General features: G+C 34.7%; 6 protein-coding genes across 6 annotated transcripts; 3 read left to right on the top strand and 3 right to left on the bottom strand.

The window, feature by feature from the left end:
• Positions 1–21,118: 21,118 nt before the first annotated feature.
• Positions 21,119–22,445, bottom strand: LOC115965180. The gene is made up of 3 exons (XM_031084366.1): positions 22,358–22,445; positions 21,442–22,213; positions 21,119–21,173 (listed from the first exon to the last, which is right to left on the bottom strand). Exons 2-3 carry the CDS (start codon positions 21,975–21,977, stop codon positions 21,119–21,121), a joined length of 591 nt encoding a protein of 196 aa, XP_030940226.1. The 5' UTR covers positions 21,978–22,213; positions 22,358–22,445.
• Positions 22,446–29,194: 6,749 nt separating this feature from the next.
• Positions 29,195–30,127, top strand: LOC115965179. The gene has a single exon (XM_031084365.1). The coding sequence runs from the start codon at positions 29,195–29,197 to the stop codon at positions 30,125–30,127; it is 933 nt and encodes a 310-aa protein (XP_030940225.1).
• A 798-nt stretch (positions 30,128–30,925) lies between these two features.
• On the top strand, positions 30,926–33,820 carry LOC115965178. Its single transcript, XM_031084364.1, has 3 exons — positions 30,926–31,264; positions 31,919–33,317; positions 33,381–33,820. Exons 1-3 carry the CDS (start codon positions 30,926–30,928, stop codon positions 33,818–33,820), a joined length of 2,178 nt encoding a protein of 725 aa, XP_030940224.1.
• A 16,313-nt stretch (positions 33,821–50,133) lies between these two features.
• LOC115965823 (very-long-chain 3-oxoacyl-CoA reductase 1-like) lies at positions 50,134–50,496 on the top strand. Its single transcript, XM_031085117.1, has one exon. The coding sequence runs from the start codon at positions 50,153–50,155 to the stop codon at positions 50,483–50,485; it is 333 nt and encodes a 110-aa protein (XP_030940977.1). The 5' UTR covers positions 50,134–50,152; the 3' UTR covers positions 50,486–50,496.
• Positions 50,497–70,741: 20,245 nt separating this feature from the next.
• LOC115965177 lies at positions 70,742–71,668 on the bottom strand. Its single transcript, XM_031084363.1, has one exon. The coding sequence runs from the start codon at positions 71,666–71,668 to the stop codon at positions 70,742–70,744; it is 927 nt and encodes a 308-aa protein (XP_030940223.1).
• Positions 71,669–82,493: 10,825 nt separating this feature from the next.
• On the bottom strand, positions 82,494–128,111 carry LOC115965822. Its single transcript, XM_031085116.1, has 4 exons — positions 128,058–128,111; positions 86,020–86,301; positions 85,500–85,819; positions 82,494–83,559 (listed from the first exon to the last, which is right to left on the bottom strand). The coding sequence occupies exons 2-4, from the start codon at positions 86,288–86,290 to the stop codon at positions 82,702–82,704; spliced, it is 1,449 nt and encodes a 482-aa protein (XP_030940976.1). The 5' UTR covers positions 86,291–86,301; positions 128,058–128,111; the 3' UTR covers positions 82,494–82,701.
• Between the last annotated feature and the right edge of the window lie 16,068 nt (positions 128,112–144,179).

The raw sequence follows: 144,179 nt of genomic DNA, 5'->3' as shown, positions 1-144,179 counted from the left end.
GGCTTATCACTGCAATCAGGTATCTACTATAGCTCCACCTGCTTCATCTTCTTCTTCAGGTACCCCCTACCCTCTTTCTTCCTATTTGTCCTATGCTAACCTTTCTTCCCACCATAGACATTTTTACAATGCCATTTCTTCTATAGTTGAACCAAAACATTATGATCAGGTTGTTCTTGATCCTCAATGGAGGGAGGCTATGGCTAGTGAGATTAAGGCCTTAGAGGCTAATAATACTTGGTCCCTTCAGCCTTTGCCCCCTTATAAAAGGGCCATAGGCTGTAAATGGGTGTATAAGGTGAAGTATAAAGCTGATGGTACTGTGGAGAGGTTCAAAGCTAGGTTGGTTGCCAAGGTTTATACTCAAAAGGAGGGCCTTGATTATATAGAAACCTTTTCTCCTGTTGCAAAGCTTGTCTCTATGACGTGTTTGTTGGCTGTTGCTGCTGTGAAAGGGTGGTCTCTTTCCCAACTTGATGTTAATAATACTTTCCTGCATGGTGACTTGCATGAGGAAGTGTTTATGACTTTACCACCTGGCTTCCACAGCAAGGGGGAGGTAGTTTGCAAATTACAAAAGTCTCTTTATGGCCTTAAGCAAGCCTCACGACAATGGTTTGCAAAGTTTCTACTACTTTATTAAGGTTGGGATTCAGACAATCTAAGGCAGATTATTCTTTGTTCACCAAGAAAACACTAGGGTCTTTCATTGCTTTATTGGTATATGTAGATGACATTTTGATTGCAAGTGATAATCCTAATTCTATGGCAGAACTGCAGATTCTTCTAGATCAGTAGTTTAAACTAAAAGACCTTGGAGATTTGAAGTTTTTCCTTAGGCTTGAGATAGCTAGATCACAGAAAGGCATCCATTTGTGTCAAAGAAAATATACTCTAGAATTGATAAATGATGCAGGTTTGCTGGGTTATTAACCAGCCAAAACCCCCATAGAACACAATTTGAAGTTAAGTACCATGGTGAATTGTTGACAAATCCAAGCTCTTATATAAGATTGGTAGGCAGGCTCTTGTATCTTACAATCACAAGACCTGACATAACCTTTGTTGTTCATAAATTGAGTCAATTTATGTCAAAGCCTCGGAAACCACATCAAGTTGTAGCAAATAGGGTGTTGCAGTACCTCAAAGGTAGTCCAGGATAAGGGTTATTATTCTCAAGTGCATCTGAATTACATCTTAAAGGCTTTGCTGATTCAGATTGGGTTGCTTGCCCTGATACAAGGAGGTCAGTAATTGGTTACTGCATGTTCTTGGGAGATTCATTAGTTTCTTGGAAGTCTAAAAAACAGAACACAGTAAGTAGGTCATCTGCAGAAGCTGAGTATCATTCTATGGCAGTAGCAGTGTGTGAGATTGTGTGGATTCTTAGTTTGCTAAGAGATATACAAGTTGATCACTCTAAGGCTGCTTTACTATTCAATGATAGTCAGTTTGCTCTCCACATTGTAGCCAATCCAGTGTTCCACAAGCGCATAAAATACATAGAGGTTGACTGCCATGTTGTGAGAGACAAAATGGTTCAAGGAGTAATAAGGTTGTTGCACATTAGGACTCAATCATAGCTTGCTGATATGCTGACAAAGGCACTTAGTGCACATCAGTTTCACAATCTACTATCCAAGATGAATGTGTTGAATGTGCATTCCCCACTTCCTCTTGAGGGGGAGTGTAAAGAAAGCAAATCAAGATCAGTTGCAGAGTGTCAAAATGCTACACAGTGAGCAGAGTTAGTTTTATACAACATGTAGCTTTGTATTATTGTATATAGTTTTAGTACTTGGCATGTAATCAGCACGTGACAGCGTGACAGGTTGTTAGCTCTGTTAGTTAGTTTTGGAGGGTAATTAGTTAGTTAGTTGGTTAGTTAGTTCTTTTAGTTCCCTCTTTTCCCTTTACCTGTGTGTATATATAGAGCACTGTAACCATTTTTTTATTCAATTCAATATACAAAGAATTCATCAATTTCATATTCTTCTCTATTTTCTAATAGTACTAGTAAACTATGCTTTTAGCAACTTTTGAAGTCTTGTGATAATTTGCAGATTTTTTTTTTTTTTGAATAAACTTAACCACTTACCCACTATCCTGTATGTCAACAAATGGAATATGGTCAATCTTGGACCACTCATTGTCTTCCAAATTGACGCAATAATAAATCTCCAACGTTTTCAACTGGGTGAGGCGTCGCATGGCTTCCTCAGTGGGCAGATGCACCAAGCAATTGTAATCCATAATATACAGCTTTTGAGGAGAGGAAAGATTGCCGAGCCACTTTGGCAAAGCTACCATCTCATAAAATCCCTCTATCCATAAAATTTTAAGGGCAATGAAGTATTGACTTTGGTCTAGGACCAAGAGAGAGTAGGTTGACTCACACAATATGAGCTTTTGGAGAGAGGGGTGAATGGAGGAAGTAAAAGAAGAAGGCAGACAACAATCCCCATTCTCCATATATTCAACACACTGTAACCCACTCCTTATTATGGACGGGACACCAACCAAATACCTCAACTCACAACATTCCCATACTTCCAATTTCTGAAGGGAAACATAGGTGTGCAGTGAGTTTGGCAAATCTCTCAGTTTCCAACAGAAAATAAGGTCAACTCCTCAAGGCAAGGAAACACCAACACCTTACTTGATTTTCTCAACTCCTTTGCATCCTTCCACTCTTCTAAGCCAAACATGTACTGCAATTTAAGTATTCTCAATGCCAAAAATAATGTACTAGTATTTCTATAACTCCCATCACTATAACTGTAAAACTCACTTCCTATACTTCTTACCTTCACCATATAATCTATTTCAAGAACCCTAAGACTGGATAATTGCCCCAGAGTGGGAACTTCTTCACATTCCGTACAATATTTCAAATTGATCTCAATCAAATTGTGATATAGTGAAGACAAACTAACCCATGATGGGAATTTCTTTCCTTCGTAGAATTCGATTGTTAAGCTTTTCAAATTTGGGTGAGGCTAGAAGCCTTCCAACACCTTTTCATCTTTATCATAATACATATCCTCTTCTCTATCATAACTCCAGTGTAATCCCAACTTGAATATTTCCTTTTCTTTTAATTTTGCACTTTTGGGTTCTTCCTCATCTTCCACCTTTTCTAGACAATATATGTTTACCTCTCCCCTGAGATTCTTTAAAGGTCCCAATTCTTTCATCCGATAACCTTCATCTCAACCCATACAAAAATCTGAAAATGTTTTAAGGCAAGTCAACCGCCCCATATTTTTAGGTGCTGCTGCATTTTCACAATCAATAATGCAAATATGTTAAAGTTTGATGAGATTAGGGCATTCGATTCTTAAAGTTTACAAATTGAAAAGCTTAGTGATTGAATTTGGTAAAAAATTAATTTCAACGTCTGAGATGTGAAGAAGCCTCAGATGTATTAACACTAAAACCCGTAAGCTTTTAAATTCTAATAGTATGTTGCCAAAGTCAGCATTCTCTAAAATAATGTGCACAATTTTGTGAAACCATCACCTTTAAATGAAATTCCTTGTGTTGTTTGGCCATCAAATCCAACAAATAAACTTCGTACCTGGTTGAAATTATCTGAAATTGAAGATTTTGATTTTGAAATTGAGAGCACAAAATCATGTACGAAATCATGCATTTTGCTCCCGATAATATTACCATACTCATCCTTTTTTGCATTTTGTAAAAAGGATTTGTCTAACAAAATTTTTAAATGCTTGTTACCAATAACCATACTTTCTTCAGATGGATCAAGAAACCCTTGAGCCAGCCAATACTGAATTAGTTCATCCTTTGTAATGTCATAATCTTTGGGGAAGATTGCACAATATGCAAAACATCGTTTTTAAAGATGTTATTGTAAGACTATCAAATCTTGACCTTAATTTTAGAAAGAGATCTTCACCACCCAACAAATCCTGAATTTTTACGGCACCATATTCTCTTCCTATAACTTCTGAATCATTAAGGGAGGAGTCTATATTGTGTAGGCTAATCTTGGGGTTTGAATTCACAATTTTAAGCCCCAAGCCATCTACTTCATTCACAATTTTATCCAACATATCTTTGATGGTCTTAACTTTATCCAAATTACAGAATGAAATGCTAGGTACCTAATTCATCATTTGGTTTTGAATCTGTACCTTTTGCCCAAAAATCTCATAGTTGAACTTATCTAGCACATTATCAACATTATAAACTACATCTCTAAGCTATGTTAACTAGATCCTCATAGACTCATCACTCGCCTTTTCTGAGCATCATGTAACATGACATGAATTTTGCATAAGGTGTAAAGAAGATTTTTCAGCTCCTCCTTGTCCTTGAAACCCCACCCAAAATTGGTATGCTTAGTGACAAGTGAAATTACATTGGTGACTAGTCTATCCACAACATGATCGAGGATAATTTCAACGATATATTCTTCCTTGGTCTGCAAAAGAAAAATTAGTATAAGAAGTTTGCAAAGTGTTAAAAGGTATGGTTTTATTAGAAATAAACAATTATGTATAGAGTTGGGACTAAATCAACACTTGTTTGACAATTTTGACCTTAATTTTTTATGTTGAAGCTAAGGTGATTTTTCTCTTCTCAGCACCGCTTGATACGGATGCACTTTCAAGCTTTTTGTTAGACTTTTGAGTTTCCTGAGCTTCTTTTTGAACATTTTGAGACACTGCTCCACATGCCATAATGTCATAGCCTACAACTCACTACAAGAAAAAAGGTTTGTTATAACGGGAAAAATCGTTGCAATAACTACAAAGTCATTGCAATAAGGTGTTATTGCAATGTCAAAAAATTTGTTGCGAGCCATTGTAATAAACTCCGAGGCAATAGGTTTAAGCAACGAAAAGATCTCGTTGCAATAAATTCTACATATTGCAACAAACAGGTTGATGCAATAACTTTATTATTACAACAAATAACTTTGTGGCAATAGTTTACTACTTCAAAAGTTTTGTTGTAATATGTGAAAAATGTCATAGTTTATTACAACAAACAACCTTATTGCAATAAGTTGAGTTTATTTATTTATTATTAATTTGTCTATTACAGTGTCTTACAATATACACATTATAAGACAATATAAATATTATATTGAGGAACTACAATAACAAATTAAAGAAACAAATTAAAAAATGCAAATGTCAAAGTACTTCATCAAATTAATATGTCCAAAAACACAAATATATACATAACATGTTGAGATTACGATCAAACACATGTAACAAGTTTTTTTTCACCTATTACAACAATATATGTTGTTGTGAAATAAGTGGTTACTTATTGCAACAACATATTTCAAAATAAAATAAGGTTTAGTTATTACAATAACACATTTAAATGTAAGGTAATTCTTGCAACAATCTTAATTGATGTAATAAATTTAATTACTATTACAACAACCAAAAAAAAAAAAAAAAAAAAAAACCCACAAATGCAATAGTATATATATTACCCCAATTATTTTTGTTTTTTTTTTTCTTTTTTCTTGTAGTGACTCCAGTCAAGTGTGCTTTAATCCTTGTCGCACCTCTAGGAAAAACATGTTCACAAAATTTACATCTGAAATGACTACCTTGTTCCTCAGCATAATCCCAAAATTGATTTTTTTTCGACCTATGTTTCCCTTTTTGCTGACAATAAATACATAAAGAATAAAATTTCAAAACCAAATATAAAATAAAATATATTTATAAGAGATAAAAGTAAGTCTATTCTATTTCTTTAAAAATATTAGAGAGTCAGAGGCTTCACCTAATGATATGATATAGATATACAGTTGTTAAGTCCATGTTTTTATTGGCATTATTTGATAACAAAATGTATTTCTTCTCTGATTTTAATTTGTTTTCCGAACTTAATTAATCTTGGTCAAAGTTAGTTCCTCATCATAATCTCAAAATCGATCTCTCCTTTGACCCATATTTTTTTTCCCCTGACGATAAATACATAGAGAATAAAATTTCATAACCAAATTATAAATTAATATAATTAAAATACATTTATAAAATATAAAAATAAGTTTATTTTATATATATAACCCTATTTTCCCACTCGTTGTATCAACATTCACGATATATTGTGACTCCGGAGCTTGGATAATAAATAATCAAAAGAGTTTGCAAGAGATCCCCTTTGAGTAAAACTAAGGAGCACGACTCTTATGGTTATTAGATTATAGCCTAAACGTTATAGATCCAGTACTTTCTGATACACTTTTTAGGAAATTAAATGGGCTTTATTATGCTTATATTCGGGTTTTTTTTTTTTTTTGATGGGTATAATTGGGTATTAATAGTATCTATCTCCGTCCATCTCAGATTCTCAAGAAACTATTTATTCAAGGGAAAATAAAAGAAAAATAGCGTGAAACACATAATTAGAGAGCACTTACTATATTATCAGAGAGAGAGAACTAACTATAATAGCTCACAAAAAGGTACGTAGACTCAGCCAATGGACGTTGGGAATTAGAGTCAGAGAAAAAAAGATTGAAGAAGAAATAGGCCACGTACGATTGGTGGATTAACAATAACAGCAGTGGATGTCAAAGTTGATCTAAAAAATTCTAAACCTAAAAATGATTTTAAATAATAATAATAATAAAACAATCACTAACTCATTATCTAAATCGAAATGGAAAAAGAAGTCATCAAAGGAAAAGAACAAGGATGTAATAATTAGTCACAAGATATCACTGAAACTTACCGGTGCCGACGAGAATGTAGGCGGCACAGTATCTCTCTCTCAATGACAATTAGGAGACTGTATTTTCTTTTTGTTCGTGGCAGCCAGAAAACTCTTTCATGGGCCATGATGGAGAAATTCCCAGTTCTTTTATAACAACTGGTTGAGTTTCTGCATGATATACGGTGTAACTTATTATTAGTTTTCACCAATATTTCAATAAGTTCTACCAAAAATCTTATAACTTAGAATAACATCTCAATTTCCAATAGAAACATTTAGAATTCATATCCCAACTCTCAACTATCGATGTATTAAAAAGATATTTCAATAAATTTCATTGTAAAAAATTGTAATCTTTAATTATTTTATATATAGACAAAATAGAAATACACTAAGAGTAGTATAATGATTTGATCATACTATATATATGTGTTTACAAATTGAAAATTGCATGATATAGTAACTAATATAGATAGGCAAGTTTCATGCCTACTAAATAATGCATCTATCTTTCAATTATTATTTTTTATATTCTTGATTGCATGTGTGTTACTAAAATTTTTCCCCCTTTTTGTTGGACATGGTTTCAATTGTTGCAAAAACAACTAAATTTAAGTAAAAATGCCAAATTTCAAATCAATTGTTTCTCATATAAAAAAAAAAAAAAAAAAAATTGTTTCTCATATAAATCTTAGAAAAATGATATTAAAATTTCATGTTTAAAATAATTAATATAACAAAATAAACATATTTATTATACTAGTAATCTTTTTAATTACATAGAATACATATTATAGTGTTAGTTCCACACACACACACACACACACACACACACACACACACACACACACACACACACACACACACACACACACACACACACACACACACACACACACACAGGAGTTAGGAAATTTAAAGGATTAAGATTAATTTTAGTGAATTCACAAATATTTATTTATTTTTTATTGCTTTTGTGACAATTGTTGTCAAAGCAACTAAACATGAATAAGATGTCATATTATAAATTTATTATTATTATTCCAACTAAAATTTATTTTCGACGTCATAGGTTGAAACTTAAAAAAAAAAAGCTAAAAATTATTTTCTATATAGAATTTATAAAAATAATCATATAAATTCATTTAATATAAATAATTAATGCACAAAAATAGATAATTAATATATGCATTTACTCTATTGCAAAAAAACATGAAACCAAAGATAAATGCAAAAGAGTAATAGGATCATGAAAATTAACTAATTTGTGTTATTTTTACATATTTTGTACCATAAAATGAAAGTATATATATCCAACTCTCTCGCTGTCTTTTAATCATTGATAGTGTAACATTAAAACATGATATGGGCAAGTGTGTGTGTGCATATATCTTATAGATATGCATTTACTCTATTGGTTAATTCAATGAACTAATACTTTAATATAAATGCAAACTTTGTTGAAGTGGAAAACTAAATAAAGAGAAGTTCAAGGAATGCGCCACATGGCATAGCCTCATACTCTCCAACATGACGTTTTTGATATTTTACGTAAGAGGGCTTTGGATAATGTTTTACATATATTATAAGAAAAAGTAAACTAAATTAAAGTAAAGAAATATATACATTTTGAGATACTAAAAATTAGTTTAGTAGTTTCACTACATATTTGTAGCCATCTCAAGGTAAGATTAACTTTTTTTTTTTTTAAATCATGCAACCAGAGATAAATGCAAAAGAGTAACGGGACCATGAAAATCAACTAATTTGTATTGTGTTCACATATTTCATACCATGGAATGAAAGTATGTCTAACTCTCTCACCGTCTTTTACTCATCAATAGTGTAACATTTAAACATGATATGGGCAAGTGTGTGTGCATATATCTTATAGATGATTTAAAATTAAACCATGGTAGAATATGACTATACATTGCACACCAAATATTCTCTCTACTTATATACCCAAAACAAAAACTACCCAACCAAATTACCCAAACCTAAATCATATTTAAGCCCCTCATTTTAAAATAAAAAAAATTACTTTTAGGAGTTTTGGCGTCTTAATGGTAGTGGGAGACCTGTATAACAGAGGTAATGACCCCTTAGATTCCTCTTTATCACTTTCAAATGTTTTGTCAGTCTCAAGTCTTTTATTTTGGTAATATATAGTGAAACAGTGTGTTTTATTTAACAATCCACAACATTTTTGTGTCTCTCTATTTCTTTTCAGGGTCTTATCTAGTTAGTTATTACTATTAGTCCTTAATTATTATTTTTTTTTGTTTGTTTTTTTTTTTTTTTTTTTTTTTTTTTTTTTTTTTTTTTTTAATTCTAAAACAGTGGGTATGCTAAAAGACATGAAGAAAGAAGAATAGAGAAAGGTGTGGCGTAAGCTTAGTCAATTAATGAGACATTAATGAGATAGTAATAAAATAAGTTAATGTGAACTTTTGGATAGCAGTCAAAAAAAGTTAATGAAAGAGGTAAAAAAAAAAATGCTAAATGCAAAATTAGAGCGCCACTTGGCAAGACCTCATGCACTCCTGCATGAGGTCTCTGCTTATATATATATATATATTGATAATTATTGGTGCTACGTGACTTCTATAAGAAAAGTTTGATAAATTGCCATAAATACCATTTTTCTATTAATTTTAAGTTGGGATAAACTTTGGATTTAGGCCCACTAAAAATATTAACATGGCTATATAGTTTGAAAATCTAGTCATTGGATTACATAGTTTTTTATTTTCTTAATATGTTAATATGCATATCAAATTTTGTGTAAATCAAATGTTATTCACTATTCATTACGTAAACTTATTTTTAATGCAAAATTTTAGATTACAAAATCTTGAAATTTAAGAAGAAAATGTTGCAAGTATTAGGATCTTTTGAAAATTTTGTAAGTACTAGATCTAAGAAGAAAATGTAATCTAATAGTGAATTTATCAAAATTTCCATCCAACAAAAAAAAATTAAATAGAGTTGTATCTATTGACTACAACCAAGTTTGTCGTTAGACTTTGCCCTATTTATTACACACAAACTGATTTACACAATTTTACGTTTACACCAGCCTAAAAGACAATTAAAATGATGACTTGAAATTGAAGAGGAATCAATTTTTGAAGCTCACTCATATAAGAAGACAAAGTGGTTTCTGCTTGTAGCGAGAGAACTAAGATTATTATATGGTTTCTTTGGGTCATAAAAAAATGTCAGTATCCTGACAGGCTAAAGCCTGTGTTGTGTATCCAATAGTTAGGCCCTTTTGGATATACAGCACTGTTAATTTCTTTAAAACCTTTTCCCCTCTCCCCTTATGTGTGTGTGTTAAAAAAATTATTATTCTAAAAAAAAAAAGTCCTAACCACTAAATAAGGGCTAATCTAAGAAAGCCTAGCCTATAATAAATAAATAAAACCTTGACTTAAACTCAAACAAACCGAACCCCAACTCTTTGGTCCAAATTTGAAAACCCATACAATATACCCAACACTTGTAGGAAGATCTAAACCCAACAACAAGAACTCCATCAAAAGCAAAGCAGAGCTTGCTTCAGCCTTCAGCTCGAAAAAATTATATTATGTGTTTGTTTGGCATGATTAGTGTGCGTTTGCGTAGTTGCAGGCATGTGGATGATGAAAAATTATTTAGCTGTAATGGATTCGTAGTTGACATAAATTAAGATTTAGAAAAATGCTACGTTGACAACATTTTCACAACACATTCATAACAAATTATAGATGATTAGTTGTTATTGATTCCAATTTGAACTTACTACTAAAACTTGTTTTTGCCTTATCAAAATGCAAGTCATGCTCTTCCTTATAACTGAAAGCGTGATTGAATCCAAACTTGCTCTTCAGCATATCAACCTTGTTCAGATAAAAGCAGGACATACATGAAGATTTCATAAAAAAAAATATTAAATTAAAAAAAAAAAAAAAGGAAAATAGTGTTTCAAAATATAATGTAAATTTGTTTTTAAAAAGGAATAGTTTGAATATCTAACCAAATGCAAAGAAATAACCACTAAATAAGGGCCAATGTGAAAAAGCCCAGCCCATAATAAATAAATAAACCTTCACTTACACTCAACTAAACCGAACCCCAACTCTTTGGTCCAAATCCTAAAACCCATATAATAAACCCAACACTTGCAGAAAGATCTAAACCCAACAACAAGTACTCCACAAAAGCAAAGCTTCCTTCAGCCTTCAGCTCGAAAAAATTATATTATTTCATATAATGCAGTAAGTGTGTGATTCTTCTGTTTCTGCTCCATCTTATGTAAGATGATGTTTTTGCAATCACTCTTCATTTTATTTTTTTTCGCCTCTATTTAGCTCACCAATATTGTATTTTTCCACTTGTTGCACCGTTGAATTTCAACCTTCATTAGAATCTTCTCTAATGTATATGGAAAAGAAAAAAAAAAAAAAAAAGAGTACTGGCTATGCCTTGTTCTGTCAGGTGCTACCAACAATGTTTTTATTCAATAATTTGATTAGAAATTTGTGGCAACAATAATGCACGTATAACTTGATCCTTTCATTATATGATCATATTTTCCTAATATCCATTTTGAATGAATTCTAAGCAATACTATATATCTTGTTCTTATTTCAAACGGATTTTGCACGTTTGATCATTTTTTTCTCCCTGAATGTTCTATTATTTCCTTGCCTCTGGTTAGACATTCAAACTATTTTAAAAACAAATTTACATTATATTCTGAAATACTAAATTTCAAATTCTCCTTGTCCTCACCCCTGTTGTATGATTTTAATTACTGAACTCACGTTTTTAGCTGGTAAGAATGTTTGAATCTCTGTTTTAAAGCAGGGGATATGGAAACAAGCTTGTTTATATATATATTTAATTTTTTTTTTTTTTTATGAAATCTCCATGTATGTCCTCCTTTTATCTGAACAAGGTTGATATGCTGAAGAGCAAGTTTGGTTTCAATCACGCTTTCAGTTATAAGAAAGAGCATGACTTGCAACTCTAAAAAGGTCTGTGGACAACGTGCAATTAAATAATCTAAAAGAATATAATTAAGGAGGGGTTAAACTTGTTTCCATTGGTAATTGCACTGCTTTCACTAATATAATGAAGGTGACTGCGAATTGCATAACACTAAAGAATAAAAATGAGTAAAACTACTGTTTGATAAATATCACAATAACAATATCAAGGACCAATTGTTAATTGCCAGAGCAAGTTTTATCAAAAACTGAGAGGCATTAGTTTTTTTTTTTTTGGGTCATACTGTTAGGTGTTTTCCTGAAGGCGTTGACATATACTTTGAAAATGTAGGAAGGCAAAATGCAAGATGCAGTGCTCCTTAACATGAGAATCCACGGTCGCATTGCAGTAGCTGGAATTATCTCACAATACAATCTTGATCAAACTGAAGGCATAAGAAATTTATTGTCTGTGGTGTATAAAAGGATTCGTAAAGAAGGATTACTATCACCTCTTTCCCAACTTCTTAGACCTTGTGCTGCCTTACATTAGAGAAGGAAAGATAGCATATGTGGAAGACATTGCTGAAGGCCTCCAAAAATGGCCCTGCAGCTCTTGTAGAAATTTTTAGTGGCCACAATGGCGGAAAGCAAGTAGTTGTAGTTGCTCGGGAGTGATCATTTTACCTCCTTTTGCATATGTATTGAACCCTGAGAATTTACTTATACACCACCATATATAGTGTCTCTCCCCATTACCATGGCGAAAGTCATTGCTGCTTGACAGCCATGGTAAGTAAATTCTCAGGGTTGAATATACTATGGGCTGTTTTAATAAGGTATGGTCTTTCATATATGTAAACATTAAGAGGGTAGTAGTCTAATTGGTAAATAATAAAAAAATTTCGTGACTGCTAAAACAATTTCCGGAGTGTTTTGGCAAGGAATTGGGTCTTGATTTGAGCCAGATGCTTATACTATGAATGTTTCTATGCATAGTGTTTCCACATCTTTACGTTCGCAATGTATACCGTGGATAAGTTGTATCCGCTTTCATGTGCCATGACCAAATTCAGAAGCTAGCATTTATTATTCAAAAGAAATTCTAAAATTAACCGTTTTCATTTTACATCTCATTCAAATGCTTTTTATGCCATGTTGACGCATGTTAGCGAGCAATTAAAAAAAAAAAAAAAAATCTAAGGACAAAATATGCTTGCCTCATTCTATGGGATTCCTAATGGTTTCTCTTTTCTCTCAAATACCATTTCTTTCAAATCTTTTCCATCCTCTTTCTTATGTTGAGATTTGATCACGACTTTCCCTTTGCTCAAAGCTTTACTTGTAAAATTTTTGCGATAAGAGCTGTAATTGTAAAGAGTAATGTTTAGGACATTTGGTAAACCATACAACTATTGTTGAGTGGTTTCAGCCCAAAATGGAAGGAAGAAATTTAAAAAAAAAAAAAAAAAATGTTGTACTTAGTAGATAAAGTTCCCACTTTTGTGTGGTTTGGGATTGTTAAATATTAGCAACGAGATGTGTTATATCATGTTATGTATGCTAGAGTAGATGCGGAAGGGGAAGCATAGTAGAGGAACACCGAGAACACGAGGGTTACGTGGTTCAGCCTTAACGGCCTACATCCACGGAGGAATCCCTTAAGGGCTACATCTTTATTGTATGAGAGTGTAGTACAATAACTTCCTGTATTACAATGAACCTTAACATGAGTATGTATAGGCGACTAAACCCTAGACTACTAGTACAAGCAGGAATGGGCTTGGGCCTATTACATTGGGCTAATATGTCTAATATATATCTCTAACACCCTCCCTCAAACTCAAGGCGGATGCTCGATGAAGACTTGAGGTTGGATAAGCATGAGAAGATCACTTGGAGATGCCTTGAAGAATGCCTTTGAAGAAACCACAATGAAGAATGTGCCAATTGTCCAATTTCGGAGCTTCAAATGAAGAAACGGAGGCCAAAATCGGAATCTACGCGAAAAACTGAGCAAGATAGGCCCTTTTGGAAATTTTGACTTTTGGTCAAAAGTCAACGAAAAAGTCAAAGTCAACTGGTCCAGAGTCAAAGTCAACAGTCAAAGTGCTCACGGGTCAGATCCGGGTGGTCCGGGTCGGGTCGGTCCGGGTCAACGGTCAGCTAGGTGACGTGGTGCTGACGAGACGACACTGCTGACGTGGCTGATGACGTGTTGCTGACGTGGACTAGGGCTGATGTGGAGGTGCTTGCATGGCTGCTGACGTGGAGTGATGACGTCATTCGGTGACGTCAGATGACATCAGCAGGAGTTTTCCGGCGAGTGGAAGGCGCGTGACGGAGTAGCCGGCGCGTGGAGGAGAAGCCGGAAACTAGGGAGGCGCGTGAAGGCGTGTGTTAGCTCGGTTGAGGCCCAGAATTTCAGGTTCTGTAGATCGGTGGACGAGGAGGCTGTCATGGCGGCGCGTGTACCAAGAACACGATCCGAAGTCAGAATCTGAGGCGGCGCGTGGATGATTTTCCGAAGACAACTGAGGCGCGTGGGGGCGCGTGTAAGGGCTTCGGGAGACCGGATTTCTGGGTTTTCCTCACGGGAGGCCGAGGAGCACGTCTGTGGTGTCGGTTTCGACAGGCGAAGGCTTGATGTGCACGGATCTAAGATTGATGTCACCGGTTTGCTTAAGTTTGTTGGATTTTGACACAGCACAAAGCCATGGTGGCTGCGAGATGTCATGGAGGCTAGATCCAGCAGAGAAATATGTGTGACTTCAGATGGTGGTATGCACGTGTGAATCTTTTTTGCTATGTAGAGATGTTTGTTTGATGCCAAGAACGAAGTTTGGCTCTGATACCATGTTAAATATTAGCAACGAGATGTGTTATATCATGTTATGTATGCTAGAGTAGATGCGGAAGGGGAAGCATAGTAGAGGAACACCGAGAACACGAGGGTTACGTGGTTCAGCCTTAACGGCCTACATCCACGGAGGAATCCCTTAAGGGCTACATCTTTATTGTATGAGAGTGTAGTACAATAACTTCCTGTATTACAATGAACCTTAACATGAGTATATATAGGCGACTAAACCCTAGACTACTAGTACAAGCAGGAATGGGCTTGGGCCTATTACATTGGGCTAATATGTCTAATATATATCTCTAACAGGGATGTTGAGAATTTGCCTCAAATTTCCTATTGTGACTAAGAAAGATAATTGAGTTTCCTTGTTGAAGAAGAAAAAAATTAATTTAATTAATTATTGTTTTTTTGGTGTGGAAGAAAATGTTATTTTTTGGAGTGAAAGGAAAGTCTATTATTTATTAAAGAAGTAATGTATTCATTATCCACAAAGAAATAGGAAATTGAGTATTAAAAATGGTGTTGCAAAAACTTTGATGGCTATGGCCCAAGGGCCTTCTATGAGGAGAGGAAAAAATCATACAAAAGAAAAAGAGAGAGCAGCCAAGAGTGTACAGCCTGAAGAAAAAGAAAATGTGAGCTTAGCGAGAAGAAAACTAATATGTATGAGAGCAAAGAAAACAAAAAGATTTTCTTTAGTTGTAAAACATACACTTGAGAGAGATATTATAATTGATTTTATAATAATTGATTGATTAGGAGTTTGTCCAGTGTTTTTTTTTTTTTTTTTTTTCCTTTCAAGAAAAAATGTTCTCCACATAACTCTTTTTATTTTTATGTGTGATTGATATTTTGGCTTAGTAATTTTGGTGATAAATTTGTTGGTAATTGATGAAAATTGTTAATTGATTTTCTTAATTAGGCTAGATTGTGACCCAACATGGTAGAGGTTATACATGGTAGATAACTTTACCCCCAATTTTTCTAGACAAGCTAATTTTTGAACTCAAATTTGTGATATGTTACTTCTGAGAGAAGTTACTTGCTATTGCACAAAGCAGAAAAGAGATGAACTTAAATCATGCATGAATAGTGAATACTGCAATAATCAATACGGGAAGTCGTGCTTCCCCTAGTGATCAGGCTATACGGCATGTACACAAGATCTACAACCTCTTTAGCTGTACTACCTGTCGTTTAGTATTTGACAAAGCTAAGCTGCTAGTCGTATAGGCTATTCTTTATGTAATAAATTGTATTTGGCTATGCTAATTTATTATTCTGCTAAACTAGGTTCAGTTTGTTCAGATTGTAGACAGGATATATAGTACTTCCACATGCACGAAGTGTTCGTGCATTGACGGTTCAAAGGGAGAACTATTATTTCTTGCAGACCTCGATCTTGATGCACTAAGCATATCCATATTAATGCTTCTTAAAAATTTTAGAAGGGTTCCAACCATATACATATGGCATCCTACGTACAAGGACTTTGTTACCATCTCGATCTGTTTTTGAAAGTGAAAAATGTTCCTTTTCATTTTATTTAGTTTTGATGTGCCCATAAGCCTCTATACCAGTGTCGTCTATCATGACACGAAATCAGTTGGAAAAATTCGTTTTGCACTCAAACTGTCAATTTTGAACAATTTAATGCTATATTTGGAGATTCTTGTACAAAAAGAACTTCATTTACGTGCAAAAGTTTGCGCCAAATCTTACTAAACTTAATAAGATTGATTGTCACAACATTTGTGTTCCTTTCTTGATAAGTAATAGTCGAATTTGTATCTCATTACAATTTACAAACCTGATAACGATCACTGTATTGCCGACAAAAAGAGTTCCTCTCTTTCATTATTGCATTGCACGCAACAGCTTATCGAAAAAGAGAGAGGGAGAGGTTATAGGCTTATAGAAATGCCGGTGATGGTGAAGAAATGAGAAACAAACAGGTGCTGGCTGGAGACCACGTAGATGGAAATGCCAAAGAAACAGACATGTATATATATACTTAAACACAAGTACCATAAGCTTGAAGGTGCCAGAGGGCTCAAATGATGTGTTTGTGAAGAATCTTTACTTGCCACTCCTGTGAGCCTCTTTTTATTCATGTTCAAGCTCTCTTTCTCTCCCACGTGTGTAATTCTTGATGTGGCACTAGATAGATTTTGAGTCATGAAGTGGATCCATTTGAAATAAAACTATTTTATTAGTTTATTGAATTTTATATGCCAAATCAATGGTTTTATATCAATAATGTTAAGATCCTATGCCTACAATTTAATTTAGGTTTTTTTTTTTTTTATAAAAAAGCACAAAAAGTGTGCATCAAGCTTAATGGAAAAGCGCAAAAATGTACCTCACTTTAGAGGTGAAAAACACTGGAGAGCAATTGGAAATGCATGCCTTTTTTTTTTTCCTATGCCATTAGAAAAATCAAGAAAAAGAAAAAAATAGTGTAAAAGTAAAATGACATTGCATGCATTTAAAGAGGCCGTGTTTCTCATTTTAATGCATTATGATTGTTTATATATAGATGCCATTTGTGGAATATTATACTTGATTTGGAATACCATCAGTCTTCACATCATATATGGTGTGTGCATACATACATGCCCAGAGCCAGCTCTAGCATATAGATGACTAAGAGCATCCACAGTAGTAGACCTAAAATTTAGTTATTTGACATCACAAAATGTTACTTTATCTATTTTACCTACACAAATGTTGCAGCAGTGGATCTATTTTAGCTTTCAACACAATAAAATAATATAAAATCACAATAAAATAATATATCCACTACAATAAAATAATATATCCTCTACAATAAACAACAATTACAACCACAACCATAACCACAACCACAACCACCACCACCACCACCACCACAGGCCATAACAAAGAAAAAAAAGTCAACCAAGTCCACACCCACCCAACCCACTAGCCGACACCCACACCACGACAATCAAATTCACGCAATGCAAAAAAAAAAAAAAAAAAAAAAAACCCAAAGCTTGGATCGACGAAAAACCAAAGCAATGGGCTGACGAAGGTAGCAGCGGCTTTGACAATGAAACCCAGAGCTTGGATCAACGATTAAGCCCATGAAATCCAGAGAAACTCAGGCTTATCGGCGTTGGGTGAGCGTTTAGATGGAGGACTAGGTGGAGGCGTGGATCGGAGGTGTGGATCGGCGATTTGGGGCTTGGGTCAGCTTGGTCTGATCGGCGGATGGGTTTGATCGGTGGAAGAGAAGTGGGTCTAATCAGCGACTTGGGATGGTTGGTGGGTCGATGACATCGAGCTTTAGTGGTAGTGACGTTGAGGATGAGTTAGGCCAGCGGCGGTGAAAGAGTGAGCTTGAGAGAGTGACGTTGAGAGAGTGAGCTTGAGGAGAGAGTTTTGAGAGAGAGCTTTAGATAGATGAGAGTGACTAAAGAGAGAGGCACGGTGTGAGAATAAAAGGATTATTTTAATCCCAAGCTAGAATAAAAAACTTTTTTTTTTTTTTTTAGCTCCAAGCTACAGTGTACATCCATAGATAGATGTATACTATAGCAATGAAACTAAAAAAAAAAAAAATAGATTTAGCTCCACTACTGTATGGGTGTTTTTTGTGTTTTGGTGAAACTAAATAGCTATAACTAAAATAGCTATATAACTATTTAGCTCCATTGCTACAAATAATAGAAAGCTTCCTCTTTTAACTAATATTATATTATATTTTTATTAACACTTATTTAGTCTTTTACCCAGATAAAAAATAATAATTTAAGGCCACTTTTATTAGCTAATAGAATGCATTGTATATTAAAAATCCAAAACATCAACAACTAGTTTGTACTTAAGAAAAAAAAAAAAAAAAAAAACAATAGATAGCTTGTGTGGGGTTGATGTGTCACATTAACTACCCATCAACCCATTTTTTACCTTATATAAAGCTGTTTATACTTTAATTAGTTTGATTTTCCCCATTTCTATTAGTACCAATTTTTTTAATATTTCAAGTAATTTATTTAATTTGTATTGTTTAAGTATATTTTTATAAATTATCCTTTAAGAATAATCAACTTTTTGTATTAGTAATTTAGTACCATTTTATTCAATTATATGATAAATAAATTTTTATTTGCGCAAGTTTAAAGTATAAAGTGACCATATCATTAAGTAAAGTTGCAATCTTACTTTTGATAAATTAGGCATTTTGTTCTATATATTAAATTTTAAATTTTATTTTAGTTAAATTATAAATTTATATTATAAATCATGTTTCATTTATTTAATTATAAATATCTATTACAAAATATTCATCTAGATAGGAAAAAGTTAAAAAATGAAAGAAGAGAAAACTTGAAAAACAAATTGAATCTCAAGAGGCATCTATAGTTAATTTTGTTATTAATATTAGACAAGACACAACAAAAAATTTCGGTAAAAATATAACAAATGAACAAAAAATTCATTGAAAACATTTAGAAGAAAATAGTGCAAAGTCTTAATTAAATAAATATGATTTAATTAACATTTAAATATAAAAAATAAAATAAAAAGACTCACTTAAAATTTTCGCATTTGACACACTAACCACTAAACAAGGGCCAATATGAAGAAGCCCAACCCATGTTGAATAAATCACTCAAACTCAAGCAAACGAAATCCCAACTCTGGTGTCAAAACCTTAAAACCCACATACAAAGCCCATAAAATAAGCCCAACACTTATTAGAAGATCAAAACCCAACAACAACAACAACAACCACTCCATCAAAATCCAACGCTTCTTTCAGATCTCTCTCAAGGGCCATTTTCCAAAGCATTGTTGAGCTACTCTTTTTTTGAAGTTGAAGATGCAATCCAAATCCTTTATAATTGCGAGAGCTTATCCTTTTAGAGACATTATTGAACCTACTCACGAGTCCTTTGTAATTCATCGAAACATACTTTTTCATATGATTTATATTATGCAAACTAATTGTATTAGTTCATGCAATGTAGTAAGTGTGTGATTCTTCTATTTATATTTCATCCTATTTAATATAATGTTTTTGCAATTACTCTTCACTTTTTTGATTTTGCTTCTTTTTAGCTCACCAAATACTGGGCGTCCATTATCATAATCCATCATTTTTCTCACTCCCCTCTCAATTCTACTCCCAACCAAACAGTCCTCTCACCCATTTCTCATCTATTTTTCATTCCTCTTTCACCATCCTCTGTTTGTTTGGATGAGAAAGTGAAAAAGTATAGAAATGGAAAAAATTATTGTTTGGTTGAGTAACAAAATGGGAGGATAGAAAATGTAGTTTACATAAATTTATTCTCATGCCCCTAGTACATAAAAATATTTTTTTAATATTTTATAAAAATTAATTTTTTTAAATTACAACAAACTAACATAATTAATAAAACATCCAGCAAAAAAAAAAACTAATAATGAAAAAAAATTGATTTTGATTTGAAAAAAAAGAAAGAAAAAGAGCCAACCAAAGGCCACAAAAAAAAAAAAAAAAAAAAAAAAAAAAAAATGGAAGAGGAAGAAGAAGAAGAAGAAGAAAGAGGCAATATTAGTTGTAACATTCCCCCCCCCCCCCCCCCAAACAAAAAAAAGCAACATTAATAAATAAGGGGAAGGTAAATGGGTAATTTCACATCAAAACCACTCTCTCCTCACTTTTCTCTCTAGTTTTATCTTCAAACTGGAGAGAAAACTTTTTCCTCTTAAATGGTGGGCCTAGGGAGAAAACTTCTCCACCCCTATCTTCACCCCCCTCTCCTCCCAAACCAAACACCATCCTCTCTCATTTTCTCTAAACTCCCCACCCATATTTCTCCCCCAAACCTAACACCCTCCTTTCCCCTATTCTCTCCCCCTCTATAATTTCACCCACAACCAAACGGACCCTTAGTGTGCTTAACAATAAATTAGAGATAAAATTGTTTACCATGACCTCCCCAAGAGCACGCAAAAGTAGGAGTTTAGTGCACTTGTTAAGAATTTTTTTTTCTTTAAATCTCTTTTACACTATTTAAATTGTTTGAAAAACTAAGAAAATGTGTAGTAGATCTTACAACAATATAGCATAAAGGTAAAGAATCTTCCCACCCGCTCTCCCCAAAATATAAAAAAATAAAATGAAAGGAAAGAAGACATGTATTCATGAAATATGTGTTTATACATCTGTCATATTTTGATCCTAGCTTATGGTAGGAAATGAAAATAATACCATTACCAAAGTGTTATATCAATTTTGTCATAACTCACAACACATTAAAAGCAAAAAATAAAGTGTTATATCAATTTTCTCGTCTTTTTTTTCTACCACATTAGGGTAAAAAATGCCAAGAGAAAGAATGAGCATGTGGACATAAAACAAGCTCTATCAATGATGAATCCAATATTCCAAATTTCCCAATGTCCAGAAAATTTCAATTTTGAAAAAATTTCAGAAAGAAAATAGCTTAGCAAACTGAAATTGAATAGAAGCAAGACAAATTGGTAACAGATTCAGCTATTTCAACAACTGGAATGTGGTCAACCTAAATTATACAAGTAAACAATACTTTTAGCAACTTCTTAAGTCTCGTGATGATTTGCAGAAACAAAAATTTGAATAGTACCTGTCAATTGGCATCAATCACAAAAATTTTAATTATACTCTGCTTTTATAGACTTATTTCAAATGATTGAAAATAATAATTTCATAAATTGAATATTTCAAGTATTTCCAGAGTAGTGGTGATATTAATTTCTACTATTTATATCAAGAATCATTGACCCAAATTGTAGCATTTATAAATTTTCTTAGTTGTGTCCAATTAAGTATTCATACAAGGAACACTCTCACCCATTACAAATATAAGAGAATAGTAGTATGAGTAGACTTACTGAGTATTTATTTGAACCAGTGGAATGTGGTTAATCTTGGACTGCTCATTTTTTAGTTTGGGGAAATCATAAATCATCAGCTTTTCCAATTCGGCGAGGCATTGCATGGCTTGCTCAGTGGGCAGATACATCAGCTTCTCGCAATCCACAATATACAGCTTTTGAAGAGAGGAAAGATTGCCCAACCACTCTGGCAAAGCTACCATTTCATGAAAATTCTCCATCCACAGAATTTTAAGGGCAATGAAGTATTGAATTTGGTCCAGGACCAGGAAAGAGTGGACTATAGCCTGCATAGACGACCCACACAATTTGAGCTTTTGGAGGAAGGGGTGGTAGTGTTGAATGGAAGTAGAACCCACACAATTCCCATTCTCCATATATTGAAGAAGAGAGGTATAACACTGTATCCCATTGGGTGGTTCTTCAATACCACACCTTATTATGGATGGGACACCTGGCAAAGACCTCAGATCAGGACAGTCCTTTACTGCCAAATTCTGAAGGAAAACATCGGTATGCAGTGAGTCTGGCATATAATAAGTTTGTGAATAGCACTCTGAATTTCTGATACCACAGCAAAAGCTGATGCCAAATTTTCAGTTGCAGTTACAGTTAATGTCCTCTAAGACTTGTAGGCATCTGTTTTTCTTTTTAACACTAAGAATGATAGTGATTGACAAAACATGCTTCCCGAAATTCTTATGTATTGCTCTTGGATTATGTCTGGTGGTTTTCCTTGAACCCCTCAGGAGCCAGCTTTGATTCAATGCTGAAAATCATATGATAAGGGGCATTATGAATTAGGAAGCCACATTGGAGTGTTTGCATTTTACCTCACAAAAGCAGTAAAAGAATAATGAAAGACAACATGGGAACAAATGTATTAAGAAAAATAAGGTTGTAATGATGTTACTTGGGGCTCCAAAGAAAACAGCATCTTCTTCAACTTTATCATCATCCAACCTGACATCCCAAGATGGGTGTGGTGCTAACATCCTGATATGTTTCTTCATGCTGAGAGTATGTCTCAAATCCTTTACCTTGTCCTTCAATTTTGTGGGAACTCTTTTCTTGTAATGGTGAACATATTCCTTCTTCTAGGTCATGATCCTTTCCAAATGGAGATGAGGACGTAGGCCAACCACTTTGAACCTTATAAAAAGTGTGTTCAAGTCATGGAATTTTCATTCAAGATTAAATGAAACCTTTAACAAATATACCAAGCTGAAAATGCTATATATGGTTTAAAAGTGATGGTTAGAGTATGTACCGGAAGCCTCTCTACCACTAGGACCAAGACACAAGTTTATGTAGGATGCTTAAACCAAGATGGCATGGTTGGAATTCCCTTGGAGAAGCTTCGAAGAGGGCAGCTAGGAATTTTAGTGTTGTCACCATATCTTTGCATCAAGTAGAGCCATTGTCATAGTGTATTTATGCCTTCAAATTTATATTGGTTTTGTTGCTTCTTTTATCTCCTATAACAGAGAGAAATTTAAGAGAGATGAATGATGCTCAAGCATTGGCTTATGGGATCTTGCATGGTTCTAGAATACATGAATTTGTGCACATAAGCATATATATGAACTTCATAGCTGTTTCCTGGCTGCAATTAGCAGGCATATTGAGTCCTCAAATAAACAGATGCAGCAGATGTGATAGCTAGATTGTGGACATATAGAAATGAAATCAGATTATGACACAAAATGCTGTTGCTTAATATTCGATAAGAGCCATTATTATTAGAAAACTGAAAAGTCAAAACATTATAGCGAAGACAAGCAATAGTAACAAGTAGACCAGAATTTCCAATGTAAATAAATCCAAAAAATTTGAGGGAATTGTTTGAAACAGAAATTTGGAGGTTTACATATGCTATGCAGAAGAATATGTTGCAGGACATAGAGATACAAGTTTGACACAAAAATTGAAGGGAAGTAGCCTTAAAATAAGAGGATAAGAAAGATGGTAAATTAATTACAAAAAGAACTAGTTTATTCCAAAATGAAATGTTCGAAAAAAGGACCTTTAAGAGGAAATATGAATTAAGATTATTTTGAGCTTAGAATAGGAATTAGATGTTTATCCGGATATTTGGAATAGGGCAAATCTAAGGCTAGTCTGTGCTGAAGTGCATGGCTTCTAATAGGGATAAGAAGGGTGGCCAAAATCTGTAAATAGTATACAAACAAAAAATTTAATAATAATAATAATAATAATATATGAAATTGAAAGAAGAAAAAAGAATCAAAAGGAATCATATTAGGTTTCGTCGGAAGAGAGACATCAAATGAAAAGAAGAAGAGAATGCAACAACTCACAAATTTCAATGAAACAATTAGACTGGAAATTTGGAACCAATTCAAGCTTCAGTTCTTCATTTAGTTTTCCATGGAAAGAGAGATAAAAAAAATTACCCTAGCACCAAACAATCGTGAAGCATCCTTGACATTGGAAAAGTATCTGCTGATAAAAAAGAAATTACTGGTGGCAGTAACAGGTGTCAAAGCTGGGATAGTAAACTCGTGTTGGTGTAGGGATTCTGCAGTGCCTTTCCAAATTTCAGTACCGAGGAGCAACAACATCTCCACCGCCTATTTCTCCAGGTACCATACATCTATCCCTTCTTCTTTTTGCACCTAAATTTATGATTATGATTAGGGCTTATTGAACTAACACTCTTCTCTTTGCTGCTTTTTTTTGTTTTTTGTTTTTTGTTTTTGTTTTGTTTCAGGTCCTTTCATCATTACATGAAAGTATTGAGGTACACACTGCTACTTTCTTCACCCATTTTTGGAAAATTGTTTGACTGATTATAATAATTTTCATCACAACAAAGAAATAGGTGTCAAAGCTGGAAGAAATGGGTGCTATGTGAAGTATCCTTGACATTGGAAAAAATATCCTCTGATAAATGAGAAATTTTCTGGTGGCTCTTACAACACTAATACAATGACATCAACACATGAAAACTACATATATATCAGAATATCAAGATGAATAGATGCTAAGTAACAAGTACAGTCATGTCAACGAGTACAGAATGACTTTCATGTCAACGAGTACAGAATGACTGTCAAACCATAATTCTGCGATCTGACTACTCAATCTAACTCTATACATTGTCTTGGTGACATGAACACATATGGAGTTGACATGCACACCTTTACATAGACTTACAATTTTATGTAGCTATGCACACAATGGGTACAGAACCCAGTGGCTGTACAAATATATATAAACTGAATTGGATCTCGCAAAGAACCAATTAAGAAGTAAGTTATATACACATATCTAAAATGGTAATGAGAAAGCAGACCTGAAGTACCTTGGCATCAGTTGTCATTGAGTTGGTTATTTTCCAAGATGGAATCTTCTTGCAAGCTCCATGAGTTAGCTGAAAAATTTTAAATGTGTTAGCAGCCTTCAAAAGTCAAAAATGATATATCAATATATTAGAATCATCAACACCTTCCTTCAGTGCTGTCTAAAACTTTACAAGAAAGTTAAACTTTGCTTCCACTAGTAAAACTGGGGATCACATAACTTCATGGACCAGTAAAATTGACCTTCCAGCCCAGACATGGAAACAAAAATCCACAAAACCTTCTCCCACCCAATGTCTCATCTCATCCTTGTGCAACCCAACTCCACTTTCTCACAATAAATTCAATCAAATAATTCTGATAATACATGGAGCAGTTCTTGTTTTTAGGTCTTTGTAAAAGTAGGAAATAGATTTTGTTAATTTGGGCTGCAGGGTCATAATCAATTTGACACCAATAAGTGAAGGTTAAAAGAAATGCTGAGAAACGGAATGAGTATGTATGTTATCATGAATGGATTAATCTAACAAATTTTATGAGCATTGGCTGAGATCAAATTTTTTGCAACATTCCACTAATCAGAGTGGTTGGTGAGTTAAATTTCTATGAATTAATTCAAGAAGCATTAATCTTTTTTTTTTATATATATATATAATTAATCTAAAATGTTGAGATGTGAAATTTAAGAATAGCCCTTTTAAAAATAAAAAATTACATAAATAAATTGGGGGCTAGTAGGAAATGGAATATACTTGTAGTCCAGGTATAAGTACACTTACTAGTCATCTTCAGAGACGTCAAAGTCAGAGTCGTAAAAGTCTTCAGAATGAAAGGATAATGCAGACTCGGGAAAGCATCCAACTCTTCAATAAACCCACCGATTATCAAAGTCTTTTAAGTGGCCCTCTCGCCGTGAAAGCTTCAGTCTTAGATGAGGACAGTTGCTAAGTTTTAAATGAATAAGAGAATGAAATACTTCTCCTAAATCTGGAATTGATTTCAGATTCGGACAGTCCCCAATCTTCAAAAATTGAAGAGATGTGCAGAATTGTAGCCCACTGGGTAGTTCATCAATACCACACCCTATTATCTCCCAGTGTTGAATAACTGATGGGACACCTGGCAAATACCTCACGTGACGACAAATATCGTACTACAAACTTCTGAAGGGAAACGCAGGATTGCAGTGATTCTGGAATTGATTTCAAATTCGAACAGCGCCCAATCTCCAAATATTGAAGAGATGTACAGAATTGTATCCCTCCGGGTAGTTCTTCAGTACTACAGTTCTTTATCTCCAAGTGTTGAATAGGTGATAGGACACCTGGCAAAGAACTCAGGTCTAGACAACTTTCAACTACCAATTTCTGAAGGGAAATGCAGGTGTGCAGTGAGTCTGGCAAATCTCTCAGTTTATCACAATAAATTATGGTCAACTCCTCAAGGCAAGGAAACACCAACACCTCACCTACATTTGTCAACTCCTTTGCATCCTTCCACTCTTCAAAGATTGTTTCCCAATTTGAGTATTCTCAATGCCGGAAATAATGTAGTATTATTTCTGTAACTCCCGTCACTGTAAAACTCACTTCCTATACTTTCTCACGGATTTTATTAAAAAATAACTATAAAACACTAACTATATTATTAGTTAGTCAATGTTTGAAACAAATTTCATTTCTAATAAATCGAGTCCAGATGACTCGATTTTGCTCTAAGAAAATCGAGTGTGAGACACTCGATTTTCAAGTGATTATGGAAATTGAGTATCGGCCACTCGATTTCCAAGTGCAAATTCATTGGGCAAAATCGAGTGTAGAGAACTCAAATTATTAGAAACCAAATATGTTTGAAACGTTGCCTAACTAATAATATAAATTGAGTTTTGTAGTTATTTTTTAATAAAATCCCTTTCTCACCTTCCTCATTCCTCTCATTTCAAGAACTCTTAAGACAGGGTAAATGCCCCAGAGTGGGAACTTCTTCACATTTATGGCACGAACTCAACTTGATCTCAATCAAATTGTGATATAGCGACAAACCAACCCATGATGGGAATTTCTTTCCTCCATAAAATTCGATTCCCATGCTTTTCAAATTTGAGTGAGGCTGGAGGCCTTCCAACACCCTTTCATCTTTATCATAGTTGGACTCTGCTGCTCTAAAATTATAACAATGACCATCTCTGTCTTTCCAGTATAATCCCAACTTGAATATTTCCTTTTCTTTTAATTTTGCACTTTTGGCTTCTTCCTCATCTTCCACCCCCTCTAGATTGTATATGCTTATTTCTCCTCTGAGATTCTTTAAAGGTCCCATTTCTTTAATCCAATAACCTTCTTCTTGACCCACAACAAAAAATGGCAATGTTTGAAGGCAAGTCAACTGCCCCATATTTTTGAGTGGTTTATATATGTACCACAACCCTTTCAAACAACCGATATTAATATGTCTCAAATTAATCAAATTGCTTAGGTCTTTTGGAAGCTTCCTGAGTTCGGGGCATTCTTCAATTCTTAAAGTTTGCAAATTGTAGAGTTTAGTAATGGATTTCGATAATTCCACAATTTTAGTGTGCAAGATATGAAGAAGCCTCAAATGTACCAATTGCTCAATTGAATTTGGCAACCCTATTATACTATGCCCGGATAATTTTAAAATACGTAAGCATTTAAAATTTGATAACATGTCATCAAAGTCTAGATTTTCTGAAATTAATGTGCGCATTTTGAAAAAAGAAAGTGGCCAACAAAATATTGAAATATATGTTACCAATATCCTCCATCACCATATTATCTTCTTTAGATGGTTCAAGAAACCCATCAATCATCCAATGCTAAATTACTTCGTCCTTTTTCATGTCATAATCTTTAGGGAAAACTGCACTCTATGTGAAACATCGTTTCAAAGATGGTTTTTAAAGATGATCGTAGCTTTAATATGTGAAGGACTCCATTATTACCATCGTCCAATAAATCCCAAATTTCATTATTTTGAATCGATAGCCATTCACCATTATCACGTATAAAGTACATTATTCCCCCTAAAAATCTTGCAGCCCATGGAACCCTTTTACATTTTTTAACAATCTCCTTTCCAATTTTCTTCAAATCTAGAGGTAAAGGTCTTTCATTTGCAAATGCTCTTTCCTTGAATATGGACCAACAATCATATTCTGTTAATTCATATTGGGGAAGAATCTTCGTGATTTCTGTCACACTATCACAATAGGTTGCTTCAACAATGTTATTTCCAACGTTTCGATTAACTTTTGAATCACCAAGGAAGGAGTCTATCTCCATGCTAAAGCTAATCTTAGGGATTGAATTCTCGAACTCCGCTCGAAGATCATAACTAGCAATGTCACCTTTAAGTCTATTTAATGTTTTGTTGATGGTCTTAATTTTGTTTGCCACATTGATAATGTCATTAGAAGGTGAAGAGTAGTTTAGTACCTTTTGCAGAAGAATGTTATAGCCAAACTCGTCTAGCACATCATGAATGTCATAAGCAACACGTCTGAGCTCTGCTAACCAACTCCTCACAAAATCATCACTTGCTTGTCTTTTCTTAGCATCATTTAACAAAAGTTGAATTTGGGTTAACAAGATAAGAAGGTCTATTAGCCCTTCCTTGAAACCCAACTTGATGGGATTGACGAGAACACGTTACCTTGACGAGGTCAACGTAATGACGAGGGTACCCCCTGATGACGAACAAGCCATCAACGACGAAGAAAGGAAGGTCATTCAATGGTACCAGCAAGTAACCTGGGTAGTTACGAAACCAGCAAAGTAGACCATTGGAGATTAATAAAAGCCCCATAATTGGGCTTGAGGCGTTATGAAAGAAGGGCATTTACACTCCAACGGCTAGCAGTCAGGCTCACAGATATAAAACTCTCACATTTGCAGCATAAGGTACGATACTAAGATTCTGAAAATATACTTCTTACTTTCTAGTTCTGCGAATAGCTTGATTGTTCTAACTTTGGCATCGGAGACGTTGTGGCAGGCACCACACCGGTGACCACCTTTCTTGAAGAGAACCAGGCGCTAACGGGGAGTTCCATCTGCCTACTGAAACTGACGAGTTTGCACCTCATCAGTTTGGCGCCGTCTGTGGGGACGATATTTTTAGATTCATATCTGAGAGCGTAGTTCCCATCAACCCTCTACATTCAGATGGAATCCAACCCAGACTCAGCAGCCTTGGCCCAGCAAGTCCAGGCCCTTGCAGCCACCATTGAAGAACTCACCAAACAGAACCAGGAAATGAAGCTACGGCTTCAGCAAGTCCAACAGGCTCAATAGGAAGAGAACCGGTCCAAAGATAACTTGGAGGAAGAAGGGGATAGTCAACGGAGAGGAACCCCTCATAGACCAACTACTCCGGACGAGCAAAACTCAGACCTCCTTCGAGAAATGAGGAAGGAAATGGACGAGCTAAGGAGCGCCATTAAAGAAAAGATGGACCGAAGCGTGGACAAAATGGTAAGAGCTACGGATTCACCCTTCACCGTCGCGGTACTAGAATGCCCTGTGCCTTCAAAATTTCGCTTACCTCAGCTTGAGCTGTTCGACGGGCTAAAAGACCCCCAGGATCACCTTAATACCTTCAAGATGACTCTGGGACTTCAACAACCACCTGACGAAATACTGTGCCGTTCCTTCCCGACAACTCTCAAAGGAGCTACAAGAGAATGGTTTACTAAGTTGCCAAACTCGTCCATAGACAACTTCGATCAGCTGAGTAGTGCCTTCTTGCACCACTTCATAGGGGGACAACGCCCAAGGAGGCCAGTAGACTACTTACTCACCATAAGACAGGGAGAGAAGGAGACTCTGAGGTCATATGTCAAGCGATTCACTCGGGAAACTCTGGAAGTAGACGAAGCTGATGACAAGGTACAGCTGACGACCTTCAAAGCAGGGTTGAGATCCAGAGACCTCGTGGCCTCTCTTGCAAAGAACCCCCCGAAGACGATGGCAGAGATGCTCCTGAAGGCACAAAAGTACATGAACGCGGAAGATGCCCTAGCTGCCATAAAAGATACTGAGAGGCCAGGAGACAAGGCCAAGAGGGAAGACGACCGTAGGGGGCAAAAGAGAGACAGACCAGAACGTCGGAACAATGACGGGAATAGGAGGAAGGGCGATAAAAATCCTCGGACGGTAAAATTTACTCCCTTGGTTATGCCTGTTGACAAGATTTTCACGCAGATCAAGGACGAGCACTATCTCAAATGGCCCAGGCCATTACACTCATCCCCCAACGTACGTGACAAAAACAAGTATTGCCGGTTCCATAGAGACCACGGCCACAACACAGAAGATTGCAGAGACTTGAAGGAGTAAATAGAGGAATTAATACGGAAAGGGAAGTTACAGAAGTATGTAAAGAAAGGAGAATATAGCAAGTTCAGAGACGACAACAGGACCCAGTGTGAATCCTTCACTCGGGATGACGACCATCCGTCCCAGCCTCCACGCAAGGTGATCGGGGAGATAAACACAATCACAGGAGGACCATTCTCAGGAGGATCATTTAGATCACTCAAAAAAGCATACCATAGACAGGTGAACAGCGTCCACACCATGCCTCCGTCCAAGCACCGACGAACATGCCAAGACGTGTCCTTCAGTGAAGGAGACGCCAGGGGAGTAAAGCAGCCCCACAACGATCCCCTGGTCATAGTGCTGAATATAGAAGGGTTCAATACCAAAAGGATCCTTGTTGATAACGGGAGCTCAGCGGATATCATCTACTTCCTAGCCTTCCAGCAGCTGAGATTAGATCCAAAAAGGCTTCGCCCTTTTAACTCTCCACTCGTCAGCTTCAGTGGAGACAGGGTCTACCCCAGGGGTATAGTGACACTGACGGTGACGGCAGGGACCTACCCATTGTAGTTGACCAAACAAGTAGACTTCCTGGTGGTAGATTGCCCCTCATCCTACAATGTCATCATTGGGAGGCCTACCCTCAACAAGTGGAAGGCGGCGACGTCAACCTACTGTTTGAAGGTGAAATTCCCGACAGACAACGGTGTGGGTGAAGTGAAAGGTGATCAAGTCCTGGCAAGGGAATGCTATCAGGCCGTACTGGCAAGAAAGGAGAACCACACGTGGACGATTGAAGAAAAAGAGGAAGACGGGATGGAGACCTTGGAAACAGTGGAATTGGTAGAAGGAAATGCGGACAAGACGACCAAGATAGGGACGACGCTAAGCCCCGAGATGAGAACAAGACTCATAAAGTTCCTTAAAGAGAATCTAGATGTCTTTGCATGGAGTCACAAGGACATGCCGGGCATATCTCCAGAAGTCATCCAGCATAGGCTGAATGTGGACCCCAGCAGGAAGCCCGTTCAGCAACGACGAAGAACCTTCGCCCCAGAGCGAGATCAGGCAGTTGTAGAGGAAGTAACCAAACTCTTGACGGCTGGATTCATCCGGGAAGTATATTATCCTGAATGGCTCGCCAACGTCGTCCTGGTAAAGAAAGCGAACGGAAAATGGAGAATGTGTGTAGACTTCACCGATCTGAACAAAGCATGCCCAAAGGACAGCTTCCCTCTACCAAGGATAGACCAGCTTGTGGACTCCACCGCCGGACACAAGTTACTGACGTTCATGGACGCCTTCTCAGGGTACAACCAGATAAAGATGGCTGAAGAAGACCAGGAGAAGACAGCCTTCATCACAAGTCAAGGACTCTACTGTTACAAGGTGATGCCTTTTATGCTGAAAAATGCTGGAGCTACGTATCAGAGAATGGTAAACAAAATGTTCAGCCAATAGATTGGCAGGAACATGGAGGTGTACGTGGACGATATGCTCGTCAAGAGTAAGGAAGAGCTCACACATCTGGACGACTTGGAGGAAACTTTTGCAACCCTCAAAAAACACCAGATGAAGTTGAATCCAAGCAAGTGTGTTTTTGGGGTAGCCTCGGGGAAGTTCTTGGGATTCATGGTGTCCCAAAGGGGAATAGAAGCAAATCCAGAGAAAGTACGAGCTATCATTGACATGGCCTCACCCAAAACCGTCAAGGATGTTCAAAAACTCACAGGAAGAATAGAAGCTTTAAACAGGTTCGTCTCTAGGGCCATAGACAAATGCCTGCCCTTCTTTAAGACATTGAAGCAGGCTTTTGCTTGGACCGACGAGTGCGAAGCGGCATTCCAAGAGCTGAAGCAATACCTGAGTAGTCCACCTCTCCTAAGCTCGTCCAAAGAAGGAGAAAACCTATACCTGTACCTGGCGGTGTCAGCCTCGGCAGTAAGTGCAGCTTTGATTAGAGAAGAGGGCAAGAAGCAACTCCCGGTTTACTACGTCAGCCAAGCTTTCCAAGGGGCTGAGTCCAGATACCCAAGGATCGAAAAGATTGCGTTTGCACTAATAGTGGCCTCGCGCAAGCTCAGGCAATATTTCCAGTCAAATCCTATTCTCGTAATGATGGACGAACCAATCAAGAAGTCAATGAGCAAGCCAGAAGCAGCAGGGAGAATGGTCCAGTGGGCAATTGAACTTAGTCAATTTGACATCGAGTACCATCCAAGAACAGCGATCAAGGCACAAGCTCTGGCGGACTTCATCGCAGAATTTAAGTTCCCTGACGAAGACAGGATTACCGACGAAGCAGATAAACTAATAATACAGACTGATGGTTCGTCAGCCCAAAAGAAGGGGGGAGTAGGGGCCATCATAACCACCCCCGACGGAGAAGTGCTGAAATATGGGGTCCAACTAAAGTTCCCAGCCACCAACAACGAAACTGAATACGAAGGAATACTGACGGGATTGAGACTTGGGAAAGCTCTTGGTGCCAAAAATTTGTTGATCCAAAGTGATTCAAAGCTAGTGATTGGACAGATCAAGGGAGAATACGAGGCAAAAGAAGAAAGGATGCAGAAATACCTCAAGTTGGCAAGACAACTAGCTCAGGAATTCGATTCAGTGGAGTTCGTACAAATCCCAAGAAGTCAGAATATGGGGGCTAACGAAGTGTCAAAGCTAGCGTCATTAAAAGAAGAAGGGACTAGCACGGACCTGGCGATGGAAGTCCAAAAACACCCTAGTATCGAGGAAGTTGCAACATTCACCATCCAGAGCACTGATACCTGGATGACGCCCATAATGTCCTTCCTCCAGGACGGGCACCTACCTCAAAATACTGAAGAGGCCAGAAAGATCAAGAAGAGGGTAGCCAGATTCACGATCCTGAATGACATCTTGTACAAGAGAGGCTTCTCTATGCCCTACTTGAAGTGCGTCGATGAGGAAGAGGCCAAATACATCTTGGAGGAAGTACACGGAGGAATTTGTGGCGACCATGCCGGCTCCAGATCCCTAGTAAACAAAGTGGTAAGGGAAGGATATTTTTGGCCAACCATGCAGGTGGACGCTGCTGAGATCGTCAGGAGGTGCGACAAATGCCAACGATACGGGAATGTGCAGCGGCTTCCAGCAGAGAAAATGACGACCATAGCTTCCCCATGGCCATTTGCACAATGGGGAATCGATATCGTCGGTCCTCTGCCCCAAGGTAAAGGTCAGGTAAAATTCCTTCTTGTTGCTATTGACTATTTCACAAAATGGGTTGAAACAGAGGCCCTAGCAATGATCACTGAGGCTCGGATCCAGAACTTTGTGTGGAAGAACATAATCTGCAGGTTCGGGATTCCCTCGACGATCATATCACACAATGGAAGGCAGTTCGATAGTCAAGGCTTCAGGGAATTCTGCTCAAACCTTGGGATCAAGAATCAGTTCTCATCCCCAGGGCATCCTCAGGCAAACGGGCAGACGAAAGTGACGAACCGGACGCTGCTCAAGATCATCAAGACCAGACTGGACGATGCAAAAGGTGCCTGGCCAGAAGAACTACCAAATGTCCTGTGGGCTTACAGAACCACCGCCAGAACCCCAACAAGAGAAACCCCCTTCAGGCTTACCTATGGTACAGAAGCAGTAATCCCAGTCGAAGTAGGGGTCACAAGCATCAGGCGTGGAACTTTCAACAAAGAGATCAATGACGACGAACTATGACTGAACCTAGATTGTCTGGACGAAGTAAGAGTCAACGCATCCAGCAAGATGATGAAGTATCAAAGAAAGATGGCCGAATACTATGACAAAAGGGTCAAACTGAGACGCCTGGACATAGGTGACCTCGTCCTACGCAGGACCACCATGGCAACTAAAGACCCTACCCAGGGAAAGCTGGGTCCTACGTGGGAAGGTCCCTACCGAGTCATTCACTACTCAAGACAAGGAAGTTATCACCTGGAAACCATGGACGGACAAAGGCTTCCTCGACCATGGAATATTGAGCATTTAAAAAAGTACCACCAGTAAATGTAATAGACAAAGGCAATTGCTCCTGAATTCAATAAAAATTTCTTATCCTTTGATGTCTTTATGCAGACAGGTCCAGTCAATTATAAGTCAAACTAACAAGAGTCCACCTTGACAAGTGTATGTCACCGACGACAACACTAACGAATATGAGAAAAAGGGGCTAAGTGATAAGATTCCGCCAAGACGAATGTAAATCACTGACAAAGCCTTAAGTGACGAGATTCCTTAATGGGATGTAAGTCACCATAAAAAAAAGTGGCCAAGTGATAAGATTCCGCCGAGACGGATGTAAATCACTGACGAAGCCCTAAGTGATAAGATTCCGCCAAGACGGATGTAAATCACTGACGAAGGCACACGAGACGTGCTGGAGATATAAACATAATCCTAAGGCCTACGTGAATGGCAAAGTCCCACTGAACGAACTAAGGACACTGGCGAGCCCGCAAGGAAAAGAACAAAAAGAAAAAGAAGAAGGATAGAAACCCACAACAAAGATAAAGAATGACGAGCAAATCACAAGGAATTTGCACTAAGTACCAGCTAAATACAAGGTACGCTAAGAAGTTTATGCTAAATCACGCACATATACACAAACACAGACAGTAGTGTAACCACAAAAGCAGGTAAACATTAAATCATAGAAAAGCCCAAAAACATAGGGCAATTATCCTTGTTCTCTTAACAGGGCCAAAAGATATTGTTCTGAAAATTAAAATAAAAACAAAAAATATATGTACATCTCCAAAAAAGGGCCTAAAACATAATGGGCAAATATAAGTGATAAATTTTTCTAAGGATCAGGCTCGGGCGTCTGGAGCGTCAGTAACCAGGTCGTCAGTAGCAGAAGCGTTCTCAGCATTAGGGACATCGTCATTAGGAGCATCACCTTCAAGCACAGAGGATTGGGCAGCCTTGTCAGCAGCCATCTCTTGATCCACCACTTCCAAATCCAAATTCGACAGATCAACCCCTGTAGGGTGCTTGACGAGGTATCTACGAAGAAGTTCAAAGCCCTTGAAGTACCAACTGAAGAGTACTGTGGAATACTCCTCAGTTTGCTGAAAAGCCTCGACAGACCTAGCCGCAATCGTCTTCAGCTTTTCCTTCGCCGCTTGAAACTGGTCGTCCTTCTCCAAATTCAGCTGACGTTCAACCCTAAGATCAGAGTTCAAAGCCTTGACTTGCTCCTTCAAGGTTGCAGCCCCGTCCATGGACTCTATAAGGTCATTTTTTAGTGCGGAATTCTCCTTTTCCAAAGCCTCCATCCTGGACATCAAAGAAGCCACCTTGGCCTCTTGAGTAAGATACTCAGAAGCAAGGTGAAGGCTCTCACCCAACACCTGACGAAGGAAGATAAGTGCGTCAGTTAAAAAAAAAAAAAGAAAAAAGAAAACGAAAGAAAGAGGGAAGATTGATATAAGAGGAAACCAAGGAAAACATATGGACGACCTTACCTGTACAATTTTATGGACGTGCTGACCTGCAACCACGTTGACAGGCACTCCAGAAAAGACCCTAAGGTCCTCAGCCCTCACAATGTTATGTGCCCGCTCCACAGCCGCTCCCTCGTCGTCAAAGATGGACGAACCAACCCTTTCCTTCTCTTTGTCCTTGGCAGACAATCTCGGCCTCTTCGACGACGGGGTAGGGATTTCCTCAACTGAGGTGGCTGGGGAAGCCACCCTAGCGCCTTCAACTCCTGAGACGATGGGAGTGGCATCCGCAGGGGGGACAACAGATGGTCCCTTCCCCGTAACGCGAATTACCTTCTTGCCTAGATTGGACAAGGGTTCATCCTTCTTGGCCCTCATCTTGGCGTACATGTCCTTATTAAACTTGGTTGTCATCTCTAAAAAAAAAAAAAAAAAAAAAAAAAAAAAAAAAAAACCTAAGAAATCCAAAGTATGCAGGTAAAGGACAGTACTGACGAAGCAAACACTTACTCTTCTTCTCTTCGATAGTAATACTGCACAGAACGTAAGGAGACGGATCTGGGCCTAAACAATAGAAAGAGAGTGTTCGCGGATCAAGAAGATCGTCCCAGCTCTCAATCATCTTCGTGTATTCAGTCGCCTTCTGGACACGACCCCGGTATTTGCTCTTCAACTTTGGGCGTTTCTTAACTGCAAAAGAAAATGAGCAAGTGGTTAGTGACGACCAAACATGCAAGACAAAAATAAACAGACAGGAAGAAACATGGACGCACCTAAGTTTGGGGTTCCCCACCGACGAAGTAACCTTGGGATATCACCCCAAGCCTCGCTAGAAGGGGTCTCAAAGTCATCCCCGGACACGAAAATGAAACGTGACTTCCAGGACCTGAATGACGAGGCTAAACCCTTAATGATTCTATTCCCCCTCGTCCAAGGAACTAGTTCATAATATCCATACTCCTTTGATTCCTTCAAACGGTAGATATGGACGAGCTCACTTACTTTGATCATGTCCTCATTGGCCGCTAGCCAGATTTCCATATAATTAATAACTATCCTCCAGGAGTTAGGCATAAGCTGCCCGGGGGCAATGCCAAAGTAATCCAGGAGCTCCATCACAAAAGGATGGACGGGTAACCTAAGTCCTGAAGTGAAAGCAGCCTCTTAGAAACACACTTCACCAGGAAAGAAATGACAAGCCCGATCATCAGGACCAGGCTGACGAACGCGAACCCGTGCAGGGAATTGAAACCTATCCTTAAATTTGGCCACTGTATCAGCGTCCAGCCCACACTCTTCGTTGAGAGCGTAAAAAGCCCTGAACTGACGAGAGGTAGAAACGGCTGTATCACCCTCGACCGGGCTGCCGCTAGACGACAACCCAGTGTCTAACTCACTGGATCTCACCTCAGACATCCTCTTCGTCTCTCTCTCAAACCAAGCCAATGACCGACCCAAAATCGGAGATAGCTCCCCTAAAACCACACTCAAACCACTACCTTCAAAGAGATAATCCCCAATCAAAGGAAAAAAGTCCCCAGAAACACCCAAAGCCGCCCCTAAGCGAGCAAAAAAGAAAGAAACTGAGGGGCAAGCTTCCCAAACCTCAGAGGAATTAACCATGAAAAAGGATACCCAATCCTAAACGCCCAAACACAAAAACAACAAAAATAAAAGACAAAGGGAAAATCAGGAATTTATAAAGAAGTTCATGAAGGAAAAAATCTGAGAAATCGAAGGAATAGCGTACCTCGAAAAGAGGAACAATCGAGGCCGGAGAAATTTGTCGCCGGAGCAAGGTCGAAGTCACCGGAATGAGAACGGAATGATGGCAGATACGAAACAAAAGGAACAAATGCTCAGAGTAGGAAGGGAAAGAAAAACCAAAGTGAAAGAAAGGAAAAGTTTTTTGAACCCAAAAACCCAAAGAAACTGAAAAGCAGCAGGAAACCCAAGGGTCATGCCATTAATACCCTCAATCAGCATATGCCACGTGGCCACGTTCCATACCGTGCCGCCATCCCTCATTAAATTCGAAACGAAACCCCAAGCGTCATAAACAACTCAATGAACGAAACTTTTCACCTTCTGTGGCCCTCATGACACGTCACTGATGACCACAGAACCTGGGGGGCAATTGATGGGATTGACAAGAACACGTTACCTTGACGAGGTCAACGTAATGACAAGGGTACCCCCTGATGATGAACAAGCCATCAACGACGAAGAAAGGAAGGTCATTCAATGATGCCAACAAGTAACCTGGGCAGTTACGAAACCAGCAAAGCAGACCGTTGGAGATTAATAAAAGCCCCATAATTGGGCTTGAGGCGTTATGAAAGAAGGGCATTTACACTCCAACGGCTAGCAGTCAGGCTCACAGATATTAAACTCTCACATTTGCAGCATAAGGTACGATACTAAGATTCTGAAAATATACTTCTTACTTTCTAGTTCTGCAAACAGCTTGATTGTTCTAACTTTGGCATCAGAGACGTTGTGGCAAGCACCACACCGGTGACCACCTTTCTTGAAGAGAACCAGGCGCTAACGGGGAGTTCCATCTGCCTACTGAAACTGACGAGTTTGCACCTCATCAGAACTCAAAACTAATATGTTGCTCTATAACAATTGATCTCAACTTGGCTAGAAGTCCCTCCACAAAAACACCAAGTAAAATTTCAGCTATGTATTCTGCCTTACTCTGCATAAGAGACAATAGTATGAAAATGATTGTGGAGTGTAGAGTACAATTCTATTAAAAATAAACAAGGTGGGTCCAGATATATTTATATATTGGAAATATAAAAACTTATATTGTGTTTATAATCTTCTTAATTTTTATACAATAATTAATAGTTTTTTTTTTTTCTTTTGGAGTTTTATAGTAACTAGTCACAAACACACGTGATATTTGGAAATATATAATTATTTTTAAATGTGGTATAATATATAACTTATTATCTAAATTTTATTGTAGATAATTTGTTCTTCCTAAAAGTTAAACAAACTCTAAAAGTAATTTATATTTCTCTATTTTTACAAATATATAATTTTATCATTTATGGTGTTTTTTATTGATATTATTTTTTTAAGTTGTCCATATTTTTCTAGCTATTGTTATTATGCATTATATTTTCCTAATTTCTTTTTGTATAACTAAAATTTTTAAGTTTCAAATATATTATTCAAATTTTTTATTCTTTTAAGAAGATTGTCATGATAATCAAAATTGATCATATAGTTACAATGAATATTACTCAAATAATTGATAGCAATATAGTACTCCCAACCCAAACCTTTTTTTTTCCTCCTATTTTTAGGTAAGTACAACAAAATGGATTAAAGTGGACCATTATGGATTGAACTGGAATGAATTGGACCAAACTGGACTGTAATAGATCAAATTGGACTATAATGGACCAAATGCCGAATCGTAATTAGTAAACATAACTCAAAAAATTAATAATAATTATAATAATAAAGTGATGTAAAACCATTATCTGTGATAAGTGATGTATTCCAATGTGATGGAAGTGGTTTGTTTTAAAAGTAATATCAATCAGATTTGTTATCACATTAATATTTTTAGCTGAATTATTATGCATGCACTTGTGATTCTATGTGCCTGTTGAAAGTTTTATTCAAATTAAATTTGGCACTATGTACACCATAAAAAAATTTAAAAAACCACTTACATGAAATATTTTATACAAAAAGAAAAAGAAAAAGAAAGGGTGGGGGAGGGGGGAGAGGGAGAGACTTTGTTAAGAGCTTTATTACTTCTATCTTTTGACGTTGATGAAAATGACATATAGTTCTCTAAGTAGGAGCAGAATTGGACCCGACATTGAAGGTTATCAAAAAAAAAAGGAGCGGAATTGGACCCTTCAACTTAACCTTAAATACTACATTAGCATATGGATATGCATATATTGGTGGAATGAGATTTTTTTCAAGTGAGTTTAAACTAAAAATAAATAAATGGTGTCTCCATCCAAGATGTTTGTATTACATATATTTTCTATTATAAGTTACATTTAGGTTCAAGAATGTGTAAAGGTATAATGTATTATTGCATACATTAATATTTATATGCATATTTTTGAAGAAATGATGGAAAGAAAATAATGACTTGGTCGCCGACATGGTTCAATAAATATGTAACAATAATAACTGCTACACTTCAACTTTTAGATATTCTATAAATTAGTATTGAATACAATTTTTTGTCTCATTTTTTTGTGTTCCACATTATTCTCCACCTTCTACACCCCCCCTCCCCCCTTAAATTTCAAAAATAAACACACTCATCCCCTCTTCCCTAAGTTATAACTATCAAATTATAAATATATATATATATATATTGTGGGGCCCAATAGTTTATAGGCCAGGCCCGTTTACTCGTAGGGAGTCCGAAGGTCCAAGCCGAAGAGGGCTGTGGCCCAAGCCCAATAATGTAAAGCATGGGATAGTCTTAAGATACCGTCGAGGACAGCTCAGTCCTCGGCAAACCCAAAAGTCCCACCAAAGAGAGGGGCAAAAACGGTATAGGACTAAGTTTGAAAGAAAATCTAAAATATCCGGGGAAAGCTGCCCTTACTGCCACTCAATACTCTGCACCTGACAGAGCCGCATTCTTTGGCTTTTACAACCACCCCCAACGACTTTGAGTATGGGCTGATAGGACAAGTATCAGTCTTGGAAAGCTTGACCCTACACGTGGACGAATGACAGCGAACGTAGGCCAGTATAAAAGGGAAAATAAGTGACCTAGGAAAGGGGCTGGAAAAAAAGGCAAAGAGCCAGAACCTCCCAGCCCGCCTCCTGGAGAACGACTCCTGAGGCGAAAATAACTTATCCATGTATGAATCTCGCCAAAAGACCCACCGCCTAGTGACCAAGGCCTAGTCTTTCAAACCCACGCTCTACAAATGATATTGTTTGGGCCTTTTTACGTGCGAACCCAACACTGTTGTGGTTCGATACGAATCGAGTCCTTACAATTGGCGCCGTCTGTGGGGAGGGCTTGTGTGATGGCATAGGCGGTAGGTCGAGAGAGTTCCTTTGTCATTCTTAACAACTAGTTGTAGAGTTTTAGCGTAAAGTTCCGCTAGGGGCTGCGTTTGTTAGCGTTAATCGCTTAGATAATTCTAGGGGCTTGGCTAAGGAGCTGACTCCCCTAAAGCCACGGTCCCACGTAGAGTGAAAACTAGGTTTTGGACAGAACCAAGGCATTGCATGGTCCTCGGACTCAAGCCTATGGGGAAACCAACTACTTGGATGATGAAAACTAGGTTTTGGACAGAACCAAGGCATTGCATGGTCCTCGGACTCAAGCCTATGGGGAAACCAACTACTTGGATGATGAAAACTAGGTTTTGGACAGATTCAAGGCATTGCATGGTCCTCGGACTCAAGCCTATGGGGAAACCAACTACTTGGATGATGAAAACTAGGTTTTGGACAGAACCAAGGCATTGCATGGTCCTCGGACTCAAGCCTATGGGGAAACCAACTACTTGGATGATGAAAACTAGGTTTTGGACAGAACTAAGGCATTGCATGGTCCTCGGACTCAAGCCTATGGGGAAACCAACTACTTGGATGATGAAAACTAGGTTTTGGACAGAACCAAGGCATTGCATGGTCCTCGGACTCAAGCCTATGGGGAAACCAACTACTTGGATGATGAAAACTCGGTTTTGGACAGAACCAAGGCATTGCATGGTCCTCGGACTCAAGCCTATGGGGAAACCAACTACTTGGATGATGAAAACTAGGTTTTGGACAGAACCAAGGCATTGCATGGTCCTCAGACTCAAGCCTATGGGGAAACCAACTACTTGGATGATGAAAACTAGGTTTTGGACAGAACCAAGGCATTGCATGGTCCTCGGACTCAAGCCTATGGGGAAACCAACTACTTGGATGATGAAAACTGGGTTTTGGACAGAACCAAGGCATTGCATGGTCCTCGGACTCAAGCCTGTGGGGAAACCAACTACTTGGAGGAGAAAAAGATTGAGTTTCATAAGATACTGCAAAAGGTTAAGGCCAAAAGGAGTTAAGAAGATGGTGAAACGCCCCACCCTTCAGTGGCCTAAGAGGACTGTTCATTTTGTGGGTGATATTTCCTCGGATGATTGCTTCCTACACCACATCGGGCAATCAGTTATCGTCTCGGCTAGTTTTGGGGTAAGTGTCCTTTTTCTCAGGTCGGCGCTGTTGTGCCAAACAATCCTATTAAAGTTATGGTGATAACTTTTTCTTAGCAAGTATTTTGGCCCTATGTGTCATTTATTTAAGTGCTATATTATTGCGCCGAACAGCATTTGCACATTCATAAGAACACCCTTCTCTTTGATAAAGGATTAGGGCCCCAAGTATGGTACTCTAAGGTCGGCGGTATTGTGCCAGGCCGACTTGGTAAGCTCGTCATAATGTTCTTTCTTTTCCTGCCTCATGGGAGTTCCAGCCCTAAATGTCATTTGTTTAGTTCAGTATTATTATGCCGGATTATTTTTATAAGTACAGCGCAGGATATTGCTTAAACTGGATCGTGTGCCTATGCATTGCGTTACCATTTCAGAAATAAAGATATAGAACATGCAAAGTAAAGTAATAACAATTTTTATTAATATAAAGATGTATTACAACGTACAAAGAGGGGCTTAAACAAGCCCATACAAAAGATAGATTGCCAAAATCATAAACAAAGCAGTACATTAAGTAAACAGTCAGATCTCTATTTTAAAACTCGTCTCCGAAGTCTTCTCCGACTCCGCCTCAGTAGCGCCCATAGTGAGAGAGGAACCTTCTTCAGAAGAAGATGGAAGAGATGGAGGAAGAAGATGGAGGAGATGAATGAAGAAGATGGAGGAGATGAATGATGAAGATGGAGGACATGAGTAAAGAAGATGGAGGAAATGAATGAAAAGAAGGAGGAGAAGAAGAGGGAAGAGATGAAAAGAAAGAAAAAGGAGCAAAAGAGGGAGAAGGAAAAGCACCAGGATTGATCTGGTGTTGGGAAGACTAAGAAAGGGAGGCAAAAGGAGGCGCCAGTGAGCGAAGAGAGGAAGAAGCAGGGGCACTTAGTCCCTGCCTCGGTCCTGACTCCTAACACGCTGGGGCCATATTAGGTATGCTCATAAGAGAGCGGTTGGTACTGATAATGGGTGTTCTCGACTCAGTCACGCCGAAAGTTTGACGTGATGAGCCCCTGCTTCGGATTTTGGCTGAAAGGAAGGTGAGACAAATCTTAAGTCTCTGCCATCCTTGCCCTGACCGGGCCATTTCGAGCTTTATTAGAACATGATGCTTTGAGGAGGGGTATGGTTCCTTCATCACTCGTTATGGTGAACGTATTATGATTTGGAATATAACTATTGGGTTAAGTACGCTAAGGGAGGCTAAGGGTTTCAGATCTCAGAAAGATAAAAGGATCTCTGTACGAAAGCAATAGCCTCCTACTTGTCTTCTTATAGGAAGGGCAAAACGGAAGGTATTAAATTCGTTCAGGCTTCCAAAAGAATCTGAAAACAAAGATGTGACCGTTCCACTTCCCCACCTCATCAGACGAACCGTCGAATGTAAATGAATCTCGTAAAGGGAAGTCATTAAAAGCGCGCCTTGGACAGCCAAACGGCAGGAGCGTGTCGTGAGTAAATTAAGGTGAACACCTTGTAAACCGATATATTTTCTGGACAGGTGGAGAAACGCCAGCATCAATGAAGGGCTAAATTAAATGAGCCATAATAACGGCTCGGTATTACCAAAACCCATCTTTCCACCTCAAAGGTCGGACAGTAGGGTTTTGAGGGGCTATTGTGGGGCCCAATAGTTTATGGGCCAGGCCCGTTTACTCGTAGGGAGTCCGAAGGTCCAAGCCGAAGAGGGCTGTGGCCCAAGCCCAATAATGTAAAGCATGGGATAGTCTTAAGATACCGCCGAGGACAGCTCAGTCCTCGGCAAACCCAAAAGTCCCACCAAAGAGAGGGGCAAAAACGGTATAGGACTAAGTTTGAAAGAAAATCTAAAATATCCGGGGAAAGTTGCCCTTACTGCCACTCAATGCTCTGCACCTGACAGAGCCGCATTCTTTGGCTTTTACAACCACCCCCAACGACTTTGAGTATGGGCTGATGGGACAAGTATCAGTCTTGGAAAACTTGACCCTACACGTGGACGAAGGACAGCGAACGTAGGCCAGTATAAAAGGGAAAATAAGTGACCTAGGAAAGGGGCTGGAAAAAAAGGCAAAGAGCCAGAACCTCCCAGCCCGCCTCCTGGAGAACGACTCCTGAGGCGAAAATAACTTATCCATGTATGAATCTCGCCAAAAGACCCACCGCCTAGTGACCAAGGCCTAGTCTTTCAAACCCACGCTCTACAAATGATATTGTTTGGGCCTTTTTACGTGCGAACCCAACACTGTTGTGGTTCGATACGAATCGAGTCCTTACATATATATATATATATATATATATATATATAATAATGCTAAGAATTTTGTAGTTTACTAACATTACACTTCTCCAATGGAAGAGAACATGAGTTCAAATTCCCCTTCCCCACTTGTTGCAATGAAAAAAATTCACTAAATAATATAGAAATTTATTATAATGTTTTACTTGATTCAAACAATTAAAATCAATAACTAAAAATGTTATCACAAGTTCACCGCTAAGATTATGATGAAATATAATCTAAATATAAAATATTTACATCTTTCCTTATCTTTTCAAACACTCCGCTTAACATGTCATCCTTTGATATTGAAGTTGAGCTGATTTCCCTCTCCTTATCCTTGTTTGAAGTTGATGAACCCTTAAGTTTTTTGTTAGGTTCACCAATTGTTAGAGAAGCTTCCTCTTGGACCTCTTTAGGCACTTTTTTACAAATATTAATATCGTGACCTTTAACTCCAGCCAAGTGATATTTAATCCTTGTAGCACCCCCAGCAAAAATACATTCACAAAACTTACATTTGAAACGACAATCATTATCTTGTTTTTCAACACACTCCCAAAATCAATCTTTCCTTCGATCCATATTTCTTTTCCCTTACAACAGATATATAAAGAGTTTAATATTAGAATATAACAAAATTGATAGTAAAAATGGATCTGTAGAGTAATAAAATTAATTTAAATAATATAGATCTATAGAATAATAAAAATAAGCTTGTTATATTTCTTTAAAAATATTATATAATTATTTTATGCCTATCAAAATCACCTTCAAGTAGTATTTTGCTAAGCCCTCTAATGGCTAGATAAGCTTGGAATTCGTGTATTTTTAGGAACCTTTCTACAAATAGCAATATCACGATCAATAAATCTAATCCTAAATCCTTGAAACACTTCCATCAAACTTTTCATCTTACTTTGTTTACTGTGTTAATAAACTATATATAATATTTAGCCAAGAAAATATGAAATCCATAGCATGAAAGACATGTCAGAGTGCACTTACTCTATTAGTTCACAAACAGGTAGATGCCGCAAATGGACACCAAGAGAAAGAGAATAGGTAAAGTCTGAGAAAAATAGAATGAAGAAAAAAAAGTATTCGTATAGCAATTTATTATAACGTGTTTTATATCACTGGCGGAAAGACTCAAATGATTAGAACAAGTAGTAGGACTAACACTCTGCCGAAAGAAGATGATTTTGGATTCGATGTGTACATGACAACTTAGAGAAATGCCATAGACGTTGAGCTTAACATGTTTTACCTTACATGCCTTTCTGTTTTGGATTCTAATGTAAATTTGGTTCCTATGTTGTTGGAAATTTTAAAAGAGTTCCAACTAAGAATTACCATGTCAGCCTGCAAATTAAAACTCTTGTTACCAAAATGGGAATTACAGCACAAACATATATAACAGATGTTTACTTCTATGGGTCAAAACACAGGCCCTTTTTATATACAGCTTTGTTTCAAAAAGCCTCATGAGATTCTCTTCTTCATTTTTTTTTTTTTTAATTTTTTATTAAAGGAACGAGATTCTTGGCTTTTCCCCCAACCAACTCATCAATCATCACCCGGAATGAGTTTATATTACTTTACCCATCTTGCAGTTTTTATTATTATTATTAGTTTTCCTTCATTTTTTATGGATTATTTATGCAATTCTTTTTTATTTATATCATAATTAATAGATTACTATTTCTTTAAATGTCAAATTTCATTTGAAAAAGAATAAGAATTCTTTTTATTTTATCAAAGATTGTTAATGGTTTAAACCAAGCCAAAAAAAAAAAGTTGAAAAAAAAAAAACTAAAAGTTATAATATTTTTTTTTAAAGAACATTGTTATTAACTTTCGAGAGCGATAACTTAAAAAAAAAAAAAAAATTAAGAATCACAAATTCATGTAATAATTTATTCTTTTTCACATAAATTTGTGTACAAATAAGAATTATAAGAGTGGTCAAAATTTAATATTTTTTTGAAGTTGACTATAATGTTTCAAGTATATATATTCACATTAGTTGTTAAATTATTGCAACTTGATCATTCTATGAGTATATTAACCAAAATTTCGGAATTGACACTAGTTTTATATGAGATATGTCAAGCTACTAAAATTCCTTTCATGAGAGAAGTGGAATTTTTTTTTTTTAAGGAAAAAAATGAATTATTCATGCGTAACACATTCATTAAAATAAAAAATAAAACCCTCAAGCAAATAAATACGATATGAATGTTTTTTATTATTATTTAGATTAGGCTCAAGTACTCATATACATATGTATGCATATAAGAGTCGTTTTGGCTTCACCACTAGTCTTCACCACTAGTCTTGCTCTTGATTGAACAGGTTGATATATTAAAAAGCAAGTTTAGATTCGAGGTTTTCTAATTTCAATTCGCTTTGTATGTTTCGAGTTTCAACGATAATATTTTCTAGAAAATGAGTAATTTTTTAAAAGTATTTTCTATAAAATTATCTCATTTTTTAATGTTGGTAGTAACCTTAAATGAGTTGAAAAACAATCTCCAAACTTCCCTTATTTAGCTTGCTGTGAGATAAAATTGTTTTCTAAAAACATTTAATGGAAAACAATTTCAAAAAATAAGTCATACTTTTTCTATTGACCAAAAATAGTTTTCCTTTGGCCTATTTTTTCTTATGCTACTAAACACTGAAAAAAAAAATTATCTTTATAGAAGGCTTTTCATCGAAGCAAATAGACATGAGTTAGATAAAAATGGTATGTATACTTCATGAAACAAATCGCAAAAGAGACATTTAACAAAAAAAAAAAAAAAATTCACAAAAGAGATAAGTCCGTGAGTGTCGTAAAAAATGAAGGATTTAACTTATCTCAAATATATTTTTTTCACTGAAATATTTTTTTTTTTTTTAATGAGAAATTATCACATTATCTACTAATTAAATAAAATGTGGAAATTAAATCCACTACTACTTACCATTGTATATTTAAAGCAAAAAAAAATATTCAATTAAAAAAATTACTGAAAGTAAGCCAAACTCAAAAATAAATCATATATTAGTTGCATATTTTAAGAATATACCAGATATGTGCAATTTACCCCCAAAAAATAATAATAAAGATTTGGATTTTATCTTCTAGTTTAAATAACTTGAATAAAGTAGATTTGATTTTTTTTTTCCTATTTAATATATGGATTAAAATGATTAATGATGGGTAAAACTATATATTCAGCCAATTTAAAATAATAATAAAATTGAATAGCATGAAAGACATGTCAGGGTGCACTTACTGTAGTAGCTTGCAATAGGTAAATGCAGTCAATGGACGTCAGGAAAGAGTAAGAGAGAGAGAAGGAGTTTCTCAAAAAAAAAAAAAGAGAGAGAAAGAGAGAAGGAAATAGAAATAGTCTGAGAAGAATAAAGAGGAAGAGAAGAGAGAGACGCAATGGTCTGGCAGTGTAAAAAAATAAAACGCGTTTTTGAACCTTTGGTAGAGTTTCCTTCCTTATCTCAATTATTAGAACAAGTAGGCCCATCAATTTACCATTGTGCAGGAAAAAAATGGATTCGATGTGTCGGCAGATGGAATTCCTGTGCAAATATAATCATCTCATCTGCCAGCCAACAGGGAATCTCTTGTGCAAACATCAAAGCACTGAAAGCATTAATCGCAGACCCTTTAAATACAGCTTTGTTTCGAAAAACCTATATTCTCCTCTCAATTTTCCTTCATTCATTCTTAAAACTACATTTTTAATATTTTTATAATACTTTCACAAAAAATTATTTGTAATAAGTTGAATAGTTGATACTGATTTTAATTAGAACGTACTATTAAAATTATCTTTTTCTTTTTCTAAAAATTTTATTTTTTTCTCATTAATATTAGCTAATAATAACTTATCACTTAAAAATTTATTATGAAAGTATTGTGAAAATATTGTAATAACATTTCTCGATTTTAATTATTTATTTTTTATTTTATTTTTCCCTTATTTCTATACTCTCTTTTTTCATCCATACATTTCTTTCTTTTTCTTTTTCTTTTTCACATACATATACCTCTTTTCTTTTTCTCTTATTTTCTCCTCCACATACGTATACTTCTTATCTCTATCTTCATTTTCATTTTTTGTTTCTACCTCCGGACATACCTTTAGCTCTCTCTTTCTTTCTCTTGTTGGGATAAATCGCCGTATATGCGTGAATTAAATTAAATATAACCCAAGCAATAAAGAAAATAAAAATCAACGGAAGCGATAAAAAAATCAACTAACAAGAACACCAAGAAATTACGTGGAAAACCCTCCAGTGTAGAGGGAAAAACCACAGGGCAAATCCGATCAATCTACTATAATAAAATAAAGATTACAACACTTAAGTTATGCCCAAAACTTGAGTTCACAATAAATTGGAAAAATGCAATAATATCTCTAGGAACAAATACAACATCACCACAAAACTTGGTAGCAAGTTCTTCCACTCTAAATACTTCAACTCTTTGTGATTGTAGCACTCAAATAATTGTCCTAGAAAAAACCCCAATTTATCTTCCTTATGTATTTTGAGCAAAAGAAAATTCACCTTTTTCTTTTTTCCCTTAGTGCCACACAAAGTACTAATCTTTTTCCTTCAGTCAGCTTCAAAACTGTGTTTCACTCTTCAGTCTCTCTTTGAATCTCTCTCTATATGTACCTAAGTGAAACCACATACATCAATGCTTTATATTAATTAAAGCTCTGCCGCCTACACTCCTATTCCTAATTGAATAGAAGTCTTTACACCAAGTTCACCTATTTCATGTTGAACAAGGATTCATTATATATGGGCTGCGCTTCTTGGTGCAGTCATGCACCCAAACTTCTCTTTCTTTCTCTCTCTCTCTTACTCACACAAACACAGAGATCGCTGGCAAGAGAGTGTTAGTCTTAAATAAGTGTTCACGCATGCCGCCTTGTCCACTCCACCACCAATCATCCTCCTCACCACCATGGCTCAAATGAGTCAGATTTGCTTTGTTGTTGTTGTTGTTGTTGTTGGTTTTTTTTTTTTTTTTTTTTTTTTTTGGTGATTGAGTTTAGACAGAGATGTTTGAGAGAGGGAAAATTATAGAATGGTTGAGATGTTTACAGTTAGCCATTGTGAACTTGAGTAAAATTGAATATTTTATTTGGTGGTTTGAATTTTTTATTATAGTTAATTGTTTTGCTCATGGACAGTAGGTTATTAGACCAAGACAGTGACTGTTCATTAGCAAACAATTCTTTGCTAATGAACAGTAATTTAGAGAGACTATTGGAGCACCATTTTATGGGTTTACTCTCTAAATTTTGGGTTTAGAGAGCTTGTTGGAGATGCTCTAACTCATCACTCATCGCACAGACACAATGCGTTTACATCAACAAAAATTTCAAGACACATTTATAAAATAATGGCGAAAATACACTTTTAGCCTCTACATTTTGACCTGATTTTTGTTTTGGTCCATATTTTAATTTTGCTACTATTCCAATCCCTACATACAAAAAAATCAATTTCATTTAATTTGGTCTTTACCGTCAACTCACTAACAAAAAATCATACATGGCAAACGGAGAGCATTGGTGGCATGTTAGATGTTGACGTGACTAATAAAATAATAATAATAAATTTTATTTGATTTTAAAAAAATTAATGCCATGTCAACTCTACATGAGTTTCTAAATTTAAAAAAAAAAAATTATCAATTTTAATCAAATAAAAAAGAGAAAAGCAAAATTAAAAACCAAAAAACACATTACTTGAGATCTGTGTTCATCTTGATCGTGAACACATAAGAACAACAAACCCAGAATATTTAATCACAAGAATAAAAGAATAAAAACCCATAATATTCCAAAATTTGTACCCAAATTCTTCCACAAAAATCAATTATACATTCAACCAAAATTATTATCCTATTACAATATTTCTCATAACATAGATTTCCAACCAAATACACAGAATTTTAATCAAACAAATTTCTTCATCAATTTCCCAGCAACCAGCAATGCCTTATCATCAAATCCACAAAAATCATAAGCTAAAACTTCCAAATCAACCTTAGACCCACCCAAAAACTTCCAAATCCACAAAAATCATGCATACCTGTGTTCTAGATGAGCTCAAGACTCAACCCTTCTGGATCCTCGTGCTTTTCACTTTAGGTTCTCTCTTGGCTCTAAAATTTGTCTTGGTGAGTCAGAATCCAGACAAGCTCAAAGATGTCTTGGATTCTATTCAAGCCAAGTACGGCAACACCCAGATCAAGAATGTTGTTGTGGATTTCTCTGGTGATTTGTCTGAAGGGATTAAGAGGGTTAGTGAAGCTATTGAAGGTTTAGATGTTGGGGTTTTGGCCAACAACGTTGGGGTATCGTACCCTTATGCCAGGTTTGAGAGCCACTACTTGAGGCTTCGCAGTGGGGACTGACCACCACCACCACCACCAATTTGGGCTTCACAAAAGCACAGCACAACCACCGATCTAGGCTTCACTACAATACAACCATCGATCTGAGCTTCACATGTTGTATATATAGGTATATACAAGGATAGGTTGTAATAATGATGGTTGAGTTTGGAGAATATGGTTTCATAAAGTGAAAATTCAAGTTCTGGAATTTTCTAAGTGAAAATTTGAAATCTGAATTTTCTGGAATTTTCTAGAATTTTCTGCAAAATTTTCTGCAGAATCTTTGATAACCATATTATGAAAAAAATAACTAACTCTCCATATGTGCCTTTTCATGAAACATGCTTATGTTCACTTAAAAAAATAACTAACTCTCCATACGTGCCTTTTCATGAAACATAACCCTATGAGTATAAATAGAGGCTTATGTTCTCTTGAAAAACTAACTTCACAAAAAGAAAAGTTGGAGAGAAACACAAGAAATCCTGTGGTCATTGTCCAGAATTGCTATCTGTAGAACCCAACATCTTGGTTGTATCCTGGAGACAAATTTGCGATAACCCTTTAGCAACAAAAATGTGGGGGACAAATATTGTCCAAGGAAAACGATATAGTACCTCCAAGTTATCTACTTTCTTTTTGTCTTTCCTATTAATCTTGTTCTTCCATTATTACTTTGTGTAATATTCCCAACAATCTTAGACAATATTTCCTACGATGGAAGGAGCAAGTGATGTTTCAGTGTTAAAGATGTTGAATCATGAGTTAATGAAATTGGATCGCTTTAATGGAACCAATTTCTCTCGATGGAAAGACAAGATGAAATTCCTACTTACTACACTAAAAATTTTCTATGTTTTGGACCCAAATTTGATGCCTTTTCCTCCTACGAGTAATGAATATACTGATGAGATTAAGGCACAAAGAAAGAAACGGGAGGAAGATGAATTGACATGCAGAGGGCACATTCTCAATACTCTTTCGGATCGTCTCTATGATCTCTACACATTAATGAAATCACCGAAGGAGATTTGGAATGCTTTGGAGGCAAAGTACAAAACTGAGAAAATAGGTACGAATAAGTTTATTATTCAAAAGTATTTTGATTATAAAATGGTTGATAATGTCTCAATTTTAGATCAAGTGCATGAGTTACAGATTTTGGTCAGTAAACTCCGTGATTTGTCAATCAATATTCTTGAATCATTCCAAGTGGGTGCAATCATTGCGAAACTCCCACCGAATTGGAATAATTTCAGGAAGAAGCTTCTGCATATGTTGGAAGATCTCACTTTAAAACAATTCGAACAGCATCTTCGAATTGAAGAGGAAAGTCAGGTTAGAGATGTGACTAACATCAATTCTAAAGTGAATGTGAACAATGTGAGCAATGTTCAAAGTGGGAGTTCGAGTAAGACCAATAAGCACTTGAAAGTGAACAAAAGTGGGAGTGGTTTCAAAAAGAACAACTCCAAGAATCCCAACAAGAACAAGAAGAATCGAGCATGTTTCCATTGTGGAAGGAAAGGCCATTACATTCGCGAATGTAAACTCTTAAAGAACAAGAAAAAGGATGAAAAAGGCAATGCCATTGAAACAAATGTCATTGAGGACATTGTTGCTATGGTAAGTGGCATACATATTGATATGATCACTAAAGTTCATATGGCTATGATTGCAAATCCTTTTGATTGGTGGTTCGATTCAGATGCAACGATGCATGTGTGCAACAAGGAGCAATACAAGACTTGTGATGAGTCTTCCATAGAACAACAAGTGCTAATGGGCAACCATAATAAAGCAAACCTTCTTGGAAAGGGCATCGTTGAAGTGAAGATGAGTTCCGGCAAGATGATGATCTTGACCAATGTTTTTCATGTACCCAATATCAAGAAGAATCTTGTGTCTGCCAATTTGTTATGTAAGAGTGATGTAAAAACTATACTTGAATCGGACAAGTTAATCTTGTCCACGAATGGGATATTTATAGGAAAGGGATATGCTACTGATGGCATGTACAAACTAAGTATTATTAATAAAGAAGTTTCTGGTTGTGCTTATATTGTTGATTCTTCATATTTGTGGCATGCTAGATTTGGACATTTAAATTTCAAATATTTGAAGTTTATGTCAAAGCATGGTATGATTTCATATAAGCATGATGATGAAAAGAAATGTGAGATTTGTATTCAAGCAAAGTGACAAAGAAACCTTTTTCTAAGTCAGATAGAAATTCTATTATGCTTGAACTTGTATTTCTGATGTATGTAGATTGAATGGTGTATTAACTAGAGGAGGTAAAAGATACCTCATTACATTCATTGATGATTTCTCTAAATTTACATATGTGTATTTAATGAGAAATAGAGATGAATCATTTGACATGTTCAAACGTTATAAAACTGAAGTAGAAAATCAAAATGATAGGAAAATAAAGATCCTACAAAGCGATAGAGGTGGTGAATATTTTCCTAATGATTTTTCTACATTTTGTGAGGAACATGGTATAATAGACCAAAGTTCAGCCTCTTATACACCCCAACAAAATGGTTTGGCTGAAAGGAAAAATAGGACTCTTGTAGACATGGTAAATGCTATGATCTTAAGTGCAGAGCTCCCATTTAATTTATGGGGAGAGACATTGCTTACAACGTGTCATGTGCACAATAGAGTACCTTCCAAGAAAATTAAAGTATCTCCATATGAGTTATGGAATGGAAGGAAACCAAACCTTGATTATATCAAAGTATAGGGGTGTTTAGCCTTTTATAGAGTGGTTGATCCTAAAAGAACAAAATTAGGACCAAGAACTATGAAAAGTGTGTTTGTAGGTTATGCTGAAAATTCAAAGGCATATAGATTATTAGACTTAAGCTCTAATATAGTGGTGGAATCAAGAGATGTTGAGTTTATTGAGGATAAATTCAATAAAGATTCCATGGATGCTTTGATACCTACTCAAACACATCAAGGTGACTCTAATCCTAATACTATTTTGAGTGGTACTAAAAGGATTGAAAGTGGTTCACCAAGTGAACAAAGAAAGAGTCAAAGGATAAGAAAAGTAAAGGACTTTGGTCCAGATTTCATTTCTTATCAAGTTCAATTGTACTTAATTGAAGGTAATAGACAAGTGGTCTTAAATAAAATACCCATAGTGTTTAACATAGAGGACGATCCTAAAACATTTGAGGAAGCTATGGCTTCTAGAGATTCAGCTTTCTGGAAAGAAGCTGTAAATGATGAAATGGACTCAATATTATCCAATAATACTTGGGTCTTGGTGGATCTATCTACTAGTTCTAAATCAATTAGTTGTAAATGGCTATTTAGAAGAAAATATAATACTAATGGATCAATTCAAACCTTTAAAGCAAGGTTAGTAGCAAAAAGCTTTAAACAAATGGAAGGGGTAGACTATTTTGATACCTATGCACCAATGGCTAGGATCACGTCTATTTGTGTGTTGTTAGCACTTGCATCCATATATAAGTTGATTGGACATCAAATGGATGTTAAGACAGCTTTCCTAAATGGTGATCTTGATGAGGAAGTTTACATGGAACATCCTGAGGGTTTTATACTTCCTAGAAATGAAAAGAAAGTTTGCAAGTTAGTCAAGTCTTTGTATGGCTTGAAACAAGCTCCAAAACAATGGCATGAGAAGTTTGATTTAGTAATTTTTTAAAATGACTTTGTGCATAATAGTTCTAACAAATGTATGTATTCCAAATTCACAAAAGAATATGGAATCATTTTATGCCTTTATGTGGATAATATGCTTATATTTGGTACGAATATGAAAGGTGTATGTGAAACCAAAAAGTATATTTCTTCTATATTTCAAATGAAAGATTTAAATGAAGTAGATACTATTTTGGGAATCAAAGTGAAGGCTATCCTCGAGATGTCCTCCCCGAAGACGATCAAGGAAGTGCAATCTCCCACAGGGAGAGTGGTGGCCCTCAACAGATTCGTCTCGAAAGCAACGGACAAATGCCTTCCTTTCTTCAAGACCCTGAAACGAGCTTTTGTCTGGATGGATGAATGTGAGATGGCATTTTAGGAGCTAAAGCACTACTTAGGCAACCCCCCACTCCTAAGTCCATCCAAGGAGGGGGAAGACTTGTTCCTCTACTTAGCAGTATCTGCAACTGTAGTCAGCACGGCCCTGATCAGGGAAGAAAACAAAGTACAACTCCCGGTATATTAGAATAACCAAGCCTTTCAAGGAGCTAAAGCCCGATATTTGAGAATAGAAAAAATTACTTTCGCCCTGATCATGGCCTTAAGAAAACTTCGTCCATACATTCAGGCTAACCCGATCATAGTGATGACAGACCAGTCCATTAAGAAAGCAATGAATAAACCCGAGGTAGCCGGACAGATGGTACAGTGGGCCATTGAGCTTAGCCAGTTTGATGTACAATATCGCCCCCAGACGGCCATAAAGGCCCAGGCCCTGGCAGATTTCATAGCAGAATTCACCACTCCAGAGCATGAAGACAACCAGGAAGAACTCTGGACGATCCATACAGACGAATCATCCACTCAGAAGAAAGGTGGAGCAGGCGTCGTCATCACCTCCCCTAAAGAAGACGTTTTGAAGTATGGAGTCAAGCTCAGATTTCCAGTGACCAATAACGAAGCAGAATACGAGGCTATATTGACGGGGCTAAGAATGGCTTAGACACTTGGAGCTAGAAACATTTTGCTCTGGAGTGACTCACAGCTCGTCATAGGGCAGGTCAAGGGAGATTTTGAAGCAAAGAAGACAAGAATGCAGAAGTACCTCAAGTTGACGAATCAATTAGTGAGCAATTTTGATCGTGTTGAGTTTGCTTAGATCCCACGAGATCAAAATGCCGAAGTGGCCCGAAGCGTATCAGCAGGTGATCAGGAAAAGGTGGCCGGTTGGAAACTAGAAGAACAAAACTCCCCCAGTATCGAAGAATTCCAAACCTTCCCTGTGCATACTCACTCTGGATGGACAAGCCCCATTTTGTCCTATCTTAAAGATGGAAGATTACCACCAAATCTCGAGGAAGCCAAGAAAATCCAAAAACGAGCAGCCTGGTTCACGGTGCTAAATGACAAGCTTTACAATAGAGGCTTCTCCCAGCCTTACTTAAGGTGTATTGAAGAGGAAGAAGCCAAGTATGTCCTGGAAGTGGTGCATGGGGGAGTTTGCGGCGATCACTCTAAACCAAAGTCCCTCATCAGAAAAATTATAAGGACAAGTTACTTCTAGCCCTCGATGCAGCAAGATGCAGTAGAGTTCGTCAAGAGATGTGACCGTTGCCAAAGGTATGGAAATGTCCAACGACTCCCAGGAGAGAAAATGATGACCATTTCTTCACCTTGGCTATTTGCATAGTGGGGGATCGACATTATGGGCCCCCTACCACAAGGGAAAAGACAAGTGAGGTTCTTACTTGTCGCAATCGACTACTTCATGAAATGGGTAAAAGCGAAAGCACTGGCAACAATCACAAAAACAAAGGTGCAAAATTTTGTATGGAAAAATATTGTGTGCAGGTTCGAGATCCCAAGGACGATAATCTCAGACAATGGTCGTTAGTTCGATAGTCACGGATTCAGGTTGTTTTGCTCGAGCCTGGGCATCAAGAACAGATACTCATCCCTAGGACATCCCCAAGTCAATGGACAGACGAAAGTAGCAAACCAAACCTTACTCAAGATCATCAAGGCTCGGCTAGTAGAGGCAAAGGAAGCATGGCCCGAAGAGTTACCAGGAGTTCTATGGGCGTACAGGACGACAGCACAAACCCCAACAGGAGAAACACCCTTCAACCTGACTTATGGCATAGAAGCAGTCATCCTAGTTGAAGTAAGACTCACCAACCTCAAGAGGGAGTTCTTCGACGAACAGAGCAACGACGATCAACTGAAGCTAAACATGGTCTGTTTGGACGAAGTTATAGACCAAGCCTCTCAGAGAATGACCAAGTATCAACAGAAGGTGGCCGAGTACTACAACTAAAGGGTAAAACTCAAAAGATTTAACATCGGGGACCTCGTCCTTCAAAAAGTAACTCCCGCAACGAAGGACCCAGCACAAGGCAAATTAGGACCATTCTGGGAAGGACCCTACAAAGTCGTCCACTATTCTCGCTGAGGGAGTTACCACCTGGAGGATTTGGACAGAAGCAAGCTACCTCATCCATGGAATGTTGAGCACCTAAAGAGATATTACGAATAGGAACCGTAGTCCAATTGTATGCATGATCTCATACTTTTTAATACAAATCAAATAAACATATTATTTAGCAATCCATGTATTCTGGTTACCTCTCTCCTTCTCAAACTATGATCGCGATCCGGAGGCAAAGACCTCGTCCAAATCAAAAGATGATAAGATTCCTTAAATGGATGTACATCGTCCAAGTCAAAAGATGATAAGATTTCTTTAATGGATGTACATCGTCCAAGTCAAAAGACAATAAGATTCCTTAAATGGATGTACATTGTCCAAATGAAAAGACGATAAGGTTCCTTAAATGGAAGTACATCGTCCAAATTAAAAGATGATAAGATTCCTTGCGTGGATGTACATTGTCCAAAACAAACGGTAAAACTCCTTAAAATGGATGCACGTGGTCCAAATCAAAGGTAATAAGATTCCTTAAATGGATGTACATTGTCCAAGTTAAAGATGATAAAATTTCTTAAATGTATTCACATCGTCCAAACGAAGGGTTTCTTAAATAGATACACAAGGCAATACAAAGAGGTCGTCCTCTAACAACCAAGTTCACATTTGGGCAAAATTCTCTAAGTCCCTAAAAAGACGAAGATAAGAAAATATGCCAACAAAAATTTTTCTAAGTCCCCAAAGGGAGAAAAGGTACTTCCAAAGTTTTCTAAGTCCTCGAAGGGACAAAGGGTACATCCAAAGCAAACTATAGCAAACAGGAAATGCAAGCAAGATGTATGAACCAACCAGATGAATAAAGATAAACGCGTAGGCATATTATATAAAGTTGTAAACTGTTCAAAAAGCCCCAAAACAAGTAGGGCATCCAAATATAAGGTGTCTAGTAGCCCTAAAATATACAAGGCATTTTCAAAATAAAAAATAGAAAATTTCAAGGGGTAGCAGATTCAAGCTTGGGAAGCATTAACATTGTCCTTATCAGCCTGGGGAGGGTCCGCACCAGTAGATGCCATAGTCTGGGCTACCTAGGCCGCCTCGTCCTCCTCAATCTCTTTATCAACAGCCTTAAAATTCAACTCCTCCAGATTTGTCCCTGGGCCATGCTTTATCAGATATCTCCTCAGTAGTTCGAAGCCTTTAAAATACCATTGAAACAGAATGGTGTTATACTCATCAATAGTTTGGAAAACGTTGACGGCCTTAGCCACGGCAGCCTTCATCCTCTAACCAGCTGATGTAAGGAGGTCGTCCTTTTGCTTTACTAGCTGCTTCTCAGAATCCAGCTGCTCAGTCAAAACCTTGATTTGCTCCTTGGAAGTGTTGTGGGCATCCATAGCAGCAATCAAGTATTTCCGCAGTCCCGAAGCTTCAGCCTCCAATGCCTCTACTTTCGAGTTGGCCACTACGGCCTTCTCGTTGTTTGCCAGATATTGGGTAGTGATGTGCATTGTTTCTCCCAATACCTGACAACAAAAAGTTTCATCATGACCAAAGTTAGCAGAGGCAGCTAAACATTTAAGGACTAAGCAAAAATGACAAAATAAGGAAGATTACCTGTACGAGTTTATGAACGTGACGGCTCACCATCTCGTGGGAGGGCACGTTTGAAATCTCCTTCATCTCCCCAGGAGTAAGGATCTCATTTGCACGATCCATGGCTGCCTCGACATCTTTCCAGATACTGAAGCCCATATTTTCTTTCCCTTTATCCCCTGTCTTTTGTTTCTTCAAAGGACGAACGACCTCCTCGATTGAAATGCCAGGAGAAGCAGCCTGACCTTCATCCAGATCCAGGGCAGGGGTGGACGAACCTCTCTCCACCATTTCTTTTTCTTTCTCCTTATCAGTGATTCTTAATCTCCTTTGGCCAATGTTGGAAAGGGGCTCGTTCTTCTTCCCCTTAATCTTCGCATACATCTCCTTATTGAACTTGGTCGTCATCTCTACACCAAAAAGAGCAAGGGGTTAAAGCAAGGAAAAAAGAAGAAAAGACGATTTGATACATCAGGACAACTCACATTTTCTCTCTTCCCGGTCAAGTGTGCAGAGGATGTAATAAGAAGGCTCCGACCCCAAACAATGACGAGCTAACGTCCGTGGATCAACCAGCTCGTCAAAATCATCAATAGTACGCAAGTACTTGATGGCCTCTTGAACCCTCTCCTTGAACTTACCCTCAAGCTCAGGACGCTCTTTTACTACAAAACAGAAAACTACACAAGGTTAGAGTGATGACTAACATAAGGTTAAAAAAAAAAAAACATCTCATGAGAGGCAAACACACCAAGCTGAAGGGTCTCCCACCGGCGTAGCAACCTAGGGACGTCCCCCCAAAAGTCATCAGAAAAAGTCTCCCAACCATCGCCCGACACGAAGAAATATCTAGACTTCCAGTAAAGGAAGGATGACGAAAGATCAACAACAAAATTCTCCATCAAGGAACAACCCCTCTTAGCCAAAAGGTTGGCGCATTTATTCGCCTCTCTAAACACATGTCCCACCCGAACCTGCCTGAACCTGGCCATGAGACACCTGCAATCACACAATAAAGTAGTATAATTTCTGTTAGGATAGTTTGTATTTTGGAGCATTTCCACAATCACCTTGGCATCAAGTTCTATTTCTAGCTAGCTTATTCCCAATTGATTGGCCAAATTCAGGCCATCACGCAATGCCCACCACTTAGCCATGACACTAGTAGTATGCCCAATTAATCTCGAAAACCCCTTAACCCAATCTCCATGGCAGTCCTTAATAACTCTTCCACCACCGGCCTTACCTGGGTTTCCACACGACGCTCCATCCGTATTAAGCTTATGCCAACTACCTAATGGCTTAGTCCATCTGACAGGGATAGCAATTCTGGAAGAAGCTTGGCGGCTTTTACTCACACAGAAAAAAATACTCCCTTGCTTGAACAATACACTCTTTATCCAACTTGGGATTCGGAATGGTGTTTTCAAACATTACTTTATTCCTATTCTTCCATAGACACCAAACCGCAAAAACAAACAAAATACTCCAAGGAACAGATGTATTGTGCCTAATTGTGCTTAAACAATTTATTTTAAGCCAAGTTTCAAAGTCTTCATTGAAGGAGTTTATGTGTGAGGCAGGTACACCCAATCTATACCACAGGTCCCAAGCAACGTCACACTCTCAAAAAAGGTGAACAATGGTTTCCTCATGCCGAATACACAATGGACAATTCTTACCACAATTAATACCTCTAACTGCCAGCACACTTTTAACAGGAATACTACCATGAATACATAGCCAAAGAAAGCTTATGATCTTTGGAAGAGCATCAAGTTTCCAAAGCCACTGCCCTTGAAACTGATTTTCAGTTGTGCTATCTTCATTAGCTAGCTGGTAGGCCAAGTTTGTGGAAAAATCTCCATCTTTGGAGTACTTCCACATGATAGAATCAATCCTATTTCCAAACAACTGAACTGGAACAACTTTAATCTTATTTTTTATTGAATTCGGCAACTCAAAGGAAAGGAGATCCCATCTCCATTCGTGACCATAGCACAAGTCCGCCACTTTTAATCCTTGATCTCCTTGCCTTAAGGATCCTTCTATCATGCCTCGGAGGGAATCACCATTAATCCAATTATCCAACCAAGCCCTGACCCCGTGGCCATTACCTATTCCTTAACAAATTCCTTTCATAAAAATGGGAAACCCCAAGCTAATAGCTTTCCAATTAGGTGATGAAGGCAAATTTTCCAAGTTCTTTGACCTCATTCTCGAAGAGGAGCAATACTTTTTAAGTAATACCTCAGCCCACGGAGCATTTTGTTCATGATACATCCTCCAATTCAATTTTGAAAGCAAAGCTATATTTTTCGCCCTGGCCGCTTGTATCCCTAAACCCCCTTCTTCTTTGGGCCTTACAATTTTGCTCCAACCCACCATGTGCATTCTCTTTTTTTCACTCATGGAGCCCCATAGAAAATCCCGATTAACTTTATCAAATTTTTCACATATATGGACTGGTAAAGCCATCCCTTGCATCACATAATTTGGGATGGCTGACATCACAGACTTAATCAACACCGTTCGACCAGCAAAGGAGAGGTATTTAGCCTTCCACCCTGCCAGTTTGCTCATGACCTTCTCCACTATAAATTTGTAAGGATTCCTCGCAGCCCCTCTATGCCTTATCGGGAAGCCCAGGTACTTCCCAATGTCATGAGCCTCCCATATGCCCAATTTATCACAAACTTCCTCCTTCAAGCTTTCATTAACATTTGGAGAAAAGTATATACGGGACTTTTCCGAGCTAATTTTTTGCCCGGATTCTGCACAAAATTTCTTAAGCACTTCTAATATTGCTTCACAGGCAGCGAGGTCAACCTTGCAAAATAAAATGATATCATCCGCGAAAAGAAGGTGGGAGAAGCCCAAGTTTTCCTTAGAGGCCTTCAAAGGTCCAAGATTCATCCACACATTTCTGCTCAATAAGGTGGCCTAAATACTCCATACACAAGATAAAAATGTACGGGGATAAGGGGTCTTCCTGTCTAATGCCCCTCGTAGGCTCAAAAGGCTCTAAGGCACCCCCATTCACCAAGATGGCTGTTTTAGGAGATGTAATGCAGCTCATTATAATCTTAAGGATTTTTGGGGGAAATTGAAAAGCTTGCAAAACTCTATGGATGAAGCTCCATTCCAGTCTATCATAAGTTTTTTCTAACTCCAGCTTTATTGCCATGAAGCCTGTTCTTCCTTTTTTTTTTATCCAAGGCATGGAAAAGTTCTTAAGCAATAAGAACATTATCTGTACCTCTTCGACTAGGCACAAAGGCAGTCTGCACAGGCGAGATCAAGTTACTAAAATAAGGTCTAATACGTGCCACAATGATCTTTGAACCACTTTGTAAACTGAGTTACATAAGCTGATGGGCCTGTAATTACTCAAAGATTCTGGATTTTGACATTTAGGAATCAATGAAATCAATGTCTCATTTAGATAACTCGGCACCATTCCATGTTCAAAAATTCTTTTAATTTCCTCACAAACAAAGCTTCTAACCTCTAACCAAAAATGTTGGTAGAACCCCGCATGAAGGCCATCAGGTCCAGGAGCCTTAAAAGGCTTAAGGGCCCAAAGTCTAGATCTGATCTCCTCCATAATGAGTTCACAATCTATCTTTGCTCTATCCTCTGATGTAAGAAAACAGTAAGAGAAAGTTGAGACATCCGAGGTCCTAGCTGAAAGTGTCAGCTCCGTGGTATACAAGCCTTTAAACCCATTCCTGATATACTCCTTTACCTCATTTTCCTCCGTAAGCCAATTCCCTACAGTGTCCTTAATACATCTTATTTTATTTCTATGACGTCTCACGACTGTGGAGACATGAAAAAAGGACGTGTTTCGATCCCCAAAAGTGGATGTATTAAGTCTGGACTTAAAAGCCCAAAACTCCTCTTCTTGCATGAGAATTAGAGAGTACTCTGACACAAGCTGATTTTCTAGGTCCATCAAAATATCACAAGGGTTATCAGTAAGGGCTTTCTGCACACCGTTCAGTCTTGCCAACACTCTCCTTTTTTTTGCAAAGAGATTCCCAAAAACTTCCACATTCCATTTTTTTGCTTTATCTATAAAATCTAAAGTTGCTATATGTAATGCTCTATCCTCAGCCCAGGCTTGCTGCACTACTCTTGGGAAATCCGGATGAAGCAGCCACATCGTTTGGAATCGAAAAGGCTTGTTTAGATGATTGGCACTAGATTTACATAATTCGATAAGCACTAGGCAATGATCCGAGAAAATTTTAGGTAAATGGGTTACTACAGCTTCTGGGTAAAGGATCCTCCACATTGGATTGGCAAAGCACCTATCAATTCTTGCCAAAATAAGGCTTGAGATGGGCCTACGATTCGTCCACATGTATTTAGGTCCCGCAAAACCCAAGTCTATCATATTACACTCATCTAAGCACCCCTTGAACTCTAGAGCTCTATTAAGGTTTACTTGATTTCCCCCAAACTTAGCCTTTCCACATAGAACTTTGTTAAAGTCTCCCAACATGAGCCAAGGTAATTTATGGAGGTGAGCCACAATTTTTAAATTATCCCTTAAAATTCTTCTTTCAGCTAACCAAGGATTAGCATAAATTGCAGACATAAACCAGATTAGATTAGTAGAACACACCTTAATAGAAGCATGAATTTCCTGCTCAGTAGTTGAAAGGGGAGAAACATCCACATCTTCCGTTCTCCAGAGTATCCACAGTCCCCCGGTGTAGCCAATTTTATCCGTGGTAATGTAACCGTCAAATGGCAAGCCTTCAATAATTTTTTCGACTCTGTCTCCACTGACCCTCGTCTCCGTCACAACCAAAATAGAAGGGCGATGATTAATAGTCATTTCAAAAACTCTTCTTTTGAAATCAACATTAAGAACTCCTCTACAATTCCATAATAATTTATTCATTTTGACAAAATGGCTTAGAGGTACCTCAATTTCAGGTGGATTAACATTCATCATCGCTAACTCCACTATACTCCATCCATCCTCCTCAAAAGGCTTTTGGAAGCTGTCCACTCTGGCTTCCATATTATCATGTATTTCAGAATACCCGCAATCTCCTCCTTGCAACAAAGTAGCACGTTGCACCTCTGCATTGGGGCCATGAGTTGGATCAGTTTCAAAGTTGGGTGGTTCCCCATGTGAGCCGTAGCCATCCCCGAAAATCCACCAATTTTCTGTCTTGAATTATCCACCTGGATTCGTCCCAATGGGGCACAACTGATAGCCGTCATTGCCTGTTCAACTCCTCCGTTGCTTCCCAAGAAATCTCCGGAATGTCTGTGAAGAATTTCCACCACGGGTTTGGCGTGAGATTCCACGCCCTGTGATCCAAAGGAAGATCTCTGGTTCTGATGCTTGCTGGAGTTATGGGAAAGAGATACTTCCATGCTAGTCCCAGCTTTTCCTCTAAACATCCCAGAGTTTCTGTCGATCGGTGCCACTCGGATTTGGGCTACTACCTCGTCTGGAATCTTCACTGCTCTGCCCCTGTACCAAATGGCCCAGCCTATTTGTGACCATGGGGTCAGCCCGCTCAATAACCCCTCCATTCTCGGCTTGAATTTCACCTCTCTAAGTTTCTGAATTTTGTTGAAGATCACTCTTATTCCCAAAGCTGAACAAAGGACGTTTTTGAAGCCTAGACCCCTGAACTTTTTGAATTTTTTACCCCCAACCCGTTGCTACCTTTGGTTTTGAACTTGGGCAAATTTTTACTTTTACTCCCCTCACTCTGTCGCATCTCCTGTAGCAGAACACTGCCCAGAGTTTCTAAGCTATCTTCCACCATACACTCAGTACCCATTTCAAGATCATTTTGCGAAAATTGTGCTGCCATAATACGTGTGGTTTCAGCTATAGGGTCTGCCGTGTCAGTAGGATGTGATATCCCAATATCTTTACCTGATCTCACTCCCTTATCATAATGCTCTTGGGAAAAGTCAGAATTACCCTTAGTTCTGATATGGTTCATTTGATTTGGTTTTAATTGCCCATTTGAACCTCCCTGTCGCGCACTTCTTTTCCTCGTGACAACCTGCATCCATGGACCATAGTTTGATTCAGACTGAACCCCTTCATTGGTATCGTTGGTGATGATGCCAAAATCATCAGTTAGGTCACTCGTCCAATCCGAAGCATTAGACGATCTTGTAATACCTGCAAGATGAAAGAGAGATAGATCGAAGAGACCACCGGGTTGTGCCCGGTGGGGGAGCCTCTGATGCTTAAGTTAGTATCGGCCCATATATTATGTATATAGGTAGTGTTTTGTACTAGTTTTTGACATACCTTCGCTAGTGAGACAAATTGTCCCTTTTATAGGTGACTTAGGTAGCTGTTGTACATAAATTAGGGTGATTATTACCTTGATTGTAACGTTCTTTGTCTTGATGAGAGTTTAAGACCTTTGATGGTCATTATTGAATGTGTTGAGTGGTTATCTTTGATGGCCTACTAATGATGCAAGGTCGTCCATATTAATGGACGACCTTAATGATTTTTCTGGACTTATCAATTGCCCCCCATTCCCAAGTCTGATTTTGCTTTATGCTGATCAGGCTTAGGGAATATTCTTGACTTGTTTAGATTCAGGCTTCTTTATCTTCAACTATCTTCTTCTTCAAGAATGGTAGTATTTTTGTGATGACTTCTTAGTATCTGCCTTTTGAAGGTCTTTTTGGACGTTCGAGGGATCCTAACTTGATCTTGAAAGTGAGCTAATTTCTTTTGAAGATCATTTTTTATCATTGCTGAAGAGCAGGCTAATTTCTTTTGACGACCATTTTTTATCACTGCTAAAGAGCGAGGTGATTTCTTTGGACGACCATCTTTGATCACTCCGATGCTACTTCTTTTATTCATTTTCTGGTTGTCACATTTGATATTCTTGATTTGTGTGTGACTTGCGCTTGTGTAAGAATCCTTGTCTGCTTACACTCACCTAAGGGTATTTAGTCACTTAGCCACTTTTAGGTGACTTACATCTAGTTATGGAGCTTCGTCATTTAGACTTCGTCAGCAATTTACATCATTCTAACGAAATCTTGTCCATTTTTTTTGGTGACTTACATCCATTTAAGAAATCTTGTCACTTAGATTTCGTTAGTGATTTACATCCGTCCTAACGGAATCTTATCACTTAACCATTTTTGGGTGACTTACATCCATTTAAGGAATCTTTTCACTTGGGTTTCGTCAGTAATTTAAATCCGTCCTGGCGGAATCTTATCACTTAGCCATTTTTTGGTGACTTACATCCATTTAATGAATCTTGTCACTTGGGCTTTGTCAGTGATTTATATCCGTCCTGGCAGAATCTTATCACTTAGCCATTTTTTGGTGACTTACATCCATTTAAGGAATCTTGTCACTTGGGCTTCCTTAGTGATTTACATCCGTCCTGGCGGAATCTTATCACTTAGCCATTTTTTGGTGACTTACATCCATTTAAGGAATCTTGTCACTTGGGCTTCGTCAGTGATTTACATCCGTCTTGGCGGAATCTTATCACTTAACAATTTTTTGGTGACTTACATCCATTTAAGGAATCTTGTCACTTGGGCTTCGTCAGTGATTTACATCCGTCTTGGCCGAATCTTATCACTTAACAATTTTTTGGTGACTTACATCCATTTAAGGAATCTTGTCACTTGGGCTTCGTCAGTGATTTACATCCGTCTTGGCCGAATCTTATCACTTAAGGAATCTTGTCACTTGTTGCTGGAAAGATTCCTTGACGCTATGTCGTTTTAGACCTTTTTGAGGCCATGTTGATATCTGCATTAATTAGCACATGCACTTGCCAAGACTTGGTTAAACAAGAATTTTAGAACAATTCATATATAAATAATAAGTTATCAATAGCTTAGGTGGACCTTTTTCTTATTTTCTTGTAATCCTAGAGTTTTACCTCTTTTGTGATCTGTCTAATAATGCATACAGTTTTGCATGAAACCTTACTAGGTGTAATTTTTATAGACAAATATAAAAGAGACAGAGATAAATGTGTTACCTTACACGACGATATTATTTTGTCACATAGCTCGATCTTTTTATTGCTAGGATCTTCTTGACAAGCTCTTCCCTTTTTAAGATGATGAGCTCTTCTCTTTTCAAGATTTTTTTTAAGCTCAACATGATACTTCATGTTTAAGGCCTAGATCTCTTTTGCATCAATTTTTTTGAAGGCGTAAAAACTAGGCCACGTTTTTGCCCCTGTTCAAACATGAAAAGTATAATTCTCGTTTGTTGACGACTAGAGGAATGGTCTATCATGATTGGAACCTCTTTTTTTTTTTTTTTTGGCATGCTTTGATGACTATGGTCATTGCCGTTTGTAATAGCAATTTCCTCTTCCTTCTTCTTTAATTGTATGCTTAAGTCACTTCAATAGTGCTAGCTGCATGACAATATACAAATGTGCAATTGCATGCTATACAAGACGAAGTGTGTTCTATATGAATCATAGAGAAGTATAAAAATAGAAGCTATTTGATTATATGCTTCTTTAAACTGGTCTTTGTTAGGTGCTTGCACCGTATATGATTTTTAAAGCAACTTAAGAAGATTTTGGTGAGTTGATGGAGATAGTGGAAATTCATTGAGACTTAAATTCATGGGTATATTGTGAACATGATCATCTAGCATTTTAAGTTTAGGAAACTTAATAGAACTTCTCAGATTCATGACGATGAAACATATGCTACTAATAATATAGTCATATTAGTCGTGATAATTGTAACAATTTTATTGCAATATTTTCAACATGTTCCATATATGCATACTTGTAATGATCATGCAAGCTTGATATGCACTTAATTCTAATAAGATAATATTTGGCATGGCTAATTAAAGAGAAAGAAATAAATGAGTTACCTCGACAAGAGACCTTAAATCACAATACTATTGTGTACGTACCTCGATCTTTTCATTGTTGTAGTCTTCTTGACAAGCTCTCCCTCTTTTAGGATCTCTTTTGTTAAGCTTAACATGCTATTTCATGTTTGAGGCTTAGATCTCTTTTGTTTCATTCTTTTGAAGGTACAATTATTAGGACACTTTGTTCATTCAAGGTTATATTTCCTTCCTTTAGGGACGAAGGTTATGCCATGAGCTTCTATTATTACATGCCTAATTGGTTACGCATATACTACAATTTAAAGAGAGTACTTATGCTTGACATGTGATCTATTATCATACTTTCACATTCAATAAATATTTAAGCTAATGTTTTAACATCATGCCTCATATATACCATTGTGTGAGCCATTATGTAATAGACATATAGTAGTGCCATTATGAAAGAAATATTCGTGATGCTATGGAAAGAGTCTAGGCCTTTCCATGATTTTTAGCCTTGGTACAAAATTACCTTATAACAGTGTCAACAATTATATATAGATAGAGATGTGGTGGTACGATGCTATCATGTCACATACCTCTAATCTTCTTTTTAGCAAGTTCTTCTTGATGAGTCCTCATCCTTAATCCTGTGGACTTGACAGTATATGTACAATCGAGATAGTCTAGTTGCTCTAGTCTAGTGGTTGTACTACATGTACTCTCTTTTGTGCAAAGTGTTAGACTAGGAGCAACAATATCAATAAAGAAATTCACAATTAATTAAAAAAAAATTTCTAACTTAAGGGTGATATAGGTTGATGCATCTATGACATAGCATAATATCCATTAGAGTGTTTACATAACACAAATATGTTTTGGAATTCCTTCTCAAAATTAATGCAGCCAATATCATTTAGAAAGGTTTGGAATAGTGGGTCACGATTATTATTTGTGAATTCATAATCAATCATATGCTCATAGGATTTCTCCTAAAAGGGATCTATTTTTTGACGAACTATAACATATGAGATATATATCAAAAGAAAACAATGTTTTGCACATGTAATTAATTAGTTGCGCACAAGCGTATGCAAAATTCAGAGAAATAATTTGGCATGCAATGTTTTAATTTTAAAGGGAGCAAGAAGGATCTCAAGCCCAATAATTATATCTAGCTCCATGCTTTAGATACCCAAAATTTGCAATTTTGCTTGAAACTTACTTTTCAAGTTTTTTTTTTTTTTTTTTTGTTGATGGAATAATAAAAGAGACTATCTTAAAATTATTTAAGATTGACAGTCAAAAATAGTTGTCATGTTATTTAGAGTAAATGTCACATGCATATGTATGCTTATAATTCAATATGTTGCCCTATTTATAAAAAGAAAACCGAATAATCTCCAATTTTAGTTCTTGGATTTGGGGTTTTTAAACTTAGAAGCGAAATAAGAATAGCCCCTCCTCTTTAATATCTGAAGCTATAATCTTGTACGGTAATAAATTTTTGCTTCATTTTCTCTAACAACTAAAAATTGAGATTTATTATTTTGGGCAAAGCAATAATACTGGATTAGTGGATTTCGTCTTTCCTATTTTAGCAAGACATATTGGGAAAGAAGAGCAGTGATAAAGCATCTCTCCGGTTACTATGAGAAGAGGGCAAGCAGATTGCAGGCACGGAGCAGGGATGAAGGTAGCTCTCATAATGTGGGTCTCGTTCAGTCTGGCACTACAACTCTGGCGGACAAAGAACCAACAGTGGCGGAGAAAGGGGAGGAGGAAAATCAGACCATGGAGGCAGTTATAGAAGTAATTGTGCAGTGAAGTTTGAGGGAGGAGACAGAAACGTTTGGGGCCATAAATGATAACCACTCAATGCCGAAAAATAAGGAAGTGATTATGACTAACGTAAGGTGCAATGATTCTGATTTCCTTTCCAGAAAGGATGAATTTGATATGGTCTTTAACCACTCCAGCTTAGCTAATTGATACGGAATTAATGGGGGCAATATTAGTGGGGAATAGCATTGAAGTGTCCAACATAAATGCTAATTCCATTAAGGCAGCAGAATTGGAATGCAACCAAACTTCTATGATACCAACCCTAGCCGCCTCCATGCAAAATCTTCACATATTTAACGTCCAAAATTACGATATATAATTTTGGTAAGATGGTAGATTTTTGGCTTCATTTTTCTTCAATACTCAAAATTAGTATCTTTAAATTTGGTAGAATAACGAAAGTTGAGAGCCCTTACCTTAAACAGTTCTTAATAGCAATGTTTAAATGTTGGAATATCATAAATTCATAACCTTGACCGATAAACATAACATGAGCATTATATCATATGGTGCATGAGCATATAGGCATCACAGAAAGTTATCACCTTGTAAAGAAGATATTTGAGGAATCTTAGTTTGAAACCGAAGCAATATCTCCCTTTTTTTTTTTCTTATCTTAGCAAGATGTACTAGGAAAGAAAAGTGGTGATATGAAAAGTCATAATGCGTGCATATCAACTAGGATGTTATGCTATGATTATATTAGGAAATATAATAAGACAATTTTGATGGCCATAAATAGGATAACAAGGCTATAAAGTCTGGCTCTAAAAGGAATCTTATAGAGGAAACGGTGAGTCTCCCCATTGACTAATCCTTTTTATTTACCATATATATTATACATCTATGTTGGCTGTAACTATTAAAGCCTCACAGTTGTACAAATATTTACATCCCCTTTTGAACAAGCACATCTCTCATACATGAGATATCACCAAACATTCTCCACTTTTCTAACTAAATATATGCTTCACTATTTAGTTTATGAGTAGCCTTATATTTTAGTTTAGCAAAGCAATATTTTTTGAGGGAATTAATGAGGGGCGTGAATAATGGATAACAGATGGATAAAGGATCCATTACGGTCCAAACATGCCAATATATGCACTGTGGAGGCACTTATAATAATCAAGAAGTAAATAGAAATTTCGGGTACTTACTTTCCAATACTGCTTCCTCCATTTGCTTCGTTCATGGCCTTACTCCTTGGTGAGAGGTAGCCTCTTCGCTCTTCCCTCATTATTGTATGCCCACTTTGGGACTTTTGACCATGACATCTTCATCGAAACTCAACTCCACAAAATCTATCTGATTCACGGCTATGCATTTTTTGTTGCTACTTTGAATGAGTGCAACAATTCAATATTTTATTACTTTGGATTGAACTGAGTAACCCTTTGTCATAGGAAAAGGTCAATGGCTAATCTCCCCACAGACGGCGCCAAACTGATGATGCCAAAATCATCAGTTAGGTCACTCGTCCAATCCGAAGCATTAGACGATCTTGTAATACCTGCAAGATGAAAGAGAGATAGATCGAAGAGACCACCGGGTTGTGCCCGGTGGGGGAGCCTCCGATGCTTAAGTTAGTATCGGCCCATATATTATGTATATAGGTAGTGTTTTGTACTAGTTTTTGACATACCTTCGCTAGTGAGACAAATTGTCCCTTTTATAGGTGACTTAGGTAGCTGTTGTACATAAATTAGGGTGATTATTACCTTGATTGTAACGTTCTTTGTCTTGATGAGAGTTTAAGACCTTTGATGGTCATTATTGAATGTGTTGAGTGGTTATCTTTGATGGCCTACTAATGATGCAAGGTCGTCCATATTAATGGACGACCTTAATGATTTTTCTGGACTTATCAGTTGGGTCTTGACACAACTACCCCTTCATTGATCCTCTGTTCTTCTTGTCCATTATTCTCCTTGACAGTTTGCTTCAATTGAAAACTACAGTTTTCCTTCTTATGGCCGAAACGACCACAGCTGAAACAAAGTGAAGATACACCTTCGTACATTACACGTTGCACCATCCTACCCACTCGGATAGAAGTGATAAGAGGTTTCTCCAGGTTAATCTGAACACATAATCTCGCATAACCACCTCTAGTTTCTGAAGCTGTATAGGAGTCTATGCGGAGTACCGGTCCAATCACGCTGCCTATCTCTTTTAAAACTGAGGCATCATAAAATTCTATTGGCAGCTCAGGAAGTCTTACCCAAACAGCAACTGAAGAAAGCTTTGCTTCAGAGGCTTTGAAGTATGGTTCCCACGGCATAATAGCTAGGAAATGCTCCCCAATCAACCACGGACCCTCACGAAGCACATGATCATAATCATCATTACAACTAAATCTGATTAGGAAGAAATCACGACCCAAATTCACACCGTCCATCTTCGTCTTCGGTTTCCATAGCGCATTGATTTTGAAAGTGAGATAGTTGAATCCGACTGATCTACCGTACACTTTCACTATCAATGCCTTGGACCACGGCGCCCTAATGCGAGCCTTTGTTTCCTTAGATAATTTCACCTCAGCCATACCCTCCAGCAAAGGTTCAAGTTCAGTATCGGACTCATATTCTTCCTCCCAATCCTTGTCAAATCTGAAAGCTTGTTCATAAGCTCCAGGAATGTCTCCCACAAGGCTATCCTTGTAGCTAACGAGTTTCCTTGGCTGCGTGAAGCTTCTAGCTCCATTGCTTTCTTTAAACTTCTTTACACTGCGGTGTAGTTCATCCTCTTCTTCACTGCTACGTTGAGTTGGCGTAGAGAGTTCAACGTCCATCACTCTGTTTTCTGAGTTGGTTTCAGAGCTTGTGAACAGTAACAAAGCTTCTAGTTCCCGATCTGACTACTCAATCTAACTTTATACATTGTGTTAGTGACATATGAACACGTGGAGTTGACATGCACACCTTTTCATAGACTAACAATTTTGTTTACGTAGATATGCACGTTGGGTACAGAATCCAGTCACTGTACAAATATGTATAAACTGAATTGGATCACCCAAACACCAATTAAGAAGTAAGTTATATACATGTATCCGAAATGGAAAAAGAGAAAGCAGACCTGAAGTACCTCAGCATCAGTTATCATCAAGTTGGTTATCTTCCCAGATGATATCTTCTAATTCTTGCAAGCTTCACGAGTTAGCCAAAAAAAATTTAATGTGTTAGCAACTTTCAAAAGCTAAAAATGCTATAAAAATATATTAGAATCATCAACACCTTCAGTGCAATCTAAAACTTTATAAGAAAGTTAAGCTTTGCTTCCACTAGTAGAACTGGGGATCTCATAACTTCATGGACCAGTAAAACTGACCTTCCAGCCCAAACGTGAAATTTAAAATCCACAAGACCTTCTCCCACCCAAGGTCTCATCTCATTCTTGTGCAACCCAACTCCACTTTCTCACAATAAATTCACTCAAATAAACATAGGAATTATGACCTTGCAGCCCAAGAACTGCTCCATGTATTATATAAAAACTAATCGCATACCCGTGTGTTACGCATGATAATTTTTTTTAAAATGGTCTTATTAAATATTTTATTAATACTATAATTTTAGTTATTAACCATTGGTTTTGCATTAGTTTTTAAGTTAATAAAAACCTTAAATATTCTTTTTTTCTACCTTTATACACACACACATATATAGTGAATCTTTACACATGCCATTAAGAAAACTATATATATTCCACTTTTTTGGATCCGTAAAATTATAGAATACTATTCCATAATGATAGTGGCTAATTAATTTTATATTTTCTTTTAGTGATTTTATTTGTAACACTTCTTACCATTATCATATATTTACTAACTAATGATTTGCATAACAAAGACGATAAATGAGAAATAACATTGTTCATTAGATTTTCAAAAGTAATAGTGTATAAAAATTATATATATATATATATATATATATATAAGGTTAAATGAAATGTCAAAAAATGAATTTTTAAATTTTTTTAACTTTATTTCATATGTAATTTCTACCGCTATCAGAGAACATCTCTTTTTTAGTTATGATTAATATGGTTTCCATAGTTAGAGTTTGACTAGTTTTAAATTTAAATTTAGTACTACGATTGTATTTAATTGTTGATTGTTGATTTAATTTTTTAAGTGAATTTAACGGTTTATGTTACTACACTCTAAAGTTTTAATGTTCTCCACATGGTAATCTCTATTTTATTTTTTACTTCTCCTTACAACCTCTTTGTTTTCCAATCAACGATTACTAATTGACATTTGTCTTTTTTTTTTCTTTATCTGCTCTTTATTACTTTGAATTGGTTTTTTTCTAGCCCATCTCTCTCTCTCTCTCTCTCTCTCTCTCTCTCTCTCTCTCTCTCTCTCTCTCTCTCTCTCTCTCCATTGGGAACCTATCGTTTTCCAAAAATTTGATGATGATTCTATGACAATAAATATGCATTATTAGTTTTTTTTTTTTTTTTTAATTTAGTGTTTCTAACTTGATTTGTTTTGTATTTCAATCTTCCTTTAATGCATTGGGTGTGAGAATGAGTGTTTCCCTAGCATTACTCCACTTAATGTGGACAATTTTATTTATTTAATTTAGGCAAAATATTATATTTTAAATTTTTTTAAATAAAAAGGAATGAAAATATAAATAATTTAATAATATATATGGGGGATGTGGCTGAATTTAAATGTTAAATAAAATTATACGAGAAAAAAAATAAAAATAAAATACATAACAATAAACACTAACTTATCCAAATAATTCTATGTAATATAATAATAGTACATTTTTATATACTATTTTTAATTATTTATAATGCAATATGATAATATTCAACAATCAAAGTCATTAAAAAAAAATTAAAAAAAAAAAACTTAAAACACAAAACTAAATCCCATCTACCAAAATAGAATTCTAAAGAATAAAAAACTTTATCAAGCTAAAATAGAGATGCAAGAAAAATAAAAATAAAAATCCACCAAAAAATTGAGGGAGAAAGAGTGGGAAATAACCATTTTTTGTGAGAGAAAATTATGTAAAGAATGGAAGAGTGAATGACAAATTTATACTAAGAGGATGATAATAAAAAGAAATAAAATAAAGGAAGATAAAAGAAAAGAGGAAGAGTGATATCAAGGTAGAATGTTTGGGGAGATGAAAAGGTAAAGAGAAGGAGAAAAGTTGGAGAAAGTGTAAATGTTAAAAAAAATGAGTACAATTTGATGAGCACAATTTTCTTTTATTTGAATTTAAGTAAAATATTACATTTTTTTATTTTTTTAAAACAAAAAGAAAGGTAAAATATAAATAATTTAGTGATAAGAATGATGTGGTTGAATTTCAATATTGAGAAAATTGAAGAGAAGTAAAAAATAAGAAAAATAAAAAGATATAATAATAAACACTAAATTATCCAAATTATGCTATGTAATGGAATGCTATTTTATTTTTATCTACTATCTTTAATTTTTTATAATGTAATCACATAAAATTTAACAATTAAAGAGCAAAATAATAATAATAATAATAATAATAATAATAACAATAACTAATAGCCGAAACATTTGACTTTTTGTTGATTGCTTCTCATTGTGCCACGTGGCTACATAAATCACTACCACGTTTACATTTTAAAAACCTTAAAAGAGGTGACTTTTTGTTCAATGGTCTATGCGAAACAATTTTCTGATTCATTAGATACAACGTTTTTCATCTTAAAAGTTTCTCAAAAAACATTAAGTTCTTCTCAGAGAAAAAAAAATACAATGTTTTGACTCTTGGGTAGCAGTTTACAAACCCATTTCATATTCCTACCCATAAAAAACTATATAAAAAAAAAAAAAAAATCAAACACTTCACTTTTTCCCTCTCCCTATACGCTCCCTTCTCCCTTTCTCTGTCTCTCTCTCTCACTCTTCTGAAATGTATTTCCTATGCACAATTTTGAAACAATTTCTCTCTATTTGGTTGAAAAACTCAGAAAAATGGCTTCTCCTCTTCAAGAACAAACCCAAGGGAGAAATAACTATGGCCGGCCATTCCTGCCCCCACCTGTTCCCTCCCGATACTCCGACCACAGGAACCGCTGGCACACAAATATATAATTTGTAAGGTGCACCGTTACCATCAGACCGTCGGAACTACCATCGGTAATTTTTTCTTTCTTTCTTTCTTTTTTTCCTTATTTCTTAGGTTTGGGAATGAAATATGACATAGTTTTGGGTTCTATCCCTACCAGAAACGGTGCTATTTGGTGGGTGTACTATTGTGGAATTGTATTGTGTTTTGGTTTAGGTTCTTTAAATTTGGGTTTAGATATGATTTAGGTCTGGGTATTTTCATTGGATTGGATTGCATTCAGGTTTTGGCTTAGATTCGGTTTGAGTAAGAAATTTGGGTTAGAATTGTTTTTAATATCAGTTATATGTGTTAGATTTGGTATTTCTTTTGGATATTTGGGTTAAATTTGTTTTGAGTATGTCTTCGCTCCAAAGAGAAATCTCTGGAGATCTTCATGGATTGATTTAGTTCTGAAGAATATAGATTCATGTTACCAAAAAATAAAGCTCTGTTTGCCGTTTCATTTATGCCGTTTTTAATTTTTTTGTTGAAATATATTCCCCTCTTTATATTTTCATTTCCCATGTTTCTTTTCTACCATTGTTGTCAAGTTTTTCAAGTATATATTTTTCTAAAATTAAAGTTTATCCTGGGTTATGATATAAAGGCCATGTTGTTCACATATCACAATGATTAGGTCAATTTTATTATTAAATTGTATTTCGTTAGTATACACACACTCTATAATGTTAGAGATGAGTTTTGTCAGATTTGATCAACGAGGCTAATAATGCAAACTTTGCATTTGAATTGGATTTCCATTTCTACTTTAGTATGTTAAATATTTGAGCTTCAAGTCTCGATATCTATTTATTTCAATTTTTTGTTTAATGATGTGCTGTGCCTGTTTGTTAAAAGAACTTAGTCAATAAATTTTTCAGAAATTGTTGTTTCCTTTATGGCATGAGATTAACAATATGAACTATTTGAACTACCCTTGATTCTTTTGTTATGGAATTGTTGTTTTAAATTTTAATGCATCTTAATTTGTGATAATATCTTGCTATCTTGGAGGGTTAGTCATGTTGTGCAAGTCCACTAGATTCACCAAGTACATTCTCATGTTTGTAAGATTTCAACTTTTTTTTTAAAAAAAATCTGAATTTTAAAAATCGTTCACTGGCTGAATTACTAAATACTCCTCAATGTCATTTTGTCTTTGTAAGTGCATCAAAAATCTAACAAAGAGGTACTTAAGAAGATTTTTGACATCGTGAGAAAGATAGAAAGAATTCAGGTAATTTCAAATGTAGTTAATTCAAGTGATTTAGGTTTCGGTACTATTTCAAACACGATTTACATATGATCTATAAAAGACTCTGTCTGGCCTTCCACTGCAACAAAATTCCAAACAAACATAATTTTTTGCTCCCCAAAACACCATCTAAAACAAGTATATTGGTTGGATTGATTTTGAACTTATGGTCTTTCAAAAATGGAATTAAATATGATTAGTTTTGGGTATTCTGGTCGGATTGATTTTAAATCTTTGATTTTTGTTTCTAGGTTAGATTTTGTTTTGATAAAGGTATTTGGTTAGAATTTGCTATCTTTAGGATATTTGTGTCACATTTGGTTTTCTTTTTTGTTTAGAGTATTTGGGTTAATTGGTTTTGGGTATTTTTCAATGATGTTTTTAAAATAGAGAAAAAGAAACACAATCATGCCTTTCTTTTCCTTTTTCTTAAGAGATGGGAATGGTGACAATCTTTAAGTTTGGATGACTCTAGATATTTTTTTCCTCGGTGATGGTTACCAATTCCTGTAGATAACCATAAGTCCATAGGGCTCATTAAAAATCCGCTGGGCTTGAGTTTAATGGTAGAGTGAATTAGGTCCATGGAAATAATAGTGATTTTAATGATTCAATATGAGTGTGTGTATATATTTTATCCTTACTATGTTTGTTTAATCCATATAATTATGTTAAAATTAGAGATATGCACATGTATTGATCCTTGCCACTTTGAAATGCACATATATATTCTTGATTGCCATTTTGATTTATAGCTGATATTCCTTTAATTTTTAAAATTATGCCATAAACTTGATTTTATTGTGCTAAATTTGATGTTGAAATAAGCTTTATTCTGAATTACTATATTATGGGAATATAGATTAAGGCATATAAGAATATTTTGGGTTCTGGCTTACTGCTTATGTCCTTCGTATAATAGTATCATGAAATAATGTTTGTAGATATTGATTTAAAGGTGATTGTTTTTGCTTTCTCTTGAAAAAAGTTTCAGTGCATATGGAGGTATCTTGAGTCTACCTATTCAATTCTTATTTAGTTTCTTTTCTTTATGTTGCATTCATTTCTTAAGTTGTATTGTAGCCATTGTAATTTGATATTGAGGTTAACATAGTTCTATGGTGCATAGGCTTATATAAAATGTGAGTACTCTTTTTTCTCAATGGATTTTCTTGCCTCATATTTTATTTTAAGTTCATAAATTGATGTGTTATGTGATTATACCGTTTAGTTGAGTTATGATCAGCAATTTATTCTATTTGTATTCTATTATTGTATTTATGAACTAAATGAGTTATGATGCTAGCAATTAGCTGCTATGGAACTCATCTGACTAAAGCAATTAAAATTTGAGCTGACAATTTTTTCTTTTTAATGTTTCCCTTTTTAGGTGTATCTCTTGAACCTATTTGGTTTCCTGTTAATTCGAAACATTCATAGTTTGCATAATATTGCATTCATAAATCCAACATATCAGATGAGGCGCTTTAGAAAAATTGGAGTCATCACTGTAATGGATGGGCTAATTCATGAAATGCGCCCACTTTAAAATTTTTTATTTAATTTTTTATTGATGTAAGTTGCGTAAGCTTTTTGTTGTAAAATTGGTAGTACCTTTAGCATTTTCCATATGTTCTTACATTTCAATGCTTTGATTGGGGAGTTTTGTTTTGTGTGCTAATATTTTGGATGGGAATGATTATACATGGGGAATTATTACTATAAAACTGGTAGAAGCACATGGTAGATTAATGTTATGCTTTATTTTGAAGCAAATAAAAAGATGCGCTAAATAGGTTTGGTTTGAGGATAAGAAATATATAAATATATATATATATATATATATTGCTAGAAGGGTAAAGATTGTTGAGGGATTGAGATAGTATCAAAAATTGCAAGTGTGTTTTACAATTAACTATCCCGTGCATCACACGGGTTAGCAACTAGTAATAATAATAATAACTTAGAACACAAAACTAAATCATATCAACCTAAATTAGAGTTCTTAAAAATACAAAAATTTATCAACTTAAAGCAGAGATGCAATAAAAAATAAAAATCCACCAAAACATTGAGAGAGAAAAATTAAAAATTAAAAAAAAAAAAAAAAAAAAAAAACTATGCACAGAATGGAAAATAGTGACAAATTTATAGTAAAAAGGAAGGGATAAGAAGAGACAAATAAAGGAAGATGAAGGGAAAGATGAATAACAATATTAAGTAAAGGGTAATGGAAAGATGAAAAGGTAAAGAAAGAAGAAAGGTGGAAGAAAATGTAAATATTTAAAAAATAAGTTAATTTAAAAAAAATTATAGAAAAATTGGAAATAAAAAAAAAATATATATATATATATATATATATATGTTAAAACTGACAAAGATGAATATGTAAAGTCAATAATCTATTTATATATTTTTTTGTAAAAAAAAATTGGAATAAATAATAATTATGTGGCGAATGACGTGGCGATGAGGTGGCGCAATAAGAGCTCAGCAGTAATAAATGCCACACTTCATCTTTTAGTAATATATAAATTCCAGCTCATGAAATTGAAAAGGAGTACGTTTTCATCAATGGACATAATCAATTTGACACCAATATGTGAAGGTTACAATGCTGAGAAACAGAATGAGTATGTATGTTATCATGAATGGATTAATCTAACAAATTTTATGAACATTGGCTGAGACCAGATTTTTTGCAACCTTCCAGTAATCAGAGTGGTTGGTGAGTCAAATTTCTATTAGTTAATTCAAGAAGCATTAATCTAAAATATATATTTTTTATAATTAATCTAAAATATTAAGATGTGAAATTTAAGAATAGCCCTTCTAAAAATAAAAAATTACATAAATAAATTGGGGGCCAGTAGGAAATGGAATATACTTGTAGTAAGAGTCGTCAAAGTCTTCATCTTCAGAGTCGTCAGAAAATGTTATCATGAATGGACAAAAAGCAGGCTCTAATAATTGCCAGGAGGACATGCTTTGTGAAGTGCAAAGTTTCAGATTTTTTGAAAATTTTCAGTAATTAGAGTGGTTGGTGAGATAAATTTCTATTAATTAATTCAATATGCATTAATCTAAATAAATTGGGGGCCAGTAGGAAATGGAATATACTTCTAGTCCAGATATAAGTTCACTTACTAATCATCTTCAGAGTCGTCAAAGATGTCAAATTTATCCCAGTCAAAGTATTTAGAGTCTTCAGAATCCTCTCCCCCTTTGATGTATTTTCCATTGATCTTGATGTTTGGAACATGGGCAAACCAGTCTGCACATCTTGTCTCTAAATTGCGGCAAGCATCAATGTGCAGATGTTTTAAATTGGTGAGGTGTAGAATGGTAAGATACATCAGCTTTTTGCAGTACTAAAGAGACAGCTTTTGAAGAGAAGAAAGATAGCTCAACCAATCAGGCAAAGCTTCCATTCCGTTAAAGTTCTGTATCCGCAGCTCTTCAAGGGCAGTGACGAGTTGAATTTCGTTCAGGAGTGAGTTGAGTGTAGGCCTCCCAAGCAATATTAGCGAGACGCATGCAAGTATCGAATGAAAGGATAACGAGAATCGGGAAAGCATCCAACTCTTCAAGCGGCCTTCTCGCAAAAGCTTCAGTCTTAGATCAGGACAGTTGCTAATTTTTTAAATTAATAAGAGAATGAAACAGTTCTCCTAAATCTGGAATTGATTTCAGATTCGGACAGTCCTCAATCTTCAAATATTGAAGAGATGTACAGAATTGTAGCCCACAGGGTAGTTCATCAATACCACACTCTATTATCCCCAAGTGTCGAATAACTGACGGGACACCCGCCAAAGAACTCAGTTTACGACAATGCCGTACTACGAACTTCTGAAGGGAAACGCAAGTGTGCAGTGATTCTGGAAATGATTTCAAATTCAGACAGTTCTCAATATTCAAACATTGAAGAAATGTACAGAATTGTAACCCACTGGGTGGTTCATCAATACCACACTATTATCTCCAAGTGTCGAATAACTGACAAGACACCTGGCAAATACCTCAGGTTAGTACAATTCACCACTACCAACTTCTAAAGGGAAACGCAGGTGTGCAGTGATTCTAAAATTGATTTTAGATTCAAACATCTCCTAATCTCCAAATACTGAAGAGACGTACAAAATTGTAGCCCACTGGGTAGTCCATCAATAACCCACTTTATTATCTCCAAGTGTTGAATAACTGACGGGAAACCTGGCAAAGAACTCAAGTGACGACAATATTGTACTATGTACTTCTGAAGGGAAACGCAGGTGTGCAGCGATTCTGGAATTGATTTCAAATTTGAACAATTGCTAATCTTCAAATATTGAAGAAATGTACAGAATAGGCAACTGGATAGTTCTTCGTAACCACAGTCTTTTATCTCCAAGTGTTGAATAGGTGATAGGACACCTGGCAAAGAACTCAGGTCTGGACAACTCTCAACTACCAATTTTTGAAGGGAAAGGCAGGTATGCAGTGAGCTTGGCAAATATCTCAGTATGGGACAGTGACGTAAGGTCAACCCCTCAAGGGAAGGAGACACCGTCAACACCTCACCTACGCTTGTCAACTCCTTTGCACCTTCCACTCTTCTAGGGTTTTCATTAACTCCGATTTGAGTATTATCAACGCCAGAAATAATGTAGTAGTATTTCTGTAACTCCCATCTCTGTATAACTCACTTCCTATACTTCTTACCTTCTCCATTCCTATTATTTCAAGAACCCTAAGACAAGGTAAATGTCCCAGGGTAGGAACTTCTTTACATTCCCTACTGCAAATCAAATAGATCTAAATCAAATTGTGATATTGAGACAAACCATTAACCCCTGATGGGAATTTCTTCCCTGCATACTTGAAGATTTCTAAGCTTTTCAAATTTGGGTGAGGCTGGAGGCCTTCCAATACCTTTTCATCTTTCACAGCTGTTGGCCTATAGATATCTCCAGTATAATCCCAAGTTCAAACTTGAATATTTTCTTTTCTTTTAATTTTTCACTTTTGGATTCTTCCTAATCTTCCACCACCTCTAGATTGTATATGCTTATTTCTCCTCTGAGATTCTTTAAAGGTCCCATTTCTTTAATCCGATGACCTTCATCTTGACCCACAACAAAAAAGGGCAATTTTTGAAGGCAAGTCAACTGCCCCATATTTTTGAGTGATTTATATTTGTAACATAACCCTTTCAAACAACCAATATTATGTCTCAAGTTAATCAAATTGCTTAGGTCTTCCGAAAGCTTCATGAGTTTAGGGCATTCTTCAATTCTTAAAGTTTGCAAATTGTAGAGTTTGGTAATCCCTCAATTTTAGTGTGCGAGATGTGAAGAAACCTCAAATGTATTAACTGCTCAATTGAATTTGGCAACCCTATTATACTATGCCCGGATAATTTTAAAACACGTAAGCATTTAAAATTTGATAACATGTCATCAAAGTCTAGAATTTTTGAAATTAATGTGCGCATTATATGAAACCATCTCCACTAAATGAAGTTCTTGGTGTTGTTTTGCCATCAGATCAAACAAATAAACGTTGTACTTTACTAACATTATCCACAAAATCTCTCTCCAAAATCAATTTCAAATTCTGAAATTGAGATGGCAAAATCATGCATTTTGCAACTAATAATATCACCATAGGCATCCTTTGTAGCATTTTGAAAAAAGAAAGTGGCTAACAAAATATTGAAATACATGTTACCAATATCCTCCATCACCGTATTAGCTTCTTTAGATGGTTCAAGGAACCCCTTAGCCATCCAATGCTGAATTACTTCATCCTTTTTCATGTCATAATTTTTAGGGAAAATTGCACAGCATGCGAAACACTGTTTCAGAGATGACGTTCGAAGATTATTATAGCCTAACTATTATAAGCAAAATATTCCATTATTATCATCATCCAATAAATCCCAATTTTATTATTTTGAATCAATTCACCTTTATCGTGCGTAAAGTAGATTACTCACCCTAAAAAAATTGCAGTCACTGGAACCCTTTCACATTTTTTAACAATCTCCTTTCCAATTTTCTCTAAAAATCTAGAGTTAATAGTCTTTCACTTGCAGATGCACTTTTATTGAATATGGACCAATAATCATATTCTGTTAATTCATATTGGGGAAGAGTCTCTATGATTTTTGTCACACTATCACAAATTCACAATAGGTTGCTTCAACAATATTATTTCCAACATTTTGAATTTTTTTTTTTTTTTTTTTTTTTTTTTTTGAGATAACAGAGAATTTCATTGATGCGAAAGTAAACAAAGTATACAACTTAAAAAAATCCCAAGCTAGCTGAGCTTGTTCCCAAGGATACATCATGAATAGAAATAAACAACCGCGAAGCTTTTCCCCTCTTCCCACATACTACAAACAGAGGGTCGTGTTCAGGCCAAAAGTAGGGTAGCAGAAACCCACTAATATGTTTCTGTTATGGCTTACGCTCCTTCCATAATCAACTTTGGGTGTGTCTGAACTTTCTCAAAGTAAAGCTTATTTCTTGCATTCCAAATTGCCCACGATAGAACTGCCCATTGCTCCAGCTCTCCCTTTGACCGTTTATCCCCCCCAATCCGAAACAGTTGGAAGAAATCCTGCACCCCATTGCTGCATTTCTGCACCCTTCCCCTCATCATAGCCCATACATTTCTAGCAAAAGGACACTCCCACAAAAAGTGAGCACATGTTTCTGGTTGTTGGCAACACAGCTCGCATCTCTGGTCTACCTGAACTTTCTGTTGCTGGAGGTTCATCCGTGTGGGAAGCATATTTGAGCAAGCTCTCCAAATGAAGGTTTTAACCTTCGGTGGTTCATTCCATGCCCAGTACATCTTCCACAATTTTTCCTCATCAAGGACGGGGTCCATCTCCCAGCTAATCACAGGGATCGAATTTTCAAACGCCGCTTGATAACTAGCAATGTCACCTTTAAGTCTTTTTAATGATTCGTTGATGGTCTTAATTTTGTTTGCCATATTGATATTGTCCTTAGAGGGTGAAGAGTAGTTTAGTACCTTCAGCTGAAGAATGTTATAGCCAAACTTGCCCAGCACATTATCAATGTCATAAGCAACAGGTCTAAGCTCTGCTAACCAACTCCTCACAAAATCATCACTTGCTTGTCGTTTCTCAGCATCATTTAACACAAGTTGAATTTGGGTTAACAACATAAGAAGGTCTATTAGCCCTTCCATGAAACCCAACTCAAAACTAACATGTTGCTCTATAACCATTGATCTCAACCTGGCTAGAAGTACCTCCACAAAAACACCAAGTAAAATTTCTTCTGCCTTTCTCTGCATAAGAGACAATAGCATGAAAATGTTTGTGGAGTATAGAGTACAATACTATTAAAAATAAACAAGGTGGGTCCAGATATATTTATATATGAAAATATAAAAACTTATATTACGATTTTCACTTCTTAATTTTTAAACAATAATTAACACTTTTTTTTTCTTTCAAAGTTAACTAGTCGCAAACACACATGATACACAGAAATATATAATTATTTTTAAGTGTGGTATAATATATAAATTATTATCTAAATTTTATTGTAGATAATTTGTTCTCCCTCAAAATTAAACAAACTCTAAAGTAATTTATATTTCTCTATTTTTACAAATATATAATTTTATCATTTATAACGTTTTTGATTGATATTATTTTTTTAAGTTGTCCATATTTTTCTAACTATTGTTTTATTATGCATTATATTTTCCTAATTTCTTTTTGTATAACTAAAATTTTTAAGTTTCAAATACATTATTCAAATTTTTTATTCTCTTAAGAAGATTGTCATGATAATCAAAACTGATCATATAGTTACAATGAATATTACTCAAATAATTGATAGCAATATAGTACTCCCAACCCAAACCTTCTTCTTCTTTTTTCCTTTTTTTAGGTCAGTACATCAAAATGGATTGAAGGGGACCATTATGGACTGAACTGGAATGAATTGGACCAAACTGGACTGTAATAGATAAAATTGGACTGCAATGGACGGAATGCCGAATCGTAATAAGTAGACATAACTCAAAAAATTAATAATAATTATAATAAAAAAGTGACGTAAAACCATTATATGTGATAAGTAATGTATTCCAATGTGATGGAAGTGAGTTGTTTTAAAAGTAATATCAATCAAATTTGTTATCACAGTAATATTTTTAACTGAATTATTATGCATGCACTTGTGATTCTATGTGCCTGTTAAAAGTTTTATTCAAATTAAATTAGGTACCATGTACACCATAAAAAAATAATAAAAAAATAGAAAAACCAAAAAGAAAAAGAAAAGGAGGGGGGGAGAGAGAGCGAGAGAGACTTTGTTAAGAGCTTTATTATCTCTATCTTTTGACGTTGATGAAAATGATATATAGTTCTTTAAGTAGGAGTGGATTTGGACCCTTCAACTTAGCCTTGAATACCAAATTAGCATATGGATATGTATACAGTGATGGAATGAGAATTTTTTTCAAGTGATTTTAAACTAAAAATAAATAAAGGTGTCTCCATCCAAGATGTTTGTATTACATGTATTTTCTATTATAAGTAACATTTAGGTTCAAGAATGTGTAAAGTGATGGTCATATCATAATTAATAAGTTATAATTAGCTTTGAGATTGAGTAAAGGTATAATGTATTAATGCATACATTTATAGTTATATACATATTTATTGAAGAAATGATGGAAAGAAAATGATGACGAGGCCACCAATGTGGCTCAACAAAAACGTAACAATAATAAATGCTACACTTCAACTTTTAGATATTGTATAGATTAGTATCGAATATAAATCTTTTGTTCCATTTTGTGTTCCACATTATTCTCCTATTTATACTATACACAACGCATTCTCTAAAGCAATATGGGACAATTACTCTCTCCTCCTCCCCCCACCCCCCTTCCTCCCTTAAATTTCATAAACAAACACGCTTATCCCCTCTTCCCTATGTTAAAACTATCAAATTATATAAATAAATAAAAAGATAATAGTGCTAACAATTTTGTAGTTTACTGACATTACACTTTTCCAATGGAAGAGATCATGAGTTCAAACTCCCCTTCCCCACTTGTTGCAAGGAAAAAATCAATAAATAAATGGTTTATTATAAAGTTTTACTTGATTCAAACAATTAAAATCAATAGTTGAAAATGTTCTTCACAAGTTCACTGCTAAGATTATGATGAAAATAATCAAAAAATAAAATATCCACATCTTTACTCACCTTTTCAAACACTCCGCTAAACATGTCATCCTTTGATATTGAAGTTGGTTTGATTTCCCTCTCCATATCCTCATTTGAAGTTGATGCACCCTTAAGTTTTTTGTTAGGCATACCAACTGCTAGAGAAGCTTCCTCTTGTACCTCTTTAGGCACTTTTGTACAAATACTAATAGCGTGACCTTTAACTCCAGCCAAGTGACTTTTAATCCTTGAAGCACCCCCAGCAAAATCAAGTTCACAAAACTTACATTTGAAACGGCCATTTATTTCTTCAGCAAACTCCCAAAATCGATCTCTCTTTCGACCCATATTTCTTTTCCCTTAAAATAGATGTATAAAGAGTTCAATATTGGAATATAAAAAAAAAATAAATAAATAAAAAAAAAAAATTTGATAGTAAAAATGGATCTGTAGAGTAATAAAATGAATTTAAATAATATAGATCTAAAGAATAATAAAAATAAGCTTGTTATATTTCTTTAAAAATATTATATAACTATTTTACGTCTATCAAAATCACCTTCAAGTAGTTTGATTTCCCTCTCCTTATCCTCATTTGAAGTTGATGCACCCTTAAGTTTTTTGTTAGGCATACCAATTGCTAGAGAAGCTTCCTCTTGGACCGCTTTAGGCACTTTTGTACAAATACTAATATCGTGACCTTTAGCTCCAGCCAAGTGACATTTAATCCTTGAAGCACCCCCAGCAAAAACAAGTTCACAAAACTTACATTTGAAACGGCCATTTAGTTCTTCAGCAAACTCCCAAAATCGATCTCTCTTTCGACCCATATTTCTTTTCCCTTAAAATAGATATATAAAGAGTTCAATATTGAAATATAAAAAAATTGATACCAAAAATGGATCTGTAGAGTAATAAAAATAATTTAAATCATATAGATCTATAGAATAATAAAATTTAGCTTGTTATATTTCTTTAAAAATATTATATAATTATTTTACGTCTATCAAAATCACCTTCAAGTAGTTTTTTGCTAAGCCTCGAATGGCTAGATAAGCTTCAAATTCGGGTATTTTTAGGAACCTTTCTACAAATTGCAATATCACGATCAATAAATCTAATCCATGAAACACTTCCATCAAACTTTTCATCTTATTTTGTTTACTGTGTTAATAAACTATATATAATATTTAGCCAATAAAATATAAAATCCATAGCATGAAAGACATGTCTCAGAGTGCACTTACTCTATTAGTTCACAAACAGGTAGATGCCGCAAGTGGACACCCAGAGAAAGAGAAGAGGTAAAGTCTGAGAACAATAGAATGAAGGAAAAAAAAGTATTCGTATGGCAATTTATTATAACGTCTTTTATTATTTTATATCACTCGCTGAAAGACTCAAATGATTAGACAAGTGGTAGGACTAACACTAGTCTGCCGAAAGAAGATGATTTTGGATTCGATGTGTACATGACAACTCAGGGAAATGCCATAGACGTTGAACTCAACATGTTTTCCAGCACATGCCTTTCCGTTTTGGATTCTAAGGTAAATTTGGTTCCTATGTTGTTGGAAATTTTAGAAGAGTTCCAACTAATAATTACCATGTCAGCCTGCAAATCAAGACTCTTGTTACCAAAATGGGAATTACAGCACAAACATATATAACAGATGTTTACTTCTATGGGTCAAAACACTGAAAGCATTAAACACAGGCCCTTTTTATATACAGCTTTGTTTCAAAAAGCATCAGGAGATTCTCTTCTTCATTTTTTTTTTTTAATTTTTTATTAAAGGAATGAGATTCTTGGTTTTTCCCCCAACCAACTCATCAATCATTACCCGGAATGAGTTTATATTACTTTACCCATCTTGCAGTTTTTTTATTATTATTAGTTTTCTTTCATTTTTTATGGATTATTTATGCAATTCTTTTTTATTTATATCATAATTAATAGATTACTATTTCTTTAAATGTCAAATTTCAAATGAAAAAGAATAAGAATTCTTTTTTATTTTATCAAAGATTGTTAAAGGTTTAAACCAAGCCAAAAAAAAAAAGTTGAAAAAAGAACAAAAAGATATAATATATATATATATATATATATTAAAGAAGAGATAAAGAACGTTATTATTAACTTTTTAGAGCAATAACTTAAAAATAAATAAATAAATAAGAATCACAAATTCATGTAATAACTTATTCTTTTTCACATAGAATTACAAGACGGGTCAAAATTTTAATTTTAATTTTTTGAAATTGACGATAATTTTTCAAGTATATATATTCACATTAGTTGTTAAATTATTACAACTTGATCATTCTATGAGTATATTTACCAAAATTTCAGAATTGACTCAAGTTTAATATGAGATATGTCAAGTTACTAAAATTCCTTTCATGAGAGAAGTGGAAATTTTCTTTAAAAGAAAAAAACAAAATGAATTACTCATGCGTAACACATTCATTAAAATAAAAAATAAAACCCTCAAACAAATAAATACAATATGAATGTTTTTTTATATATTATTTTGAATAGACTCAAGTACTCATATACATGTGTATGCATATGAGAGTCGCTTTGGCTTCACCAATAGTCTTGCTCTTGATTGAACAAGGTTGATATATCAAAAAGCAAGATTAGATCCAAGGTTTTCTAATTTCAATTCGCTCTGTTTGATTCAAGTTTCAGCAATAATATTTTTTTGAAAATGAATCATTTTTTAAAAAGTATTTGCAATAAAACTATCTAATTTTTCAATGTCGGCAGCAACCTTAAATGAGTTAAAACAATTTCTAAAAATAACCCATACTTTTTCTGCTGACCAAAAATAGTTTTTCTTTGGCTTATTTTTTTTATGCTAAAATACAAAAAATTATCTTTACACGAAGCTTTCCTTCGAAACAAATGGACATGACTAAGATAAAAATAGTCCCTATATCTCATGAAACAAATGGCAAAAGAGACGCTTAACAAAAAGATAAAAAAAATCGCAAAAGAGATAAGTCTGGATGTGTCATAAAAAAATGAACCACGTATTAGTTGCATATTTTAAGAATATAGCAGATATGTGCAATCCCCAAAAAAAAAAAAATAATAATAAAGATTTGGATTTTATCTTCTAGTTTAAATAACTTGAATAAAGTAGATTTGATTTTTTTTTTCCTATTTTATATATGGATTGAAATTAGAGGTGTACACGGTTCAATTCGGTTCGGTCAATTTTGGAGAGGATTTTTACACCACGCCTATAGGGTGTGGTTTCACCCTATGCTTGACCGCACCTCACTTTTGTAAGGTAAGAACCGGTCTACACAAGGTGAGGTTAGTCTTGGCTGCTCAGTGCAATTCGTTCGGTTATATGAGCTGGACTTTTAAAAATTACTACTCTAAGAGCATTCACATTAAACCTCTCAAATGCTAAAAATGCTATTTTTTAGCATTTTTGAGATAAGAACATCCGACATTAAAACTGCTAAATCTTTAATTTTTAGGATTCAAGCTACAGTGCAATCTCATATTTGAGACCGCACTGTAGCTACAATTGTAAAACAAAAATTATTTTTTATTCACCTCAAGCTCTCTCTCCTATCTTTCTCTTTCCTCCCTCACTTCTTTCTTCTCTCTTCCCTCTCTGTGCTTCACCGATGTGATTCACAGATGAATGTGCTCCGCCGATGATTGTGCTCCACCGATGGTCGTGGGTTGTGTTCTGATGTGCTCCGACAATTTTGTGGGTCTGAATTCATGGGTCTGGGTTCGTGGGTCTGCATTCGTGGATCATCAACATGACCAGGGTTGAGATCAGGGTAATGGGTTTTGGTTGAGGTTGAGAACGAGGTGGGTGGGTGGTGACTGAGGTGGGTTGCTATGGCTGAGACATGGGTCTTTGGATTGTTTTTGTTTTTGTTTTTCTGGTTGATGGTGGTATGAGGATGTGGGATTGTGGATGCTCTTCTTTTTTGGGTTTTGTGGTGAATCTCTATTGGTCTCCGTGGGTTTTTCTGCATCTGCTAGTGTTTTTTTTTTTTTTTTTTTTTTTTTTTTTCAGTGGTGGTGGCTGGGATGGATATGGGTTTGCTGGGTTGAGATGGAAGAGTGTGAGTTCGTTGGATAAATAGGTGGGTATGAGTGGTTAGTGTTTTTTTACGGAGGTGGTGGATGGGGTGGGCATGGGTTTGCTGCGTTAAGAAGGTCAAGTTTGCTAGGTTGAGAGTGAGAAAGAAAGAAAGAAAGAAAGAAAGAAATATAATTGAAGAATAAAGAAATAATAAAAGAAGAATATTTAAATGAAGCAGTAAAAAATATAGAATCTTTGATGTTGGGTGTATTGTAAAATGAGTTGTTAAGGGGTTGTTTGGCCAAGAAAATTTCATCACTCAATTTCCATCACTCATCACTCAATTTTTCATACCCGTTTGGCATCATCACCCAATTCCCATCATTTAATATTTTTCACACTATTTGTGGGCCCATACCTCTCAGCCGGTGCAGCATTTTCTCTTTTTTTTTTTCCAGTACCCAAACTCACCGAAGCTAAAAAAAAAAAAAAAAAAAAAAAAAAAAAAAAAAAAAAAAAAAAAAAAAAAAAACCAAAACTGAAGACCAAACAAGTGAAAAAGAAAAGTCAAAAGGTGGTCAAAAGTTGTGACTGTGGGTCCCTTATGTGTGTTTGATTACAATATTGTCATTGAATTATGTGTTATGGAAACTGAAAACAGCCTTTGATTGTTTTCAGTTTCCATAACTCATAACTCAAAAATCAGAGAATTGAGTGATGAAAACAGAGTTATCGTTTGCCAAACAACCTTTTTGCTATGGATCCCACCATTTTTAAGTTATGAATTATGGAAACTGATAATTGAGTTATGGAAATTACCAATCCAAACAGCCCCTAAAAAGCTAAAATTTTGGTTTTAAGGTGGTATATGCTAAAAATTTTACTTCCCTTGATGGGAATGCTAAGTAACCTTTAAATGCTAAGTAACCTTTAAATAAAACCTAGTCATACACTAATTTTAATAACATATTAAAGCATCTCCAATGGTGTAGCTAAATGCATAAAAATCTCTATAATAGAGAATGACACCATAAAAAAAGTCTTCAATGGATTCTCTATACCCGAAATTTTTTTTTGGCTCATAAACAATAGCTCATCAAGTCTAATGGGCTACTGTTCATTCTTCAAATGTTTTTTTTCCATTATAATAATCAGGTATTGAATAAAAATGGTGTAGCTAAATACATAAAAATCTCTATAATAGAGAATGACACCTTAAAAATAGTCTCCAATGGATTCTCTATACCTGGAATTTATTCTTGGCTCACGAACTATAACTCATCAAGTCTAATGGGCTACTGTTCCTTCTTCAAACATTTTTTTCCTATTGTAATAATCAGGTATTGAATAATAAAAATGTTAAAAGATGTATAGTTATTAAAAAAAGAATAAATAATGAATAAAAGAAATAATATTTAAATGAGATAAAAACCTTGTTGGAAAGTTAAAAATCACTGTTTATTTTTCAAACAGTACAAAAATTTGATAAATTTACTGGATAAGCTCTTTTAGAAAAGAAAAACCACACACACAGCTTACTCAGTGCTAAAATAAAAACAAGAAGATAATCAACTAAAACCATAATAGCATGATATAACAAACTAAAATCACAACAGCATGATATAATAAACTAAAATCACAACAGTATAATCAATCAATAGGATAATCGACAAATAAATTTACAATCTTTGAACCCTTCAAACAAAATCAAACATTAGTGAACTCAAAAAAAAAATTATAAATAGGATAAGAAAATACCCAGGAACTCTTTAAGCCTTTGAGATTTAGTCCTTTACAAGGCTAAAGCTGAATCTCTTAAATTACCCCTGAAATTACAAGAAAATAATGCAAAAAAAAAACAAAAATTAGAATCAACAAGAAACATTCAGTGAATTCAAAATAAAACCAAAAAAATTAGGGGTTAGGGTTACCAAAGACAGAACTATATAGTGGCAGAGCCACGGTGGAGAACGGAGATGATAAGGAGACTGACCGAGAGGAAAGTCTTTTTTTGTGAGAGAGAGACTGAGAATCAGAGACGAGTCTTGATGAGAGTGTGAGACTGAGAGCTTGTGTTCTTAAAGAGTAGAAGGTTAGGTCATAGGTGGGACCGGAAGCCTAAGATTGAGAATTTGAGAGGGAAAAACTACTGATTGCTCGGCGGGATTAGGGTACGGAAAAAAAATTATATAACTGAGGGCAAAAGATTAGAGAAAAATGTTTAGGTGGGAGCCTGAGCTGAGTGACTGAGTGAGTCGAGTCTGAGGGCAAAAGACTAAAAAAAAAAAGAGAGAAAGAGACAAGTTAGAGTAACTCAGTCAGGGTACGTGTGTAGCTTAGAGTAAACAAGAAAAAAATAATTCTTACACAGTGACTTTAAACACTAACCAAATAATCAAATAAAGGCATCGTTTTTCTTTTCTTTTCTGTTTTTCTTTTTTTTTTTTTTTTTTTTTTAATTACTGAAATGGTAGAAGTATATTAATCAAAAGAAACAAATAAAAGAAAAAAACAAAAAAACAAAACATTGTTTTTTCTTTTTTTCTTTTTTTCTTTTTTTACTGAAATGGTAGAAGTATATTAATCAAAAGAAACAAACAAAACAAAAAAACAAAAAAAAAAAAACAAAACATAGCCCGGCCCAGTAGCTTTACAAGCAAAGGACGGCCATGAGAAAAACAATGGACCTATAGCTCCAGAAACCTCCATAGCTTGCTTTTTTTTCTTTTCTTTTTTTAATGCAAGACAGCTTAGACAAGACCTGAGTGAGACTATTCACTATTTTTTTTTTTTTTTGGAAAAGGATTATTCACTATTCAGACTTTAGGACCGACACACGTTAACATTTTTTGACTTCGCACGCGGGTGAGGTTGTGAGAAACTGAGCCTACTGAGAGTCACAGTGTCACACAGCGTGCTCAGCACGCCATATATTAAAACAAAAAAACAAAATTATATATATTAAACATACTCGGTGCGGTTCAGTTCTCGGCGGTGTGCATATCTCGGCGCTAATTGCCACACCGGTCAACGTCGGTACTGAAAAGATGCCGCCGACCACCATGCCGGAAACTTTCGGCGGAGCCCTGAGAGGGGCGGATCGGTGCGGTCAGACAGGTTTCAGTCGGTGCCGGTGGATCAACGAACAGGCCTGATTGAAATGATTAATGATTAGTAAAACTATATATATATATATATGATGATGCCGGAAATAATATCACCAGTGAGTCACACGTTCCTCGTACGATCGCCAATGGCACCTGCACAACGAAAGGGAATAACCTAGCAGAGAGTACCGGTGTGGTACCGGCCAAACACCCTCCGAATGTCAAGTTAGAACTATTCTCACTGCTCTAGAGTGCTAGAGAGGGTAAATTATGCGTACCTTGGTTTGTGAGGGTGCTTGGGTTTTTATAGTAGTAGATGGTTGATCTCTTTTCCTTGGAGTAGAAGTCTTTTCCTTATAGGAGTCTTCTTAGGCGTATTTTACGGGATTCTTTCCATATAGGAGTCCTTAGGTTCCTTGAAACGTGGGGAGCAAGTTATTTTACTTATATACGTAAACGTGCAGATCAATCAATCCGTAAACTGACGCCATCAGTTTAGGTTTACCCCGTCTGCTCAAGTTTACTCCCGTCTGTTCAAGTTTACTCCCGTCAGCTTCAGGATGCCCAGTTTCATGTGGAGTTCTCTTCCTTCATGCCTCCATCAGCCTTGAAGGAATGCTGACGGTAAAATCATCTCGTCACCCTTGTCAAGCTTGGCCCGTCACTCTTGTGTAACTAATTTTATCCTCATCAATATATATATATATATATATATATTAAGCCAATTTAAAATAATAATAATAAAATTGAATCGCATGAAAGACGTGTCAGGGTGCACTTACTGTAGTAGCTTGCAAATAGGTAGATGCAGTCAATGGACGTCAGGAAAAGTGAGAGAGAGCGAAGGAGCTTATTAAAAAAAGAGAAAGAGAGTAGGAAATTGAAATAGTCTGAGAAAAGCAAAGAGGAAGAGAAGAGAAAGAAGCTGTTTGTCTGAGTTCACTTATTTTGTTGAATTTAAAAAATTTTGATTTATACAATTATTCGATTAATTTACCTTAACCTTTTGTTGTCTGATCAATTTACCTCGAGATCTGAAATGGACTTGTCAAATTCAGCAGCAGATCAAATCAGATCACGTGAAAAAAGTGTAACTGTGATGTGATAGGACTAACAAAGCTTTTTAACTTCGCAGCTTCTCATTAGGTTGGGCCCAACAGTCCCCACCCCAGATATTTCAGGTCAAACAAAATCCCTACGTTGGGCCGAAATTCTCCATGATTGTCTCTTAAGCCCAGCAAAGAGGAAAATAAAGCAGAAAACTTTTTTAATAAAATCAAAGAAGTAGACCTCTTCGTGACAAACGACCTGTTTAATGTGGGATATAAGATTATCTAAAAAAACTATGACCATTGGACCGAAGAGCGGAAGAAAAGTGAAGTTACAAATAGATCCAGTATAATTTGGTCCCTCAACTATTAATTGTTTTAATTTAATTTCTCAAATTTTAAAATCAAATCAATTTTATCATTTTTGAGTCTATTATCTGTTTAAAATTTTAATGGAATTATAGTTTGAATTGATTTACTTTTGAAAATTTTTCATTTTTAATAATCTTTTCATTTAAGGGATCATATTTTATCACATTAAATCATTTCATTATATAAAAAAGAGAAATAAATTTTAGAATTTAGAATAAATTAACTTAATATTGAACATTGAGGGACTAAATTAATATGATTAATATTTGAGAGATCAAATTGAACTTTATCCTGTAATTAGAGGATCAAATTTATAATTTTATTGAAGGATCATCCATAGATGAAACCATGATTTTAATTTTAATTTTTTGTAACCAAAACATTAATATCTTTTTATGGACTATTTATGAATAAAAAAATACTAAAATTCAAAACTAAATTATTATATATATAAAATAAATAAATAAAATTTTTATTTCCAATGATGTTTTTCTGTTTATTAACATTTTCGTTTACATTAAAATGTCCACAGAAAAATTATTGCTTATTGCCCAAAATGAGAAGCAAAAATATTTTGATAAAGACATTCGGTAAAAAAAAAAAAAAAAAATTTGAAATAATTTTTCAGAGAGGCGGCCGAGTGGTTGATAGCTCTGGTCTCTTCTCCGCAAATTCTTTTTTGAACAATTGAAGCCACGAAAAAGGTTAAGTTCTAAAAAATATTTAAAATGAATTCTATATTCTTTTTGGTTTCTTCTTTTTGATCTCATATCATAGAACATATAATTAATTATGAATTAATTATAATAAACTACTCCATTAAGAACTAACATAATAAAATCCACAAAATAATTCTCTCTTAATACCTTTTAACTTAGTATATATGACCTATCAACATGAAACTCAACTTGTTTATGATTGATTTTACTCAAAATCTCGTAATAATTTCACTTTTAATACACAAAATGAAAGAGCTTAATAGAATTTCACTTTAAAGCATTATCAAGGCAATATCGCTCCACTGTTCTCTAATTTTATAGTAAATTCTAATTTATGTAATATGTTATTTTTTAAATGATAATTTGAAGATTATTTATTTATCAATTATTGTTCTTAAGAACAACAAAAAGGACTAGTCCACGATCGGTGGATGTGAAGGAAGATCTAAGTCCAACAATGAAAAGTGGGACAACATATTCATATCTAAATCAAAAATGAAAAAAATTATATATATATATATATATATATAAAGAAAATAAATAATATTAAAAAAAAAACTTTTTAAAATTGGAAGAACAAAGAAGCAACCAGTCACAGGATGATATTGAAACTCACCAGAGATGAGATTATGAGAACGAAAGGGGCACGTTATCTGTCTCTTTCTCTCTCTCTAGAAGAGTATTGTATTTTCAGTTCTGCTGTTCCTGGCAGCAAAAAACTCTTTCATGGGTCATGACAGATGAACAAATTTCAATTCTTAATTTCTTATTTCTTAAGCAATCCACCGAAACTACAATTTCTTAAAACTAACTAAATATTCGTTTTAGTCTTATTTGCCAGCAAGACTGAGAAATTTTATAAATTAGCAAATAAAACCTCCCTCTTAAATCTTAATTAACTTACGTTCACGTTGGTATCTTCCATGACCCATTATCAAAAGGAAAAGACTCTAAAAATAAGCATTGCTTCTTCAAAGGTAAGTATTTAATTTCTCGGTTAGTATGTAGCATCGCATATGATATGAATTTGATGAAAGTTTGAAAAAAAAAAAATTAGAGTTGCATTAATTATATTTGATGGAACCTACATTATTTATTTTTAGGACAAAATTTAGGTACAATACCTTAGGTGTTGTTCTTTAAGTTCTTCTCTTAAGATTTAACCATGTGGCTACTTAATTAGAAAATACACTTCCTTTTTATGAGAAAAAATCCACATGGCAAACTTCACGTTATTGCGCGTCTGTGTTTCACAATTCACATTTCCTTCTTTTTTCTTTTTTATTTTTAATTTTTAGCAACAGTGGTTGATTTTTCTCCCTTAAACAGTGCACAGATGCACTATTCACAGGACCCACAAACTTCACTTTTCAACAACTTTTTCATTAAAAATTGGTCTCACAGTACTATTCACACATTTAAAAATTATGTTGCTACAGTATTTTCAATTTTCAGCAAAATAAATTATATCCAAACGAACCCTTAATGTGCCATGAAGCCCAAGACTGAAAGAAAAAGACAAAATTCCAAAAATAAGCAAATAATTAAAAATAATAAGAAGAAGAAGAAAAGTATTTGTTATTCAAAATGCATTTCTTACTGATTTTATATCCAATATTATAATGCTTTTTTTTTTTTTTTTTTTTGTCGTGTTAATGCATGTCAGCCAAGAAAAAAAAAATCTAATATACATTTGCCTCATTTTATGGGATTTTTCTCAAATCTTCATTACCCGAATTTCTATTATTAATTTATTCTTAATCCTTAAAGTTTGTGATTATTTTCATTTTAGCCTTTTACACATCAAAATTTTCCTTTTGACCATTTTAGTTTTATGTTTAGTCCTTCATAAATATGAATATTTTGAAATATAAAGAGCCAAACAAAAAACCAGATCAACTATAAAAGACTAAAATGAAAATATTAGAACATAAAGAGCTATTATGAAAAGAATTCCAAACTTTAAAAGTTAAAAGTCTCCTTTAATAAATTGATTAAAGTAGACTTTTAACCTTTAAAGTAATTCTACTACTACAAACTATTTTACAATATTTTTACAAAATGTTGATATATCCAAACTCTTATTGGTTTTCATCTAGACCTACCATTAATATTATTTTTTCATTTACCAATAATTACTCGTCACATCAGTAATTTGTAAATATTTTTATAAAATAGTTTGTATATATAATATTATTCTTAAATCTAATCAAGACTTTCCCAATTTTTCCTAACTTGAAGATTTGGCCCGAAAATATCACTAGTTTGGGCCTAGCTAGGCTCGCTCAGATTGAGCTAGCTCTTGGGCTTATGAGGACATAAAGAATATTGTATTATATTCAAATAGAAATTAATGTAAAGAAAATGGATTTTTTTTTCTCTTTCTCCCTATTCTCTATAACACATATATATAATATAAAGGTAATTAAATCAAATTATATTATAAATAAAAAATTGAAACTAATAATTCTTTCCTAAATAAGCAATGTCCATATATACAAATAGTTAATCCAATAAAAAAGTTATTAGGTGGTAAAAATTACTTAAAGTTGCATTAATTAAATGTTCCTTTCCTATCAAAATAAATAAATAAATGTTCCTTAAAAGTGAATTTTCAAAATTATATGATCGGAAAATATTTTACAAGCACAAATATACTCGGAAATATAGAAATTTATAGCGAAACAAATGAAGTGTTAGTGAAATAACGTAGTAATCTTCTCTGCCTACTCCATACCAATTTCAAGAATCTCAACCATTATTACTATTCAGAATTGACTCAATCACAAACTAAAAATTGAATATTTATATGCGAGGGAGGCGCCAAGTAGGACTGATATCGGGTCGAGTCAGGTCGGTTTTACTGCCACCCGCAACCCGACCCGATAACAATCGGGTTTATCAGGGAAAAACCCGACCCAACCCGAAAAGTACGAGTCTCAGGTCGGGTTGGGTGGTTGGATATTGGGTCGGGTCTGTCATTTTTTTTTTTTTTTCCAAAAAAATGCACCGTTTCTACAATATAATTCTCTCTTTCTATCTCTCTTTCTCTTTCTCTTTCTCTCTCACTCTCTCCTATGGTGGCTGAAAGGTAAAACCCTAGACGATGAACAAGGCTTAGTCTCCAACGAAAAAATGCTTTCAACAACAACAATAGCAACAGCAATAGCTACGACCATTCACCACCACCGCACGTTAGCACGTACCACTCCTTTTAAGATTTTTCATTCTCGTTCTCTCTCTCACGACGCCGCCATGTCTAGGTTCGTCTTTCTCTCTCTCTCTCTCTCTCTATAGCTCGAGATTTTAGGGTTTAGTTTCTCAAATTTTAGGTTTTTTTTTCGGAGTTCGAAAGGAGCTTGATTGTATGTTACTGACTCGTTCCTCTATTTTTCTTGGAATCTTACGAAACTCGGTGCAAATATCAGTCTTTTTTTTTTTTTTCTTCTTCTGGGTTCTTAGAGTGTTTGATTTATGGGTTTTTTTTTTTTTTTTTTTTCTCTCTCTGGGTTCTTAGAGTGTTTGATTTATGGTTTATCTTTGCTATTTAATGCAATATTAGCTGATTTCCTTTGTGTTAATTGAAATTATTTTAGTGTTTTACTTTTCGATTATGGTGAATCTTAATGTATTTTAGTTTATTTGAAATAGTTCATAATGGGGTATTGGATCGGTTTCGCTTGTCTAATATGTTGTGTTTTTTTTTTTTTTTTTTGTTTAAGATCGGTCGGGTCGGGTTGGACTCGAAACCGACCCGAACCCAAGGCAGACCCAAATATTGGACCCGAACCCAACCCAAGCATCCATTCAACCCGCCCAAGACCCTTCGGGTCGGGTCGGGTGGGCCGGGTTGGCCGGGTCTATGCTCAGTCCTAGCGCCAAGTTCATTGCAAATGAATCCCCTAGCCCAGAACAAAATTATATATTATTATTTTTTTTTCTTTTTTGAGTTTTGACTCCCACAAATAAAAATTTAAATATCCTGACCCTAAATATTTTTTAAACTAACCTTAAATAAACTTTGAATATAATCATCTTTACAATATCTTAGCCTTTTTAAACACATACAAACAAACAAACAAAACGTAACAAGTCAATGTAGGGGGCCTTTTTTATGTATTGCGTTGGGCTGGGCTGCCTCCTGCGGTAATGGGCCTGAATGTTTTTGAGTAAGGGAGTTGAGATCGGTCCAACTGTAACTCAACTTGGGCCGACTTGTGCACAAACTATGCCTCGTCTGCCAGGAGTATGCTTACTGCAAGCAGAACTGTTTCAAATGAGTTACGGTAGGCAGATATAATAATAATAACAAAACAGAGTACTCTGACTATTTAATGAAAAATGGCCAAGTAATCCCTACTTATAAAACATAATTACAGTCGTAACAATGTCATTTACAAAGAAAGTAAATGAGAAAGAAAGTAATATGAACTAATCAAGAATGGACATAAAGTCAAGTTTAATTTTGGTCCGTAGAAGCAAAACCAAAGAGGGAAGAATGCCTCCTCTCAATGCAAATAATCTCCCAAGAAAAGATCCCGTCGTGGGGATTAATGGCTTTGAGGGAGTTGGATCTGAATGGTTAATGCCCAAAAGGAATCCTTGTTATGTTTTGGAAGAGAGCAGGATTTGAAGGGGGAGAGAGGGAAATCGACTTACTGGTGCATGCCCATTATATTATCTTTCTTTTTTCCTCTGTTTTCTTTCTTATCTTTTTCTTTTATTTCTCTTGTTTTCTTTTATTCTGTTTTCTTTTTACTCCGCAACACCCTTTGTTTTTTCCATCGTTTTTCAGGGCACGACAAGAGTCCTTTTATAGTGCCTGCTGTGACCAGTTTTTTACCACTTTACCCTTTAACCGCCTTTGTCTGGTCTGGGCGTACTTGCCGACCACCAAAGAATTCATCTGTGTGCCACTCACCCTTACCAGACAAAGGTAGGTTTGTTTCATTCGTCAGTCCACCGTAGCACTCTTACCTGCCACGGCATAAATGCTTTCTATCTCTTTCCCTCAAGGCATGCACCTAACGATTCCCCCCTCAACCTTGCCTCTTTTGGGTGGTCTGTCATCCCAGTAGGACGTACCTTCCAAAAGGGCTTGGGCAGGAGCCACAAAATAGGTCTTTTCCCTTCTCCCCACCACCAAACCATACCTCCTTTACCTCTTACCTCTGACCCATGACCCTACCACGTCCCATATTGGCTGGGTACAGGCTGGTGGTGCCTGGGCCTTGCGCGTGCTTTCCTTTCAAATATGTCCAAAAATCTGCCTGCTGTTCATGCGTTTGCTGTGCTCTAGAGGCTTGCCGTCCGTGTTTTTTGACCTCTTATGTGGGCTTCTCTTTGTTTTCCCGCTCTATTCAAGAGTTGGACTTTGTCTGATGATGGGCCTTACATTCTTTTGGCCCACTCCCTGGTTTTCTTTATTTCTTGCAATGTTGTATTGTTATTTCTGCCGTAATAACTTAATCCTTCTGGGCCTCTTTTGAGCCAGCCGTTTATTCCTTCTCTTAGTGGCTTGACATGGCCACTGTCTTGCTTTTACTTATGGGCTCCTATGTCCCTTTGGGCATCCACGGCCCGTTTGCTTTCTTTGGGCTTCCTCGGCCCATTTGCTAATTCCAAACTTCTATGGGTTTTTTACGAACTTCATTGGGCTTCTCTGACCTAATAACCTTATTCTCATCCTTGGAGGTTTATAGGCCTGCCATAAACCCCTTACTTTCTTAGTTTACATTACACTGGGCCTGCGGTGGCCCTTTCTCACTTTTCTACCTCATACACTGCCCATAGGATGCTATTTCTTTCTTTCTGGGCTTCTTTGAGCCCATTTGCCTCTTCAAGACCCACTTGTTTATTTCTTGGGCCTGTGATCCATTATTCCTGCCACTTGGGCCTAATGGTTTTGCTACCTACTTTGTCAATTCTTTGTTTCCCTTGTTATTGGGCTTTCTTTCTCACAAATTACCCTCAACAGTCAATAACAAACCAATTTGATCCAAAGTCCAAAAAATAAAAAATAAAAAGCTCAACAATAAAAGTAGAAATTTGTTGATCTTAGACTTAAAAAAAAAAAAAAAAATTTAAAAAAGAAAAGCTTATTTAGATCTTAATAAATTTGAAAGAGATATAACTTGTAGAATTAATAATAAAGCAATTATACAATAATTTTAAAATATAAAACCTCGTAAAAGACAATTATAAATTTCATATATTTACTTCTTTTTTTTTTGTATTTAAGTTTTCTTTTGTTTTATATTTGTATAATTTATAAAAAAAAAAAAAAATTCTGAAGCCGCCATTGTGTAGATGATTAATAATTAAGCAAAGGTGATAGATTGTATAAAAGGCCAAAGAGAATTGGGTTTGAATATATTATTCCTAAAGGAAAATGCTTCAAAAGTGATAGATCTAGAGCATCCTTTTTCTTCAGGAGTTTGTCAGAGAATACTTACCACAAAATAGCTTGCAGATAGCTAGATGCAGATTGTAGCCAATATTTGTCCAGAAGAGTAAGAGTGCTATGCAATGAATGAAAAGATGAATACTCAATACTCATATCAAAAATGAAATCGAGAAATACAGTAAAACACACACACGACACATAAAATAAAATAAAATAATAATAATAATAATAATCTATATATCTATATCTATATATATATAAAACCGAAACTTTTAAAGCTACCACAATTTTCCACGTCAGCACAATATTTAAAAAAAAAAAAAAACTTTCTAAGACTAAAAAAAAAAAAACCCAGCATTATCAAAAAGGAAAAAAAAAAAAACACCCAAAAATTTTAGCCTTAAAAAAAAAGCTCAAAGCTCAAAGCCTAAAACTAAAAATTTCCTTCTCCCCAAAACCAAAACTCGATAAAAAATAAAAAATAAAAATAAATAAAAACTCTCCCCCTTAAACGCAAACACAGTAACACAAACTCATCAAAGTCCCTCCCTTCTTCTTCACGTAGTCCCATCTCCATCTTCAAACGCACAATTTCCTCCATGCCTCTCTCTACATACACGTTCCTCTGCCTCCAATCTTTGTCCCTCATCTACCTTCAAACCCCTAAACTATAGTCCACAGGCGCCAGCCAGCCACACCTTTAGCGACAGAAAGTTTTTGATTTTGAGACTTTACCATCTGACCAGATTCTCTCTGCAAACATTACCGGTAAGTTTTTTATTTTGTTCTATAATTTGGGATGGTAAATATGATTTAGGGTTTCGTTTTTGGTTGTTAAATATGATTTAGGGTTTCGTTTGGGAGTGTTTGTTTTGAATGATTAGCAAAGATTGATGGGTTTGGAGCCTGTAGTGGGTTTTTTTAATTTCAATTATTGGCCGCCAGGGAGACCTACTGACAGAAGATGTTAACAACAAAAATTTGTGTTAAATGTTATTTTGGGTTAATTTTTTTAATTTAGTTATTTTGGTTATTGGTTTTAATTAAGGTTGAATGATGAGAAAAGCAAAGCATGATGGAAGACATCTACAACACCAAAAAGCAAAAAAGGTGGAAATATAATTGAAGGGGTTTTTGGGTGTTGGTTTGATAGTCTCCCGCAAATGTGTGGGACTCTTTGATGGTGAGCATGCTTAGATTGAAGGATTTTGTGTTGATAAAGGAATTTGGGTTAGGGTATGGTGGCAGACCTATGTGTTTTGGTTTTTTTTTTTTTTTTTAATGGTTTTTGCTTTGTTTCTTAGATTTAGATGGTTTATCCTTGATCACCGTTTTGTAGTTGAAGCTTGAATGTTGTAGTGTAGTCATTTGACAAATGCAAATTAATTGTTGTTTAATTTTGTTGCTTTAAATTTAAAGGTGTTAAAATCCGTTGAATAAGTTATAATGATCATCGTAATAGAATAAATGTTTTTTAAATCAAACGACTACAAGATTGTGCTTTATGTTAACTTGGGATTTTCATTTGAATAAAGCAAATTGATTTATAAGGCAAGCAGTGTTATGGTCAAGTGTGAAAGTTTTAAATTTAAATACTGTCTTGGCTTTTGGATCCTTGGGGCATATTTTGATATGATTAGGCAAGGTCATTGTGCAGAATCCATTGTGTCATTTAGAGTACAAAATATTTATATTTCGTACTCTATGAAAATTGAGTGCAGTTGATTTATGCTTGGTAAAAAATTTATGTCTGTTGTGTGAAAGTCCTCTATTGTTGTTTGGATTATTTTTTGTTTCTTTTCATGCCAACATGGTCTGTGCTGTGACTGATGGAATTGAGAGAATTTAGTTGAATTCAAGGCGACAACCCTCCTAAACATTATTAGACAAGAAGAAAATAGTTTTTTGTGGAATAATATTTGTTGCCTCTTATTGCTTGAGCCATAACTTAAATACAATTATGACAAATTCATTTAAAGCTATTAAAGATGTGTGTTTGAGACTTATTAAGTTTTGTTACAAGGTGAATATTTTATATCAATATCTATTTGTTAGCATGTGTTTGAAAATTTTAGGATAAATGAGTTAGTGAACTATAATTTGTTATTTTTTGCTTTCTAAATTACAAGTAGTGATATATCCTGTTAAATTGGTACCGCTTTCTTCTTTTTTATAATAAATAAAAAATTTGAAAAAATTTGTTCTTCCATTGGACCTTTAAAGCTTTCAATTTGAAACTTTTGTTGTGAAAAATAACTAGTAGTGATGTTTGTGGCAGATTTGAATTCAGGATTGAGGTCAATCTCGATGCCATGGTTGGTTTTCTATATCATATGTACTTTGCGTATAGTTTATTGTTTATGATGCTTTGTTTACTCACCTATTTAGAGTAATGTTCATGTTACAAGCACATCTAAGAATTTGGAAGCCCATTTTGAAGAATGCTAGCACTCTAGCAAAGAAGTTTTCCATGGAAGTCACACAAGATCTATGCCTATCTGTACTCCCTCAAATAGCAGCATAATCAGGTAGGATTTCTTATGATTTGTGTTATCATTGTTGCTAGGTTGAAAGTATTCAATGATATATGCAAATAGCTAATTGCTGATTAGTAAGCCTACAAGTTGCGTGAGAACTTATTTGGAAATACATGGTAATGGTGGAAGCATCTTTTAGATATAAATTATGGGAAAATTTTGCTAATAATAATAGATAATTTTTCTGGGTGGTGATTGTTTAATGCAAATTGTTAGGATGGGTTTTAGGGGCAAGAAAGTTGTGAGTTATGTACACAAACATGAGTTATGCAAGGTTACATGTATTGGTAGAATTGGTTGCGCGTTTAAGTTTGGAATAGGTGTGTATCATAGTGTTTAGTAATTGAATTTGAGAAACTAACATTATCTTGACATTTGTTTAGAGAAATTAAACAACTACATGGAAGATTACGTGTTTTGTATGTTTGCTTTTGTTTACTGTGTGTCTTAATATGGATGCAGGTGGGATAATAAATTTGTGCTATCCTACTAGGCAAGAAGCAAAGGCAACCATGAGATTTCAAAGGGTGATTGGAGATGATAATTTAAATGGAAGTTTTAGCTAGATGACATGACTAACAATTCCTATTAAGAAGAGTATTTAGCAATTCCATTGGTTTTATTATAGTCACTGTTTTTAATGATTTTTATTTTTTTGGTTAAATAGTGCAACAAGTAAACTGTATATCAATGATATGTTATCAATGACTAAGTTTGGTTTTATATATAGCAAAAAATTGTAAAAGAGTCATGAAGGTTGGTACTAAAGACATATTGAAACAAAGGAAAGGAAAATTGAAAAGCTACATACTAATGCAGGTTGGTACTAAAGACATATAGAAACAAAAGAAAATTGAAAATCTACATACTAATGCTTTTGTAATTACTCATTTGAAATTCAAACCGGTTTCAAAAATATAGTTTGTGGTTTAGAGCATTTTCTGTTTTCACTAATTGTGTTTTGTTTCCATGTACCTGTTTTTAAAATACATGTAAATTTAGTCAAATATTAATTTTTATGCCTTACAGGGCTTTGAGGAGTACATAAATTTGATTTTGGAAGATGTTGGAAAAGTCAATATCAAGAAGGAGAGCAAAAAACTTTAGGTGGGTTCATTTTCTTATTTTCCTTTACTTTTAATCTTAGAAATGTGCATACTCTAAATGTGGTACATCTATTTTGTTATTTGTCGATTACATATCAAAAAAAAAAAAAATGTACAGGGTAGATTCTTCTTAATAGATGCAACACAACAGCCACCCCTCTCTCTCTCTATCTCAATAGTGGAAATAATGATTTTAGAAATTGTGTAAATTGGCATTATGTTGCCTTTTTAATCCCATTGAGGTCTAGCATCTTTGTTTACTGGCAATGTTAGAATTTAGATACATCTTGGACATCAAGAACGATTAATGTAATTTAAGAAAGATATTTGATTGAATGAGTATGAAATTAACTATATTCGAGTAATTAATTGTATTGGAATGTACTTATATCGGTTATATATTTTTTAAATATGATCTTATGATATCTCATTGTATGTGATAGATTTTATTACTTTGTAAGTGATAGATTTTATTGGTTTGGTATATAATTTATACCACGATATATATATATATATATATATATATTAAGTTATTAATAGCTTTCCCGTGCACCGCACGGGTTAGCGACTAGTAATAATAATAATCGATATACATAAAAGCGCGAATGCGCTGAATCACTATAGCTACAGTATTTTGGTTTCGTGAGCCTTTTTTTTTTTTTCCCAAGTTTTGAACAGTAACTACAGTGCCATAGCTACAGTTTTTTTTTTTTTTCTTCTATTAATCGGTTTTTTTTTTCCTTTTAAATATTTATGTAAGCTGATATATATTGTTATACTGACACAACAAATTTCACAATATTTTCACAATTATTGACTAACAGTGCCAAGTGGCACTGTAACTACAGTAGCTATAGTTTTTTTTTTTTTTTTTAAATCGGTTTGTGTTTTTTTTTTTTTTTTCCTTTTAAATATTTATGTAAGCTAGTATATATATTGTCATACTGACACTATAAATTTCACAATATTTTCACAATTATTGACGTGTCAATTTCTTACAAGTCAAAATAAAATAATAAAATATAAGACTGTGACCAATCACAACTAAAAATAAATGTTTTGAGAAAATGTTACAACACTTATTATGCAGTGCTTTTGGTTTATTCAACTGGCACGGTAGCTACAGTGCCTAATTTTATTTTTATTTTTTCTTTCAGTAATCGGTTTGTGTTTTTTTTTTAAAAAAATATTTATGTAAGCTGGTATATATATTGTTATATTGACACAACAAATTTCACAATTATTAATGTGTCAATTTCTTACAAGTCGAAATAAAATAATAAAATATGAGACTATGACCAATCACAACTAAAAATAAATGTTTTGAGAAAATGTTATAACACTTATTGTGCAGTGTTTTTTGTTTATTCAACTGGAACGGTAGCTACAATGCCTTAAGTTTTTTTTTTTTTTTTCTTTCCAGTAATCGGTTTGTGTTTTTTCTTTCTTTTAAATATTTATGTAAACTGGTATATATATTGTTATACTGACACAACAAATTTCACAATATTTTCACAATTATTGACATGTCAATTTCTTACAAGTCAAAATAAAATAATAAAATATGAGATTGTGACCAACCACAACTAAAAATAAATGTTCTGAGAAAATGTTACAACAATTATTGTGCATTGCTTTTGGATTATTTAACTAGCACGATAGCTACAATGCCTAAATTTTTATTTTTTTTTAATATTTATGTAAGCTGATATATATATTGTTATACTGACACAACAAATTTCACAATATTTTTACAATTATTGACGTGTCAATTTCTTACAAGCCGAAATAAAATAATAAAATATAAAATTGTGACCAACCACAACTAAAAATAAATGTTTTGAGAAAATGTTACAATATTTATTGTGTAGTGTTTTTGGTTTATTCAACTGGCACAGTATCTACAATGCTTAATTTTTTTTATTTTTTTATTTTTAGTAATCAGTTTGTGTTTTTTTTTTTTTTTTTTAAATATTTATGTAAGCTGGTATATATATTGTTATATTAACACAACAAATTTCACAATATTTTCACAATTATTGACGTGTCAATTATTGTAGCTACAGTGCCACTTGGCACTATAGTTACTGTTCAAAACTTTGAAGAAAAAAAAAAAGTGGCTCACGAAACCAAAGCACTGTAGCTACAGTGATTTAGCACATTCGCGCTTTTATATATATAGATAGATATAGATTGTACAAATTTTGTAAATGTGTACAAAATTTGCCAATTTTTTTGTGTCTATAATATAAATTTATATTGTAATTAAGTACAATGAATACATAGAGATATTATGAAAATGTTGAAACGCATGTGTCAATTCTTTCAGGGTCAAAATAAAATCAAATAAAATAGAGATAACCTGGTGTAATTCTAAATAGTTACACCTTTTCTAAACCATTGGATTTAGATAGATCCAACGGTTAAAAGAAGATACTCATTAATGCTAATATTTTTATTGATCTCATTTATTATCCCTTATTTATGTCATTCCATATTTATCTTTAAACCCAAAAAAATGTACACTTATTCTCCTTCACTACAGTACGTTTCTCTCTCTCTCTCTCTAGGGTTCCACCTCTATGGATAGGTTGCCAGTTGCAAAAAAAGCCATAGCATTTGCATTTCATTCTTCTTAGATCATTTTGCACTCTTGTCCTTTTTTTTTTTTGGACATGTGTATTTTATCTTTGGATGAAAATACAATTTTGTTGATCGATTTCTATAAGCAAAAGAGTCCTGAATCAAGATAATAGGTAGGCTGCGAATACATTATAAAACAACATGTTGACAATGTTTAATTGAAAGCCATCCTTGGAGACATTAACACGTTTTGGCAAAATTGCTAATAGACTTCCTCCAAAACATTTTCATCATTCTTCTAACAGATTGCTTCTCCAATATAAAATTTTATCCAATTTCCATGCCATTTAAATACTGCAATTTGAATCACAAAATTTAAATAAATAAATAAAAGCACTTTAAGAATTGGATTCTAAAATAAGAATAATTATTATTTTGAATGGCAGTAGGTATGAGAGTATCAGACATCTTGCATTTTACATGGTAGGATGCGTGTGTGTATATTTAAATTGTATAAGCCTAAGCATTTGAGTACAAGTAGTAGGTACATTATCACGCGATGTTTTACTAGTGAAAACCTCAATAAAGCTGAAGGAAAACCAGTCATGATTGGATATGATGTCCTTGTTATAGGAGTGGAAAAAAACCCGTATACTTAAACCATATTTTGAGAGAGTAGGCTTACTATTAAACCTTACGAGCATCGATTTCTTATGACTTAAGAGAGATTATTTTGAGAGAGTGTGTTTACTGCTAAAGCTTTCAAGGCATTCATACTTCTTGGATCTGTTAGGACTTAGGAGAGGTTATTTTGAGAGAATATGTTTACGGCTGAATCTTATGAGCCATTCACACTTATTGGATTTGTTAGGACTTCTTGGCTAATCGGTAAAAGAATTGTTTTTTTTTTTTGGCATTTTTTTTAATAAAAAAGTTACCACCAGACTTAGCATCTATTGTGTATCTCTGTTTCCATTTATTTTAAATAAATAAAAAAATTGCAGATTATCATTTAAATTTATGCATGATTTTCTCCAATTTGGATTGATTGGTAGAGTAGTGTTGCCTCTACTCATCTTTCAATTGATGGAATATACAATCATCACATCAGCATATCACTTGGTAGAGTATACTTATTTTGCTATCAACAATTTGGCCAAGGAGGTGGAACCCTAGAGAAGAGGAGGAGAGAGAGAGAGACGTACTGCTGTGGAGAGAGAGAGAGAGAGAGAGAGAGAGAGAGAAATACATATACCTTTTTTTGTTGTTATTACAATATATTCACAACTATTGAGGTGTAAGTTATAGGTCAAAATAAAATAATAAAATATTGGACTGGGATCTGTCACGGTCTTATACGAATGAGACTAACTTTTTATGACATAATTATTAAAATTCTTAAAATTAATGTCTCTTTTGATTAATGTAAATTTCTATGTATTTTAAAAATAAAATGATTTACATATTTATTTTGTGATACAAATAAAATCTAAAATTAATCATAATCACTATTTTTTTTTTCATGACTAGCATGTGCCTTGCACGTGCTGGCTAGAGTAGTAATAATAATAAATGAAGAACAAGGAGGTGAGGAACTAACCAGTTACAAAGATGTCAACGAAACTCACGAACGTTGAGGATGGCAAAGGCAAAGTCTCTCTCTCTCTCGGAGACTCGGAGTTCGTTTTTATAGAGTCTTTGCAGGCTGTCAGCACAAAAGTCAAAACTTGCCCTTTCACATGGGGTGGAGAATCTTTTAAATTCATGAGAAGTTTCAGAAAACATATTAAAGTAACCATTCATGTTTTTATTGAGTCTTATTATTATTATTTTTTTAATTTGTTCCGTCATGTTTGATTCAGTGTTTGATTTGATCTTTTATGTTTTAAAGTTTCATTTTTATGAATGAGTAAAATGAAGGATGAAAATGAAAATGAAAATTTTAAAATAAATAAATAATCAAACATGCATGCCAAAATGAATATTTTTGAATATAAGAAAATCAGAGGTGCACTTTAGTCAGGAATATATATATATATATATATAGACATACACACTTACTATTAATAACATGATTTCTTGTTTGGATTTCATCATTTTTGCATACTAAAATATCTACACACAAATTCTTAAATTCTTTAAGATATTCCTATCTTTTAGGTAAATAATTTTAAATTTAAAAACACAAGCTGGTTAAAAGAATAATTTACAATTTTTTTATTAAAAAAATTCCTTAGTTTTAAGCTTTTTCTTTTATCTTCTCCAATCTAAGTTACCGTTTTTTATTTTAAATTCAAAATTTCAAACTTTTATTAACACTTAGGTAGAGAAGATCCTAAAAATTAAGACACATTATCTCTATCTCACTTTTAAACATTATAAAATTAAGAGTTTCAGTTTCAAATAGTTTCTTCCATTCATATCAGCTATTAACTCACAAACAAATAATTAATTAGAAAAAAAAAAAAAAAAAAAAAACTCACCTAGAGAAATATTCTAAGGATTAAGAGACTATCTCTATCTCACTTTTAAACATTATGACACCCAAAATAAATATAAAAGAGCCTCATTGCATGCGCTTTATATGTACTAGCCTTATCACAAGCACTTTGTGCGTGCGATGAGTCTCTTTTATATTTTATATTTTGGGTTTACTATTATAACATTTAAAAGTGAGATAAAAATAGTGTCTTAATTCTTAGGATCATTCTCTACGTGATTTTTTTACTAATTAGTTATTTGTACATAAGTTTGTGGTTGATATGAATGGAAGAAACTATTTGAAACTGAAACTTTTGATTTTTTTTTTTTTTTTCCAACTCTCATGTAGAGGCATTGGAATTTTTTTTTATTTTTTTTTTAAGAATCAAGAGGCATTGGAATTCAAATAAGAGAATCATTTATCCAAAAAAGTTTATAAAATAATTGTGATTTTTTTATAATTTATTTAAGAAAAAAATAAGATATCGTGGAATAATATTTAAAAGTGAGATAGAAATAGTGCCCTAGTTTTTAGGATCTTTCTCTAGGTGAGAGTTGATAAAAATTTGAAATTTTGAATTTAAAATAAAATGCGGTAAATTAGATTGGAGAAGAGAAACGAAAAAGCCTAAAACTTAGGAACTTTTTAAAAAATAGTAAAATACACTTTTAACCAATTTGTGTTTTTAGATTTAAAATTATTTAACTAAAAGATAAGGGTATGTGATGAGGCACTTTTTTATTTTTTGGGTTTAGGGTCTGTTTGGAATCCACTTATTTTGTTGAAATTAAAAACTTTTTACTGGAAGTACTGTAGGTAAAAGTGAAAGTTAGCTGAAATAGTACAGTGAGATCTATGAATAGTATCAAAAAGTATAATGGAGTCCATGAATAGTAGCAAAAATAAGTTGAATGATAAAATAAACTAGCTTATTTTTATAATATTTTTTTAAAAAATGAGAATTAGGATCTATCTCATTTGGCCTCTTTTATATAGAGAACTAACTTGTAACTCCATGCATATGTATGGATACACTTAAAGATATACAATAAGATGCATAATATAATTCTTATATATATAATTTAAATACTATTAATAGTCATTTTTATATTTTGTTAACTCTTTAAAAAATTTTATGAGGATGTCATTATGTATAAAATGTAAATTGTCCATTTTTTTAAAAATTTATTGTGAACCACCTTTTTTTTTTTTTCAATTCATTTATTCTACACTCTTTGGTTTTTGTACTTAATAATTCACTTGGATGAATATTTATGATGTAATCCCACATTTTATTCTAAAATTAAGAAATAAAACTCTTTAAGAATAAATAATTTAGGACACATGACACAAAATTAGAACTCTAATTTGAAATTCTAATTTGAGTTTCTCTCAATTTCACTTATTATTATATGTATAGATTATGGTTCAAATTCTCATTTCCTACTTATTATAAAAATTGAATTATTAAGGAAAAAATAGTGTTTCATAGTTTTTTTTTTGGTTGGTTATTAGCACAAATTTATAACTCATGGTTGCTTACACTTTATACCCCTAATAATAAAAAATTATAATTAACATCCAATTTGAATAAACTTTAACAATTGCACTCATCTTTAACAATTTTCAAAAAATTAAAAAAAAATACAATTTGCACTCCACAGTCACATCACATGACATGCATGTATCCTTCATGATAGCTAAAACGTGAGCTATCGTGTTTTTTTTTTTTTTTTTTTTCTTTCCTTGGGTGGTTGACTTCCCATCTTCTAAATTGCTGTAGTTGCTCTCTTTACCACTCGATAATGTGCCCACCTTAAAGCATTCACAGTGACGAGGGAATCCCTTTGAAGTTTGAAGGACCACTTTTCGAATTCCCACATCCATTGTAAACTCTGCACTCTCGGTAGCAATCACCTCGATTTTGTTGGATTCGTACACAAACTTCTATTTCTTACTCATCATAGCCATAAGTAGTCCTTGCCTCCTTGGTGCATCTCTGATTAAAGTCCCCATTCCAGCTTCCTCTTGTCCTTGAAGATTGCTCCCTCAATATTGAGTTTATATATTCCTCCTCTGTTCGTTGACTTGCAAATTTATAATCAATAGTTCCTCCAGTTGAAAACAATAGACATATTTTCTCGATTGCATTTGCCTACACATGACAACAATACGTTGATGAAGTAAGGAAGAACAAATATAATAATAAGTCTACGGAAAACAGAATAGAGGAATAAGGAAATAGGAGCCAATTAGAAGTATGATTGCCTGTTTTGAAAGTACGCTCAAAACAATCTTGAGAAGATCCAAATAGAGTCTTCAATCTCCAAAGCTCTTTTTATCACATGCTGGGGAAAAAAATACCCTGCTCTGGGTATATGTTTCCTCTCTCTCTCTCACAATTGGCGGGTCCCGATGCAGGGTATAACTTCTCCATGCTCTGGGACTAGCTACAATTGACAAAAAGTATCATTAAAGCATTCTCATCAGCTCTCTCATAAAAAATGCCATTTTGACATACCAAAAACCTACTTTATCATTTTAACACATCATTTTACAATATCTCATTTATCAGATGTTTTGTCCTTCAATTTTATACATTAAAATAATATTTACTACACATTAAAATAATATATTATCTCAAATCCCAGCCAATATACAAACACCCAACTCAGTGGCAGTTGCCACCAACCAACCAACAACCACCACTACAACCACCCCAACAGCACATCAACCGCCACAAACTACACCCACAATCAACGGATCTTCCAACAAATTCCAAATCCAAAAACCTCAACAAAAGAGGGAAAAAAAAAAATCAACCAACCAAAAAAATAGAGAATAAAACGCCGACCCAAACTCAACTAACGATCGGTGACAGCTGTGGAGGTTGGCGGCGAGATCGGCAGCGAGGATTGGCGAGATCACGGCGAGGACTGGCGAGATCGTGGCGGCATTGGTGAGACCAAAGGAGTAATCGGTGGTGGAATTTGTAGATCAATGATGGTGGAATTTGTGAGATGGTAGAGAGGAAATTGGTGGTGGCTCAGATTGAACTGCAAATCGGTGACTCTGAGATGAATTAAGCTGATTCGGTGTATCAGATCATAGAACAGAGAGGAGAGAGCCAAAAAAAGGGGAAAAAAGGGGGAAAAAAAAACCGGTGAGCCTGATTTTATAGATCAGTGATTGTGGAATTTGTGAGATGGTAGAGAGGAAGTTGAAGGGAGTATGGGAGAGAGAAAGATGACACCGTGAAGCAGAAAAGAGCAAAATGGAGAAGAAAAGAGTATGGGAGAGTGGAGATGGTGAAGTAGAAAAGGAGTGACTGAACGTGAAGATGAAATTATATTTTAATCGGGGATGAGAGAGAGATGAATAAAATAATAATAAACGTAAATGGCATTCTGTCCGTACTATGCCAAAAATGAGAGCGTACTGTAGCATGTTTCAAAATTTTAGCACATTTAGCACACCTCATGATGCTCTGTTTTTGGTGTTTGGTGTGTCAAATGCCAAATATTTGGCATTTGGCACACCTGATGAGAATGCTCTTAATAATTAATAGCACCAAAGAGGCAAAGACTGTGTGAGGTCATGGAAGGACAGATTGGTCATTATTGTCTAAAGTTTTAAAAAAGCATTACACAAAGTAGAACCTATGTGATCTGTTTTTGTTAGCATCCTCAACAACCAATGACATCCAGCTCACAGCAATCACAGCTTACCCATTTGATAAAATCCGAAAACTTTAAGAAACCAGCAGAGTCACGCATTATCCAAGCACTTCAGAGGCTGAGTTGTGTACTAATTTGCTGTGTTAAAAGAAACAACAATATTGGAGCATGAGTCACATCTTGCCTGTTCTAAATCGTTATGGAAGTCATCAGAATGCATCAACACAGTGATAGCTTAAACAACTTACATCAGTTCTGATCGTGAGTGAATAAACTTAAAAAACTTTTCACTCCTATTTACAAGTTACAAAACAATATTCTAAACCAAATTGTACTTATAATTATTATTGGTGCAAATTTCCGTATATGCAAGTGATTGTGATATATCTTCCAAACAATTAAATCTAAAGTAGTAAAATGGTTACCAGTTCCGTAAGTAAATAATGTAGAACTTACAAGAAGAAAACACCACAATAGATGGAAAACCTTAATTGATTCTAGTACTTCTAAATGTCCTAATAGAGATAGGTACAAATGATATTCAATGATGTGCTTATTATGACAACCAACACGTAAAAAGACTAACTTTTCACTTTTATTTATAAGGTACAAAACAAAATTATACTAATTTTTAGTAATAATAAATGGTGTTAGTTTATAGAGACTGGTCTATGTAAAAGAGTGGGATCTATCCTCTGAACAATTGCATGATCTAGAGCAATCAGAATGGTCACCTGCTGGATATGAAAATAATGTAAAGCTTACAAGAAGAAAACAACACAATAGATAGTGTGGGAGGGGATCCGAGGGTAGCACCTCTGCTGGAGCATGTGAGCCCAACAATCGGGCACTGAGTTGGGAAACCTGATAGAGCCTAGAAGAGGAAGAGGAAGAGGGAGGGGCTTGGACAAGGACCCTAAACAACCTGAGGAAGTGAACCAGAGGAACCTTGCCCATGGCTGGGAAGCACGAACTGAAGGAAGCAACAGTAGCCGGTATGGCAGAGAGAGGGAGATGGGAGGCTTCCCAAGGAAGCATCCATCACCACCACATTGAATGTCCTGCAACAACTATGTCAGCTGCATTAATGGCTGAATGACATCTGAACAATGTTAGTTCACTTAGCACTTCCTCCAAAGGTGGGATGTGACAAGTATCTAAGGGAGATCAGCCACCCTCCATGCGGAGGGTCAGGATGGAAAGGAAACCATTATAAAAGGAGGGAGGATCAAAGTGAACAGGGACTGAAACCTGGAGATTGGAGAGAGAAAATACTCAAACTTGTGAACCTTTTAGTGTAACAAGCTTCCTCCTTTGATTGAGGAAAGATCAATATATTCTGTTTACACGTTTATTTGCCTAATTTTTACTTCTTTCTATTTGGACCCTTTCTTAAACTTCAACCCACTAAATAAGAAGCCCAAGTGTTGGTATGCTATTCCCATCTCTATAAATTAATTGTAATGGGCTCACATCCAAAGCTCGTTTACCCTGCCTAGGCCTTTTTGCGTTTGCTTTTTCCCCCACACAAATTGAAAACCTTAATTGAGTCTAGTATTCTAAAATGTCCTAATAGTGATAGGTTCAATCAATTTTTAATGAAATGCTTATGATGACATCAATCAACTTTTTATGAAATGCTTATGATAGGTTCAATCAATTTTTAATGAAATGCTCATGATCCAGTAAAGCTGTTGAAGTCACTGGATGGAAGCAACTATTCCTTAGGCTTTGTTTGGAAGGAGGGAATAAAATGGAATGGAAATGAATGAAAAGAATAATTTTATAATATTCTTCATTTCCCTTGTTTGGGAATTGTGAGTTTTAATGGAGGAAATGGAAAGTCTATTCCCTTATTTGCGAGTTTAAGTAGGAGGGAATAGAATGGGTAGGAAGGAACACTCATTCCTCTCTATTCCCTTAAAATCTCAAATTTTCATTCTCCTCGAAATTGGGAGGAATGGGAGGAAATGAAATTAGATTTAATGATTTTTTTACCAAGACTCCCAAAATACCCCTATATATTCAACCATTTATTTTAAAATAGGGGTCTAATAGTAATATTGTTATAAAACAATTTCATTCCATTCCTTTTATGTTACTCCCAAACAAAATTACTTACATTCCATTCATTTTCATTTCTTAATTTTAAAACATCCAATCAAGGTTACTCAATTCCATTCCATTCCATTTCTTTCAATTCTCTTATAATCATTACATTCCATTTCATTCCATTCTCTTATGAAATTCCAAACGAAGCCTTAGGCACAGGAAAATCCTTGGCCTCACCTAATGCGTTGCTGGAAGTGTTGTCGGGTATAATACACTGATCAAAACATGTAAAAAATATATATATATATACACACACAATATGTTTCAAGTTGACTAATAATAAAATCAATATAGTTTTAGTGCAATCTTCAAGCATTCTAATTGCTAGTAATATGGATATGGTCATAACTAGATCTTTGTAAAAAATGCAATCAGGGTCTAGTTCAATTTGAGTTCAATCTCAAGATTATGGGATAAAGTATATAGGACTTTAAGTTCATGCACAATTCTAATTAGGACAAAATAAATAATTTATGTCATTGTCTCTCAATATTGAAAATTAGCTTAAAAATAATTCACAACTAATAAACTATGTTGGAGTTTAAAATTCCAAGTTCCTTAATGATAAGCCACAGTCATACATTCAATATTTCTTCCCTTAAAGAGCCCTAATTATTTGAAAACTGACAAGTCAAAAATTTATACTGAAGTCTGAAGATAATGCAATAGTAACAAATAGACCAGAATATAAATACAAAACTAAACAAAACAACATGAAGGGAATTGATTGGAACAAAAATTTGAATGTCTACAAATGCTATGCAGTAGAATATGATGCACCGAATGGAAATATAAGTTTCAAACAAAAATTGAAGGAATATTGCTATAAAAAAAAAAAATCGCTAGTTTATTCAAAAGTGAAATGTCAGAAAAAAGGACATGGGAGAAAAAATTCCAATTTATATTGAGGTTACAATGGGAATAAAATATTTATCTGGATATTTGAAACAAGGGCATTCTTGGACCACTCTATGCTGAAGTAAATGACCACTAATTGGGAATTGAAGGATAACCAACATCTGTAAATTGTATATGCCTAACAAATTTAGCATATAAAACGAGGAATTCAAAGTAGAAAAAAAGAAGGAACAATAATTGTTTTTTTTTTTTGCAAGAGAAATCAAAAGAGAAGTAGACGAGAGAAATGAGAGAACTCACAAATTTTGTTTTCTTTAATTGCATTGGAATTAATTTAAATTCCCTCTATTTTGATTCTGTTGACATAAGCAACGTGTGCCTTGAAATAATACGCCCAAAGTTGGTCATGGCTCTTTGACCGAGTCCAAGAAGTAATCCCACTCGCCAACTTATATCAGATTTCCATAGAACTTCTTGCTTTGTTGGTGGGTAGTAGCAGTTCTTGAACCTGAACTTCAGTTTTTGAAGAGATAAAAAGTTACCCCAACACCTCTGGAATGGCTCTAAGTCCAACATCGTCAAAATTTATTGCCTCCAACTAAGGACATATGAGTGCTAAGTTAGCCAACAAATATTGATACAATGACATCAACACTTGAAAACTACATATATCAAAATATCAAGATGAAAAAAGATAATACGTAACAAGATTGAAAATGTCATAGGAAAAGTGAGAGGGAAGAGGGGATAATTGCCATGAATGACATACTTACTGGATTGAATTAATACTTCATATATTAGAAGAGTAGAGAACACCTGAGAAAACTTACAAACTCTTATAAACTTCCATTAGCTTGTGAGTATATTAAAACTCCATGACTTCATTAAGTTTTTCTCCAGATGAACTTAATCAATATGCTGTCCCTAGTGTCTGCACATTGAGGCAACATATTTAACTCATTAAACAAAAAATAACCAAAATCAAGACAAAATGATTTGGGGAAATTGAAGAGAGAAAGAATAAATTGGGAGCAATTATGAAAATACTCTTAGGTTGATGCAAGGGAGTGTACAAGACAAGAGAAGTGGATGAGTTATGAGAAAACTTAACAGGTCATCTATCTTTATAATGTATATGACCTTCAAACTGTTCATTGATCTAGAATTTGGAATATGGCCAATCCTGGACCACTCTGCACTGCTCCTGCTCCCCTTTTCACAACTTTCCTTTAATTTGGGGTAATGACGAATATTCAGCTCTTTCAATAAGGTGAGGCAGCATATGGGTTTTGCAGTGGGAAGATACATCCAGTTCTAGAAATTGTGAAGATTCAGCTGTTGAACAGTTCAAAAGTTACCTAACCATTCAAGAAAAGCATCCATTGCATCAATTTACTAGGTGGAGGTAGATAGTATGATAACAGCTACATATAAAATTCCTCAACTTTTAATTTTAGATCCAAACAAAACAAACAATCAAAGTGATGAAAAGAAAATGGCACCCTAACAATTCATTAAGTGGAGGTAGATAGCATGACAACACATATATATAAATTTTCAACTTTTAAATTAGATCCCAACAAAGCAACCTATCAAAAGTGTCATACTAAACATATGGTCAAATGCAGGTCATGTTCTTTATTTTCATAGGAGATTTTTCTTTTCACAAGGGATTATTATTATTTTTTTTTTGGTTAGTAAAAATGGATTTAGATTTTTGTTTTCTTTTGGAACGGGCCACAAACTACAAATATGGGGTAGATAATCACTTAAAGTTTTAGGTTTTTTAGGCAAACTTTCAATTTGAAGATCTATTTTTAATTTTGGAAGGGGGGGGGGGGGTTCATGTCTGAAGTTTTTTAACAAAAACTTCAAAATATGATCTACTAATATATACCATTTAAAAAGCTATGGCCCCCAACTCAGCACTCTATCTGCAGTCAGCAACAATCACCTCGATTTCGTTGGATTCATACACAAACTTCTCTTACTCATCACAGCTATAAGTAGTCCCTGTCCAACTCTGATTATCAGCCCAACCCCAGCTTCCTCCTTGTCCTTCAGGATTGCTCTCTCAATATGAAGTATATACATTCCTCCTCTGTTCATCAGCTTGCAATTATAATCAATTGTTCTGCCAGCTGGAAACAATAGGCATATTGTCTCAATTGCATTTGCCTACACATGACATCAATAGAATTATGTCATGAAGAAAAGAGTCTTGGGAAAACCGAATAGAGGAATGAAGAAATAGGAGTCAACTAAGTGTAAGATTGCCTATTTCAAAAGTATGCTCAAAACAATCATAAAAGATCCAAATAGAGTCCTCAATCTCCAAAGCTCCTTTTATCTCTTGTGGGGACTAACTACGATTGACAAAAGGTTTCATCTGTAATGAATGGCACCAAAGGTTTCATCACAGGACTTAAATGGTCATTAATTGTCTACAGTTTCAAAAATTAAATATTAAACCAGAACCTGAATCTATGTGATCTGTCTTTGGTTAGCATCCTCAATAACCAATAACATCCAACTCATTCACAAGAACCACAACTTACACATTAGTTAAAATAAAATAAATATAAAATAATTAAGAAACTAGCAAAGTTATGCATAACCAGGCACTTCAGTGAGATATTAACATTTATTGCATCTTGCCTTATCTAAATTGCTATGGAAGTTGTCAGAATGTATCAACAATGTGGTCAGTTTATAGATACTGGTCCATCACCATATATGCAAGTGAGTGGGATCTATCCTCCAAACAATTGCATGAACTAGATCAGTCAGAATGGTCACCTGTTGGGTATGAAAATAATGTAAAGCTTACAGGAAGAAAACACCAAAATAGATGGAAAACCTTAATTGAATCTAATTTTATGAGGGTTAATGGACTTAAGAAAAGGCTTCATAGTCTTTTACTCAAGGTTTCAAAGTGTTGCAAATATTGTATTCACTCTCTCATTCTCTCTTCTCTCAATTTTTTATTTTATTATTATTTTTTTTTATAATTTGTTGTTATCTTTATTTATTTGCTTATAGATTTTGAATAATTACAGAGAAACCTCGCAGGTGATACCCAGGTGTAAATCAACCAGTAAAGGGACATGAAAATCATAGAAAAGGCAGCATGCAACTTCAACCACTGCAGCTGGTGCTAATGGGGTGTCATCTTCACCCACCACACAAGACAGTAGAGATTATTTTAAACTTTTGACCATTAAGATCTGAAAATTGTTAAACTTTTTTGGCATGAATGATATACTTATCAGGTTGAATTAGTACTCTAATTATTTAAACATAAGAGATGATTTGAGAAAATTTACCAAATCTTATAAGCTTCCATTAGCTTGCAGCTAGATTAGAACTCCATAAGTAAATTAATTTTTCCTCTGGCTGAGCACAATAAATATGCTGTTCCTAGTGTCCAAATGTTGTTAGTTTTTTAAGATCCCATGCTCCTAGCAATTAGTTTAATATATACATGTTAGCAATTAAAAGAGTGAAAGCAAAGGACATTTGTTCAGGTTTAGCTATAATAATACCAGACGCACAGAATGACTTTCATGTCAACAAGTACTGTCAGACCATAATTCTGCAATCTGACAACTCAATCTAACTCTATACATTGTCTTGATGACATATGAACACATATATGGAGTTGACATGCACATATTTACATAGACTAACAATTTTGTTTATGCAGATAGGCACAATGGGTACAGAACCCAGTCACTGTACAAATATATATAAATTGAATTGGATCTCACAAAGCACCAATTAATTAAGAACTAAGTTATATACAAGTATCTGAAATGGTAGAGAGAAAGCAGACCTGAAGTGCCTCACCATCAGTTGTCATCAAGTTGGTAATTTTACTAGATGAAATCTTCTAATTCTTGCAAGCTTCACGAGTTAGCCAAAATAATTTTAATGTGCTAGCGACCTTCAAAAGCTAAAAACAATATAAAAATATATTAGAATCATCAACACTTTCAATGCCGTCTAAAACTTTATAAGAAATTTAAGCTTTGCTTCCACTAGAAGAACTGGGGATCACATAACTTCATGGACCAATAAAACTGACCTTCCAACCCAAACATGAAAACAAAAATCCGCAAGACCTGCTCACACTCAGTGTCTCATCTCATTCTTATGCAACCCAACTCCACTTTCTCACAATAAATTCACTCAAATAAACATAGGAATTATGACCCTGCAGCCCAAATTAACAAAATCTATTTCCAACTTTTACAGAGACCTAAAAACAAGAACTGCTCCATGTATTATTAGAATTCCAGCTCATGAAACTGAAAAGAATGAGTATGCTTTCATCAATGGACATAATCAATTTGATACCAATAAGTGAAGGTTAAAAGAAATGCTGAGAAACAGAATGAGTATGTATGTTATCATGAATGGATTAATCTAACAAATTTTATGAGCACTGGCTGAGATCAAATTTTTTGCAACATTCCACTAATCAGAGTGGTTGGTGAGTTAAATTTCTATTAATTAATTCAATAATCATTAACCTAAAATATTTTTTATATATAATTAATCTAAAATGTTGTGATGTGAAATTTAAGAATAGCCCTTTTAAAAATAAAAAAATTACATAAATAAATTGGGGGCCAATAGGAAATGGAATATACTTGTAGTCCAGGTATAAGTACACTTACTAAAGATACCAAGCAGCTTCAGAGACGTCAAAGTCAGAGAAGTCGTCAGAGTCCTCAGAATCCTTCCCTTGATGTATTTTCTATTGATTTTGATGTTTGGAATATGGGCAATCTTAAACCACTCAGCGCCGCTCCCTTCTGCACATCTTTTCTCTAAATTAGGGCAATAAGCAATGTGCAGATGCTTTAAATTGGTGAGACCTAGAATGGGAAGACGCATCAGCTTTTTGCAGTAGGAAAGACACAGGTTTTGAAGAGAAGAAAGATAGCACAACCAATCCGGCAAAGCTTCCATTCCGTTAAAGTTCTCTATGCACAGCTCTTCAAAGGCAGTGAAGTGTCGAATTTCGTCCATCAAGAACTGAGAGTTGAGTGTAGGCCACCCACGCAATCTTAGCTTTTTGAGGGACGCGTGCGAGGATCGAATGGAAGTATAACGCAGACTTGGGAAAGCATCCAACTCTTCAATTACCAAAGTCTTTAAGCGGCCCTCTCGCCGCGAAAGCTTCAGTCTTAGATCAGGAGAGTTGCTAAGTTTTAAATTAATAAGAGAATGAAATACTTTTTCTAAATCTGGAATTGACTTCAGATTCGGACAGTACTCAATCTTTAAATATTGAAGAAGAGATGCACAGAATTGTGGCCCACTGGTTAGTTCATCAATACCACAGCCTACAATCTCCAAGTGTCGAATAACTGACAGGACACCTGGCAAAGAACTCAAGTTTGGACACTCATGTAAGGGCAAAAAATTTGGTATTTAGACTGTTTTCATAAAAAAATTTTGTGAACAGTATGTGCGTCAAACTATTTAGTTAGTTGGACTTATTTTGGAACTCGAGTTTGGCAAACTCGAGTTCCGGCCCAAAATTCAAATTATAGTGGCGTTTGTCAAAAACGCCACTATACCATATAGTGGCGTTTTCTATAAACGCTGCTATAGGAACTAAAAAAACACTACTATAGGGTTTGCTTTCCAGCCCAAAATTGAGTTTAGCAAACTCGAGTTCCAGAAACAGTCCAACTAACTAATTAGTTTGACGCGCATGCTATTCTCCAAAAAAATTTCTAAATTCAGTCTAAATAGCAAATTTTGCCCTCATGTAAGGTTAATTCCTCAAGGGAAGGAAACACCAACACCTCACCTACGCTTGTCAACTCTTTTGCATCCTTCCACTCTTCTAAGCTATCCATCCCCACCAATTTGAGTATTCTCAATGCCGGAAATAATGTGGTAATATTTCTGTAACTCCCATCACTGTAACTGTAAAACTCACTTCCTATACTTCTTACGTTCCTCATCTCCTTTATTTCAAGAACCCTAAGACAAGGTAAATGCCCTAGAGTGGGAACTTCTATTCATTCCCTACACCAATTCAATTTTATATGAATCAGATTGTGAAATAGCGAAAAATCATTAACCCAAGATGGGAATTTCTTTCCTCCATACCATCCAATTGTTAAGCTTTTCAAATTTGGGTGAGGATGGAGGCCTTCCAACACCTTCTCATCTTTATCATAACTATCCAATTGTCTGCTAAAAGGACTCCAGAATAATCCCAACTTGAATATTTCCTTTTCTTTTAATTTTGCACTTTTGGCTTCTTCCTCATCTTTCACATTCTCTAAATTGTATATGTTTTTTTCTCTTCTAAGATTCTTTAAGGGTCCCATTTCTTTAATCCTATAACCTTCGTCTTGGCCCACACCAAAAAATTTCAATGTTTGAAGGCAAGTCAACCGTCCCATATTTTTGAGTAAACTATCTCTGTACCAGAACCTTATCAAACAACCAATATTAATACTAATATGTCTCAAGTTAATCAAATTGCTTAGGTCTTCCGGAAGCTTCATGAGTTTAGGGCATTCTTCGATTCTTAAAGTTTGCAAATTGTAGAGTTTGGTAATGGATTTTGGTGATTCCTCAATTTCAGTGTCCAAGATGTGAAGAAGCCTCAAATGTATCAACTGCTCAATTGAATTTGGAAACCTTATTATACTATACCCAGATAATTTTAAAACACGTAAGCATTTAAAACTTGATAACATGCCATCAAAGTCTAAATTTTCTGAAATTAATGTGCGCATTTTTATGAAACTATCTCCACTAAATAAAGTTCTTGGTGTTGTTTTGCCATCAGATTGGACAAATAAAGGTTGTACTTTACTAACATTATCCACAAAACCTCCCTCTAAAATTAGAATTTCAGATTTTGAAATTGAAATGGCAAAATCATGCACCAAATTATGCATTTTGCAACTAATACTATCACCATAGGCATCCTTTCTAGCATTTTGAAAAAATGAAGTAGCCAACAAAATATTGAAATACGTGTTACCAATATCTTCTATCACCGTATTACCTTCTTTAGATAGTTCGAGGAACCCTTCAGCCATCCAATGCTGAATTACTTCATCTTTTTTCATGTTATAATCTTTAGGGAAAATTGCACAGTATGCTATACATCGTTTCAAAGATGGTGTTTAAAGATGATCATAGCCTAACTTTAATATGTGAAATGCTCCATTATTTCTATCATCTAGTAAATCCCAATTTTTATTATTTTGAATCGATAGCCATTCACCCTTATCATGTATAAAGTACATTATTCTCCCTAAAAATTCTGCGGCCCATGGAACCCTTTTACATTTTTTAACAATCTCCTTTTCAATTTTCTCCAAATCCAGAGCTAAAAGTCTTTCATTTGCAGATGCTCTTTTCTTGAATATGAACCAACATTCATATTCTGTTAATTCATATTGAGTAAAAGTTTCCGTGATTTCTGTCACTCTATCACAATAGGTTGCTTCAACAATGTTATTTCCAACATTTTGATTAACTTTTGAATCATCAAGGAAGGAGTCTATCTCCATGTTAAAGCTAATCTCAGGGATCGAATTCACAAACTCCGCTCGAAGTTCATAACTAGCCATGTCACCTTTAAGTCTATTTAATGATTCATAGATGATCTTAATTTCGTTTGCCATATTGATAATGTCAATAGAGGGTGAAGAGTAGTTTAGTACCTTTTGCTGAAGAATGTTATAGCCAAACTCATCAAGCACATCATCAATGTCATAAGCAACTCGTCTAAGCTCTGCTAACCAACTCCTCAGAAGCTCATCACTTGCTTGTCTTTTCTCAACATCATTTAACACAAGTTGAATTTGGGTTAAGAAGCTAAAAAGGTCTGTTAGCCCGCTAAGAAGGTCTGTTAGCCCTTCCTTGAAATCCAACTCAAAACTAATATGTTGCTCTATAACAATTGATCTCAACTTGGCTAGAAGTCCCTCCACAAAAACACCAAGTAAAATTTTAGCTATGTATTCTGCCTTACTCTGCATAAGAGACAATAGTATGAAAATGTTTGTAGAGTGTAGAGTACAATTCTATTAAAAATAGACAAAGTGGGTCCAGATATATTTATATATTGGAAATATAAAAACTTGTATTACGATTTTTACTGTCTTAATTTTTATACAATAATTAATAGTTTTTTTTTTTCTGAAAGTTCAAAAACGTGTACAAAACACCTTTGAACGTTTAGACCCCCAAAAATACAACTTAACCAATTCAAGCAATATGTCAAACAACTAGTGTGCGGAAACTTAACATATGCTATAATACGAAATTGGTTAAAAACTATCTAAGCCATAACAGAATAAAACCACAGCAGATAATAAAAAGGCAAAGATAGAGAGGAAGGAAGATGCAAACACAAAGACAACACGCGATGTGTTATCGAAGAGGAAACCGAAGCCCTCGACGTAAAACCTCTCCGCCGCCCTCCAAGCGGTAAACAATCCACTAGAAAATATAGTTGGGATACAAGGACAGCAATAGACCCTCCAGCCTAATCTACCCAGTGCACCTAAGCCCTCCAAGCTTCTTGCTCCAACGAGGTTGCGCCGAACCTTTTTCTTTTCTAGCTTCCCGGATTCCGCTACTAGACCGTAGCATCAACCAATGAATATTGGTTCCTTCCTAACTACTTCCCAAAAACCCAAACAACTGTCTCACAGTGATGATGATGGTGAGAACCAGGTTTGGTATAATGCCTCTCAAGGATTTGACAATGGAGAGGAAGAGAGTTGAAGAATTTGAAGAGTCTCTAAGGTAGAGATTGTAGGTGAAACAATCTGGTTTTTCTTTAGGGTTTCTCTCTCAAAATTCTCTCTGGAAGCTCTCTCTCAATCGTGGGTAAAAGGGGTATTTATACTGGAGTGGGAGAGGAATGTGAAACGTCAGGTTTTACAAAAACAGGGGTGGCTCGCGGCTTGACCTCGCGACTTGACTAAGTCGCGAGATCCAGTCGCGAGTTAACCGTATGGCCAGTTGTCCTGTTTTGTCCTGTAGTGCTCCAGCTAGCATGACTGTTCATCTTCCAGCATGCTTGGCACGTGTGCTGCTTCTGGCGGCTTACAGCCGCGAGTCACCCGCGAGTCTCTGTTTTCTTGCACACTCTTGAGCAAACTTCACTCTATCTCACTCACTACCCTTACATCAAACCCACCTAAATACAGGGTTACTAAATGCTGAATTACAAGCAAATTTGGTACGGAATAAAGCCAATTAGATGGTTGAATAAATTCAACCTTACATTTTCTTTTGGAGTTTTATAATAATTAGTCGCAAACACACGCGATACATGGAAATATATAATTATTTTTAAATGTGGTATAATATATAACTTATTATCTAAATTTTATTGTAGATAATTTGTTTTCCCTAAAAAATAAACAAATTCTAAAAGTAATTTATATTTCTCTATTTTTACAAATATATAATTTTATCATTTATGGTGGTTTTGATTGATATTATTTTTTTAAGTTGTCCATATTTTTCTAAATATTGTTATTATGCATTATATTTTCCTAATTTCTTTTTGTATAACTAAAATTTGTAAGTTTCAAATATATTATTCAAATTTTTTATTCTCTTAAGATGATTGTCATGATAATCAAAATTGATCATATAGTTACAATGAATATTACTCAAATAATTGATAGCAATATAGTACTTCCAACCCAAACCTTTTTTTTTTCCTATTTTTAAGTAAGTACACCAAAATGGATTGAACTGGATCATTATGGACTGAACTAGAATGAATTGGACCAAACTAGACTGTAATAGATCAAATTGGACTGAAATGGACCGAATGCTGAATCGTAATTAGTAAACATAACTCAAAAAATTAATAATAATTATAATAATAATAAAGCGATGTAAAACCATTATCTATGATATGTAATGTATTCCAATGTGATGAAAGTGGGTTGTTGTTGAAGTAATATAAGTCAGATTTGTTATCACATTAATATTTTTAACTAAATTATTATGCATGCACTTGTGATTCTATGTGCTTGTTGAAAATTTTATTCAAATTAAATTCGGTACCTTGTACACCATAAAAAAAAAAAAAAAAATTAGAAAAACCACTTACATGTAATATTTTATACGAAAAGAAAAAGAAGGGGGGGGGGGGACTTTGTTAAAAGCTTTATTATCTCCATATTTTGACGTTGATGAAAATGACATATGATTCTCTACATAGGAGCGGTGGACCCTTCAACCTAGCCTTGAATGCTACATTAGCATATTGATATGTATACAGTGGCGGAATGATATTTTTTTTCAAGTGAATTTAAACTAAAAATAAATAAATGGTGTCTCCACCCAAGATATTTGTATTACATGCATTTTCTATTATAAGTTACATTTAGATTCAAGAACGTATAAAGTAATGGTCATCTTATGATTAATAAGTTATAATTTGTTTTGAGATTGAGTAAAGGCACAATGTATTATTGCATGCACTAATATTTATATACATATTTTTTGAAAAAATGATGGAAAGAAAATGATGACTTGGCCGCCGCCGTGGTTCAACAAAAACGTAACAATAATAAATGCTACACTTTAACTTTTAGCTATTGTATAGATTAGTATTGAATACAAATCTTTTGTCTCATTTTTTGTGTTCCACATTATTCTCCACCTCCCCCCCACCCCCCTCTTCCACCCTTAAATTTCAGAAACAAACACACTTATCCCCTCTTCCCTATGTTATAACTATCAAATTATATGAATAAAAAAAATAATAATAATGCTAAGAATTTTGTAGTTTACTGACATTACACTTGTCCAATGGAAGAGAACATGAGTTCAAACTCCCCTTCCCCACTTGTTGCAAGGAAAAAAATTCACTTAATAATATAGAAATTTATTATAATGTTTTACTTGATTCAAAAAAATTAAAATCAATAACTGAAAATTGTCATCACAAGTTCACTGCTAAGATTATGATGAAATATAATCTAAATATAAATATTTACATCTTTACTCACCTTTTCAAACACTCCGCTTAACATGTCATCATTTGATATTGAAGTTAAGCTGATTTCCCTCTCCTTATCCTTGTTTGAAGTTGATGCACCCTTAAGTTTTTTGTTAGGTTCACCAACTGTTAGAGAAGCTTCCTCTTGGACCTCTTGAGGCACTTTTGTACAAATATTAATATCGTGACCTTTAGCTCCAGCCAAGTGATATTTAATCCTTGTAGCACCCCCAGCAAAGATACTTTCACAATACTTACATTTGAAACGACCATTATTTTGTTCTTCAACATGATCCCAAAATCGATCTTTCTTTCGAACCATATTTCTTTTCCCTTACAACAGATATATAAAGGGTTTAATATTAGAATATAAAATTGATAGTAAAAATGGATCTGTAGAGTAATAAAATTAATTTAAATAATATAGATCTATAGAATAATAAAAATAAGCTTGTTATATTTCTTTAAAAATATTATATAATTATTTTATGCCTATCAAAATCACCTTCAAGTAGTTTTTTGCTAAGCCCTCTAATGGCTAGATAAGCTTCGAATTCGTGTATTTTTAGGAACCTTTCTACAAATAGCAATATCACGATCAATAAATCTAATCCTTGAAACACTTCCATCTTATTTTGTTTACTGTGTTAATAAACTATATATAATATTTAGCCAAGAAAATATAAAATCCATAGCATGAAAGACATGTCAGAGTGCACTTACTCTATTAGTTCACAAACAGGTAGATGCCGCAAATGGACACCAAGAGAAAGAGATTAGGTAAAGTCTGAGAACAAATAAAAAATAGAATGAAGAAAAAAAAGTAATCGTATAGCAATTTGTTATAACGTGTTTTATATCTCTCGCCGGAAGACTCAAATGATTAGAACAAGTAGTAGGACTAACACTCTGCCGAAAGAAGATGATTTTGGATTCGATGTGTACATGACAACTTAGAGAAATGCCATAGACGTTGAACTTAGGGTACGTTTGGTAGAGTGTAATAGAAGTTGTAATGTAATAACTATTCCTATGATTTAACTTTACAGTTGTTTGGTTATGTTTTTATTACCTGTAATAATCATTCCATATGAATCTCTATTCCTTAAAATGAGGAATAGACATTCCTTATTAAAAGTGCTGAATCTCTGTTCCCTTGCTAAACGTAATACGCTCTGCTTAAGCATAATTCCCAAAATTCCCAAAATCCCCCTCTACCCGCCTTCTCCAAAAATTTCTTTCTTCTTGCTCTGAACAAAAATCTCAAAATCCCTTACTACCTGTATTTTCTCCAAAACTTCTCCTTGCTCTGTTAACAAAATTTCCAAAATCCCTCACTACCTGCATCTTCTCCAAAATTTCATCTACTTCCTAAAATTTTCATCTCCCTCCTCTCTAAAATTTTATTTTCCCGTTGCTAGAGATCTATTTATATGGGTATTGTCTTTCTTTCACCCTCAGTTGCTGCTCCCTCTTCTCAAGGAAATTTTTTTTTTCCTTCTTCCCTTAGGTCTGTGATTTCCACAGGTATTGCACCCTCTCTCTCTTCTTTTCTCATCTATTTGTATGGGTATTTCCTTTTACTCACCCTCAATTGCTGCTCTCTCTTGTTAGGATTTTTTTTCTGCCCATAGATCTGCAATTTCTACAGGTACTGCTCTCTGTTTCTGCTATCCATATCAATTTTTTTTTTTTTTGACATTATATCAAATTTGCCATAATTGATATTTGTATAGCTGTGAGGTTCTGTGAAGCAAAGATTAGAAACACTGACCGTGATCAGCCAGCAAGTCTAAAGTGAATCAATATAATATATATATATATATATATATACATATCACGGTCAGCCAGAAAATGTAAAGAGAATCAATATAATATATATATATATATATATATATATCATGGTCAGCCAGCCAATCTAAAGCAAATCAATATAATATATATATATATATATATATATTTTATCAAAAGATTTTTATTTCAGCTATGTAGTTTGGCATGATTTTTATTTCAGCTGTGTAGTTTGGCATCATATATACTCCTAATATATATATATATATATATATATATATATATTTTAACAAAAGATTTTTATTTCAGCTATGTGGTTTGGCATGATTTTTATTTCAACTGTGTAGTTTGGCATCATATTTAGGAGTATATAAAGTAATCCTTATAAAAAAAATGTATTTATTATAATAAGGGCATTTTAGGCAATTTGATTTAAAAAGCTTTCATTGCATCGTTTTAAGATGTTGTACCAAACATGTGGAATACATATTCAGGGTTCTATTACTATAGGGTTACCAAACAACTGAATAGGAATAATTATTACATTACAGCATCTTCCATTCCTTGTAATAGCTATTCCTATTCCTATGTAATTATCATTACAGTCTACCAAACGTGCCCTTAATATGTTTTACAGTACATGCCTTTCTGTTTTGGATTCTAAGGTAAATTTGGTTCCTATGTTGTTGGAAATTTTAGAAGAGTTCCAACTAATAAGACTCTTGTTAAGACTCTTGTTACCCAAAATGGGAATTACAACACAAACATATATAACAGATGTTTACTTCTGTGGGTCAAAACACTGGAAGCATTATTCACATTCACAGGCCCTTTTTATATACAGCTTTGTTTCAAAAAGCCTCATGAGATTCTCTTCATTTTTTTTATTTAAATTTTTTATTAAAGGAATGAGATTCTTGGTTTTTCCCCCAACCAACTCATCAATCATCACCCGGAATGAGTTTATATTACTTTACCCATCTTGCAGTTTTTTTTTATTATTATTAGTTTTCCTTCATTTTTTATGGATTATTTCTGCAATTCTTTTTTATTTATATCATAATTAATAAATTACTATTTCTTTAAATGTCAAATTTCATTTGAAAAAGAAAAAGAATTCTTTTTTATTTTATCAAAGATTGTTAAAGGTTTAAACCAAGCCAAAAAAAAAAGTTGAAAAAAAGAACTAAAAGTTATAATATATATATATATATATATATATTTTTTTTTAAAGAAGAGAAAAAGAACGTTATTATTAACTTTTGAGAGCAATAACTTTAAAAAAAAAATAAGAATCACAAATTCATGTAATAATTTATAAATTTGTGTACAAATAAGAATTATAAGAGTGGTCAAAATTTTAATTTTTTTTGAGGTTGACTATAATGTTTCAAGTATATATATTCACATTAGTTGTTAAATTATTGCAACTTGATCATTCTATGAGTATATTAACCAAAATTTCAGAATTGACACAATTTTTGTATGAGATATGTCAAGTTCCTAAAATTCCTTTCATGAGAGAAGTGGAAATTTTCTTTAAAAGAAAAAAACGAAATGAATTATTCATGCGTAACACATTCATTAAAATAAAACCCTCAAACAAATAAATACTATTTGAATGTTTTTTATTTATTATTTAGATTAGACTCAAGTACTCATATACATGCATATGAGAGTCGCTTTGGCTTCACCACTAGTCTTGCTCTTGATTGAACAAGGTTGATATATTAAAAAGCAAGTTTAGATTTGAGGTTTTCTCATTTCAATTCACTTTGTTTGTTTCGAGTTTTGATGATAATATTTTCTAAAAAATGAGTTATTTTTCAAAAAGTATTTTTTATAAAACTATCTCATTTTTTAATATTGGTAGCAACCTTAAATGATTTGAAAAACAATATCCATATACTTCCCTTATTTAGCTTGCTGTAAGATAAAACTGTTTTCTAAAAACATTTAATAGAAACGAATTTCTAAAAATAAGTCATACTTTTTCTGTTGACCACAAATAGTTTTCTTTTGACTTATTTTTTCTTATGCTAAAATACAAAAAATTATCTTTATACAAGACTTTTCATCAAAACAAAAGAACGTGACTTAGATAAAAATGGTCTGTATATCTCATGAAACAAATAGCAAGAGAGACGTTTAACAAAAAAAAAAAAAAAAAAAAAAATCGCAAAAGAGATAAGTCCGTAAGTGTCAGTAAAAATGAACCACATATTAGTTGCATATATTAAGAATATACCAGATATATGCAATTTACCCCCAAAAATAATAATAAAGATTTGGATTTTATCTTCTAGTTTAAATAACTTAAATAAAGTAGAATTTTTTTTTTCCGATTTAATATATGAATTGAAATGATTAATGATTAGTAAAACTATATATTCAGCCAATTTAAAATAATAATAAAATTGAATAGTATGAAAGACATGTCAGGGTGTACTTACAGTAGTAGCTTGCAAATAGGTAGATGCAGTCAGGAAGAGTGAGAGAAAGAGAGAAGGAAATTGAAATAGTCTGAGAAGAATAAAGAATGAAGAAAGACGTAACGGTCTGGCAATGTATAAAACGCGTTTGTGAACCTTTGCTAAAGTTTCCTTCCTTTATCTCAATTATTATTAGAACAAGTAGGCCCCATCAATTTACCATTTTGCAGGAAAAAAATGGATTCGATGCGTCGGCAGATGAAATTCCTGTGCAAATATAATCATCTCATCTCATCTGCCAGCCAACAGGGAATCTCTTGTGCAAACATCACAGTTGCTTTACTTTTACTGTGTCAAAGCACTGAAAGCATTAATCGCAGACCCTTTAAATGCAGCTTTGTTTCGAAAAATCCATATTCTCCTTTCAATTTTCCTTCATTCATTCTTAAAACTGCCTTCTTAATATTTTCACAATATTTCACAAAAAATTATTTGTGATAAATTGATATTGATTTTAATTACAACCTACTATTAAAATTATCTTTTTCTTTTTCTACAAAATTTTTTTTCACTAAAATTAGCTAATAATACACCACTATTAGTTTCTTTAAAATCTTCTCTCCCCTCCTTGTGTGTGTGTTAAAATATTTAGTATTCTCAAAAAAAAAATAGTGGGCTAATCCCACATTAGAAAATAAGTGTGAGTTATAGAGGTTTAAAACCTGTGTTGTGTATCCAAAAGTTAGGTCATTTTGGATATACACCACTATTAGTTTCTTTAAAACTTGGGATAGTTACACTTTACCCACCTGTGTTTTGCCTCTAATTTGATTGCCTACCTATTGTTTCATTTTTGACACTTTACCTACTTGTGATTTCCTCCGATACTCCTCTGTAACCCACCTCCAGTGCAGACGTTACTCTAACATATAAACTCATTAAAAACAGAAACCTAAAACAGATCAAACACTCCTCACTCCCAAAACACACTCTCATCCAACATGCTTACCAAACGAAGATCACAATGCAATGTGCTTGAGATAATGGACTGAGAACCTCCTGAGTTTTGATCGTGCAAGCAAACCGAGGAAGAAGGAGACACAGTGTTTAGCAGTTGAGCTGTTGCAAATAGTATTTTTGATTTTTGGTGTTTGGTCCATTCGTCTTCTCTTGATTGGGTGAGTTCCTAACGTTGTCTAACGTTGTCAACTTCAAGTTTTGGTTTTCTTTTATTGTCATATGCTCTGTTCATCTGATTTTAGGTAGATCTTTTTAATTTTTGAAACCTAGGGTTTTAAAATTCTTTTTTGGAAATTGGGTTTTTGCTTGCTATGTCTTCATCAACTGGCAATGGGTCTACAACTAGTGGTTTCTACCGTGCCTTAGATGACCATTTATGTACCCATAAGAATTGTGCCCTACGAACAAATCGAAAATCTGGTAACTATGGAAGAAGATTTCTCGGTTGTAGTCAATTTAATGTAAGAAACAATTCCATTGGTGTATTTCATTTGAATTGAATTGAATTATTAGTTGTGATTAATTGTGATTTGTGAAATTAACTGTTGTAATTGTAATGATCAGGTTGGTCCCAAATGTGGCTTCTTTCAGTGGGTGGATAACGAAACTTGTAGGAGTGAAACTGCCCCACTTGTCTGTGAAAGGATAAGTATGCTTGAGAATGAACTGCAGCTTGCAAATCAGAGAGAAATGAGAAGTAGGGAAATGGAAGAAAGATCTAACCAGAGGGAAAGAGAAGTTCATGAGCTTTATGTAGAAGTTAGGGAGGAACTTAAGAAGATTAGAGAGAGTGAGAGATTGTACAAGCTGGCACTAGTTTTGTCATGGTTATTTTTCATTTTTGTAATGTTGTTGTTGTGTTTTGCCTCAATGAACAACAATGTAAGGGTGGGGACCCTTAATCTACCATGATGCTTGGGGGGTTGTTGAAATGTGGTTGGTTAATTGAATTAAGTCCCTGATTATTGTATCCGTCTCTTGAAATACAAAGTGTTGTTTTTGTGCAAATGTTCTGTAGTTTATTTATTGTTTTTACTTCCTGCCCATAAATGGATCCATATATATTGATTTTGGTTCTATGCTACACCTGCCTATAAATGGACTATGGTCATGACATACACATGATTTACTGTGTCAATACATACACCTGTGTAAATCCACCAAAAGCACAAGACAAGCAAATCCACCAAAAGCAAAGACAAGCACAAGACATCAAAACACTTTATCCTGTGTCAATGCACATTAACATTAATAAAATCCTGATAATGTCATAATCTGCCAAAAGTAAAGACAGTCATTATGACTTTATGTCACATGCAGACATATTTACAACCAAAACCCAACTACTAGTCCACCACACATCAAACATACACATCTTCCAACCAAAATTGTCAATATTATTTTTGACACTTGACCAATTTAAATACTAGTTACATTAAGTGTAGGAACTATAACAAAAAAAGTGGTTGAAACTTTAACATCTTCATTTATTGCTTTTTGTGCCCTTGCTAGCAGCCTTCTTGCCCTTTCCACCAACTGGTTGTGTGATGCCCCAATTTGATTGATTGTGTGATGTGTGTGGGTGTGTGATGAGTCCCACATCAGGTATTTACTGGGTTGAACTGGGCTTTATTAACAACTACAAGGAGCTTCGATTGTGACTAGTCCTTTTGAGGTATAGCGTAGATGTGGCTAGCGCTTTTCCTTGGGTTGTTACAGGTTGAAACTTTGTTGGCCTTGATACACCAAACTTTCTGCCTTTAAACCCCCTAGTAGCACCACCACCATCAGATGCACTTGGCTGCATAACCAAAATCCAACAATTAGCAAGATATTCCAACAATAGCAAGTAAAAGGAAAAAAATAAACAAAATAGATATTAGTAGAGGTACCTGAGGATGAGAATCCCATGTCTCTCTAGGGGTATAGCTGCTTAGTTGTGAGGATGAAGAGAACCAATTGGCCTTAGATGCAGTTGGAGGTTGAGTTGCTACCTCAAATCTATTGTTTGGTGTAGGTTGAGATGCAGTTTGACCAAAAACTCTGTATGCAGGCTGAGATCTAGTACTTGGTGGTTGAGATGCAATTTGAGGTGTTGCAATCTACTTTGTTGTTGTAGATCTACTGCCTTGTCCCTACAAATAGGGTTGTACAAGTTACATACACATGAAATATATGAGGAAATAACTATAGTTCAAAGCATGGAAATACTTACAACTTTTGATTTAACAAGTCTATCTCTTCTCTGCCATGGAGTTTCACCAGTGATGCATGCCTTGCATCCTCTTGCATTATGTTCTTCTTTCTGGCACTTCCCACACTTGATTGTCTTGTTCACCCTAGAAACTCTATAAGGGTTCCTTGGCTCTTCAGGATCTCTTTTTCTTTGCTTTAGTGGTCTGCCAGGTGATTTATACATATGAGGAGCAATAGGAGTAGGTTGGTTAGTCTTAACCCACTTAGACTGGCCAGACATTGGCTGTATTATCTCTTTGTAAGTTTTAACAAATGTCTCTTTCAAGTAACAAGGATGCACATAGTCCTCCACTTTATCCAGGTTCTTAACAATAGCAGAGATCCCATGTTTGCAAGAAGTCTTGTCAAATCCCAAATCCTACAGCTGCATGTTTTCCTAGCCAAGTCAACCACATGTCTCTCATGACCATTATCAATCTCATACATGAACCTGCCTGATGGAGTAGCATTGAAAGGTATAGATTCATATTTTAACTTCTCTAATTTGTCTCGAATATTAGGACAAACCTTTCCAGTGTATTTTGCTATACCTTTCATCTTTTTGTATTGTTTGGTCATGAGTCTAACTCTGCTCCACTCCAACATTGCTAAAATTGACTTATCCCTAGCTTCTAAGATCATGGCATTAAAAGACTCACTCAAGTTATTAGCTAAACAGTCACACAAAACTCTACTACTAAAGTGAGACTTAGACCATTGTGCAGGGTTGATGTCAACAAGATACTCCCATGCCTTGACATCCAAATCCTTCAGTTCCTACATTCTTCTCTCAAACTCCCTGATTGTTGTGGCTCTAGCACATCTCCACAGTGCATCCTTCAACTCCAAGCTCTTATAATCCACTTTAAAATTATTATAGATATGTTTCACACAATATCTATGCTCACAAGTTGGGAACAACATCTCAAGTGCAGGTATAAGGCCTTAATTCATATACAAAACACATCAAGTAAATATGTTAGTTAGACATGTTGAAATGAACTGAGGCATGTATTATTAAACTTTAAATATGTGGGTTAAATATGTTAGTACAATTGTAGTTCATACCCTTTGTCTATCAGTGATAAAGACTAGATTAAGTTGTTCTGGATTCCCAATGTCATCTGAAAACTGCTGCAAAAACCATACCCATGAATCTTTGTTCTCTTGCTCAACAACAACAAATACAACTGGGAAAATGTTATCATTTGCATCTCTAGCTGTGGCAGCAAGTATTTGCCCCCTAAATCTCCCTTTCAGGTGGTACCCATCTAAACCAATGATTGGTCTACAACCTTCCAAAAAACCAAATTTTTGTGCATTATACCTGATATAAATTCTTTTAAATTTGGGCTGTGCATTTTCATCTTCCATTTCAGTTTGCAAAATAACCCTACTTCCTTTATCATTTAGTCTTATCATCTCTGCATAATCCCTAAGCTTCCCATATTGCAGTTGTTCATCCCCACTAATCAAATCAGTAGCTTTCCTTTTTGCCTTACACACCTGACTGTAACTTATTTCAACTTCAAATGTTTGCTTCACATGATGTTGAACACCAATCACTTTCCAATTGGGATTTTTGTCAAACTTTTGCATAAACTTCTTTGCAACATAACTTGAAGTCACTTGGCTGTGTTTGAAGGATCTAGAACAAGTGCACTCTGGATTGAATGTTTTTATTTGGAATGTCAACTCCTCAGATAGTTGAGATGCATAACACCTCCATCCACATTCATTTATGCAGTAAACTAATATCTTCTTCTTTTCATTCAGCTTGAACTTGATATCTACTGGCTTCTTTATAGCTTATTCCCTCAATGCGTCCCTAAATACCTTAGAGTTTGGAAATTTCATTCCTTTCTATAACACTTGTTTTCTCATGTTAGTTTGGACATTAAACTTGAGTTCTTTTGCAGCAGTTGGTGCTGGCAGATCATCATCAGAATCTATTAGAATTTCCATGTCATCTTCAAGAGGTGGGTCATTGTTAGCTGGAGTATGTGGGGTTGCATTGACAGTATCTCCCTCAGAGGGTCTATGTGGGGCTGCATTGACATTATCTTCCTTAGAGGGCCTATGTGGGGCTGCTGCACTGCCACTAACTCCATCATGTGTAGATGACCCATCATCTACATTTCCAAATACATCATCATCAAAATCCGGCCCCTCAAACCCTTCATCCAACCAATCAAAATCTTGTCCACCACCTCCTTCAGCATCCACACTACCTCCCTCATGCATTTCATGCATATCATCATTATTCTGAGATGCCTTATGCACATCATCATCACTTATCACTTCCTCATTAGCAAATGGTTGTTCAACTACAAGTGGCTCCTCACCACCCTCAACATATAGTGTTATCTTATCTGTAGGCCATGCAGCATGAATCTCACACATATAAACTACATCATCATCTTCATTTATAAGCCTTAATCCTTGCTCCAAATTATCTCCAGGAATAAGATAATGAAATCTACTTGTACTATTTGCCCCCAAATCACAACACATATCTTGTATTTCAAAATAATTAAGTCTATCTGGGTCAACCTCATCAATAAAAGAAGTACTACCTCCTAAATATACCAAATCTAGGTTCTACGCAAATTGGCCACCATGATGAATCTCAAAATTGAATGTCAAGTCAATCATCTGCATATAAAATACAACAGAATAAAGTATGAGATGGGCTTGCATGTGGAAAATTATAATCTATTATAGATTATTGCTTTATTAGGCAGTCAAATTTCTCTTTCAATTTCCCTAACTATATACCAGCAAATGAGATGGGCTTGATGAATGTAATTAACTATATACCAACAATTGGGTATGTATCATGTGGTCCTATGGTCCACACAAAGCACAACACAGAAAAAGACAATATTATTAAAAGTTTTTGTTCTGTTTTTGGGAGACAAACCCATGGAAAGGGAAAACAGAAAAGTAATAATCAATACTATTGCAAAATCATGAAAAGTAATAATCAATGGAGCCCCACATGGAAGCCTAATCCTATGGCCCAGTAGCCCCACATTGATGAAGACATAGCAAGCAAAAACCCAATTTCGAAAAAAGAATTTTAAAACCCTAGGTTTGAAAAATTAAAAGGATCTACCTAAAATCAGATGAATAGAGCATATGACAGTAAAAGAAAACCAAAACTTGTAGCTGACAACGTCAAGAACTCACCCAATCAAGAGAAGACGAATAGACCAAGCACCAAAAATAAAAAATACTATTTGCAACAGCTCAACTACTAAACATTGTGTCTCCTTCTTCCTCGGTTTGTTTGCACTGTCAAAACCCTGGAGGTTCTCAGTCCATTATCTCAAGCATATTGCATTGTGATCTTCGTTTGGTGAGCACGTTGGATAAGAGTGTTTTGGGAGTGAGGAGTGTTTGATCTGTTTTAGGTTCTGTTTTTTATGAGTTTATGTGTTAGAGTAACGTCTGCACTGGAAGTGGGTTACGGAGGAGTAACGGGGGGAATCATAGGTGGGTAAAATGTGAAAAATAAAACCATGGGTAGGCAAATCAAATTAGAGGTAAACCATAGGTGGGTAAAGTGTAATTATCCCTTAAAACTTTCTCCCCTCTCCTCTTGTGTGTGTGTGTGTTAAAATATTTAGTATTCTAAAAAAAAATAACCTACCACTTAAAAATTTATTACGAAAGTATTGTGAAAATATTATGGTAGCATTTCTCAATTTTAATTACTTATTATTTTATTTTTCCCTTATCTCTATACTTTTTTTTTTTCATCCATACATTTCTTTCTTTCTCTTTTTCTTTTTCTTTTTTCTATTATTTTCTCCTCCACACACGTATACTTCTTATCTCTATCTTCATTTTCATCTTTTGTTTCTACCTCCGGACATACCTCTAGCTCTCTCTTTCTTTCTCTTGTTGGGATAAATCCTTGTCTATATGTGAATTAAATTAAATATAACCCAAGCAATAAAGAAAATAGAAATCGACGGAAGTGATAAAAAAATCAACTAACAAGATCACTGAGAAATTACGTGGAAAACCCTCCAGTGTAGAGGGAAAAATCACAAGGCAAATCTGATCAATCTACTATAATAAAATAGAGATTATAACACTCAAGTTATACCTAAAACCTAAGTTCACAACAAATTGGGAAAATACAATAATATCTCTAGGAACAAATACAACTTCACCACAAAACCCAGTAACAAGATCTTCCACTCTAAATACTTCAACTCTCTGTGATTGTAACACCCAAATAATCGTCCTAGAAAAAACCCCAATTTATCTTCCTTGTGTGTTTTGAGCAAAAGAAAATTCACCTTTTCTTTTTTCCCTTAGTGCCACACAAAGCACTAATCTTTTTCCTTTAGTCGGCTTCAAAACTGTGTTTCACTCCTCAGTCTCTTTCTAAATCTCTCTCTATATGTATCTACGTGAAACCACATACATCAATGCTTTATACTAAAGCTCTGCAGCCTACACTCCTATTCCTAATTGAAAAGAAGTCTTGTACACCAAGTTCGCCTATTTCATATTGAAATAGGATTCATTATATATGGGCTGCACTTCTTGGTGCAACCGTGCACCCCAACGCCTCTTTCTTTCTCTCTCTCTCTCTCTCTCATACACACAGAGATCATTAGCAAGAGAGCGTTAGCCTTAAATTGGCATTCATGCATGCCGCCTTTTTCGCTCCACCACCGCTCGTCCTCGTTACCCTGGTGGCTCAAATGGGTCAGATTTGCTTTGCTATTGTTGTTGTTTTTTTTTTTTTTTTTTGCTTCTGATTTGATTAGTTTTAAAATTGTGATTTGAGTTTGCATTTTGATTGTAATTGAGTTTAGATAGAGATGTTTGAGAGAGAAAAAAATTCTAGAATGGTTGAGATGTTTGCACTTAGCCATTGTGAACTTGAGTAAAATTGAATATTTTATTTGGTGGTTTGAATTTTTTATTACAGTTAATTGTTTTGCTCACGAATAGAACGTTATCAAACCAAGAGAGTGACTGTTTATTAGCAAACAATTTTTTGCTAATGAACAGTAATTTAGAGAGACTGTTGGACAGGGACAGACCCACCAATTCACCAATATCATAATTCAATAATTCATAACCAAAAAAAATCTCATAGAAAAAAAAAAAAAATTCCCTTAGGGGGTTACAAGAATTTATATGACTTTTTAAATTGATTTATAAATTATGGGAAAATGAATTACAATATTTATATTTTTTTCAAAAGATAAAATGCCAAAATTCTTTTAGAAACCAATATTGATGACGTAGCATTGCCAACTCTTAATATTGATATCCCAATTTTTTAAAATCCTCAAACAAAGTTTTGAAAAACTTCATTTGTGTGATTTTCAGTTGCATCCAAAAGTATGGGATTATCATATTGGTGAGTTGGTCAACATGATAAAATCAACATATTAATTCTAATTACCCAAAATCTGGGGATCTGAAGTCCTCTTCTTCTTTGAAAAAGGTTAGAATATCATGTTGTAACTTTCAACTTCTTTGGTTCATATTATATCCTTCTTGACTTAAATATTTAGGTAATAAAGTGCAATTTTTTGTCTACCATGATTTTTTTTTTTTTTTAATAAACCATGTCACATGAAATTTTTTTGGTTCATGCTTTCGCCTCCCATAGGTTCAAATCCTGGTTCCGTCCCTACTGTTGGAGCACCATTTTGTGGATTTACTCTCTAAAATTTAGGTTTAGAGAGCTTGTTGGAGATGCTCTAACTCATCACTCATCACCAAGACACAATGCGTTTACATCATCACAAATTTCAGGACACATTTATAAGTTAATGGCGAAAATACACTTTTAGCCTCTACATTTTGGGTTGATTTTCATTTTGGTCCATATTTTAATTTTGCTACTATTCTATGTCCCTAAAAACAAAAAAATCAATTCTATTTAATTTGGTCTTTACTATCAACTCACTAATAAAAAATCATATGTGGCAAAGGGGGAGCATTGGTAGCATGTTAGATATTGACATGACTAATAAAATAATAATAATAATAAATTTTATTTGATTTTTTAAAAATTAATTCCATGTCCACTCTACATAAGTTTCTAAATTTAAAAAAAAAAAAAAATATATATATATATATATATATCAATTTTAATCAAATAAAAAAGAGAAAAACAAAATTAAAAACCAAAAAACACATTACTTGAGATATGTGTTCATCTTGATCATGAACACACAAGAACAACTAACCCAGAATATTTAATCACAAGAATTAAAGAATAAAAACCCATAATATTCTTAAATTTGTACCCAAATTCTTCCACAAAAATCAATTATACATTCAACCAAAATTATTATCTTAATACAGTATTTCTCATAACATAGATTTCCAACCAAATACATAGAATTTTAATCAAACAAATTTCTTCATCAATTTCCCAGCAACCGACAAATCCTTATCATCAAATCCACAAAAATTATAAGCTAAAAACTTCCAAATCAACCTTAGACCCACCCAAAAACTTCCAAATCCACAAAAAATCATGCATACCTGTGTTCTAGATGAGCTCAAGTCTCAACCTTTTTGGATTCTCGTGCTTTTCACTTTAGGTTCTCTCTCGACTCTAAAAATTCTCTTGGTGAGTCGGAATCCAGACAAGCTCAAAGATGTCTCGGATTCAATTCAAGCCAAGTACAGCAAAACCTAGATTAAGAATGTTGTTGTGGTTTCTCTGGTGATTTGTCAGAGGGGATTAAGAGGGTTAGTGAAGCTATTGAAGGTTTAGATGTTGGGGTTTTGGTCAACAACGTTGGGGTATCGTACCCTTATGCTAGGTTTGAGAGCCGCTACTTGAGGCTTCGCTGTGGGGACCGACCACAACCACCACCACCAATCTGGGCTTCACAAAAGCACAGCACAATCGCCAATCTAGGCTTCACAACAATACAACCACCGATCTGGGCTTCACAACAATACAGCACCACTGATTTGGGCTTCACAGCAACATAGCAACCCACCGATCCATAGCTCACAACCACCACCACCACCGATTTGGGGTTTCACAACAACACAACACAACACAACACAACCACAAATTCATAACCCACGAATCCAAACTGACCCACCACCCTAAACCGATCCTTCACCTCCACTGATCCATAAAACTTCATGGTCGAGCTTGAGAACTTAATTGAGACCAAGCCCCACAGAGCATTCAATCGCTGGGAGAGAAAGATCAAAGAGAATTTCCTGGGCCAGGAGGTTGGCCGAGTTGGTTGGGCTCTTGGTCTCAAAGTGCTTGTACTGGGCTTGACTGGGTGTGCTCCCTAGTTCGAGTCCTACTACTTGCACTTTGAAAAGAATTTCCTAGACCAGCGCTTTACCCCTTCGTGGGTCCACCCGGTGCAAACAGTGATTAATTTCTGGTTGAAAGCCTTGAGGAAATACTGTGGGAAACCAAAAAAAAGAAAGATCAAAGAGAGGAAGAATGAGAATCGGCAGAGCAAGAGAGAGAAGAATGAAAATAAATTTTTTAATTTAATAATTTTATTTTATTAGATTGTAGGTCTATTTTTTATTTTTCTCACGTGGCTTTTTTAATTATTAATATGCTTATGTGGAATTTTTTAAATGGAATAAGTTTAAAAAAATTATTTTAATAAAATGTTTGCCACCTATGCACTCCGTTTACTACGTATGATTTTTCTGTTAGTAGGTTGACGGCAAAGAGCAAAATAGAATTGATTTTCTATTTCTAGGGACTGAGATAGTAGCAAAATCAAAATAGTGACCAAAATGACAATCGGCCCAAAATGTGGGAATCAAAAATGTATTTTCACCTAAATTAATTCCACTTCCACCCTAGACTAGCAATCCACCAATGCCATATTTAAAAATTAAATAAAAATATTTTTTTTGGCTCTTTCTAATATTATTTTTCAACCTTATATACATGCCTTTTATTTTTTGATTCAAAGGTTATTTTTTTGGATAGGAATTCAAAGGTTAATTTGGTTCTTATCTTGGAAATTTTAGAAGAGTTCCAACTAATTACCATGGACCTTCTTTGTTTTAAAAAGCCTCATGAGATTCTTGGTTTTTCCCAACCAACTCACCCTGAAAGATTTTACATTATCACAAATGTAAAGTTTATAATAAATTTGTCCCCCACACCACCCCACTTTACCCATCTTATAAAGTTTTTTTAAGTTTTCCTTCATTTTTAGGGATTATTTATGTAATTATTATTCTTATTTTTTTTTTTTTGAGAAACATTATTATTCTTATTTATATCATAATTAATAGATAATTGTTTCTTTTATGTGTCAAACTTCATTTGAAAAAGAATAAGAAAGTCTTCTATTTTTTTTTTTTATTAATGATTGTTATAGGTTTGAGCCATACATAAGGAAAACAAATGTTGAAAAAAATAATTAAGAGTTTAATTTTTCTAATTTGAATCCATTGCTTAAATTATACAATTATATATATATATATATATATATATATATATATATTTGTGATTGTGATTGTTTTTAAATGTACTTGTGCATATACATGGGGTTACACACTAATTTTATTAAGTGGATGTTTAAATTTTTAAACACAAAATAGAAAATAATTAGGAAATTGATTTATTACCTTGTTGACATGACACTAATTATATTCATTACCATGTTAGTTTACAAGATTTTTATAAAATAATTGGTAATAACTTTAACTTCTTAAAAAAAAATGATAATGTAAAAAATTGACATTTGGATTTTTGTTTTTTAAAAATTTCCATTTTAAAATTAGGTAAATAGTATGTTTTTCAGATGATGTTCATGAGCACCTTAACTAAAAAGTCAAGACTTAAACCTTGTTTGGTTGCTGAGAAAGCAGAGGAAAAGAAAAGAAATAAATTTTCAATTTCTGCTAATAAAATGACGTCTCATTTACTTATGGAGATGCGAATAATATATTTTCAAATATTTTATTCTATTTTATCATTAAGGACATGTGTTCAAAGGATAGCTTAGATGGCATAAAAATATTATTTTGATATTAATATTAGATACATAAATTTTTTTTCATGTACCGCTTAATAATAAGGATTATTTTGACATAATATTAAAAGTTTAGAAATAAAATTGACACGTTTAAGATGTCAAAAACCATTTTGACAC

This window comes from Quercus lobata, chromosome 10, assembly GCF_001633185.2.
Source record: "Quercus lobata isolate SW786 chromosome 10, ValleyOak3.0 Primary Assembly, whole genome shotgun sequence".
Taxonomy (NCBI): Eukaryota; Viridiplantae; Streptophyta; class Magnoliopsida; order Fagales; family Fagaceae; genus Quercus; species Quercus lobata.
Note: the sequence above shows the minus strand (reverse complement) of the source record. Positions and strands in the feature narration are given on the sequence as shown.

Coding starts and splice junctions, on each gene's coding strand:
- LOC115965180 (XM_031084366.1), bottom strand. CDS start 21,977: ATGCCAGACTCACTGCATACCGATGTTTTCCTTCAGAATTTGGCAGTA. Junction 21,174..21,441: donor CTGGTTCAAATAAATACTCA/GTAAGTCTACTC, acceptor GCCAATTGACAG/GTACTATTCAAATTTTTGTT.
- LOC115965179 (XM_031084365.1), top strand. CDS start 29,195: ATGAGGAAGGAAATGGACGAGCTAAGGAGCGCCATTAAAGAAAAGATG.
- LOC115965178 (XM_031084364.1), top strand. CDS start 30,926: ATGGAGACCTTGGAAACAGTGGAATTGGTAGAAGGAAATGCGGACAAG. Junction 31,265..31,918: donor GGCTCGCCAACGTCGTCCTG/GTAAAGAAAGCG, acceptor ACATTGAAGCAG/GCTTTTGCTTGGACCGACGA. Junction 33,318..33,380: donor CGTCGGTCCTCTGCCCCAAG/GTAAAGGTCAGG, acceptor GGGTTGAAACAG/AGGCCCTAGCAATGATCACT.
- LOC115965823 (XM_031085117.1), top strand. CDS start 50,153: ATGCATACCTGTGTTCTAGATGAGCTCAAGACTCAACCCTTCTGGATC.
- LOC115965177 (XM_031084363.1), bottom strand. CDS start 71,668: ATGGACGTTGAACTCTCTACGCCAACTCAACGTAGCAGTGAAGAAGAG.
- LOC115965822 (XM_031085116.1), bottom strand. CDS start 86,290: ATGGGTCGAAAGAGAGATCGATTTTGGGAGTTTGCTGAAGAACTAAAT. Junction 85,820..86,019: donor GGAAATCAAACTACTTGAAG/GTGATTTTGATA, acceptor ATCTATTTTAAG/GGAAAAGAAATATGGGTCGA. Junction 83,560..85,499: donor TTAGCGGAGTGTTTGAAAAG/GTGAGTAAAGAT, acceptor TCTCTTATGCAG/AGAAAGGCAGAAGAAATTTT.